The sequence below is a fragment of the Mirounga leonina genome, unplaced genomic scaffold (assembly GCF_011800145.1).
Source record: "Mirounga leonina isolate KUSES-001 unplaced genomic scaffold, KU_Mleo_1.0 Mir_224, whole genome shotgun sequence".
Classification (NCBI taxonomy): Eukaryota; Metazoa; Chordata; class Mammalia; order Carnivora; family Phocidae; genus Mirounga; species Mirounga leonina.
The window spans coordinates 20,701,894-20,845,231 of record NW_023270615.1 but is presented as its reverse complement, the minus strand read 5'-3'; the positions used below and the strand labels follow the sequence as shown (position 1 = coordinate 20,845,231).

At 49.7% G+C, this 143,338-nt stretch overlaps 2 protein-coding genes across 5 annotated transcripts; both read right to left on the bottom strand.

Annotated features, from left to right (window-relative positions):
- Positions 1–289: 289 nt before the first annotated feature.
- Positions 290–45,551, bottom strand: IPPK (inositol-pentakisphosphate 2-kinase). Of its 3 annotated transcripts, XR_004683559.1 has the most exons (14): positions 45,336–45,551; positions 39,673–39,720; positions 38,005–38,100; positions 35,546–35,612; positions 33,884–34,005; positions 32,287–32,376; positions 25,213–25,271; positions 24,801–24,873; positions 21,496–21,775; positions 19,251–19,401; positions 18,580–18,682; positions 4,044–4,123; positions 760–1,853; positions 290–517 (listed from the first exon to the last, which is right to left on the bottom strand). XR_004683559.1 is itself a non-coding variant. In XM_035029263.1 (13 exons), the coding sequence occupies exons 1-13, from the start codon at positions 45,414–45,416 to the stop codon at positions 1,628–1,630; spliced, it is 1,476 nt and encodes a 491-aa protein (XP_034885154.1). In that variant the 5' UTR covers positions 45,417–45,551; the 3' UTR covers positions 578–1,627. The 3 variants fall into 3 exon arrangements, 2 of the variants coding, with proteins under 2 accessions (XP_034885154.1, XP_034885155.1); XM_035029263.1 differs by lacking the exon at positions 290–517 and having other exon boundaries at positions 578–1,853; XM_035029264.1 differs by lacking the exons at positions 290–517; positions 760–1,853 and adding an exon at positions 2,982–3,086.
- A 35,986-nt stretch (positions 45,552–81,537) lies between these two features.
- BICD2 (BICD cargo adaptor 2) lies at positions 81,538–125,934 on the bottom strand. Of its 2 annotated transcripts, XM_035029254.1 has the most exons (8): positions 125,621–125,934; positions 96,641–96,853; positions 90,416–90,568; positions 88,658–89,092; positions 87,102–88,094; positions 86,835–86,986; positions 85,366–85,576; positions 81,538–83,625 (listed from the first exon to the last, which is right to left on the bottom strand). In XM_035029254.1, exons 1-8 carry the CDS (start codon positions 125,858–125,860, stop codon positions 83,620–83,622), a joined length of 2,403 nt encoding a protein of 800 aa, XP_034885145.1. In that variant the 5' UTR covers positions 125,861–125,934; the 3' UTR covers positions 81,538–83,619. The 2 variants fall into 2 exon arrangements, with proteins under 2 accessions (XP_034885145.1, XP_034885144.1); XM_035029253.1 differs by lacking the exon at positions 81,538–83,625 and having other exon boundaries at positions 83,635–85,576.
- Positions 125,935–143,338: the final 17,404 nt, after the last annotated feature.

Here is a 143,338-nt window from a genome sequence, read left to right as displayed (position 1 = left end):
TAACATTCCTGACACCGGGGCGACGCACCGCCCACCTTGCCACCCTGCCCAGTAGAGCAGAACTCACTCCTCTTGGCCTTCACATGAAAGTGGAGCAGTCAGCTTAAAAAATGCAGTAATACAGACTCGACCCCACCCCCACCCCCCTGGGCAGCACTGGCCTCAGCTGCCCCATTTAAAAGGTTAGAGTCGGTAGAAACAGCGCCTGAAACCACAGTCAGGGAAGGGGCCACACTGGAGTGTGAGGCGGAGACCACACAGGGCAGGGCCTCGTCGGTCCGCATGTCCCCCCATGGATGCTGGTGCTTTCAGCCGGGACGGGCCTGGGAGGTGGCCTGACCCACCTCCTGGCAGGGCCGGGGTCCTGTGCACACCCATCCTCACGCAGGCCAGCAGCAAGGAGCGACCTCAGGCCGAAACGACACAGATGCTTCCACACATGTCCCTGCGAGGGGCGTCTCCACAGCCCCCCAACGCACACGGACGAGACACGTGTCATTTGAGTATTTTTCTGAACCTCCGAGTGTGGAGAAAGCAAATGTTAGGACAAGGCTGAATAAATTCTAGGAGAGCTGGCTTGATTCAAACAAGTATAATTCTCAAGTTATCACAAAATTCCCCACAAAAATTTACAATCAGCAAAATATTTTTCACGTAGCGTTTTCATACAATTCCGTGGTTTTGCCATTATAATCTTATGTTACAATAAACCTTCATTAGTCCCTCAAAACAATGATATAAATAATCTGTACAACCTACCATAGAATAAAAAACCAAAGCCAAGATTCCCCCCAGTTTTCTTAGCAGCCGGGCACACCTACGGTGACCCCAACGAGAACCCTCTTGGTGCCAGCCAGGAGTCGCTCATCTGTGGGAGCACGCCCCGCTGGCGACGTCCCCAGACACCCAGAATGCCTGGCGCGAGCCGCCCCGACGCCAGCTCCGCGGCAGCGACTTCGCGTGGCAAGGGACGCCTCGTCTCCCCTAGAGTCAAAGATAAAATCATTCAGCTAAAAAGAAAGCGCTCGAGTGAGTGGCGTCCACCCCGACCTGAGTCCCGTGCTCCCTGACGACCCTGCCCTGTGCAGAGCGGAGGCCGTGGCGCCTCCAGAGACCCCGAGTCCACGCAGCTCAGGACCCACATCCGCACCAGCCACCCATCGCTCCCTGCAGCAGAGAGCCCACTAAACCTGTGCTGCCTGGTGGCTCGCACGGAAGCAGCGACCACATAACTCAGCTGGGGGAGTTCCAGTAGTATCCATGTTTTCCTTCAAGTCCAAACGGTAAGATGTACGCGACAATTCAAGTTTACTATGTTAGCGTCTGGTGGTAGGAGATCCAAACCGTGGGTCTTAAGGCTTTTACATCAGAGATTAGACATGAGCCCGGTGGGGAGGAGGAGCGGCCCAGAGCAGAAGGTGTGGGGACACTGCACGCCCAGCGCTCCCCATCCTCGAAGGTGCTTCTGGTGGCCTTCCATTCGGGTCACCCAGACGCAGCCCCACCTGAACACGGGTTAAGAAGCAAAAACATTCACAGCCAAAGGTCACGCAGCACAACGGGGAAGAGCCCTCTCATTCAGCCTTCACATTCTGCGTTCAAGTTTCAAAGACCCCGCAGGCAGCGCCTAGACCTTATGGAGAACTAACGTGCAGTCCTCACTCTCCTTGAACCTGGTCGACATCACAGCTGCATCTTTGGCGTGTACAGTCTTTGAGTAGAAGTTGACTATCTTGCCGTCCAGTTTGTACTGGTGAGGAATGCTCTCATAGGGCTTGAGGTCGAGGTCCAGCACAGACACGGAGAACGCAAACCTGGATCTCGACGAAGGGACGACAGGCCTTTGATCGGAGCTGGAAGTGAAAGGGCAGCTTCAGGACACATGAACCCCCCAACACCCAAACCCTCACCCTGCTCAGGGTGCACACCCCGCCTAGGCCCGCCATGACACCCGCCACCGCACGGACGGGAGGACTGGCAGGTATCCCCCAGTCCCTGGGGGCACTTGACCAGGAGTCAGCAATCACTAACCCTGAGAGAAAGGAGAACGTCGACCTGGCCCTTCCTCAACCCGACGGAGCAGACTTCCCTTCACCCGCCTTTTCCCACATCTGCTGAGAAGCCCGTGCTCCCTGAGGCTCTTCCCATTTGGAGAGAGCGCTGATTTCATGCTCTAGTCTCAAATCTAATCTGCAGGTTTTGATGTTTTGTTCTTAAGGCTTCATTCTGTGGGCTGCCTAAACATCAGAACAGTCACGTGCTTATAACAGAAGATGAACAGTTATTTGTACTAAAACCAACCACTCTGAGGCTAATTCTGAATTTTGTATTAAAATTGCTGTGTATCCATCTCACTCAGCTCTCAGATGCTTGGTAATATTTCACATCCAATAACTGGTTAAATATATGCGCTCGGTTTGGCCCAAGAAGAATACGAGTCCTAGTTTCCCCACGCTTACTACTCTTCTAGAGTTAGAAAGCAACACAAATTGTAAAAGCTCCTGCCTGGGAGGGGAAGACCAATCCACACGCTCCCGTTCTGATGAAGCTAATCAAGGCCGAGACTCTCCCTTCACTCCTGCCCCAAAATGCCCTCTCTCTAGGGAAAACGGAGCCCTGGCTCAGCTGCTGGGTCACAGCTACTCCCTCCCGAACGGCAGCGAAGGTCCCGCTTCTGAGGCCCGAGCTCCAGGCAGCAGGGCCGGGACAGCACCTCTCCGGCCCCCAGCAGGTTTCCCCCGCCGAGCCGGCACCTGACAAGGCGACACGCACACAGAGGGGCATCGCTCGGCACACGGGCTGCCTGTGTGTCCACCACAAGCTCCCGTGAGCCCAGGGCACAGCTCCAAAGCCGAAACGCTTCTGCGCCACGGGGCTCCCAGGACATGCACCCCCACCCCGCCCGTCTGCGCCTGCGCCTGCCGAGCAGCCGGCCAGCCCTGCACATTCCCGCACATTCCTGAGCGCGTGCCTGTTTCAGGAAGGGCAGCGGGTGACATCTGCATGCTTCTGCCATCGGACAAGGCCAGCTCGATCAGTGAACTCGCACTGCAGGCACTTCCTCACGGGATCACAGGGGTCCTCCACTAAACAGAACAGCCTTTTTGTACTTCAGTTGCACCCTACGAACATCCCTCCGTGTTTCCGATCCGCTCCATGCCTGCCAGGGAGCAGCGGTCCTGGGAATGTTTAGTTCAAAAGCATCTGAAAAACGGGTGGCTGGCAGCCAACGATAAGGTCATCTTGACCCGGGAACACACGTCGGAAGAATGTGGAACGTTCCACAAACACTGTGTGTGGGGTTTGGCACCCTGAGGATCAATGCTGAAGATGCCATCTAATTAGCAAGAGAAGATTACAGGTTCATCCTGAATTCCTAAAAAAAGGCAGGGGAGGGGACCGGACAAGGATGATAATGTCCAGGGAGAGCTGCTGCCAACAGGACGCGCAACAGCGACGTGCTGTCCCACAGGCACATGAGGGTCAGGACCTGGTGGGGGATCTGCAGCTTCTCAGGCCTCCAAGCCTCAGTGGGCACGTGGGGCCTTGAGAGGAAGGAATTTGTACCAAGGATCCAAGCTGCTTCTAAGTCTTTGGAGTATTTTCTTAGAAAATCATAGTAATCTTGGGGCGCCTGGGTGGCTCAGTCGTTAAGCATCTGCCTTCGGCTCAGGTCAGCATCCCAGGGTCCTGGGATCGAGCCCCGCATCGGGCTCCCTGCTCAGCGGGGCCTGCTTCTCCCTCCCCCGCTCCCCTGCTTGTGTTCCCTCTCTCGCTGTGTCTCTCTCTCAAATAAAGAAAATAAAATCTTAAAAAAAAAAGAAAATCATAGTAATCTTTAATAGGACAGTCTTTTTAAGTTATTCTCCATAAATGTCTTTCCAGCTGACTCACACGCTTCTAGAGAGCAGTGGGAGTCAGCAAGCCGTGGCGGGTTACTAGGTGTCGTGCGGGCCGTGGGCATCAGCCTGTCAGCAGACGTGGCCCTGCCAGGGCGCTCTGGCCACAGGGACACGGGCACGACCATGCAGCAGGCAGCTCACCTGGAGTCCTGCAGGCAGGGCGAGAGCGCGATCATGATGGAGCAGTCCTTCGCAGTCATGGCCACCCGGTACTGCTGAACCTACGGGGGATGGAGAGGTCAGCGCTGGCCGGGACCACACCCCCACCACACGCACCCGGCACGGCCCAGGAACCGGCTACAGACCCGGGGGTGAGTGAGGGAGCCCCAGGCCAGCCCGGCCCTGACCTCTCACTGCAGGTAGCATGTGGACCCCAACTCCAAACACTAGGATGCAGGCTTGTCTGCCAGCTTGGAAGTTCGCTACCTGGGCTACCAGGGTGCTGGGCACCCTGACGGTGCTGGGCCAGCTCTGCTCCATACACACCCAGTGAGGCCTGCTCGGGTCACACCGCCACCACGAGGGACGCTGCGTGGATGGAGGGCTGCCAGGCTCTGCGTGAGCTCACTTCATCCCCAGAGCGGCCCACAGCCGGCCTGCTCAGCACTACCCGGGGACGGCAGGCCTGGGTTCAAACCCAGGCTGAACCCAGGCTCTATGGCTCTCAACACGGGCTTGAGCACGTGCGCGCACCAGCCCACAAACACACTCGCCAGGGCCGCCGACGCAAACCACACACGGTGCGCTCTGGGGGACCCAACTCATGAGGCCGTGTGTGCCCACCTGCACGGCAGACACACAGAGAGGTTCTGGAAAGCGTCACCTTGGTGTCGAGTCTGGGGCATCTTCCCCCTTCTTTGATGTTCCACATTATTATTTGAATTTTTTAGATTGAATAGCTCTCACTTTTACAAAAATAAACTAATTACAAAAAAGGCAATGGGCCTTACAGGTTGTCACTGCCCTCATCATCATATGCGGACAGATCAGTCTCACCTTCCCTGTAGCCCTTTCCTGAGTCCCACCCCAAGAAAACGTCCAGTTCCCACCTTCCCTGCGCACAACTGTGCAAGGTGCCTCAGGCCGGCTGGTGGCTCTTTTGGGGCTTGCAAAACCTCTTCTACACTTGGTTTGTTTGGCTAAGAAATCAGGTATTTCACAAAACACACAAAAAATTCGGTCCAAACAAATAAGGAGATAAACATAAAAAAGCATAAAATATTTGTGTCCTCATTACAAGACAAGTCAGAAAAGACTGACAGATCTGAATTCCCAAAGACGAAAAATATCTATATAACACCGTCTAAAACCAATGTGGGAGACAGAGATCGGCAGCAATCACTGATGATCAGTACCAAGGCATCAAGCGCTAGATCCGTCTGGAAGAGGATACTTCCCAAAGAAGGTGTGAAACCCAATAAACAGACAAAAGAAAACAGCCAATAAATATATGAAAAGATGCCAAACCTTACTAATTATCAAGGAAATGCAAATTATACCAAACATTTTTCACTCATTAGATGCACAAAACTACACATAAAATCAGACATAAAATGGAAGGGCCAGACTCTCGCTTCGAGTAATGCCGGACTGTGTGATCAGGGGCCAACCCGACTACAGAGGTCCACCCGAGGAAGCTGGACAAAATACCAAAACCATCTGCTACACGGCAGTGTGAACCGGAGCAGAGAGAGTGGCTGGACCAGTGGGGAGACAGACATTTGGGTCTCTTCTGCCCTGAGACAGGGTTGACAGTTCCGGAGGGTTGGCTGAGAGGTACTCTTCTCACCAACCTCCAGGGCTATGGGGACAGTAATCGTGTGAACCCCCTCTTCGGGTTAGCACCCAGAGCTGCACCTGGAGACCGAGGGAGCCACAGGCTGGCATCCTTCCAGGACCTGCAGCCCTGCTTCAAAGAGATCAGTCACCAAAACTGGGGTCAGAGGACCCCAACTTGCTAGGGCTTCCCTGTCTCCCAGCAGAAGCAAACCCAAGATCCTCCCTGGAAGAAGACATACTAGGCCTTGCATTATTTCTAAAATAATTGTAAAATATAGTGATTGACACGTAAGTTAAAATATCCAGGTACAACACAGCATGACCTAAGTGAAAACCTGCAAGAAACCCCAGTCCCAGGTCAGCAGAGACAAACACAGACTCCCAACTACTGCAGGTACCAGACAGACATGCTGCTCTGTTCAAAGGATAAAAGACAAAATCAAGAATGTGAGGAGAGCTGGAGGCTATAAAAATAAACCATATGTAAATTCTAGAATTGAAAAAATACAAAAATCAATATTAAGAATTCAAGAGATAGTTTTAATAGATTAGAAAAAACACAAGAGACTTGCTACAATGGAAGATAGGTCCAAGTAAAAATATCCAGAATGAACCATGGAAAGTAAGACAGCTGGAAAATACCAAGGAAACGGGCAGAAATCAAATCTGAAGGTGTTAAGGCCAAATATTTTCCAAGCCTGAGGAAAGACATCAAGCCACAGACTCAAGAATGACTCCAAAAAAACACAATCACTTACACACATCACCAAACACTTAAGGACGAGTCACCAGCAGACCAACACAAAGGAAACGTTAAAGGGTATTCTTCAGACAACAAAATCATCCTAGGTAACAAGCTCCAGAATGCAGGGCAGAATGAAGAGCAACCCAAGAGAAGCATCTGTGGGTAAAAGGAAACCGGTTGTATAAAATGGTAACAACATCTCTTTGAGTTTAAAACAATAGAATACACAGCAATAGGATTTAAGTCAGGACGAGAGTAAAATATACTCTTAAGAATTTTGCACTGTCCAAAAAGAGAGTGAAGGTACTAGACATTAGACTTTCATAAGTCAACTGCTTGTTGCAAAGGTTAGGATAACAACTAAGAGAAAAACAAAAGACTCTGTAACTTCCAACAGAGTGGGGAAATTCAATGATAAAAATATAACCCAAAAGATTCTAAAAGAGGAAAGGAAAAGAAACCTAATAAAACAGGTGATAAAGGATTAAACCTAACTATACGTCCATAAAACATCAGAAAGGATAGAAAACCAAACCATACTTTAAATGCAAAGGCATAGAAAGATTAAAAACAAAAGAACAGAAAAAGATATACAGTGCAAGTATTAACCAAAAGAACCTACAGATGTTACACTAATATCAGACAAAGGAAACTTTAAGGTAAAAAGTATTACCAGAAATAAACACAGTGAATATTATAAATGACACTTGAAAATGAAAAATTTGGGGCGCCTGGGTGGCTCAGTTGGTTAAGCGACTGCCTTCGGCTCAGGTCATGATCCTGGAGTCCCAGGATCGAGTCCCGCATCGGGCTCCCAGCTCAGCAGGGAGTCTGCTTCTCCCTCTGACCCTCCTCCCTCTCATGCTCTCTGTCTCTCATTCTCTCTGTCTCAAATAAATAAATAAAATCTTTAAAAAAAAAAAAAAGAAAAAAGAAAATGAAAAATTTGATTTACCCGGTAGGTGTAACAATATTAAGGCACCTGACAATATAGCTTCAAAATAAATAACAAACAGACAATTCCATAATTATTATGTAAAATTTCAAAACATCCTTATGAAAGAAGCAGACAGTAAAATAAAGTTATAGAAGATCTGAACACAATTAATCTGACCTAATGGGAAGATATAAAACATTGCACCCAACAGTTTGAGGAAGATACTTTCTTTTTTAAAGTATGCACAGAAGCATTTTTCAAATAAATCGATCTATAAAGCAAATCATAATACATTTCAAAGGATCAAAAGCCAATCTCAACAAATTTCAAAGGACCATATGGACTGTGTTCTCTGACCATAATGCAATGCTGTTAGTAATCAATACAAAAAAAATGAGAATCTCCATGTGTTTGGTAATTAATTCTCTTCTAAATACATGGGTCAAAGGAGAAATCTTAATAGTAATCAGAATATATATATATATTTTTTTTTTTTTTAAAGATTTTATTTATTTATTTGAGAGAGAGAGAATGAGAGACAGAGAGCATGAGAGGGAGGAGGGTCAGAGGGAGAAGCAGACTCCCTGCCGAGCAGGGAGCCCGATGCGGGACTCGATCCCGGGACTCCAGGATCATGACCTGAGCCGAAGGCAGTCGCTTAACCAACTGAGCCACCCAGGCGCCCCAGAGCATATATTTTAAATGAATGGTGTTGAAAATATAGCTTGTGGAATGTAGCTAAAACCATGTTTATGAAAAAATATATAGTGTTAAACACATTTTAGAAACAAAGTCTAAAACTTAATTAGATAAGCATATCAGAAGTTACAGGAAGAACAAATTATCCAAACAAGAGAAAGGGAAAAAACCCAGAAATTACTGAAATAGTAAAGAATCATATAGTACACTAAAGGATCCTAAGTTAATTTTTATAAAACTGACAAAAATGATGAACTCTTTGTAGGATGGATTAAGAAAGAAAACAGGTATCAGACATCAGGAATAAAAGAGCATTTTCAGATCTTATAGAACATTAAAAAGATAAAAGAATATTATCAAAAAACTATATACTAAATTTTTGAAAATTTTAGATGATGTTTTAGAAAGATGTTACTAAAACTGACAAGAAGAAAATCTGAAACTTTTTTAAACCCTTTTTTTTTTTTTAAAGATTTTATTTATTTATTTGAGAGAAAGAGAGCATGCACAGGGGCAGAGGGAGAGAGAGGGAGAGAGAGAGAGAGAGAGAAGCAGATTCCCCCGATGAGCAGGGAGCCCCATGCAGGGCTCAATCCCAGGACCCTGGGGTCATGACCTGAGTCGAAAGCAGAGGCTTAACCGACTGAGCCACGCAGGCACCCTGAAAATCTGAAATTGAGATCCTAATTTAAAATTTTTCTTCACAGACAATTATCGGCCCAGATGGTTTCACCTGTGGTTCTACAAAACATTTAAGGAAAAAATAATACAATCCTTACTTCACCTCTTCCAGAGAACCAGAAAATGAGCAAACATTCTTCAAATGTTTTATGAGGCAGGCGTACCCTTGATACCAAGACCTAACAAAGACATTACAAAAAACTTACATCACTCATAAACATATATGCAAAAGAAACCCTAAACAAAATATTAGCAAATCAGATATATAATAATAAATCACTGTAAAAATTGTACAGTTAACCACGTTAACAGAAAATAGGAGAAAAGTCCTATGATCACCCAATAGAAATAGAAAAAGCACTGACGGGTGCCTGGGTGGCTCAGTTGTTAAGCGTCTGCCTTCGGCTCAGGTCATGATCCCAGGGTCCTGGGATCGAGCCCCACATCAGGCTCCCTGCTCCGCGGGAAGACTGCTTCTCCTTCTCCCGCTCCCCCTGCTTGTGTTCCTGCTCTCGCTATCTCTCTCTCTGTCAAATAAATAAATAAAAGCTTAAAAAAAAAGAAAAAGAAAAAAAGCACTGATAATTCAACATCTGCTCCTGAGAAAAACTTTTAACAAATTAGGAACAGAATGGAACATCCTTAATTTTTAACTTATTTATTTAAAAAATAAATAAAACAAACCCCCCAAAAAACCTACAACAAATAACTTACTTAGTGGTAAAATGGTTTCTCTGAGAATGGGAACAAGACTAGAATTCCCACTTTCATAAATTAACTATATGGAGTTAAGCAAAACAAAATAGTGTAAAAGGCCTAAGGATTAGAAAGCAAAAAATCAAATTCATTGACAATATGATTCCATAAAACGAAAATCCAACAGCTATAAGTGAATAGTTTGAATCAGTGAGTTCAGGGCACCTGGGTGGCTCGGTTGGTTAAGGGGCTGACTTTGGCTGAGGTCCCGTATCAGGCTCCCTACTCAGCGGAGAGTCCCCTTCTCCCTCTCCTGCTGCCCCCCCCCCATGCTCGCTCTCAAATAAATAAAATCTTCAAACTAAATAGAATCAGTGAGTTTGGCAAGGTTGACATATAAAAAGTCAAATAGAAAAATCAGCTGCGTTCCTCTATGTCCATGACAAACACTTCAGAATGGAAATTTTTTTAAGATTTATTTATTTTATTTTAGAGAGAGAGAGAGCACACATGCACAAATGCGGGGAGGGGCAAGGGAGAGGGATAGGGACAAGCAGACTCCCTGCTGAGCGGGGAGCCTGATGCGGGGCTTGATCCCAGGACCCTGGGATCATGGCCTGAGCCGAAGGCAGACGCTTAACGACTGAGCCACCCAGGCGTCCCTGTTTTTATTAGTTTTAAAATAACACCTAAAATAATAGAAAATGCCCATGTTGGAAGACTAAATATTGTATAGCCATCAACTCCTATTGTCATTTTAGTGCCAAACCAACCAAAATCCCAACAGGTTTGTTACTGCTTTTCCTTGTAAACCTGAACAAGCTGATTCTAAGATTTATGTATACAAGCAAAGGTCAAGAAGAGCCAACGAAAAAGACAATCCTGAAGGCGGTAGAAGGATTTGCTCTACTGGGTATCAAGGCCTGTTTTGACTCTCTAGTGATCAGGATAATTCCTGTGATTCTGGGACAATTCCATATGAAAGTAAAATAAAACCCTACCTCATGCCATACCCACCAAATGTGATAGGCAAAACAATAAAGGTTTCTAAAATACCTGTAGGACCCTAAGATAGATAAAGACTTCTTAAAAAGGAAGAAGATGTAAATTAAACTATCCTAAAATTATGAACTTCCTTTCTTAAAAGGACTCCACTGAGAGTCAAGTAGCAAGCTCCAGAGTCGAAGAAGACACCAGGAGCACATATATCTGACAGTGGGCTTCTATCCAGAATACATGAAGAACTCCTTCAAATCAATTAAAAAAAGACAATCCTACAAAAACTGGGCAAAAGGCTTAACAAAAAAGAAAACACAGATGAAAAGGTGCTTAATCTCATCACCATAATAAGCCACCGTTACAGTCACCAGAATGGCTGAAAAATCAAAGACCGAGGGGCAATGGGAACTACTCTAGCCAGTTGTAGGGAATAGAAGAAGGTAACTGTTTTGCAGTATCTCCTAAAGCTAATATGCTCACATCTCTGGCCCAGAAATTCCATTCCTGGGAATATATCCAAGAGAAGTGTGTGACATGTTCACCAAGAGATCAGCTTAAGAATGTTTACAGCAGGGCGCCTGGGTGGCTCAGTCGTTAAGCGTCTGCCTTCGGCTCAGGTCATGATCCCAGGGTCCTGGGATCGAGCCCCACATCGGGCTCCCTGCTCCGCGGGAAGCCCGCTTCTCCCTCTCCCGCTCCCCCTGCTTGTGTTCCTGCTCTCGCTATCTCTCTCTCTGTCAAATAAATAAATAAAAATCTTTAAAAAAAAAAAAATGTTTAAAAAAAAAAAAAAAGAATGTTTACAGCAGCTTTATTCGTAACAGCCCAAAACGGAGAACAACCCAAATGTCCATCAACAGTAAATGGATAAACTGTGGTACATCTATTCAGTGGATTGCTATAAAGCAATGCAAATATGGAAATGCATGCAATAATATGAATCTTATAAATAGTACATAGAGTTTTTTCTTCTTAAAAAAGACAGCATTCCATATATAAAGTTCAAAAGCAAACAAACCAAACTGTAAGAATATAAATCAACACAATAGTTAATTCTGGGGAGAAAAGAAAGAGGAATGACTGGCAGGGAAACGACAGGGATTACGTTTGGCTGCCAGGGTTCTACATCCAGACCTAGCTGGTAATTCCACAAGAGTTTGCTTTGTGACAAATCATTGGGCTGTACATTTTTTTCTGTGTACTTTTCCGTATGTGCTATATCTCACAGTACAAATGGTTGATAAGAAAAGCTTAGAAAATTAAAACAAAATTCGAAATACTGGTAATAATGGTGTTTGGGGGTGCATGGAGGAAAAGGGCCCTCAACTGTTCCAAGAAGGAACGTAAATTGGCAAAATCTTTTGGAAGGACAATACTGACAGAATTTATCAATCAATCTAGCAATTTTATTTCCAATAATCTACCTTCAGATATGCCTAGGTGCACTAGGATTAGAGTACAAAAACGGGAATGTCAACATTCTTTTTAACAGTAACAGATTAAAAATAACACCCAAATAAATGACCATGATGTGACCATACTAAAGAGAATGACAATTTCAGGGGGCGTGGAGGCCTTCCAAGGGCCCTCCTACTACAAAACAACTGAATTCCTGTGAACATACCTTTCAGTGCACTGTGGGGCTTATAGAAGGTAAGGGAAATCGCTAACTCAATCCCCTCTTCTCACCCGTCCACCCCCAAAAGAGCCAAAACTAGGGTTTTGAGCAAGGAGCAAATGAGAAGCCTGAGCTGTTCTATAGGCAGCTGTCAGTGGAAGCACTGTTTCTAGGAATAAGCCACAAAGTACAGGGTCACAACGGAGATTTCTCCCTTAAGCCAAGAATCTGTATCTTCTCTGGAGGAAAGCATCCCCTGTTTAGGTCCCCAGGATTCCCACGGACTAAAGATCAAACATATGAGCTCACAATCATGAACCATTAAAAACCCAAGCAGATAACATAGCATTGATGAATCAGCCAAAATAACAAGGAATTTTTTACCTCTAAGGTTTTATTATGTATCTGATATCAGATAAAGAATATAAAATAACTTCATAAATTGTTTAAAGAACTAAAAGATGAAATTTAAAATTGGGCAAGCAACAAGGAACTATCAAAAATACCAAGCAGAAGTGAAAATGGACCGGGACGCCTGGGTGGCTCAGTTGGTTAAGCGTCTGCCTTCAGCTCAGGTCGTGATCCCAGGGTCCTGGGATCGAGTCCCACATCGGGTTCCTTGCTTAGCAGGGAGTCTGCTTCTCCCTCTCCCTCTGCCGCTCCCCCACTTGTGCACTCTCTCTCTCTAATAATATATATATTTTTTAAAGTGGAAATGGACCAAACAGAACTTTGATAAATAAAAAATATAACTACTGAAATGGAAAACTCAATGAACAAATAAACTAGCAGGTTAGACACAGGTGAAGAAAGAATCCATGAATGGGAAGGCAGAACTGAAGAAATACCCAGAATGTAGTACAAAGAGACAAAGAGATGAAAAATAGGGACATGCAGTTGACACGTGGAAGATAAAATGAGGTTTGATCTATACCTAATTAGAGTCTCAGAAGAAGAGAATACGATAGCGGAGAAGAGAAAAATATGTGAAGAGAAAATGGCTGAGAATTTTCATAACTAATGGAAGATATAAATCCACAAATAGAGGAAACACAGCATATGTATATGAAGCTGGATAAATAAATACAAAATATGCACACCTAATCACTACGCCCAATAATGAGCGAGAAAGAGAACCTCCTAAAAGCAGGCACAGGAAAAACTCTCCCCCTGAGAAAGGGCAGTTAGACTGATAGAAGACCTCTAAGCAGCCACATCCACAGTCAGATGACATTACATCGAATGATTTAGTGCTGGGAGAAAAACACTGAACCCCTTATTTGTACACAGAAAAAATTACCTTTCAATACTGTGGAGAATATAAACATATCCAGATAAACAGGATGTAGAATTTTCCAAAAGGCTTTCACTAAGTTACTAATGTAATTTCTAGGGGCGCCTGGTTCAGTTGGTTAAGCGACTGCCTTCGGCTCAGGTCATGATCTCAGGGTCCTGGGATCGAGCCCCGCGTCGGGCTCCCTGCTTGGCGGGAAGCCTGCTTCTCTCTTTCCCACTCCCCCTGCTTGTGTTCCCTCTCTCTCTGTCAAATAAATAAAAAAATAAAATCTTAAAAAAAATATATAAGTTACTAATGTAATTTCTAAAGGGTTTACTTGAAGAAGAGGAAAACCACAAACAACTGTAGGCCAATAAATTAGATGATTTAGATGAAATAGAGAAACTCCTAAAAAGATACAAACTATCAAAACTGACTCAAGAAGAAACAGACAGTATCATCAGACCTGAAACAAATAAAGAGACTGAACTGGGTATCAAAACACTAACTACAAAGAAAAGTGCAGGCCCAGATGGCTTCACTATTGAATTGCATCAAATATTTAAAGACTAATTAACATCAATCCTTCTCAAAACCCTCCAAAAAGTATAAGGCTGGAGACAATGCTAGTATTACCTGATATCAAAACCAAAAAAGACATCATAAAAGATGCAAACTACAGACCAATCTTATGAATATGAACACAGCAATCCTCAACAATATAACAGCAAACTGAATCTAGCAACATGTATGAAGGATCATGTGCCATGACCAAGTACAATTTCTACCAGGAATGTGAGGTGGGTTTTAACATCCAAAAACAAATAAATATTCCATATCTACAAAATTTAAAACAAAAACAAAAACATGATAATCTCAATTTCCACAGAAAAGACATTTGATATACTCCAACATCCCTTCTTGATAAAAACACTCAACAAATTAGGAAAAGCAGCAACCTTCTTCAATCTGATAAAGGATATCTATGAAAAACCCACAGCTAACATCATATATAATGATGAAAGACTAACACTGTCCCAACAAGACCAGGGAAAATCAGGGATGTCTGTTCTTGCAACATCTATTCCACACTGTACTAAAGATTCTAGCTAGGGCAGTTATGCAAGAAAAAGACATAAAAGGCATCCAAATTGGAAAGGAAAAAACAATCTCTAGTCACAGATGATCTTGTAGAGAGAGAATTCTAAGGAATCTACTAAAAATCTGTTAGAATAAAGGAATTCAGCAAGGTTGCAAGCTACAGGATCGATATACAAACACAAACTAATTTCTATACACTTACAACAATCAATTGGAAAACAGAATTAAGAAAAATACATTTACAACAACATCAAAAACAATAAAACATTCAGGAATAACCTTAAGGTACAAAATGCACACTCTGAAAACTACAAATGACTGCTGAAAGAAAACTGAAGATCTAAATAAATTAATTGAAAAGCATCCCATGGGGCGCCTGGGTGGCTCAGTTGGTTGGGCGACTGCCTTTGGCTCAGGTCATGATCCTGGAGTCCCAGGATCGAGTCCCGCATCGGGCTCCCAGCTCAGCGGGGAGTCTGCTTCTCCCTCTGACCCTCCCCCCCATGTGCTCTCTCTCTCTCTCTCTCTCAAATAAATAAATAAAATCTTTAAAAAAAAAAAAGTACTTCTTTAACTGCACACATAGACTTGCAGTATTTCTTCTAGGCAGCTCCTAGAAGAGGTCTTTGAAGGCAAGGTGCCTAGTAAAATGCCAGTTCTGAAGAAATAGCTTCTATATACCATATATTTTCTAAGAATAACTGAATCAGCCATTCAGGTTATACAATGAAATCCTGCTGTAGTTTCCATTGGAGTTAGTAATTTATAATAAGATGTCAAAGATGAGGGGCGCCTGAGTGGCTCAGTTGGTTGAGCGGCTGCCTTCAGCTCAGGTCATGATCCTGGAGTCCCCGGATCGAGTCCCGCATCGGGCTCCCTGCTCGGCGGGGAGTCTGCTTCTCCCTCTGACCCTCCTCCCTCTCATGCTCTCTGTCTCAAATAAATAAATAAAATCTTTAAAAAAAAAAAAAAAAGAAAAGCATCCCACGTGAACAAATGGGAAGATTTACTACTGTAAAGATGGCTATTCTAACTAAAGTGATCTACAGACTCACCACAATCCCTGTAACTATCCCAGCTGGCTTCTTTGTAGAAACTGGCAAGCTGATTCTAAGATTTATATGGAATCACGAGGGGCTCCCAATAGCAAAAACAATCTTGCAAAAGAACAGTAAAGTCGGACAACTTACACGTCCCAATTTCAAATCTTACTAAGAAGCAACACTAATCAAGACAGGGGACCGGTATAAACATAAACATATATACCAAAGGAACACCACTGAGCATTCAGAAATAAACCCATACGTCTACTGTCAACTGATTTGAACAGGGGTGCCAAGAACATTCAGTGGGATTTAAAAAATAATCTTTCCAACAAATGGTGCTGGGACAACTGGACATCAACATGCAAAGCATGAAGCTGGAACCCTACCTCAAATAATATACAAAAATTTACTCAGAATGGATCAAAGAACTAAGTGTAAGAGATAAAACCACAAAATTCTTAGAAGAAAACAGGAAAATATTCATGAGTTTGGATCTAGCAATGGATTCTTAGATATGACACCAAAAGCATGAATACAAGAAAAAACATAAATTAAACCTTATCAAAATCAAAAACATTTTTGCATCAAAGGGCATTTTTCTCAGAAAGTAAAAAGACAACTAATAGAATGGAAGAAAATTATTTGCATATCATATGTGATAAGGGCCCACTTCCCACAATACACAGAATTCTTATAGCTCAGCAAGACAAATTACATCATTTAAAAGTTGGCAAAGGATCTGAATAGACACTTCTCCAAGGAAGGTATACAAACGGGCAAAAAACACACGAAAAAATGCTCTGTCTTCTGGGAAATGCAGATCACAACAAGATACCACTTTACACCCACCAGGATGGCAAAATTCAAGATGATAAATAACAAGTGTCACTGAAAATATGGAGAGGTTGGAACCCTCACATGTTGCTGGTGGGAATGTAAAATGGGACAGCCACTCTGGAACTGTCTGGCAGATCCTGATAAAGTTAAACATAAGTTACCATTTGACCCAGCAATTCCACTCCCAGGTATATACCCGAGAAAAGTACCAACATGTGCACACAACAATTTGTACACAAATACTTACAGCAGCATTATTCGTAATAGTCAAAATGTCCATCAATAATAAATGGATAAAATGTGATATATCTATAGAATGGAGTATTCTTCAACTACACAAAAGGAACAAAGTGTTGATACATGATGCTACATGATGCTACGATGCAGATGAACCTTGAGAACATGCTAAGTGACGGAATCCAGTCATAACGGACCAGGTACTGAATGAGTCCAATTATAAGCAGTGTCTGCAGGAGGTGCATCCCCAGAGATAGGAGCTCACTGGTTGCTTCGGACTGGTGGGTGGGGAGAAGAGGGGATGACAGCGAAAGGGGGTGGGATTATTCTGAGGTGATGCAAATGTTCTGAAATTGGTGAAAAAATCACTGAGTTACATACTTTAAACAGGTAATTTGTATGGTCTGTAAGTTATATCTCGATAAACCCATTATAGAAAAAAAGAAAACAGGAAAGATCGGAGATGCAAGAACACTGGGCAAAGACAAGGGTAAGCAATACTGTAAACTACGATTTTAGAAAAGAACAAGACAAGGAGAATAGCAGACAACAACTGCATGAAAGTGGGAGAGGTGGGAGAAATGACTGGAACAGACCCAGTTCCTTCTGTTGTGTGTCTGCGGTGGTGGTCACTGATTAACATTAGGCTTCAAATGTGCATGGTCAGACTGGACAAGTAACCACTACAGGGATAGAAAGAGAATGTGCAACTTCCAAACCAACAGAGCAAAAAATGGAATATAAAAACGGACAAGCTGGGGGCGCCTGGGTGGCTCAGTCATTAAAGCGTCTGCCTTCAGCTCAGGTCATGATCGCAGGGTCCCAGGATCGAGCCCCGCGTCGGGCTCCCTGCTCGGCGGGAAGCCTGCTTCTCCCTCTCCCACTCCCCCTGCTTGTGTTCCCTCTTTCGCTGTGTCTCTCTCTGTCAAATAAATAAATAAAATCTTAAAAAAAAGAGAGAAACGTATAAAAAAAAGTCTTCTGTTGCTTCTCTTAAACAAAGCAGCAGTGCCGTTACCTAGTCCTAATCAGTGTACCCACGTTGTAGACAACACAGGGGAGATTCTGGTGCAAAGACTCCACGTTTGGATCTCTCCTCACACTGAACACCTCAGAGTATTCCCCACGACATCCTCCATCCTCTTCCTCGACACTGTGACAGCTGCAGGAGAAGGAGCAGCCAAAGCCAAGTGGGGACCAGACACAAGGTGGGGACCAGGACAGGTGAGCCGAGGGCACCAGGGCAGCTGCCCACCTGCCCACGGAGACGGCCACTCGGCTGTGCGCCCCTCCGCCCCTCACCGCGTTAGCGTTCAGCCCAACTGACAGCCCAGTGAAGCCTACGGCTCTCTCCAAATAAGATTTTTAAATGCAGAAGGTAAACAGCAGGATGACTATATCAAATACCAGAAAATTTTTTAAAACAATGTGTGACACAGTCCTGCACCACCAAACCTCAAGGGTGATGACTAAAGATAACGTGAGGTGTCTAGCCACTATCGTGAGAAACAAACAGGTCTGGTTCTCTCAGTGGCCAAGTCGGGGGTCGTGGTTGTCGCCATACTCACAATGGAGGAAATGCTGAATTTCAGCCAGAGATTAGTGAAAATAAAGATGCCCTTTTCTTGCTATCCAAGTCCAGTGAGCCTCTGAATTCCCTCGGAGCAGGACGAGGCCTGGGGGCAGGGGCGGGTCCCAGCGAGGGCCGCAAGCAGAGGGACGGCTGCTGAGAGGGAAGCGCAGGGCGGTGGCCCTGGGTCCTGGGCCCCAGCACACGGGTGGGAGAGGGCTGGGGCTGGGCTGGCCGGAGCCCTCGGGGAGGAAGGGAAATCCTCCCTGAAAGCTAAGGTTCCGGTCACCACCTGCCTGGGCCACCCGAGGGAAACCACCATTTTTTTTTTAACTCCCCAATTTTTCTGCTGTAAGCCCCAGGTGCAGGTAATGAGAAACGACATGTCTTGGGAAAGCCCCAAGTTAGTGTTAAGAGCCTACGGAGCACGCAGTGTTTCCAGAAGGGTCTGCCCACCTTCGTCAGTGCAAAGGCCACTGTCCCATCGTCCTCAGTGGAAAGATCAAGTAGCTTCTGATAAAACGCTTCATCATAAGGCCCGTCTATTTGCAACGTTTTTCTGAAAGAGAAGGCACAAAAAAACAGGATGGCAAAGCCGCCTGGAAACGGTTTCTCAGACTACCAATTTAACAGTCACACATCTGCCTTTAAACATCCCAAAGAGCCACCTCTTCCTAACACTAAACTTTGTTCTGAAGCAGCAACTTTAGGGCGTAAGAGCACAACCAGGGAGCCCGGGCTGCCTCCTGTTTATGACACATGGCATCCAGGCAGAGACGCTGGTGAGCGGGGAGGGGCCCGAGGAGTCCAGGTCAGCCTGGCCACAAGCCTGCCACAGAGACCTCCAGAGTCCTCCGGCAGAGACCTAGGTCCTGGCAGGGCCGGCGGGTGCGGCGGGCGCGGCTGGCCAGCTGTGGAGCAGCACTGCCCCCCGCAGGCTCAGCCGACACAGGACGGGACGGACGGGACCGCCAGCGAGCCGGCCGGCCCGGGGCCTCCTTCACAGGCTGGGCCTGGGAGTGGCCGCGGCTGGGGTGAGCCCCTTCCCCCAACCCCGTCTTGCCCTCAGGAATGCTCGGGGCCCACTCAGCCTGGCCAGGGCAGGGCTGCAAGGGCCTGGGCCTCACCTCTCCTCAGGAAACTCCTCCAGGTACCGCTCAACCCGCCGGTACAGAGGGTAGAGGCCTTCGATGTCCAGCAGGTCCAACATCTGCACCTGGAGGGTTTTGTACAGAAGACAGCCCTTCGGTAACCCCGAGCACTCCGGGCTGTTTTTTCCTACCAAGAATATCGGGAAAACAAGAGGTTTCCTGTCAAGGACTGAAGAAAGCCTGGGCACGGGCCACACCCTGCCTCACGGAGCTGCTGGGACACGGGGCCAGGCGCCAAAGACAGGCAGGGGACCCGCGTCTCGCTCCGTGCTGCTCCCTCTCGAAGGCCTTCAGCTCATCACAGCAGCCCAGACCTCAGTGCAGACACGGCTCTCAGTCTGAATTAGCCAGGCACAAAAATTTTAAATGACCACACTGACGTCCCCAAACCTGGGAGACCATGTCTATGGAGCCCAGAGCCACAGCCCATGCTGATGGGTGGGTGGCCACATGGGACGGCAGTCAAAGCCGCCGCTGATAAACCCGCAGCAGGGAGCGGTCACCGCGGGGTCAGGGTGGGCACCAGGGGCCGTGCCCCGGGGAAGACAGGGTCCCGGCCCATCCCTCCCCCTTGAAGGGGGCAGCCGTGTGCAGTATGGACACTTTGACCTCTGACATCCCACTGCTGGCAGGACACACTCAGCCACTTGAGACAGGGTGAAAACACACAGACCCAGCTAGGGGGATTTGCTGAAATTACAGGCTGTGTGTGGAGTACCTACCTCGTGGTCAATAAAAATTTCAAAAAATACGATTGCTGACATGCATTTGGTTGTTAGGCAAAAATATCAGATTACGAAGTAGCATGTAGAGCACGATTGGTCGTCCTAGACTGCACGTCCCATGGGTCAGGCTGTGTCAGCCTGTGTCCAGGGGAGGCCTGGAAGAAAAGTCCCAGATGCCAGTGGAGTCTCAGCATCCATCTGTGTCCTTCCAGACACATTCTGTCGTCTACTTAAGAGCCCCAATACGGGCATAATTCTACCACAATTTTCTGGAGTGATCAGGTATCACTTTTTTATGAAAAAAGCCACAAAATTCATTTGTGCTAAGAAAAATATGGCCCAGGGACGCCTGGGTGGCTCAGTCATTAAGCGTCTGCCTTCGGCTCAGGTCATGATCCCAGGGTCCTGGGATCGAGCCCCGCATCGGGCTCCCTGCTTGGCGGGAAGCCTGCTTCTCCCTCTCCCACTCCCCCTGCTTGTGTTCCCTCCCTCGCTGTGTCTCTGTCAAATAAAGAAATAAAATCTTTTTAAAAAATAAAAGTATTGGGGCGCCTGGGTGGCTCAGTTGGTTAAGCGACTGCCTTCGGCTCAGTCATAATCTCAGGGTCCTGGGCATCGGGCTCCCTGCTCCGCGGGAAGCCTGCTTCTCCCTCTCCCACTCCCCCTGCTTGTGTTCCCTCTCTCGCTGTCTCTCTCTCTGTCAAATAAGTAAATAAAATCTTTAAAAAAAGAAAGAATGAAAGAAAAATTCGGCACGAGGGGCAGACGGCGGGTGATCAGCCATGCCCAGGCCGCCACTCCGCAAACACGGCAGCACGAGAAGCCACGCAGGAGCAAGGCCACGGTCTCCCTGCATCACACCCTGCGGCGGCCGCCAGGGACCACAGGGCCTTCAGCCCGAAACGGGAATGATCTGAGTCTTCCTCGTCAGCCCCCGAAAGGAAGCTCCTGGCTACGGCTCCTCATGACACAGGCCTGCGCGTGGCATGGAGCCCACCAGCACACGACCAAGGGACAAATGAGGAGCCTGGGAACATTCACGGCAAAACTCCAAACCTGCCACCACCGAGCTGCCTCAAAGCTGGAACGCCCACTGAGTCACAGCCAGCCCACTGGCAAGTGGAAGTTGTGGGGGCCACCCCACCCCAAAGGGCGCAGAGCTGTGGGACTCCGGCCTTCCGAGCCTCAGCTCTCCCCCCGCCGGAGAAAAGCTACCCCTCAGGGTGGCCATGCTGACGAGACGGGCTCACAGGGAAAGTGTTCAGCAAACTACTGAGGACGCACAGACACGGGGAGCGGTGTTTTAGGGGAAAACCCTATAGCTCAGATAAAAGATGAGGCAGGGCGTCTCCCCAGCAGGGCTGGGAGGCAGGGAGGGCCGGCAGTGGGGAGCCCTGATGAGGCCCAGGCTGCTCCCGCAAGAGCTCCGTGAGGCCAGGCAGGACCCTGGCAGGTCACGCCACACTCTGCCCGCCCCTGCGCCCAGCGTGGCCTACCTTGGCGGTGCAGGCTCCTGCCAAAAGGGCTGGCTTCACAGACACGAGGACCCCGTGGCCCAGGCCCCCGCCTCAGGGCACCTGCCCAGCCCTTGTCCGAGCCGCTCAGCAGCACCCGCGTGATGACCCGCACCAGCTCCCGGATCACAGCCCTCGTGCAGTGGGGCCCGCTGGCCAGGCCGTTGGAAGGGAAGAAGAAGGGCTTCAGGTGGTGTGCGAGCTCGTTCCAGTCAGCCACGGGGCTGCGGGCATCTGTGCAGCCGTAGATCAGCTCACCGTTCTTCAGGCAGGGAGAGAGACAGGGAAACGTCAACTCCACGGGCTGGGGGCAGAACACCTTTGTCTCTGCCCACTGGGCAGGCAAAGGGACTTGACACCCTACATCTGTCTCCGTCTGGGGCCCTGCACACCACGGCCCTCCAGGGAAAACCGCCCTCACGCACTGTGTCACTGGCCAAGAGGCAAATCCCATCAGAACATGGAGTAGAACAAATGTTCCCCAAACCTAAGGCCAGTCCTGGCCTAAAACACAAGGCCTCAGGCAAACGCAGCCCAAAGCCCAAACCCGCAAAGACCCCAGCCTGTTTATCCGAGAAGCCATGTGACACCCATGCTCCTAAGGGACACACAGTGTCAGTCTGACCCCGAGCAGGCAAGCTTCTTGGCCAGTGTGGGTATCCGTGGGCCACCTGCATCTTGGGGACTTCTGTCCTCTGTGACAGGCGGGGCCACGCTTCCTGCCAGGGCGGGTGAGGCTGCCCGTGTCACCACGTGCACTGTTTCGTCCCCGAGGCCATCCTGCCTTTTAAAACCAAGTCCAGCAAAGACACTCCCATGGCACCGATGTTCCCAGGGCTGCGAGCAGGGCTGCCAAGCGGGCTGACCCTGTGACCAAGGGACCCTTATCCCCACACGCCTGAGCAGCAGTGACCAACTCCTTGTCCCCTGGTTTCCCCATCTGAGAGAGGGTGTGGTCAGCAGCCCCCGGACAGTCCCCAGGGGCCCCCTGACACTCACACCCTGTAGCCCCCTCCCCACAGTGGAGCGTGAGCCACAGGACATCCCTGGCGAGACCACGTTACAAAAGATGCCACGGCTTCCCTCTCGTGCCGCTCCTCTCAAGCCACGTGGCCCCGCTGAGCAGACCCTGGAGCTCCGCCCCCGGCCAGGAACTAAGGCGTCCTGCCCACACCATTAAGGACGCCATCCTGGGAGCCCAGCCTCGGGCCCTCGCCAAGCTGTCAGAGAGGACACGGCCTCGAGAGGGACCCGGCGCCAGGACCAGCTATGCCGCTCAATTCCAGGCCACGGAACCGAGAGCTGGGGTGTGGTTGTTACGTAGCAGCAGACTGCTGCGTATCAGCAGACTGATCTGGACTGGCCCCAGCAATGTCCTCCTAACACAGAGGAGGACGGTCCCTGCCCCCGGTGGCACTTGGCAATTCAGTCCCCAGGGTGTGGACTGGGCATTCGTCCTTCATCTGCGTCCTGCGATGCAGGAGTGCGCGGGATGCCTCCCGGGGGGTCTCCTGTCATGCATCGGAGCAAGAGGCACACAACTGAGGTCACTGCTGGCCCCGGGACCCAGCGGAGCCGTGACGAGACAACTGACCCTTGAGATGGGCCTTACCGGCAGGAAGAAGGCGTGCCAGGCAAAGGGCCAGCAGGAGCTCCTGCTGGGGAAGGAGGCCAAGGCGAAGCACTAAGGGAAACCGGGCACTGGGGGCTGCCACCAGGTCTGGTGCAGGAGCCGCCGTGGCCCATGGAGCCGCCCTCCTCCAGGCCTGCGAGCCGCCGAGGGACTGCGGGCCAGCGGAAGCCTCTTCTCCCCAGGGTCCAAAATCCACGCAAGTACAGATGAATGGGACATCGGCGGAGTGCCGTTGTCCTGGGCTCCGTGACAAGGCGCCACAGCCCCCACGTCTCACAAGTGTCCAGTGTTGGGGTGGACACGGCCTCAGCTGTGGAGTCTGTGCAGAACACTCAGGCACGCAGGGAAGAGACTGCCACAGCGGACGGTGGTGGCACCAGCCAGGGCCCGGGAAACGGCCCACACCTGACCCTGAGAACCGAAGCCTGGCTCAGCGACGGCACGTGCCGGAACGCGCACTGTCGCTCCAGACAGCGTTCGGAAAAGCCAGCCTGCGTCACTTCTCTTAGTCCCGGCCCCAGAGCAGGCACAGTCAGCAAAGGATCCGCCGGGGAAACTGCCCGCCTCACTAAAGGTTCCAGATCAATCCCCAGATGAAGGAGGACTCATCTTTAGGACTGAAATACAAAATCCCTTCAGTCTTCATGACAATTAAAAATAAAAACTGACTGTGAAACAGGCCCTTTCTCTAGAATTGGGAAGGTGGAGCAGATGGGTTAAAGTCCACGGACTCTGACCAGATTTCTGAGCCAGATGGGGGAAAGCAGGTGAAGAGGAGGCTCCCCGCCCACCCTCCCAAGTTCACTCTGAGGGACATCCGTGTGTAGAGCACCCCCATCCGCCCAGAGCAGGACGCAGAGGGCACGAGGCTGTCCGGATACGACAGCCCTGCTTTTCCACGCACACGCAGTGCTCGCAAGCCTGGCCCGCGCCACAGACTCGCGCTCCCACGGAACGCCGAACGGGGATGCAGCCGGGGCAGGAGGCAGGGTCAGGGGTGAGGAGAAAAGGAGACGGCGAGGGGGACCCGAGCGGACACATTTCCAACACAGGCCACACTGAGCCCTCCTCCAGCTCTGGGCCAGCCCTGCTCCCCGCCCGCCTCGGCCTCACCGGACTCCCGCCAGCAGGCAACCACAGGGTGTCAGGGAGCTGGGTCAGGGAGCCTGCAGATGGCGGAGAAGGAGCTGAAGGTGCCAGGGCCAGTGTCGGGCGGCGAACGCTCCCCGTGCAGGGCCAGGAGCCCCAGAGCCACTGGGACTTGGCTCACTGACCAGATCTGGGAATTACACGTTCCCTCAATCAACTGCGACCAAAGGCACAGGTGGGGCCACTCTCTCAGAGATGCAGAGAACCCCTGGGACGCAGCCCAGCGGAGTCGGGGCCGTCCTGTCCCAGAACCCGAGCTGGGCTGTGTGCCCCCAGGGAGCCAAGGCCGCCCAGTGGTCCAGGAGCTGATGTCCCACACTCTAGGGGTCAGAGGATGCCACGCCTGTGGAACGCGGCTTGGAAAAAGAACCAAAGGACTTTGCACCAAGGCAGCCCCAGCCCAGACGCCCTCATCTGCGGGACCGAAGTGCCCTGGGTTCGCCCAACCTGGTGAACACCCAGTGGCCCCTCCGCTGAAGTGGCACGAAAGAGAAGCAACTCTTACCTTAAATATCTTTAAGTTGTTCTGAGCTTCCTGTAACAAGCTCTTCAAGGCAAAGTGCATTCTCTGCTTATTTCTAAAAGGAAAAGACACGATTGATAGAATTACGAGCAGTCTTTGCTTTCACCTGCCTGTGGCTCAGGGGACGGGACTCAGGGGATGTGCCTGTGAGGGCAGCTTGGAGGCTTCAGGCTCTGGGGGCTAAGGAGCCACATGCCCCCAGCCTTTCTCAAGGAGGCCCCCCATCACTGTTCCTAACACCCCCTGCTCCCCAGCCGCTGCCCCCCACAGCTGAGCTGACCCCAGGCAAGAACCCTGAGCTCTGCCCAGGACCCTGGCTACCGGCCGGCGAGTGGCCCCCTCCCCCGCCCCCATGGAAGGCGGCACTAAGGCCAAAGGAGAAGTGCTCTCTTACCCTGAGTAGAGGTCGAGGGGACAGTATTTACTTATCTGCTTCCACTTCCCAGTTGCCACCTGTTAAGAAAGCACCAAGTGCTGTAAATGACCGGCTGGGGCAGCATGAGGCCAACGCCTCTGAGAGATGACGAGGGCGCCGAAGGTCCCCACAGAGGCCAGCACCCAGGGGCCCATCATCACTAGTGGGGCTGGGGCTTGAGTCCAACCCCAAGAACCCTCAGCCCTCCTCTGAGCCTCAGGTGGCTGCCAGCCCAGCCCCCCCCACACACGAGCAGGGAAGCTGGCAGCCAGCACCTTTTCAAAATGACACAGCGAAAGCAGCCTCTTTCTACAGCCAGCAGCACACGGTCTACAAAATGACACGGCTAAACTCTGCTAATCAGATGAACAAACCCTTGTAATTGTAATGTTCAGGAAGAGGAGGGTGTGGCTAGTAATTTCATGTTTGGGGGGAGAAGATACATTGGCACAACCTTCTGAAAGTCAACTTGCTGGTTTCCATCAAATTTGCAATGTGGGTATCCCCTGACTTGGCAAATCTATGAGGAGTCATGAGATCAAGAATGCTCACTGCAGCCTGACTGTAACAGCGAGGTCGGGAAACAGCTTCACAGGGCATCTGCTCCCGTGGGCCACATGCTAAATGAAGGAATGAATAAACGACATCCAGCTTACAGAGAGAGGCAAAACAAAAAATCACCAACATTTATTCAATAAAAAAACGCAATTTGCCTAGGTGGAAATGTTGTTACTTTGCTTAAAAAAAAAGGGGGGGGCCTCCATATGTGCATATATCCAATACACGCTGAAAAAGCCTTGAAGGATACACAACAAACAATCTTCAAGGATTAGTTAAGTGAAAAAAGCAATTAGCAGAACAACTACATATGGCCAGATCCCATATTTGCTTTATAAAAGTGTATGTGTCCATGCACATGTGAGCACACGCCAGAATACATGTGGGAAAAGGCATCATCTCATTTCCACTTGGATAACATGTATGTTTGTGTTGGCACAGAGAGAAGTCTGGAAGGATGTGCCAACTGACAACACGGGTTACCTCTGGGAAATTCCATATTTTATCAGTTAAATGAGCAGGTATTGCTTCATAGTAAAAACCAGTTCTTAAAAAATCCATCAAATGAATGGTGACAATGAAGACCACCTCCTAAATGCTGACATACCTTATTTTCCCTAAGAGCCTAGAAAGTTGTAACACCACAAAGAAAAGATGGGGTGAGTCAGCAAAAATGGTGGAATAAAGACCTCTGGAAATTCTCTCCTCCATAGGGGCAATGAGAAAACTGGCAAAAACTGTCAGAATCAAAATTTTCAGGGGCACCTGGGTGGCCTAGTCGTTAAGCATCTGCCTTCGGCTCAGGTCACGATCCCCAGGTCCTGGGATGGAGCCCCGCATCGGGCTCCCTGCTCAGCGGGAAGCCTGCTTCTCCCTCTCCCTCTGCCTCTTCCCTCTGCTTATGCTCTCTTTCCCTCGCTCTCAAATAAATAAAATCTTTAAAAAAAAAAAAAAAACGGGGGCGCCTGGGTGGCTCAGTTGGTTAAGCGACTGCCTTCGGCTCAGGTCATGATCCTGGAGTCCCGGGATTGAGTCCCGCATCGGGCTCCCTGCTCGGCAGGGAGTCTGCTTCTCCCTCTGACCCTCCCCCATCTCATGTGCTCTCTCTCTCTCTCTCAAATAAATAAATAAATAAAATCTTAAAAAAAAAAAAAAAACCCAAACTTTCAGAATTCTGAAAATTAACCAAAGGCTTGCAACAATCTGGGGAGCATTTACTCAAGAAAAATGGCCAAATCTAGGAACAGTGAACTTTGTGTCATTTTTAATGCTCTCTTCCCACCCCTCTCTCTAGCTCTAAGGAAACCTTAAAAACCAACAACCCCAATCCTCGTGAAAACCCTGGCAGCCACCAGAGGGGGCTGAACCAGGCAGGAGTTTCTCCAAACCCTCATTCCCAAAGAATGGTCATTATGTGACCTATCTCTTGATTTCCCATTTTTGTTACCTGACTCAGAGCTTACCAAGTGCAAAAGGGGCATTTTCCCAAGGGGCATTTGTGAAAACTATCAGAGGCGACTGTTTAACTTCATGGCTACCTGAGAGAGTGGATAACAATTCAATAAAATAAAAGCTGTGGCAAACAACTAGGCTAACCTAAAGCTAAAAAAAGAGAAAAAGCTGAGAAATGAGACCCAACACAGGCTTTGGAAAGCTACAGCATAACCTGGGCATCTACAAGGCCATGTGCAGGCTCTGGAAAGACCTTAAAAGGCCCTCCCCTTCTGCTGATCTGAGGTTCTGAGGAAGTGAAGGCTAAGGAGAGTTGCAACCGCCATGCTGAGTGTTGATGGTGGGCCCTGTGTGCACACAGAGCCACTCAGCAGAGACTTACTGGTTGCAGACATTCAGGAAAATCTCAGTGCTTAAGAACTGTCAACCAAGAGTTCTTCATCTATTAAACTATCCTTTAAAATGAAGGAGTGATTAAGACACTGCCAGAAAAACAGTAACTAAAAAAAATCTGTTGTTAGTTAACCTGCCCTACAAGAAATACTAAAGGAAACCCTTCAGGCTTAAATGAAAGGGCACTAGACAGTAACTCAAATCCATGTGAAGAAATAAAGAGCACAGCAGTAAAGAAACTACACAAGTAGATAAACATAAAAGACAATACAGATATATTCTGTTTGTGATTTTTTGATCCCATCCCCTTTAAAGACAAAATGTCCCTCACATGGCATAAGGCAATCGTCAGGAATCTATATTGACAAGCATACTATATATAAAGGTTAATTTGTGAGGGGGAAGGCAACAAAGCTACAAGGAGCAGTTTTTGTACACCAGTGAAATTAAGTTGGTATTAACTGAGCTAGACTGTTTAGCTTAAGATGTTAAATTAAAGAGTGACTAGACAGAAAATCAGCAACAAAACAGAAGACTTGAACCACACTCTAAACCAACTAGATCTAACAAACATCTATAGGACACTCTACCCAGCAACAGCAGAATACACAATCTGATAATGCAAACATGGAACATTCTCAAGGAGACACGAAGTCATGCAGATGTTCTCCAAACTCAGTGAAATGAAATTAGAAATCAACAGCTTAAAAAAAAAAAATTGAGAAACTCACAAATATGAGAAATCTAAACACATTCCTAATAATCAATGAGTCAAAGAAGAAATCTACAGGGAAATCAGAAAATTGAGACAGAATGAAAATGCAACATACCAAAATTTATGGCAGGCAGAGAGAGCAGGGATTGCATGGAAATTTATACTTATAAACACCTATATAAAAAAGAAGAAAAATCTCAAATCAATAACCTACATTTCTACACTAATGAACTAGAAAAGTAAGGCCAACCTAAATCCAATGCAGATAGAGGGAAGGAAATAATAAAGATTAGTGCAGAGACAGATGAAATGAAAAATAGGGAGAAAAATGAAGAAAAAGAACAAAGCCATAAGTTGTTTCTTTGAAAAGATCAACAATTATTACAAATCCTTTGGCTAGATCAAGAAAAGTGCCTAAAAAAAAGAAATGAAAGAAAGGATGTTACTACCAACCTTGCAGAAATAAAGAAGAATGTTAGATGAGTATTATCAACCAAGAAATTAGATGAAATGCACAAATTTTTAGAAATACACAACTACCACAACTGAGTCAGGAAGAAATAGAGAATCTGAACAGAATAAATATAAAAGAAAAAATCTTCCAATAAAGGAAACCCCAGGACCAGATGATTTCACTAGTTAATTCTACCAAATGATTAAAGAAGAATCAACACCGATACTCAAACTCTTCCAAAAAATTAGAGGGGAGAGAAGCAAACACTTCCTAAATCATTCTATGAAGCCAGTTATCACCCTGATACCAAAACCAGACAAAACATCACTACAAAAGAATACTGCAGGCCAGTATCTCTTAAGGAAAAGACCTTCAATAAAAACAATAAAAACTAACAAACCACATTTAGCAGCATATTTAAGGGATTTTACACCTATAATAAAGTGGGATTTATCCCAGAAATACAAGGGTGGTTCAACATATGAAAATCAATGTAATAGACCATATTGATAGAAAGGAAAGCACCTCATGATCATCTCCATAGATGTGGGACAAAATCTAACATTCTTTCATGATTAAAAAAAACAAAAAACAACAAAAAAAAACCCGGGGCGCCTGAGTGGCTCAGTCGTTAAGCGTCTGCCTTCGGCTCTGGTTGTGATCCCAGGGTCCTGGGATCGAGCCCCGCGTCGGGCTCCCTACTCCGCGGGAAGACTGCTTCTCCCTCTCCCACTCCCCCTGCTTGTGTTCCCTCTCCTGCCGTGTCTCTCTCTGTAAAATAAATAAATAAAATCTTTAAAAAAACAAACAAACAAACAACTGAAAGCTTCTGCCTAAGATCAGGAACAAGATAAGGATGTCCACTCTTGCTTCTAAACGATATTGTACTGCAAGTTCTAACCAGAGCAATTAGGAAAGAAAAACAAAGGACACCCAGATTGGAAAGAACGAAGTAAAATTATCCCTATTTGCAAGTGATCTGATCATGTATACAGAAAATCCTAAAAAACTACCACCACAAAAAACAAAACAAGACAAAAAAAAAAAAATAGAGCAAATAAACAGGTTCATCAAGGGTGACAGGATATCAGTGTATAAAGAACAACTGCATCTCTCACCTCACACCCATTAGAATGGCTACTATCAGAAAACAAACTAGCAAGTGTTGGTAAGGGTGTGAGGAAAGTGGAACTTTTATGTACCATGGTAGGAATGTAAAATGGCACAGATGCTGTGGAAAACAGTATGGTGGTTGTAATTAAAAATGAAGTTATCACGTGACCAACAATCCTACTTATGGGTATACAGTCAAGAGAATTGAAAGCAGAATCTCAGAGGTATTTGCACACCCATGTTCATAGAAGCATTATTTTCACAAAAGCCAAAAGATAGAAGCAACCCAGTGTCTACCACTGGATAAATGGATTAAAAATGTGGTATATATATTCAACAGACTATTATTCAGTCTTTTTTTTTTTTTTAAAGATTTTATTTATTTATTTGACAGAGAGAGACACAGTGAGAGAGGGAACACAAGCAGGGGGAGCGGGAGAGGGAGAAGCAAGCTTCCTGCCGAGCAGGGAGCCCGATGCGGGGCTCGATCCCAGGACCCTGGGACCATGACCTGAGCCGAAGGCAGACGCTTAATGACTGAGCCACCCAGGCGCCCCGGGTCCTTAAGTCTTAATACTGGTAAGATGGCAGCACTACCCAAAGTGATCTACACGTTCCTGCAATTTCTTTCAAAGTCTCAATAATCTTTTTGTGCAGAAATGAAAAATCCAATCTTCAAATTCATATGTAACTATAAGGAGTCTCAAAAAAAGCCAAAACAATCTTGAAAAAGAAGAACAAAGCTGGAGGACTCAAACTTCCTGATTTCAAAACCGACTGCAAAGCTACAGAATCAAAAAAAGGGCTGCACTGGCCTAAGGACAGACATACAGGCCAATGGAACAGAACAGAGAGCCCAGATAGAAACCACCACATTTACAGCCAAAAGATCTTCGGTAAGGGAGCCAAGACCATTCAATCGAGAAAGGACAGTCCTTTCAACAAATGGTGCTGGGAAACTGAAATTAAACGCAAAAGAAATTGGGCCCCTAACTCCCTTTACAAAAACTAACATAAAATAGGGCACCTGGGTGGCTCAGTTGTTAAGTGTCTGCCTTCGGCTCAGGTCGTGATCCCAGAGTCCCGGGATGCAGCCCTACGTCGGGCTACCAGCTCAGCGGGAAGCCTGCTTCTCCCTCTGCTCCTCACCTCGCTCACTCTCTCTCACACTTCCTCAAATAAATAAATCTTTTAAAAAAAAATTCAAAAATTAACATAAAATGGATCAAAACCATAGGGGAAAACCTGCATGACCTTGCATTAGGCAATGATTTCTTAGCTATGACAGCGAAAGCAGAGGCAAGAAGAGAAAAAACAGACAAACTAGCCTTTAGTAAAATTAAGAACATTTGTGCATCAGAGGATACTAACGACAGAGCGAAAAGATAACTGACAGAATGGGAGAACGTATTTGCTAGGCACATATCTGACAAAGGATTAATATCCAAAATATATACAGAACCCCTAAGTCGACAACAACAACAAAATAACCTGATTCAAAAATGGGCAAAGGACTTGAACCAATATAGCTCAAAAGAAAACATGTAAATGGCCGACGAGCCCGTGACAAGACCCGCACCATCACGAACCGTCAGGGACACGCAGATGAAACCCACAGCGAGCTGCCGCTTCATGCCCCCGAGGGTCATAATCACAAAGAGGGACGACAGCAAGTGCCGGCGAGGGTGTGGCTGGATTAGACCCTCATACGTTGCTGGTGGGAATACAAAATGGCGCGAGAGCTGCGGACATAGCTTGACATCTGCTCAAAAAATCAGACACGACTTCTCTAAGACCCAGCAGTTGCACCCCTAGGACTCACCCCCGAGACGGAAAGCAGCAACTCAAACAAGCAGGGGTACACGCACGTTCACGGCAGCACTATTCCCAACGGCCAAAAGGGGGAAACGACCCACATGTGCGTCAAGAGACAAATGATGGACCAGACGTTCCCACTCGACGCGAGAGCGTTCAACCCGCTACGGTGATGCTCAGGGAAGGAGCCAGTCACAAAGGGCCCGCGGGGTCCAGGGCGCCATTGACAGGCAACGTCCAGAAGAGGCAAGTCCACGGGGCGGGTGGCTGCCGGGGGCTGGCCGATGGGGGGCCGGGGAGTGACTGCCGATGGGATCAGGGTTCTCTGTGAGGTGGCGAAATGATTCTGCAACCGGAACGAGGACGAATCCGCCCAAACCCAGGCTTACACACTTTCACCGGGTGAACTGGAGATATGCGAGCCCTATCTGGACGGGCGAACGCGGACTGCTTGTGGAGGAAGACGCAGGAAGAGGTATGCACGCCTTCTCCCACCGGTCGGGCAGCCCCGGGCTCGCACGGAGGGCCCCGCGCGCCTCGGCCGCCGCCTCACCTTGAGGTGCTGGTGCAGGCAGTAGCGACACACCCTGTGCTTCACCTCGTGCGTCACGCCGCTGGACCAAGGGAGGAACCCGCACTTCGGCTGCGAGATAAACAGGGAAGAAAAACGTTTAGGGGCCAATCCCGTACCTTCCAGGACACGAGGCACCAGAGCGCGATAGGCAGGAGACTCGGGAGGTCTGATGTCCCCGAGAGTTGCTCTGACCTGCAGCCCCGCGGGAAGAGACCCCTCCCCCGCCCCAGCACATCCCATCCCTGCCGCTGCAGAAGCCTCCCTGGGGACAACCAGACGTGCCTCCCTCACAGACTAGACAAAGCGAAACACCGAGCAGCTCCGTGCTTCTTCTGTGACACGACGTGGCAGGAAAGCCTCTAGGCGTGCAGGTCTGCCCCAGCCCCCAGCTCGAAGCAGCAGAACCCTCGTTTCCTCGGACACGGAGTGACCAGGAAGGCCCATCTAACAGCGGTCATGCTCACAGAACACCTGCTGCCTTTCTTTTTTTTTCCCTTTCCTTTTCCTCCTTCCTTCCTTCTTTCCTTCTTTCTTTACTTCCTTCCCTCTTTCCTTCTTCCTTCCTTTCTCTTTCATTCATTCAGTTGAGAAAAAGAGAGAGCACGTGCATGCATGAACAGGGACCGAGGGGCAGAGGGAGAGGGAGAATCTTAAGCAGCTCTTATACCCAGCACGGTGCCTGACAAAGGGCTCAATCTCACGACCCCAAGATCATGACCTGAGCTGAAATCAAGAGCTGGACGCTTAACCAACTGAGCCACCCAGGTGCCCCCATCCGCTGCCTTTTAAAACCACAGTGTTGAGGCTCTGAAGACCATGCTGCCTGTCATCCGAGACCCATAATATCCACCCTGTGGTCAGGCAAGCAGGACATCAGTCCACACAGAGCACCCGGGGGTGTGAGTGCTCAGGGTCACAGGGGTGACCCAGAAATCACTGCCACAGAGCTTTGGAGGAAGGAGACAAACAATGGCCTGGGACATTTGGGAGGCGTCTCGAGGGGAAGAGGGCTCAGCGGCGCAGCAGACCCTGGCCCTCCACCGGGGGGACAAACCAGGACTCCAAAAGTAACACAGGCTTCTGGGCCTCTGCGGAGGTCTCTCCTGAGTAGGAAGCAAAGGAACGGAGTGCCACCCATCAGACGGGCACCCCCGGAACTGAGCTCCTGGAGTGTAGTGTCACCAAGCAGCCAAGGGGCACGGCTTGGAAGAAGGTGAGAAGGGGGCCTGGCAAGCAGCACCCTCCGAGGAAAACAGGGAAGACAGAACCCAACTCACTTCCTTCTGCCAGTGGCCATCTGCTGGCTCCACGTCATAGCACGAGGAACAGGCCTAAATTTGAGGGTCTGGCCAGTGGGAGGAACCAGAGCAGCAAGGTGCAGGTGACAGACATGAAGGAACAGGAAGCAAGCTGAATCTATGGGAGTTGGGGGCTGGGAAGGGACCATGAGGCCCAGGACGTGGGAAACCCCAGGAGCTTCTGCTGCCAAGTGCCCTCCAGGTAGAAGACTCACAATTTACAATCTGGACCCTTGTTCCCCTCCCCCCACACCATCTTCCCCTTGACACAAGCTCACCTTGATCTCTACACAAAGAATCGGCCGGTGCTCTGCAAAACGGTAGGTCTGAAGTCTGGCTAAATTGGGAAGGCACAGGGCATAGCCACTGAAAGTGTCCAGGTCCTTGTCACAGCGAGATTCTGAAAGACAGAGCCAAGAAAAGACCTGAGAATCAGCACAGGACAGACAAGATGACCAACGGCAACATGGCGGACTCCTGTGGGGGAAGGCTCAGCCCTGCCCAAGAGAGGCCGTGGCCTCGGGCTCCTGGGAGGCCTCCAAGCCTCAGGGGGTCCTGCCTAAGGAGCGTCCGTGTTTATCTGGGGGCTCTGGTCACACAAGTGCAACACTGTGATTCAGGGCGGGGGTCTGGGCCCTGCAGAACCGGCTCCTCCTCCAGAGGGGCGGCCAGCTGTGTCTGTGTGCCCCAGCCCCAACCCCGGCTGGCACTCCTCCTCCGTGTGGTCACACCTTGTTGCTGGGAGAAGCGAGCAGTGTGCAGACAAGTCCAGTGGAGAAGCCGCCCGGGAGCTCACGCAGGTGTCTCTCAGACGCGCCCCAGAGCCTCTCCCCTGGTCTGGGTGTCATCTGCATCCCTCAGTGCGAGAAAACTTAGCCATGAGGATAACTGGGAGTTCAGGTCCTTCTAGCAAGTCATCAGACCCAGCTCAGTGTGGGGACCCCCAACTGTGTGAGCATTGCCAGAAGTGGAGTGGTCTTGGGGATCACCCCCACCTCTGCGATTCCCTTAGCCCAGAAGCTGAGAGAGGAAGGAGGCAACAGCCTCACCTTCCATCCACAACCGGTTCCTTCGGAGCCCTCAACACCGCTACTTCTTGGAACCAGATGTCGGGCCCAGGACATCTTGTGCGGCTGCACAGGACACAGCCTCTGGGCCCCCGGGGGAATCAGCCTTCCTCCATTCATGTCAGGAGGCCAATTACAAGGCATTATTACAACGAGGGACAGTTCTTATGACTGCCACATCGGATATGTTCGATTGGTAATTATAAAACCAAATGACGATGCAGAGCCCCTAGAACAAGCATCAGTCTGCCCTCGTCTAGCGAGGAACAGCCAAGACCCAGTCCTGGCTGGGACGCATGTGTGGCCTCCTTCCCGCACCAGAGCCCTGCTCCGCGGAGCACCCCAAACCGAGGCTCTGGGGCACAACTGCCCTGCTTGCTTTCTCTTTCCTAATCATAGAAGGACTGGACACCGGCCACCCCCCCCCACTACGGACATCACATCCGGTCTCTGACCAAAAGGAAAAGCTCTCATGTGCCACGAGCAGTGCAGAAAGGCGCGGAGGTGATGGGGAGAAGCGGGCACGTCTGTCCGCTGCCTGCAGGAGGCTGAGCAGCCAGGTGGATTCCGGCTCCTGGGAGAAGGTGCTCAGGGCACCTGGGCCGCCCCAGTCTCCTGGACTCTGGCAGCCGCCCTCCCCGCCCTAAGTCTGCACCACTCCAGCTCCCCTTCGGGCTCAGATGCTCTGTGCAGCGAGGGGAGTATCCGACGCCCAGAATCACGTTCACGCGCTCCGAGCACGTTCTAGCTGAGAATAAGTTTCTGGCAGCAGGATTGCTGAAAACGACATCGACCTAACGTGTGCAGTGTGTCAAACGCTTTCCAAATGGACTATTTAAATCGCCAACAAAATTTGCAAGCTGGAACTCTTACCTGGCCTTTCGGACTGTATCTTTAAACAAAGCTGTTTCACGAAATCTAGAGGCAGCTGAACCACTTCCTGTAAGAACAAGTATGAAATACTCAGTGCGCCGCAGGAGTGTGAACGTGCTTAATGCCACCCAACTGCACACTCGAAAATGGTGAAAATGGCAAAGTTCATGTTATGTGTATTTTACCACGTTAAAAAATTACTTGTATGTGGGTTTAGAAATAAAACCTGCTCTGCTGTTTTGAGAACGCAACCAGATCAAACCAACACAAAGGTTTCTGTGCGTGAAGCAACAGGCCCTCCTCAGAGCGCTGGCTTCCACGGTGAAAGGTGCGCCACCCCGTCGGTCAACGCGCCCATGCCCCGGCTCCCACCCCGTCTGAGGCCGACAGGGCCGGGCTCACCCAGCGCGAGAAGAAAACCCGCCACGACGGGAGCGCAGGGAGCAGCAGACGGGATCCATCGGAGCCACAGGCGACTCAGCTGCTCTCAGCACGGTGTCCGCCAGCCCCCTTGCCTACGTCGGTCACCAAGGTAAAAAGTAGAACTGCATTTCCTTAAACCTTAAATTCCCAATTTTACGATGAGTTCTATTTTAGGCATCCTTAACACTTGGCTACATTTACCAACCCGATTCAGACTCCCGAACCAGCAGGAACCATGCCATCCTGCCTGACAGACGGACAGACGGAGGTCGTCAGCAGGGCAGGCGGTGAGCACCTACCTGCACAAAGTATTAACTTAGGAAGAACTACAGTTAAGACCACAGAATTCCTCTCCCGGAAGTGTAACATGGACGGCGTAGCCACACCAGGTTCCCTGCTGACGCGCACCTGCCCTCGAAGGGATGCAGGACAGCCGCAGAGAAGGACAAAGAGCCACCAGCCTGGGGGACTGGGAGGTGAGCAGCATGTCCTCCAAAGTCTTCCAGAATCTTCCCCCGGAGAACAGCATGCCCTCACTTATCATCACCTCAAGTTCAAACGTGAAGTTAAGGCTGCCCCAGTGGTGTTCACCTCAGGAAGACTGGGTCCACAAAAGCAAGGCAACACTTTTAAAATTCCATCAGTGTCTCAACTGCCGAAATACTGAAGATGCAAGACCTGAAGGCACCAGGGAAACAGCCTCTTCCACGTTTCCTAACCTCCAGCTCTCCCGGAGACAGGCCCAGACTAGTCCCCAAACCCAGCATGACGGGTGTGCCTGTCACTCCGTCCGGGCCTCACGCTCCTGCACGGGCCTGTCCGGGTCTTGTCCCAGGACACAGAGGCGGGAAAGGCTCTCGCCAGGACTCCACCCCCCACCCCGACTGGCGTCAGCAGTCACTGTTTACACACGCTGGTTTTGCCTGAACGTGGCCTTATGCAGGCCAGAGATGTGACGTTCCTGCATTTCAACCATGCCAGGGCCCGCGTCCAAGGAAGAAGAAGCAGGTTGTGTTTCACTTTGGCAGTGTCTTCATGCAGAGGACATGTGTCAGTGGGGTGGATATTCCCAGGACGTGACCTTGTGAGCCCACCTCATTTGCCCAGAGCCCCATCCACTGTGGACAAACAGAACCCAACCTGGAGCCAGAGTGCACTCTGGGCCCTGGGGGTACATCCGGATGCTGTTCCTACCTGCCAGATCACTGTTGGCTGGGACCCTGAGCTCCCCACTGCCCTATGGACCCCTCCTGGGAGAAAGGTCTAGAGCATCCCCCAAGTGCTGCGAACAGAGAAATGCCCTCTCCTCAAGGAGAAAGCTGGCATTCAGCACGGCTGCATTCGTTCAGACACCATCAGGCTGGTCAGAGACGTGGGGCTCCCACAGCCATGGGTTTCTGGCCTTCACAACTCACCTGGACAGCTGGGGACCTTACCCAGGGCAGCCCTGGGCACTCTCACCCCTGTGTAGCCCCACATCGCCCAGGGCTGACCTACGAGGCCAGCAGGATGCCGTGGAAAGGACAGACACGACTCCAGGACAGGTCATCTCTCAGACCACGAGCTGGGGCAGCCAGGGCCAGGTCGTACAGACACTCAGAGCCCTGTGGTGAGCCCACGTCGGGAGGTGCCAAGGCCCCCCAGCCAGCACCACCCTGCCAGCTCCACGGCGGGCCCACCCTGGAAGAGGGTCCATAGCCCCAGTGGACCCCTAGCAGCAGAGGGCTCAGTGATGCCGTCCGAATCTGCCCTGAGAGCCTCACCAAGCCGGAGCCCCCCCAGTGACGGCAGGGTGCCGGGGGCCAGGGGTCCTGGCATATGCGGATCTCAGGTGGTCTCTCTGAACCTCACGTTTCTTGGCTAGAAAACGGGAATTGGACTACCTGCTCCGTGCCTCCCACGCAGCCCCGGGAGAGAAGCACTTGGAACACAAGGGTTGTCAGGAAGCACAAAGGTCCAAACTATAGTCCAGAAGCTGGTAAGACTGACATGGAACGTGCCTGTGAATTCAGACTGTGTAAATCAAAGTCACTCACCCCACAATGGACATAGTTCTCCCCCAAAAACTCTTTCATGACATTTTTGCTGAAGTCCACTATGTTCTGTAGGTGCTGAAATATTTCTTCTGAGGTCTGTAAAAGAGAAGCGCAAGGAGGCCTCAATGACCAGGGGAGCGGGGCTGCCATGTCGCGGCCGCACGCGCACCAGGCACCCAGGCCTCGGGGGAAGGGAGCCTCCCCACGGAGACCGCCAGACCCACCGGAGCTCGCCTCCCGCAGGCCCCGCCCTCCTCCCACCCAGGACACCCCCCTAACCAATGCCACTTTGAAAATCTCTCCTAGCCAAAAATCAGCAGGTATTTGGATTTGGGTCCTCAGCATCCAAATGGAGACTATTTCTTCCCCAGTTGGAGGCTCTTAACCCACAGGCTGTGAGATTTGGGGAAGGAAGGAGATCAGCCCTGAGTCCCTCACTCTGGCCCAGGGTGGCAAGTCCAAGGGTGCACGGCAGGGCCCTCAGGGGCCAGCAGGTCATGGGCTCTCGGAGGATCCCGGCCTGAGCTGCCACCCACGCCCCACAGGACACGCAGACCCCAGCCTGCGTGGGAGCAAAGCCCGAGAGAACACCCATAGCACTCCCAGGGGCACCTACAGCTGTCACCACAGAGCTCCTGACAAAAAGCTCTTCTTGTCAACAGAACTACCCTATGCAACTCCTCACTATGACCGGTGTCAAGCCATACCGTTCGTAAAATAAAGACAAACTGTTGCCTAGGAAGACGCTGCCCCACATCCAGAGAACGTGACCTTTCCAGGCGCTGCAGACTGCTGGGGGGAATGGATGGTACAAGCCGCCTGGAGAAGGATCCAGCTTCCACTCGGATCCACCTGACCCCACAGGAACACAACACCCGAACGCCTCTCGCGGCAGCTGAGACAGGAAACGGCCCCCCGCCCAGGGCTACGTTCCTCCACACTGACCACACCGTCCCTAGGCCCCCCAGCTTTCTACCTCGGTCCCCTCAACTCCTTCTGTGAGGCCCTTCATTTCCACAGCCGTCCACCTCACCTGCCCCCTGGCGAGGTCTCTCAACCCAGATGAGCGCTGACTCCTGTTTCCCACACCAGTGGGGGACCCAACTTCCACCCACCCCTCACCCCCCACCTACTGTGGGGTGGGACCCGTGGCCCCTGCCTGCTCTTTTTAATCACCCCCAGACGAACACCACAGCCGCTTCCCACCTGGAGGGAGACAGACACCGCTACTGGGGGGCAGCTCGCTGAGCATGTGCATGGTGCTCTGCTTGGGTGACTCAGCGAACAGAACCCTGTGCTCCACCCACACGGCCTGCTGGGACTTGAACCACCGTCGGCCAGAGCACCAACTCCACCAGCGCAGCTAAGGTCCCACAGATGCGGAAACCGAGCCAGCAGGGTGGCAAAGCTGAGCCCTGGCCCTGGCCGTCCAGGCCACAAGCAGGGCTCTCTGCCCGCTCCTGGCCAGACCATCCCAGGGGACCCAAAGTGACTCGGGCAGGTCAAAACGCTGGCCCTGCAGGAACTACGGACACCCCACTTTCTGCGCCCAGTGCTGTGTCACATTTAAATTTCTACAATTAGCACTAATACTTGTGCATTAGAAAAAAATCAAACTTTTCTCAAATAATTGTTTTAATGACGGGGTGGCAAACCCACCAATCTTACCTTCTTCCTGCTTGGAGGGAACTTCAGGAAACGCAGCACCACACAGCGCTATTGGGAAGTAAAACAAAGCCTGGTCAGTGCCTGCTCCGAGCCCGGAGACAAGGGGGTGGCTGTGGGGAGGGGGACCAGGCCTGGGCCCCGGGGCAACCAGAAAACCGGATACCTCTGGCTCAGCCAGCTCATTCCCAGGACCGATCTTACAGAAATAACTACAGTGCACAGGAGATTGCAGCTACTGCAGAAAGGAGTGTGGTTCGTAATTCCAAGTAAAATGGAAACAACCCAAGGGGCCAACAACAGTGCCATGGCTAAACACGGCAGGACGCTGTCCACACTGCGGAGCGCTGGAAACGAAGACCGACGTTCACAGATGTGGGGGTGCAGTCACCACCCACTGGTGAGTGAGGAAGGGCACAAACGGGGCTTTAAACACACTCGTGCACGTGTGTATGGGTACAACTCCATTCATGTCAAGTTCAAAAGCCAGTAAGAGCAAGACCTAGCGACTACCCCACAGGTGGGTGGGACTGTCTCTGAGGAACATTCTGGAAGGGGCTGGTCACAGGATTACAGGTCCATGCGCTCTGTGATAATCAAGCTACATACACACTCACGATCCAGGCACATTTCTGTAGGTTTGTTACACTTCATTTTTAAAAGTTCATAAAATAGGGCGCCTGGGTGGCTCAGCTGGTTAAGCGACTGCCTTCGGCTCAGGTCATGATCCTGGAGTCCCGGGATCGAGTCCCACGTCGGGCTCCCTGCTCAGTGGGGAGTCTGCTCCTCCCTCTGACCCTCCCCCCTCTCGTGCTCTCCCTCTCATTCTCTCTCAACTAGATAAATAAAAAAATAAAAGTTCATAAAATAAAACGTTTTGAAGTATGTGCGCACTCGGTTTGTTTAAAATAGTCTGAAAGGACTCAACACCGGTGACAGTGTCTCCATGGAGCAACAAATGGGACAACTTCTTAAAGTCCGTCCAGCACAAAATGCCGGGAAAGTGGAGAAAGGGACAGGCTTGGGGAGGCCCTGCAGCCTGACGCAGGGCAGCTCTGCAGGCGACTGAGGCGGGGCCCCACCTTCACGCCCTTGAGGACACGGAGAGAATCTAGGATTTTTCACAAGCTGAAAAAGTCAACGAATGGAGGCATGACACACACACACATTAAACCATCTCAAAGCCCACAGTGAAGGACACAACTTGTCACTTATAAAAGGAACACAAGTATTCGCTGCTCCGAAAGTCCCGGGCGAGGGGGAGGTGGGGCGGTTGGCACAGTGTGCCAAGCGACCTGGGAGATGTGCCTACGACCCACTGAGAACCCACCTCTGCACAGCCAGCCCTAACGGCGCAGCCACACGAGTATCTGGCCACGTGGCATGGGGACTCCCTCTGCCCAGGGGCTCTGCAGCCTTGAGCACGAGGGCAAAGGATTTTCTACACGTTGATGCTGTGAGGTTGAATGAAAAAGCAGAAAACAAAAACGGACAGGTAGGATTCCCAAGTACCCAATAAAAGCATAAAATGGAAGCAAGTACACCAAAGTTACGACAAAAATTATTTTCGTGGTGGGAAAATATTAGGTGCTTTTCACTTCCTTCCCTCCGAGATTCTGTATTTTCCGGGCAGTAATTAGGATCGGATAAGAACGAAAGACCACAAAGAACAACATGCTCAGAGAGAGCGCCGTCCGCGAGAAGCCCGAGGGAGGGGGGCATCAAGGCTCCAGGGCCGCCTGTGCCCCGGCCACCAGCAGGTGTGCATCTCAGGCCCAGGACACGCTGGGAAGACCGCAAGGCAGCGGGGACCAGGCAACTTCCCAGGGAAAGGGAGAGAAATACAACAGAAAGAACCACCCCCCGGGGCGCTGCCCCCGGTGCCCGGCCCTGCTGCTCGTGAGGCCCGGCCACAGCCCAGTCCGTCAGAACACCAGTGACAGAACCCCAGCCCACAGTGCGGTGAGGGGATGAGGGCCAGGACAGCTGCTGGGCTGACAGCCCCACACAGGGCAGACGGCAGCAAGCCATGTCACAGAGGGTAGTCAGGACGTCGCAGGGAGGCCGGACAGGAGGGGCACTTGGGGACAGCAGGGCCCTACAGTGGGCAGGACATTTTCCTTCCCAGGCTCCGGCTGCCTGGTCTGTACCCACAGCTGCCACAGGACTGACGCGGTCACAGATTCGAGCAGGGAGGCGGCGGGGGGCAGGACAATGGAGGTGTAAGCCCGGCTGACATTTGGGGGCCGGACACCTGGGGGCTGGGGCAGAAGGGGCACCTGGGTGGTCCCTGAAGGGGTGGAAAATCCGACAGCCAGAAGAGAAGCGGAAGGATCTGAAAGACAAACCCCACCTGCATGGAACACACAGTGTGGCTGTCCTGGAGAAGCACGAGCAGGTCCACACACACACAGCGAGGCGGGGGAGCCCATGCTGCAATCTGGTCCTTCTGCAGGAGACACAGAAACCTTGCACACCTTCCTGGTCAACAGGGCAACTGCCATCCGGACTGAGGAAGCAGCGCAGGGTGGGCGGGGAAGCCACCAAGCCACAGCAGGAGACCAGGCCCAGACGGGCAGAGCCCGCACACCAGGGAGGCCGAGCTCAGCTCACCAAGGTCAGGGCTGGAAATAACAAATCCTAACATGTGGCTACAGGTGATCCTGGGAACAATTACAGGCAGGGCCACGGGCAGAGCTCTCTGAGGAGGGCTCCCCAAGAAAGAAGTCACATCAGCTGTACCAACCTGAATAAGCTGGTTGGTTGAAAATTCCAAATAGAGAATGAGCTACTTCTTAAAAAAAAAAAATACCAGAGGCAACAAAAAGCTAAGATTCTTTGAACTAGATTCAGCAGAAAATTAAACAACAACAAAAAAAAAGCCCAGAACAGAACAACCCTCATCTGTTTGCAACATCTCCATTACGTATGATCTACAACCCAGGATCTTGAACCCAAGACGAGAAGAGGAGTCCGACGGCCCCTGACTGCTTGAACCTCGCATCTTCAGGACCCAGACCAACACCCAGGGCATCCAAACAATCACAGAGGTAAATGATCCGACACCCCCTCAGAATCTTAGAAAGGCTGTAAAACCGGAGAGGGCAGAAACGAGCTGCTTCCCTCACGCTTTTGCAGAAGATCCTTGTTGGCAGGATTCATGTTTACCTGTCGACAGGGAGCAAAGCATCCCTGGAGCTGAGTGTGACAACCTCCAGTGAGGGGAGCTGGATGGAGGGCAGCTCACTCCCACCACTGGGGACACTTCAGAGATGGAGTGACAAGCCAGACTCGCAACCTTCCCAGGACAGGGCAGAGTCAAAGCCACTGAGACGAGAAGGTGAGGAGGGTGAGTGCAGACGGAGAAGCAGAGAGAGCGAGCCCACACGGCAGCAAGCTGAGGGCAGCCACAGCTTGACCACAGCTCAATGTGAGCACAAGTGTGACTGGCTGCTAGAAGACCCACACAGCATCCTTGGGCTACAGCAGAGGTGGGCCGTGCATGCCCACCGGGGAGATGCCCTTGCCCAGGACCCCTCCATGGGGTGGGTGCCTGGAGTTCCACCGGGTACGGTGCTGGGCAGGCCCACAGCCTCCGAGCAGCACAAAGGGTCAGCGCCGGACCCAGGGGTGCTGAGCGCCAGGCCCAGGGCCGCCGTGGCATGGAGGAGCCACCGGAAGTGGACGGCACCCTGTCAGGAACTGGCCTACCCTCAGGTCTCACACTGCCCAGCCCTCCCGAGCCCGCACTCAGCTCCTTCACACCCAGGCCCCACAGTCTACAAGTCTTGCACTCCTCAAAGCCTCCCAACCTGCCAGCCCGGATGGCGGTCTGTCACCCCATGTTCCTTCAGTGCAGACCCTTGGTCTCGGGACTGGCATGCCAGCACCCAGGTGCTCATGCTGGAGAGAAGATGGCCTTCTCTGAAAGTTGAGTGGGGAGGTGACAGTCTCCCGACCTGCAGAACCCCAGCAAAGCTGCCCTTTCCCCTGGACTGAATGAGGAGAGCGTGGGGAGCAGGAGCCCTTGTTCACTCTCCCCTGCACATGCACCCTGTCCTCGGGCACAGCAGGGCCCTGAAACGCTGTCTCCTGGGCTCTACCCTCCTTCCCATGCCTCAAGGCCCAGGCGAAGCACAAAGGCCTCTCTACATTCAAGAGACACGGTCAGAAACTTCACTTGGTGGGAACGTTTCCCCACAAGACTACTTGCAACAAGGAGCTAACAACCACCACGCAGGAATGAGAGTAGCCTTACGTGACATTAAGATACACCACCCATCATACTAAGGAACTGGAACATGAGCATGTCTTCTGTGAAAGGGTTCAGGGGTCACCACAATAACCCAACAATCAAAGGGACCCAGGCTGGAATATCCCGTGCTCCGCCCCACCCTCAAACACCATGGGGGCCCAGCAGACGACGCAAAGAACGGTTTTAGGTTAAGCCTTGCCCATCATTCATCTAAAGATCTTGACCGAAGCCCGCCATCTCAGTTCAGCTTCCTGACTGTGCAAATGGGTAACAAAATGCAAAGGCAGATCACAGGGGCCACCTGGGCGACTGCAGCTTCCCCTACAGCCAGCGCAGAAACCACAGAGCAGGCCACCACCCGGTAGGAGCTGTTGGACCAGGTCAGGGCGCTCACCGGAGTCCACAGAGGATGACAGTGTTCGCCTGCCCAGCACCTGCTCACCTCATCCTTCTAGCAAGTCCACAGTGGGGATTCTGTTCTAGTTCCACTTTGCAAACGCAGAAACTGCGCGTGGGCCAGGCAGTGGTAGAACTGGGTCGGCGCCCAGCTGTGTGACTCCCACTCCCCAGCTCTTAACCCCTTGGTGACACCCAGGGCTCCTCCCCTGCCCACCGCATTCCAGCGTGGTTGGATCAGCAAAACGTCAGAGGCTTGGGGCTTCACACAAATCCACAAGCTCCTCTTCCTGGGTTCACTCCCTTGCGCGTCCTTGCTGCACTTTCTGAAACTCCGGCCCCTCCCTGAATTAAGGAAGAGAAGCCTTTAAATTCTAAAAGATTTTGAAGAACCCCTGGGCAAGGCTCCATTATGAACAGCAGCTGCAGGAGCAGCAGTTCCGGGCGTCTCGGAGGATACACTCCCTTGGCGCCCGCCCGCCGGGAGGTAACAGCATCCCGGGCGCTTCGCGGCTCCCTCCAGAGCTGGGCGGACCCCCATGCGGGCGCCGGCTACCCGCGGGGCGGCCTCTCGGCGCAGCCTCCGCCCCACCGCGGCTGGGCAGTCGGAGACGGCACCGCGTGCGGCCGGGGCGGGGTGGCGGTGCTGGGGGGACGCGGCCCTGACCTGGGGGAGGGGTGACACTAGGCGAGGGGAAGCACCGACCTGGGGGGAGGGGTGGCACTGGGGGGACGAGGAATTGACCCGAGGATGGGGGGATCGGGGGACGCGGAACTACCGGGATGGGGGAGGGGTGCGGGAGAACCGACCCGCGGGGCGAGGGGTGCCAGCGGGCCGCGGAACCGACCCTTGGGGCGGGAGAGCGTTGTTGGGGCACTCGGAACCCCCCGGCGCGGGGCAAGGGGTGCCCGCGGGCCGCGGAACCGACTGTGGGAGGGAGTGTGCTGGGGGAATCGCGGAACCCCCCGGGGGCAGGGCGAGGGCCCCGGACCGCGCCAACCTTCCTCCGCTCACCTGCGCGTGGGCCACCACCAGGCTCTTGTTGCCTTCGCCGTGGTACCCCCATTCATTCTCGTCCATCTTCCCCTCGTCCATCCCCCGGTGCGGCCCTGGCGCGTCTCGCGGCCGCGAGCTGGAGGCCGCCGGTCCGCCCGGGCACCAGCCGCCGCCGTCGGGGGAGGAGCGCCTGTCAGCCACGGCCGCCACTCGACCCCGCCGCCCCGACTCCCAGGCTCCGGCCGCCGGAAGCCACGCCCCCGGTGGCTGCCATGGCCGAACCGGGCAACTTCCGGGCTTGCGCCCGCTTCTCCTCCCTTGGCCGCTGCGGCGGATGGGCGGGAGGCCATCTTGGGTGCTGGCACGGTGACTCACTTCCGGAGCGCGGATTTGAGGACCGGAAAGGAGGTTTCCGGGCCGGGCGCCGGAAGTGAGGCGAGCGGGAGGAGCCGGCGGCTGCTCGGCGCCCAGGACCGGCCCGGCGGGGGACAGAGATCCGGCGGGCGGGGAGGTGGGAAGGGGGCGACCGGGCGGGCCCGCAGGTCGGGGAAGGGGTACCCAGGCAGGCCGGGGGCGACGGCGGTCCGCGGAGGGGGTGGCCCGTGGATGTCGGAGCGCTCAGGCGTGGAGGCCCCGCGAGGCACTCGCGTCTCCGAGCCCGGCTTCCTTTTCTGCCAGGTGGGATGTGACTCGTCTGATACGCGGTCGTTCAAACCACCCTGTGCGCGTTGCCTGGCGCAGAGCCACCCCAGCAGCACGTGAGGTGGACGCGTCGTCCTCCGCACCTCACGGCCGTGGAAGCGTGGCTCCGGGGAGCAGGCTTCATGGCGCGCGGAGCACGAGGCTCGGGGTGGGGGCGAGCCCCCCCTCCCGGCACCGGCGATGCCGCTCTGGAGATGCGGTCGCGGTCCAGTTGGCCCAGCGGCCCCCAAACTCCCAGGCTCAAGACACTTCATGCCCTAAAACCGATGAGGGCCTCAGAAAGCTTTTGCTAATGTGGGCTGTATGCGTCGAGGTTTACCGAAATTTAAGAGTAACACTAAAAAATAAACGTTACGCTCTCGGGGCGCCTGGGTGGCTCAGCGGGCTGAACGTCCAGCTCTGACTTCCGCCGGGCTCACGATGTCCGCGTGGAACTGAGCACCCCTCGGGCTCTGCGCGTGTCGGGAGCCTGCTTTTCTCCCTCTCCCCATCGCCCAGCTCCCGCGCATGCTCATGAACTCTCACTCTCTCAAACGGAAAGATCTGTAAAATAAATGTTACACTTTTAGGAACGTATTTCCCAAAAATGCAGAGAAGAGCGGTAATTGTTTTACATTTCTGCAAATCTCCTCCAAGTTTGGGTTCATAGGAGATAGCTGGATTCTCACGTCTGCTTCTGCATCAAGCTGTTGCAATATACTGCTGTGAAGTATTTGAAGAAAACCAAGCTTCGGATCTACGGTTCAATACAGGAAGAGCTACAGACCCAACTTTGAGAACAGCTTAGAGCACCACTAGGCACCTGTCAAGCCCTCAGGAATAGTGGTGAAATGAAGCCAGTGAGTCAGGAAAACAAGCTGACAGCGTTGAGGATTGGCCCAGGTAGAAGGCTCCTTGGGGGCCCTCCCCAGGGATGGTTGAAAATGGGGAAAGGTTGAAACGGCCCACTCATAGGAGGTAAGTAGTCCCCAAGGGGAAGGAGACGCTCACCCACAGAAGGCCTGGCACCCTCACAAGGCCAGGGGACCCTAAACATGTCTGAGGTTGAGTTTCTCAGCATCTGTGAACAGAGAATTAGCATCATATTAAGACATTTCCTTAAGCCTCTGGTGCTGAAAATATTCTTATTTGGGTTTTGTTTTCTTGTTTTTTTTCAAGGAGCATTTTCATCACACTGTTTAGAAGTACTAGCATATGGTGATGATTAAAAGATTACATTTGGGTTTCGTGATTGTTTTTAAATTCTCCACAGATGTACCTGGCGGACCATGCCCACCCCACTCCCACCCCATCCCCAACTTGGTACGGCACTGACTACAGGCAGAGACAGGTGCTTTGAAGGCATATGGTACCAACATGGAGGAGAGTGGTTCTATCTGCAGAGGCCGGAGGAAAAGATAGAAAAGACATGAGCATTAGGAGAAGCACCTCTTCCTCTATTCAGCCCATGTGGTCTGACTTAAATTAACTTCATTCCTAGTCTCAAGGCTGGCTTGTGACCTCAGCCTGTGTGCAGTCAAGAACTCTATTCTCAAGGCATTACCTCAACCCAGGGATTGGTTCAGAGGGGTGCAGAGATGATCCAGGTTTATCCAGTGAAGCTCACCCCTTTGGCTTGTGTTGAAGTGACCATGGGGAGAGTCACCCTCAGCTGGGTGACTAAGAAGCCGGGAGATCTAGACATCTTTGATGGCAGCAAACAGCTGGGAAGTGGTGAGGATAGGAACACCGGGTGAGCCCAAGGATCGAGTCCTACTAGGTTGCTTTTAGGTTTCTGATGCAGCAAATTCCATCTTTTGCTAAAATAATTTGAGTTGAGTTCCTTTCACTCACAACCTGAGGAGTCCAAGCTAATAACTGGGTCCACTGGGACGGACCAGTCACCTCAGGTAGTGATGAAGCCAAGACCAAAAGGCCAAGGTTAGCAGGGATTCCTGCACAAAGCCCATGTCACTAGGTCCCAGCTGCACTGCCACCATGGTTAATCAGGGCCTTCTTTTGTGCTTAAGAAAGAAGAAAGGGGAGAAGGGAGGAAGGAAGAAAGATGAGGTGGGAAACTCACCTTCCAGCCACACTGAGCAGCCATCCAGAAACAAGGTGGCAGAACACTGGGAATAGGGGCCAGCGATGAGTACTTCCTGTTGCTGTTGTCACGTGTGTCTGAGGTCCTCACTGCAGTTAATGTTTGAAGGACGCGTGCAGTAACTTGCAACACCTACTGTGACGTGACCCGGTAAGAAGGCACTTCGCCCCTGGTATTTCCCTCCAAAACCTATAACCCCCATCTAATCATGAGAAAAACATCAAACAGACCCAAACTGAGGGACATTCTGCAGAATCTCAGACCAGGATTCCTCAAACTGTCTGGGACACGGAGACGTGGACAGACCAGAGGAGCCTAAGGAGACAAGACCCTAAATGCACTGTTTAGAAGTGCATGTGGGACCTGAAAAGGATATTGGTGGGAAAAAAGGTAAACTCCAAATAAAATTTGAAATTTAGCTGGTAGTAATGGACCAATGTTAATTTCTTCATTCTGGGAAACAAACCATAGTTAGGTACATTAACGTGGTGGGAAGCTGGGGGGCATATGGCACTCTCTCACACTGTATAAATCCAAAAGAAAGAGTTTATTTACAAAAAAGGAATTCATTTTTCAGCTTCTTTCATAATTACATAATTAAGTATTTTAAAATATATATCAAACCGGCAAAATAAGAGCCATCTTTACAACGTCTGCCCTGGGTGATGGGGAAGGGACAGACGGGACACACACTGTTGGGGGAGAGGGATCTGAATTGTTGGAGCTCCATTTGGCCACATCAGTAAAAGTAGTTGCTGCCAATCCTCTTAGACCCATCATTTCCATGCCTACAAATGGCCCTACAAAACCCTCAAATATACACAGGGTATTTGTACAAGCAGCAGTGCTGGACAGGACTAGTTCCCGACGTGGCACCGTGGGACAGCCTCAGGCTGCACTGACCCACCCCAGCATGAGACCTGGAGCGGCGGTCTGCAACCATGTTCTAACAAGTTTCCCGGGTGACACTCAAGCACTGAATTATGGCATACTTGAAAATCACACAGCCCGTCTGGGAGGAGGAGGGAGGGAGAAACAAGGGAAGTAATGTCACTTTCCTCATATATTGTTGATTCAGAGAATGTGTTCATGAAACACTTCTACAATAAAAATTTAAGATTTTATTTTTTTATTATTTATTTGAGAGAGAACAAGCAGAGGGAAGAGGCAGAAGCAGAAGCAGACTCCCCGCTGAGCAGGGAGCCTGATGTGGGACTCAATCGCAGGACCCTGGGATCAAGACCTGAGCTGAAGGCAGACGCTTAACCAACTGAGCCACCCAGGCGCCCTTTTTTTTTTTTTTAAGATTTTAATTTTTTATTATTTACAATAAAAATTTTAATGAATACATTCTCAATATTTATTTTTTTTAACTGATGTAGATCCCTCACCTTCTATGCCTGTATGTTGTTAAATACAGGGATAAATGTTTGTGTTTGAATAGAAAAGAACACAAAAAATATATATGCCTTATTGTGCACTGAGGTTTTCTTTGGGGATCAGACCATGATGAGGTGCCTTGCGTTTTTCTGTAACATTTGAATTTGGCATAAAAGACATGAGTTACCTTCGTAATTGGGGCGGGGGGGCGGGGAAGTCCTGCATGAGGTGGCCTTGGATGCTCAGGTACAGGAAACTGGGCAACCGTTCTGGAGAATGAACTCCAAGATACTCAGGTCACCTGAACTCACCATGGGCAAGGTCCTGCTATCCTGAGCCAATCCTACCAACACCAACATGCCTTAACTGGATAATGAGTTGGGGGGCCTTTGAGGGCACACAGCCCCTTCCCATTCGAAGATATGGTGATGCTGAGCATGCTGTTACCCTCACCAGTCACTTTCCTGGGGCCTGTGTCCAGAGCATCTGCTCCCCGTCCACCTTCTGCTCACCTCCGTCTCCAACTTTCACACTCCAGGAAAATCCAAGCAAAGGGGTAACCCTCCTGAATGAGGGCATCATTATCATCTCTGACTTAGACAACACAATAAAGTACCAGCCATCGAGGACAAGATCGGTAATTTTATCTACATTAAAAATTAAAATCTAGAGGTACCCAGAGTAGTCAAATTCAGAGACAAAGTAGATGGTGGGTGCCAGAGGCTAGGGAGGACGGGCAGCTAGTGTTTAATGGGGACAGGGTTCAGTTTGGGAAGATGCAAATGTTCTGAAGATGGGTGGTGTGATGGTTGTACAACATGAATGTAGTTAATGCCACTGAACTTAAAGGTGATTAAAATGGTAAATTTTAGGTTACAGATATTTTACCACAATAAAAAGAAATTAAAATCTCTGCACAACAGTTTACAAAACTGCAATGCACATAACTGACCAAAAAATAAAATTGGAAACATCTAAATTATCCAGCAAAGACACACTATGCAGCCATTGCAAAGAACAATCTCCAAGATACATTGTTTCATGTAAAAAGGTAAATTATAAGATACTGGGTATACAAAGATACCACTGGTACAAAAAACATGCAACCAGGGTCCCCTGGCTGGCTTCTTGGAGAGCACACAACTCTTGATCTTGGTGTCGTGAGTTCAAGCCCCATGTTGGGCATAGAGCCTATTAAATATATATATATATATATATATATTATATAAACACATATATAACCAGCAAAATGTTCCTATGAGTATACACTATCTCTGAGATAACGCACAAGAAGCTGATAACAGTTACCTATTACAAGTAGAATGTGGTGGTGAAAATAAAATCTTGGCTCTACTCTGCATATCCTTTTTTCCTCCCCGAATTTTGTATATATGTATGTGTTACCTATTAAAAATATAGAGGGGGCACCTGGGTGGCTCAGTCGTTGAGCATCTGCCTTAAACTCAGGTCATGACCCCAGGGTCCTGGGATCGAGTCCCGCATCGGGCTCCCTGTTTGGTGGGAAGTCTGCTTCTCCCTCTCCTTCTGCTGCTCCCCCTGCTCATGCTCTCTCTCTCATCAAATAAATAAATAAAATCTTTAAAAAAAAATAGAGGAATTCTGGTTTCCAGTCTTGCATATAGGATGCTGGGAAGTTGTTGCTCTGTCCTTCCAACAAGTAAACAGCTGAACTGAAAGTCAACAAGCCCTAGCTCTGTCAGAGAAGTGAGGTCGCAGGGCAAGCTGCTGCCACCAAAATCAGGCAGACCAGCAGACACAGGGAGCCGCACCTTACCGGTGTAGAACCCCTCAAACACTGCAGGAGCCAGTGCCAGACCAGAAAACCTAGACTCTAATGGTAATTGCTGGAGGCTCTGTGTGGACAGCTCTGAAGGACAAAAACTCCTGGGGACCCAGTCATTGGGGGGCGCTACACTTTTGTGAGTGTACCTCCGAGAGGCCCAGCAGGGTCTCAGGGTGAACACTGAAGAAAAGAACCCCCTTGTGCTTCTGGCAGGGAGAGGGGGAAAGTAACCCTTTAGAGATATGCAGAGCATCCTGTTCTTCCTAAAAAGACCTGCCTTCAAAAGGAACTTTTACCAGGCCTAACCTACTGGGGTTTTATCAGAGTCTAACCAACCTGCGGGAAGGCACATACCCAACTTCCACCCCTTTTACCGTCCCGTGTGGGGAAGGGGGACACCCAGCTCCAGCCCCCTCTGGCCATCCTGTCCCACATATGGTGGGGAAAACCCCAAGAGGCACTTGTGAAGGTCAGATCCCAGGTCAACAGGCTCACAAAAGACTGAAACCTAATCATACACTGTGGAACACTTCCCCACTCCTACACTTAACACCACACCACTGAAGGCCTGGAGTTCCTTTTACCCAATACATGATGCCTGCGTTTCAATAAAAACCCAGAAGGTATAACACAAAGACAAAACACAGTCTGCAGTGACAGAGCAAGTATCAGAGTCAGACTCACATCTGGCAGGAAGGTTGGAAGAATCAGAGTGGGGATTTTAAATAAGTAGGATTACTATGCTAACGGCACAACTGGGAAAGGTTGACAACAGGTAAGAACAGATGGGTAATGTAAACAGAGAGTGAAAATCTAAGACAGAATTTTGGAAATGCTAGAGACTGCAAATACTGAGACAGATTGAGAATGCCTGTGACTGACTCATCGGTAGACTGGGCTCAGCTGGCGACAAAGTCTCTGGACATGAGCATATGCCAAGAGAGACACCAGAAGTAAAGAGCAAAGAGCAGGAAAGACTGAAACAAGGTCACAGAACAACCAACACAACTACAAAAGATGGAACACGTGCATAGGGCAACCCTTGAAGGAGAAAAAAGAGAGAAAGGAACAGAAGCTATAGTTGAAGCAATAATGACTGAGAATTTCCCCCAAATTAATGTCAGACACCAAACCACAGATCCAGGATGCTCAGAGAAACCCAAGCAGGATAAATGCCAAAATGAAACGACACCTCAGCATGGGACATTCAAACCGCAGAAAAAATAGCTTGCCTAAAGAGGAGGGAGGATAAGAATTACATTGGATTCCTCCTCGGAAACCATGCAAGCAACAAGAGAGTGATGCATAACATTTAATGTGTTGGGAGAAGCCCCCACCAACCTAGAATTCTGTACCCTGCAAAACAATCCTTCGTGGGTGAGGGAAAGGAAGGTTCCATGAAGATGAACGTAGGAAGCCCTGGGAGTCTGTATCACCACCTGCATGACTGCATTAGCAGAATCTGTCTGGTGTAACTATTTCGGAACTCCAAAGCCTATGGTAGAGTTGCATGGGAAATTGCAGTGAATCTTGGCAATTTCAGCTCTTAGCACAGTAACAGCTACCCATCCCCACCCCTGACCCACAGCAGGCAGCCATGAATTTGTTCTAGTGCAGCTTGCATGCAGCTTATGAGAACCTCATTGGCAATAAGGACCCTGTCCTCCAAATATTGGGGATCTGTGGTCTGATCACTAATTGCTGCCTCTGATCACAGAGATGGAGACAAAGAGGTGGGGGGAGCACTGTTGCTGTGCTGAAGGAACCACTAGAGAGTTAAAAGGCTGATAGGTGCCCCCTCTCATTTTTCTCTTTTCCCCCTCTGGGAACCAGACATTAAAGACTAGGACATGCAAAAGCAATTGCATATGTACGGAAAATGAGAAAGTCACCAGTTAACCCAGGGAAAGACATGACCTGAAAAGACCTTAAGTTTACACCTCAGGCTGACCCTCAGCAAAAGACAGCCTATGACATCCTAGAAAACAAAAACAATAACAAAGCAAAACCAGAGGTAGAAAGGAGAATCTGATTTCCAGAGTTGTCACATTATTAGTTTCCAGTGTCCAGTGTTCAACAAAAAGTCACAAGACATGTAAAGAAACAGAAAGTATGGCCTCTTCAAAGGTAAAAAAAAAAAAACAATGAAACCAACAGAAATTGTCCTGGAGAAAGACCAGATGGCAGACTTACTAGACAAAGACTTTAAAACAGCACTGTTAAAGATGCTCAAAGAGGGGGCGCCTGGGTTGCTCAGTCAGTTAAGCGTCTGCTTTTGGTTCAGGTCATGATCCCAGGGTTCTGGGATCGAGCCCCACGTCAGGCTCCCTGCTCATCTGGGAGCCTGCTTCTCCCTCTCCCTCTGCCTGCTGCTCTCCCTGCTTGTGCTCTCTCTCTCTCTCTCTCTCTGTCAAAAAAATAAATAAAATCTTTAAAAAAAAAATACAGATGCTCAAAGAACTAAAGGAGGATATTGAGAAGATCAAGAATGTGGTGTATGAACAAAATGGGAAGAACAATTAAGAGATTAAAAAAACACTAAAAACAAACAAAAAGAAATTCTAGAACTAAAAATTACAGTAATTTGACGGGTACCTGGATGGCTTAGTCGATTAAGTGTCTGGCTTGGGTTCAGGTCATGATCTCAGGGTCCTGGGATTGAGTCCCATGTCCTGATCTCCACTCAGCAGGGAGTCAGCTTGTCCCTCTGTCCCTCCCCCTACTTGTGCTCTTTCTCTCTTTCTCTCAAATAAATAAATAAAATATTTTTAAAAATAATAAATAAATAAAAATTACAGTAATTTGAAATGTAAAAGTCACTAGAGGGATTTGAAGGCAGATCTGATGGGGCAGAAGAATCGGTACTCGAGAATAGAAGTCCTGAAATTTGAAATTTTAGGAACATAAGGAGAACAGGTTGAAGAGAAGTGAACAGAGCCTAAGGGACCTGTGGGACACCATCAACAAGACCAATGTACGCACTGAGGGCATCCCAGAAGGACAAGAGAGAAAGGGGAGGAGAGAATATTTGAAGAAATAATGGCTAAAAGTGTTCCAAATTTGGTGAAAACATAACTATAAGCTATGCAAGATGTTCAACAAACTCCAAGCATGACGAACACAAAGACTCACATCAGGACACATAATGAAACTGTCAAAAGACAAACACAGAGAAAATCTTGAAAGCAGCAAAAGAGAAGACTCATCATATACAAGTCCTCAATAAGATATCAGAAATTTCCCCTCAGAAACTTTGGTTGCTAGGAGACAGTGGGCCAATACCTTAAAGTGATAAAAGAAAAAAACTGTCAACCAAGAATCCTGTACCTGTCAAAACTGTCCTTCAAAAGTGAGGGTGGGGCGCCTGGGTGGCTCAGTCACTTAAGTGTCTGATTTCGGCTCAGGTCATGATCTCAGGGTTGTGAGATCAAGCCCCGAGTCAGGACTCCGTGCTCAGCAGGGAGTCTACTTGAGATTCTCTCTCTCCCTCTCCCTCTGCCCCTCGTCCCCCCCCCATCCCAAAGTGAGGGAGTTATCAAGACATTTCCAGAAAAACAAAAAGGGAGTTTGGGACCACGAGACCTACCCCACAAGGAATGCTGAAGGTAATTTGAAACAGAACATGAAGCCAAATGAGAAATAAAGGTCTCAATAAAGGTAAATAAGTGGACAATTATAAAATCTAGTATCATTGTAACAATTATTTATAACTGTATTTTTTGTTTTCTATGATTTAAGAAAATAATGCATTAAAATAATTCTTAGTTTATTTTTTTCTACACACAATGTACAAAGATGTAATTTTATAACATCAACAACCAAAAGAGGTGGGGATGGATCTGTAAATGAGCAGAATTTTTGTATATTTGAAGTTATATAGTTATAAAATCAAATTACAGTGTTATAACTTTAGGATGTTAAATGTAATCCCCATAGTAAGTGCAAAGAAAATAGTAACAGAATGTACATTTAAAAAGGGGGGATAATTAAAACTTTTCACTTCTTAAAAAAAGATTTTATTCATTTGTTTTAGAGATAGAGTGTGCATGGTGGGGGGGAGCAAAGGGAGAGGGAGAGAGAATCTCAAGCAGACTCCATGCCGAGCATGGAGCCTGACGTGGGGCTCAATCCCACGACCCTGAGATCATGACCTCCTGAGCTGAAATCACAAATCAGAGGCTCAACTGATTGAGCCACCCAGCAGCCCCTAAAACTTTTCATTTTTAAAACAAACAAACAAAAATGAAAAATACAAGTCACTTATATAAGACAGTTGGTGTAAACAAAATGATAAAGACAGAAAGTAGAAAGAGGGTGTCCAGGGTTAGCAGGCAGGGGCAGGTTCCTGCTCAATGGAAACAGAGACCAGATCTGTAGGGGCCAAAGAACAACATGTATGCACTTCATCCCACTGATCTATGCACTTAACAGTGGTTCAAATGGTAAATTTTATATACTACATATTTTGCCACAATAAAAATTTGAAAACAAAGTGAAGGAGAAATGAAGACTTTCTCACACAAACAAAAATTGAACAAATTTGTTGCCAGTAGACCCACCCGGCTTGAAATGTTAATAGAAGTTTTTTGAAGAGAACGGAATGATAGATGAGAACTATCTATATAAAGAGAACTATGGATCTATATAAAGAAAGAAGAGCATTACAAAAGGAGTAAGTGGAGGTAAAATAAAACTTTTATGGTTCTTATTCTTAACTGATCTAACAAATAGGAGTCTCTTCCATAATAGTAACAGCAACAGCGTTCAACAATTACAGCTTATGTATGAGATGAAAGACAGCAATGATACAGGGAAGTAGCAATGATATCAGGAGGTAAGAATTAGGAATATTTTGTTATCATAAGGTACACACACAACCTGAGAAGTGGTATGGTGTTATTTGAAAGTGAACTTACATTAGTTGTAAATATATTTTGCAAACACTAAGGCAATGACTAAAAAAAGGTTCTAAAAAAGTATAACTGATATGTTAGGAAAGGAGAGAAAAATGGGATCATAAAACATGTTCAATTAAAACCACAAAAGGCAGAAAACAAGTGGAAGAAAAAAATGAGAAACAAAGAAAAAAGGGCAACAAATAGAAAACTGTACCAAACATGGTAAATATTACTCCAACTATAACAATGATCACTTAGTCAGTGGTTTCAATACAGAATTAAGAGACCAGCTGAGTGGATCAATAAACAAAGACCTTACTGTAGGCTGTCTGCAAGAAACCCATTTTAAATATACAGACACACATAAATTAAAAGCAAAGAGATGGAGAAAGATATGCCATCTGAACACTAATCCAAAGAAAGTGGGTGTAGCTATATTAATTTCAGACAGGGCAAACTTCAGAGCACAGAAAGTTAAAGGATAAAGATGGGTTTTATATAAGGACGGAGGGATCGGTTCTCCAAGAATATAACAATCCTTAACGTGTAATCCCCTAACAACAGGGCGTCTGACTATGTGAGGCAAAAGCTAGTAGAATTGCAGGAAGAACTTGAGAAATCCACTATTATAGTTGGAGATTTGAATACCGCTCTCTCAGAAATGGACAGGTCCAATAGACATAAAATCAATAAGGACATAGTCGAACTCAACAGCACCATCAGTCAACTGCTTATAATTGGCAACTGTAGACAGCTTCATCCACCAACATCCTCTGAAGCTCACATGGAACATTTACCAAGATCGACTACATTCTGGTCCCCAGAACACTTTAACACATTTAAAGGAATAGAAATCATACAATGTATGCTCTCAGAACACAGTGAAATTAAGCTAGCAATCAGTAACAGAATAAAAGAGAAAATCCCAAAGTACTTTCAGATTAAACAACACGTTTCTAAATAGCAGAAGGGTCAAAGAAGAAATTTCAACAGAAATTAAAAAATAATTTGAACTAAATGAAAACTAAAATACAACTTATCAAAATTAGTGGGATGCATTAAAGCAGTGCTTAGAGGGAAATTTACAGCACTGAATGCATATTAGAGGAAAAAAAAGAAAGAAAGACCTAAAACCAATAACCTAAGATACCACTTTAGGAAACTTCTTTTAAAAAAGAGCAAATTAAATCCAAAATAAGAACAAAGGAAGTAATAAAAAATAGAGCTGAACCAATGAAATTGGAAACAAATCAATAGAGAAAATCAACAAAACCAAAAGCTGGTTCTTTGAAAAGATCAATAAAATTGATAAACCTCTACTCAGGCTAGGAAAAAGAAGTTACTAATATAGGAAATGGAAGAAGGGGTATGACTACTGTGGACATCAAAGGATAATAGAGTAATATTGTGAATAATTATATGTCCACAAATTTGATAACCTAGATGAAATAGACTAACTCCTTGAAAGACGCAATCTACCAGAATTCACACAAGGAGAAACAGATCATCTGAATAGGGTGATGTCTAATAAAGAATTAGAATCAATAATTAGTGATGTTCCAAAATAGAAAGCACTGGGTTCTGCCCTGTGGGTTCATTGATGGGTTTGCTGAATTCTGCCAAACATTTAAGGAAGAAATTATACCAAATCTCTACAGTCCCTTCCAGAAGATGGAAGCAGAGGGAATACAGACCTTAGGATTTACTGTAGAGCTACAGAGGTGCTGGAACAACTCATCCACATGCAAAAAAATGAATCTAGATACTGACCTTGCATCCTTTACAAAAATTAACTCAAAATGGATTATAGGCCTATATTTAAGACTCAAAACTATAAAACTCCTAGGAGATAATGTAGAAACCCTAAGCAACCTTGGGTTTGCAATGACTTTTTTTTTTTTTTTTTTTAGATTTTATTTATTTATTTGACAGAGACACAGTGAGAGAGGGAACACAAGCAGGGGGAGTGGGAGAGGGAGAAGCAGGCTTCCTGCTGAGCAGGGAGCCCGATGCGGGGCTCGATCCCAGGACCCTGGGACCATGACCTGAGCCGAAGGCAAACGCTTAACGACTGAGCCACCCAGGTGCCCCTCCAATGACTTTTTAAACACAACACCAAAGGCATGGTCCATGAGAAAAATAATTGATAAGCTGGACTCCATTACAATTAAAACCTTCTGCTCTGCAAAAGACACTGCCAAGAGAATGAGAAGACAGCAAAACTGGGAGAAAATATTTGTAAAACTATGTCTGGTAAAAGTTTAAAAAATTAGCAAAAGATCTGTAGCAGTCACCTCACCAGAGGAGATATACAGATGGCAAACATAAGAAAAGATGCTCCACATACATCATCAGAGAAATGAAAATTAAAACAAGAGACCACTGCATGCCTGTTAAAAGGGCAAAAACTGAAAACACTGACAATGCTGGTGAAGATGTGGAGCGGGCAGAATACTCAATCATGGCAGGCCGGAATGCAAAATGGTGCAGCCACTTTCGAAAACAGTTTGGCGGTTTCAAAGAAAACTAAACCTTACCATATAATCCAGCAATTGTGTTCCTTGCTATTTATCCAAGTGAGTTGAAAATCTATCTATCTATCTTTCTATCTATCTATCTATCTATCTATCTATCTATCTATCTATCTATCTATCTATCATCTATCTATCTATCTATCTAGAAAAACCTCCAGCTTTGTTCAAAATTACATGGAAGTAACCAGGATGTCCTTCAGTAAGTGAGTAAATAAACTGTGGTATGTCTAAACAGTTGAATATTGGGGCGCCTGGGTGGCTGAGTCACTAGGCGTCTGCCTTTGGCTTGGGTCGTGATTCCAGTGTCCTGGGATCGAGCCCCACGTCGGGCTCCCTACTCAGCAGGAAGCCTGCTTCTCCCTCTCCCACTCCCCCTGCTTGTGTTCCCTCTCTCACTGTCTCTCTCTCTGTCAAAAAATAAATAAAATCTTAAAAAAAAAACAATTGAATATTACTTAGCACTAAAACAGAAATGAGCTATCAAACCATGAAATGTTTGTAGGAAACTTAAATGCATTTTACTAAGTGAAAGAAGCCAATATGAAAAGGCCAATACTGTACAATTCCAACTGTATTACATTCTGCAAAAATAAAACTATGGAAATAGGAAAAAAAAATCAGTGGTTGTCCAGGGTTAGGGGGGATGGAGTGATGAATAGGCAAACCACAGAGGATTTTTAGAGCAATGAAACCATTCCTTTTTATACAATTAAGGGTAGATACATGTCACAATCCACAGAATACACAAGACCAAGAGTGAACCTCAATGTAAATCATGGACTTAATGTGATAATGAAATAGTCTATTTTTTAAGTCTTCCAACAAAGGAAAGCTGAGAACCGAATGGCTTCATTGAGGAATTCTACAAAACATCAAGAGAAATTAAATTAACCCCAATCCTTCTCAAATGCTTCCAAGAAATAGGAGGAACACTTCCCAACTCGTCTTAGGAGGCCAGTATTATGCTGAAACAAAAGCCCAACAAAGACATAACAAGAAAGGAAAACTAAAGACAAGTATCTCTTATGAATATAAATGCAAAGTCAACAACAGACTAGCCCACCAAATCCAGCAGCATATTAAAGTAATGATACACCACGACCAATGGGGATTTTATTCCAGGAATGCAAGAGAGGTTCAGCATATGTAATACGTCATTAACAGAATAAGAAAAAAAAGCCTCATGACCATCTCAATAGATGTAGAGTTCATTTGAAAAACTCCAACATCCTTTCACAAAAGAAAATACTCAACCATTTAGGAATAGAAGGGAATTTTTCAGGCCAATAAAGGTCATCATGCTTAACAGTCAAAAGATTGAAAGCTTCCTCCCTAAACATCAGGAACAAGCCAACAATGTTCCCTCTCACCACTTCTATTCAGTGTTGTTCTGGAAATCCCATGCAGGACATTTAGGCAAGAAAATGAAATAAAAGGTGCCCTGATTGGAAAGAAGAAGTAAAACTACATTCACAGAGGACATGATCTATGGCAAAATTTCATTCCTTTTTATGGCTGAGTACTATCATAGGGAAAAAAGGAGAGAGGAAAATCAAGAAACAGACACTTAACTACAGAGAATAAACTGATGGTTACCAGAGGGGAGGTAGGTGGGAGATGGGTGGAATAGGTGATGGGGCCTTTTTTTTTTTTTTTTTGCCCACTTCCTACTTTTTTTTAATTTAAAATTTTTTTAGTTAACATATAGCGCAATATTCATTTCTGGAGTAGAATTCAGTGATTCATCACTTACGTATAACACCTAGTATTCATCACAAGTGCCCTCTTTAATGCCCATCACCCATCTAGCCCATCCCCCACCCACCTTCCTCCATCAGGTGATGGAGATTAAGGAGTGCACTTGTGATGAGCACCCAGTGATGTATGGAAGTGTTGAATCACTAAATTGTAACTTGAAACTAATATTACACTGTATGTTACCTAACTGGAATTTAAATAAAAACTTAAAAAAATTAAATAAAAGTAAGAGCTAACACTATAAAAATCAAAAGACTACAAAGGGCAAAACCTTCATAACATTGGATTTAGCATTGATTCTTGGACATGACGTAAGAACACAGGCAACAATGGGGCACCTGGGTGGCTCAGTCGGTTGAGTGCCTGACTCTTGGTTTCAGCTCAAGTTGTGGTATCAGGGTCATGAAATCAAGCCCTGCATTGGGCTCACACTCAGCGTGTAGTCTTCTTGAGATTCTCTGCCTCTCCCTCTCCCTCTGCCCCTCCCCCTGCTCATGCAGGTGCACTTTCTCTCTCTCTAAAATGAATAAGGAAATAAAATCTTTTTTAAAAAAGCACAGGCAACAAAAAAGTAGATAAATTAGACTGCATCAAAATTTAAAACTTTTGGGTGCCTAGGTGGCTCTGTTGGTTAAATGACTGCCTTCAGCTCAGGTCATGATCCTGGAGTCCCAGGATCGAGTCCCACATCGGGCTCCCTGCTCAGTGGGGAGTCTGCTTCTCCCTCTGGCTCTCTCCCCTCTCATGCTCTCTCTCACTCTCTCTCTCTCAAATAAATAAAATCTTAAAAAAAAAATTTAAAACTTTTGTGTCCAAAAACACAATCATGAGAGTGAAAATACAACTCACAAAATGGGGGGAAATATTTGCAAATCATATAGCTGATGAGAGATTAAGATCTAGAATATACAAAAACTCCAACAACAAATGAACAACCCAATTTAAAAATGGGCAAAGAGATTTCTTCAAAAAAGATTTAAATTGCCAATAAGCACATGAAAAGATGATCAGCATCACAAATATTGGGAAAATGCAAACCAAAACCACAATGAGATACCACTTCACACCTACTAGGATGGCTATAATTTTTTTAAAATCAGAAAACAAGTGTTGGCAAGTATGTGGAGAAATAGGAATACCTGTGCATTGTTCATAGGATAGTAGGAATGTAAAATGGTGCAGCTGCTTTTGAAAATAGTATAGCAGTTCCTTCCTCAAAAAATTAAAAATTACCATATGATCAGCAATACCACTTTGGGGTGTATACCGAAGAAAACTGAAGCAGGGACTAGAACAGGCATTTGTATATTAATGCTAATAGCATTACTCATAGTAACAAAATGGTGGATACTATCAGTTGTCTACCAACAGATGAATGGATGAACAAAATGTGGTATATACATACAATGAAATATTATTTACCCTTCCAAAGGAATGAAATTATGACATATGCTACAACATGGATAAATCTTGAATACATTATGTTAAATGAAAGAGTCCAGGCAAAAAAAAAGGCCACTTATTTTATGATTCCATTTATGTGAAATACATAGAATAGTCAACTTCATAGAGACAGAAAGTAGTATTGTGGTTGTCAGGGACTAGGGGAAAAGAATGGGAAGTTACTATTTGATGGGCACAGAGTCTTCTGTTTGGGATGTTGAACAAGTTAAATAGTCATGGTTGTTGCACAACTATTTAAAATGTTAAATTAGGGACACCTGGGTACCTCAGTCGGTTAAGCGACTGCTTCTGGGTCAGGTCATGATCCCGGGGTCCTGGGATGGAGTCTCCCTCTGCCTGTTCTGCCTGCTCTACCTGCCGCTCCCCCTGCTTGGGCTCTCTCTCTCTCTCTGACAAACAAATAAAATCTTTAAAAATAAATAAAATGTTAAATTAATGCCAGTGAACTGCTCACTTAAAAATGACTAAAATGGTAAATTTTATGTTATGTATATTTTACTACAAAAAAATACCCTGGAATAAATTTAGCCAAGGAAGTACAAAACTTGTATACTAAAAACTATAAAACATTGCTGGAAGAAATTAATAAAGACCTAAGGAAATGGAAAGGCATCACCTGTCCATGGATAGGAAGCCAAAACCACCTTGAAAAAGAAGAACAATGTTGGAGAACTCACATTTCTTTCTTTTTTTTTTTTTTAAGATTTTATTTATTTATTTGACACAGAGAGAGAGCACAAGCAGGGGAAGCAGCACGCAGAGGGAGAGGGAGAAGCAGACTCCCAGCTGAGCAGGGAGCCCGATGCGGGACTTGATCCCAGGACCCTGGGAACATGACCTGAGCTGAAGGCAGACGCTTAATGACTGAGCCACCCAGGTGCCCTGAGAACTCACACTTATGATTTTCAAAACTTACTACAAAGCTACAATAATCAAGACTTATTCTGGCATAAGTATGGATATTTAGATGAAAAGAATATAATTGAGAATCACCTATTCATCCAACTGATTGTCAACAAGAGTATCAAGACCATTCAACAGTGTCTTCAACAATGGTGCTGGAATAACTGGACATCCACATGCTAGAATGAGATTGGATCCCTACCTCACACCACAGACAAAAATCAAAAGTGGATGAAACACCTAAGTGTAAAAGCTGAAGCATAAAACTTTTAGAAAGAAAGATTTAAATCTTCATGACCTTGGATAAGGCATTGGTTTCTTAGGTATGACACCAGAAGACAAGCAGTAAAAGAAAAAAATAAAACAAACTGGACTTCATCAAATTAACAACCTTTGTGCCCAAAAGGACAGTATCACTAATGCAAACAGACAACCCATAAAATAGAGGAATATATTTGAAAACCGTGTATCTGGGAAAATATAATACCCAAAATATATGAAGAACTATTACACCTCAGCAACTCAGTTTAAGAGAGCAAGGCCACCTAATTGATTTCAACAGACCAGGGGTCAGACTGCCACCCCGGTGGGCCCAGAATGCAAAGCTGCCACCAGAGTGGGCCTGAAGAACTGAGCACCAAGCTAAAAGGGGTTATTCTCAAGCCTTAAAATCTAATCGGATTTTTTTTCTCCTTACTTGGGACTTATTGAACTTACTTGGGACCCATAACCCCTTCCTTCTTTCTGATTTCTCCTTTTGGGAGAATGCCTACCTATGCCTGTCCCACCATTGTATTTTGGAAGCAGATAACTTGTCTGGTTTCATAGGTTCACAGTGGGAGGTGAATATTGCCTCAGGCGGGATCATACCTTGAGTCTCACCCACACTAGATTTAGATGATATGTAGGTGAGGTTTGGGACTCAGAACTGATACAGGAGTGAGTTAAGACCTCGGGAATGTTAGGATGAGAGTGAATGTATTCTGGATGTGAGAAAGATGCAAATTTCATGAGTCTAAAAATAAAACTAAGAAGAAACCCAAAAGAAATTCTGGAGCTAAAAAGTACAACTGAAGTGGGAAATTCGGCAGAGGGATTCCAAGGCACCTGTGAGTAGGCAGAAGCAAGTATTGGTGAACTTGAAAACAGGACAAGTGAAATGACTGAAACTGAGAAACAGAAAGAAAGATTGAAGAAAAGTGAATAGAGCCCAAGGGGTCTGAGGCATACCATCAAGGAGACCAACATGCACACTGTGTGTGTGTGTGGGGGGGGGTCCTAGAAGGAGAAAAGAGAGAAAGGGGCAGAGAAAATATTTGAAGAAATAGTGAACAAACACTTCCCAAATTTAATGAAAAACATGAATATAAGCTCCAAGTATGATGAACTTAGAGATCCACATTGAGACACATTACAATCAAACTGTGGAAAGACAAAGAGAGAATTTTGAAAGCAGCAAGAGAGAAGTGATTCATCACATACAAGAGGTCTTCAATGAGACCATCAGCAGATTTCCCATCAGAACTTTTGGAGTCCAGAAAGCAGCGGGCTGATATATTCAAAGTGTTAAAACAAAACAAAACAAAACAAAAAACCATCAATCAAGAATCCTATATCCAGCAAAATACAAATCCAGTCAAAAGTGAAGAAATCATGACATTCTCATATAAGAAAAGCTGAGGGACTTTTTGACCACCTGCCCTGCCCTGCAAGAAACATAAGGGCATCTTGCATCTTGAAATGAAAAGACACTAGACAGTAACTTGAAGTGATAATGGGACACAGAAGTCTCAGTAACGGTAAATACAAGGGCAATTATAAGATCTGCTATTACTGTAACTTTGGTTTGTAACCACATATTATTTTCTACATCATTTAAGAGACTAATGCCTTTAAAAACTGTTAGTTTATGTTTTTGGACACATGATGTATAAAGATGTAATGTTTTGACATCAGTTGAAAGGGGGGAAGTGACACCAGTAATATGGCAGAACAGGAATTTCTATCATCATCCACCCCACAGAACACTGATTTTGATTATCATTCACAGATGAGATTAATTTTGTGGGAAAAGTCAAGTGGGAAAGTTTCAGAACAGTAGTGGAGAAAAAAAAAAAATCAGAATTGATGCACAGAAGAGGTCAAGAAGAACAAATTCACTTTACCTGCATCACCCCTCACTGAAGTTGCATAGCTCAGGGCCAAGAGAGAATCCGTTGACCCACAACTTCCCCACAGAAGAAAATGAGAGCATATGAGTTGGCACCTGATTTCCCCACCTGCAGGTCTCTGCCCAAGAGACCCACTTTTTTCTCACCCCACCCAGAATACTGTGATATGCATAGCTGAGGGACTGGGAGAGGCTGGGAATATAGCAGCCAGCACTTGGAACTCATTAAATTTGTCACAGAGCCTAATAACTGCTTTGGAAACTCCATCAGGGAGGAGGCCCATAAGCCCCTGGGGACACCTCACCTGTGGACACCTCCCCCTGCCGAACTGGCTTGCAGGCACCCACAACTCTCCACGGGCCTCAACCACCCCATCCCCTATAGCCAGGGCCCTGTGTGGTCTCTTGCAGATGGCCAGTAAACACATGCATAAAGCCAGTCCAACTTTGCAGGACTGGGAGCAGGCATGCAGATTGAGCATTTCCTGGCAGTACCCCATGGAAAGTAAAGAGAGGCTCTTAGCATCTGGCCTGGCTTTGCAGGATGGAGAATGCATGTGATCTTAAGTCATCCCCTCCAAGAGATAACAAGAAGCACTGAGCGGACACTTTCATAGGAAAGTTCTAAGAAAGCCTCAGAATCCCTAGCCAGTAAAGATACTTCTCTACTGAAGCCAGTCAGTAAAGATGGGAGCATGTGACTGCTTCTTCAAATGCAAAGACCACAATGCAAGACGTCACAGAACATGAAAGGTCAAGGAAACATGATACCACCAAAAGAATACATAATGTTCTAGTAACCAGCCTCAAATAAATGGAGATCTATGAATTGACAATGAATAATTGTTTAAGGAATCTCAGCAAGCTACAAGAGAACAAGAAGAGACAACTCAACAAAATGTGGAAGACAATACATGAACAAAATGAGAGGTTCAAAAGAGACAGAAGTCATTAAAAAGAACCAAATAAAAATTCTGGAGCTGAAGAAAATAAATGAAGTGAAAAATGCAATAGAAAATACCAACACCAGACCTGATCGAGCAGAAGAAAGTAAATTTGGAAGACAAGTCATTTGAAATTATCCAGTCAGGGGAAGAGAAAAAAAGAATGAAAAAGAATGAAGAAATCCTACATGAATTATGGAACATAATCAAGTGAAACAATATATAGTTGACCCTTGAATAACGTGGGTTTGAACTCTTGGGTCCACTTATATGTGGATTTCTTTTTTCGATAAACACAATACAGTACTGTAAAAGTGTTTTCTCTTCCTTATGATTTTCTTAACATTTTTTTCTTCTAGCACACTTTATTGTAATACAGTATATAATACATATAACATATGAAGTATGTGTTAATTGACTGCTTATTCTATTGGTAAGGCTTCTGGTCAACTATTAGTAGTTAAGTTTTTGAGGAGTCAGAAGTTATATGTGGATTTTCAACTGTGTAGGGGGCCAGCACCCCTAACCCCCATACTCTTCAAGGGTGAACTATATGCATTATGAAAATCTCAGAAGGTGAAAGAAAGATGCAGAAAGCTTATTTAAAGATATAATGGCTAGGGTGCCTGGGTGGCTCAGTTGTTAAGCATCTGCCTTCGGCTCAGGTCATGATCCCAGGGTCCTGGGATCAAGTCCCACATCGAGCTCCGTGCTGGGCAGGAAGACTGTTTCTCCCTCTCTCACTACCTCTGCTTGTGTTCCCTCTCTCACTGTGTCTCTGTCTGTCAAATAAATAAAAATAAAATCTTAAAAAAACAAAAAAGATATAATGGCTGAATAATTCCTAAATCTGGGGAAAGATATGGACATCCAGGCTCATGTCTCCAAACAGATTTAACTGAGACACATTATAATAAAAATGTCCAAAATCAAAGACAAAGATAATTTTGAAAGCTGCAAAAGAAAATAAAAAAGAGTCCTTGAACTTGGAAGATAGGAAAATAGAAATTATTGAGCCTGAGGAACAGAAGGAAAAAAGTCAAGAAAGGTAAACAGAGCCTAAGGGACACCATCAACTGGACCTACATACACATTGTGGGAGTCCCTGAAAGAGAGGGGAGACAGAATGGGGCAGAGAGAATATGTGAAAAAATAATGGCTGAAAACTGCCCAAATTTGATGAAAGATATGAATATAAACATCCAGGAATCTCAGCTAACTCCAAGAAGCTCAACTAACTCCAACTAAGATGAACCACACCAACATGTATTATAATCAAACTTTCAAAAGACAAAAAGAGAACCCTGAAAGCAGCAAGGAAGAAGTCACTTGCCACATGCAAGGGATTTCTCTTCAAAGGCTTTGGAGGCCAGAAGATATCCACTGGTGGACACCTGGCTTGTTCCTGTGCTGTAGCTATTGTGCATAATGCTGCTATGGACAGGGGTATACAAATATTGAGAGCCTGCTTTCACATCTTTTGGGTATATACCTAGAAGTGGAATTGCTGGGTCATATTGTAATTGTTTTTAATTTTTTGAAAAACCATCATTATGTCTTTCACAGTGGCTGCATCATTTTACATCCTAACCAACTCTTGTTTTTATCTTCTCTGTTTTGATGATACATACATACATACATACATATATGAATTTTACTTATTTTTATTGAAGTATAATTAACACAGTGTTATATTAGTTTCAGGTGTACAATAGTTCAACAGTTCTATACATTTTTCAGTGTTCATCATGGTAAGTGTATTATTTATTTTTTTTTTTTAAGATCTTATTTATTTATTTGACACAGAGAGAGAAAGCACAAGTAGGCAGAGCAGCAGGCAGAGAGGGAGGGAGAAGCAGGCTCTCCACCGAGCAGGGAGCTGGACGTGGGGCTCGATCCCAGGACCCGGGGATCATGACCCGAGCCGAAGGCAGCCGCCCAACCCACTGAGCCACCCAGGCGCCCCTTTCATGGTAAGTGTATTCTTAATCCCCTTTATCTATTTTACCCATTCCCCCACCCACACCCTCTGGCAACCACCAGTTTGTTCTCTGTATTTAAAAATTTGTTTTTGCTTTATATATTTTGATGATCTGTCATTCAGTGCATAAATGCTTTCAACGGTCAGATCTTCTTGCCATATTGAGCCTTTTATTAATATATTATGTCCTTCTTTGTCTCTTGTAAGCTTTTTGCACTTAAAGACTATTTTGTCTGAGATTAGTTATAGGCATTCTTTTCTTTTGGATACTATTTGCATGGAATATCTTTCTGACTTGGCCCAGGGTCCCTGTGGCCCAGATGAAGGACAGTTCCAATTGCGCTGCATTTGAACCCCAGGCAGGCTGCAAGGTTTCCTGACCCTTCTTTGGGTTGCTGAGTTACCCACCTGCTGCACGCACTGGTAGAACACAAAGGCCAGGATGCCCAGCTGGATGCATACAGCCTTTCCTCCTCCGCACCCACTAAAGCAGGTAAATGCATCAACTCCCCCACCCCAGCCTGCAGGCTACCCATCCTCCCAAGCATGGCCTTTGTCTCTGCCTCTCCAAGTCCCCAGAACAGACCCTGCCTGCTTATTCCATTCTTGTGTGATAGTTGGCTACATTCATTCTTCTTGCCCATCACTCCTCATCACTGACAGCCTGTGGTGGGATCACCCCTGAGAGACACCATGTGCACCTGGTGTGGCAAAACATGGGTGTATACATGCATGCCCAGAGCCAAATCCAGATTTTGGTTTCATTCATTCATTCACTCATTGCTACATTCATTGGACAGGCACTTACTGGGAGCTGGGCATGGCAGACACCACAGAGGTCGTGAGGTCACAGGAAGTTACCTTCCAGTGGGGGAGAGGGTATACAGTGAAGAAAGGATGGGTTCATTTGCAGAGAAGAAAGTCCTGTTACTGCGGTGGTGAGGACAGGCTGGAGGGAGTAGTCCCTGAATGCAGAGTTTCCTGCGGGCCCACCTGGGACAGGGAGGTCAAGGCCCCAAGCCCAGGAAGCCATTTGGAATTCTTCAGCCAGTCTGGAGAGGAGACGCTCAGGCACAGTTTCCTTGCTGTCTTGTGGCACCTGGGTGGTGATATTCCATGTTGAAGTACATATCTCTGGCCCTGTGTAGCCTGGTGTCACCAGAGCGAGGGAGGAGCACAGGGTCAGGGACCCAGACCCTCCTTTATGGGAGCAGAAGGGACTTCAGTTCACTCAGCAGGCAGTGATGCAAACACATGCTGGTGGTGGTGGGGGACTATCCAGTATAAAGTAAACCCTTGCCTCCAACCCCAGATCTTAGTGTGATGAGGCCACGCCCCACACGCACCTTTGGATGGCACTGAGGCAAGACCTCACTTATGACTGAGCGGACTGCTGAGGTGGCCCGCACCTGACCTAGGGAGGTCCTAGCCTTTGGACAGCACCCACCACGGTCCGCCCCAGCCAGCCAGCTGAGGTCTGTCTGGAGCCAGTCCTGCTTCAACCATGGAATGCCTGCAGCAGGGGCCACCGCTCCCCAACACAGGCCATGGTCTAAGGACCCTCTGGGTCAGGGCCCTCACCCTTGGGCAGGGAGGGAAAACTCCCAACAGTTGTTTTTATTGAAACTGAAGCAAATAGGAGGTTGGGGAGCAGAACCTCCCTCCCTTCCTGGAAATTGCCTGTAGTCTGTTTTGTCTATTTTTTTTATCCTGTGCCCAGTGCTACCAGATCTTATCATTTGGCCATATTTATTCCAGATCCTTTTCATATTTGAGAAGTAAAACATTACATAAATGCTGCTGAGTCCTCTATGTACCCACTAATCCCACCCCCACTCATAATCTCTATCCCCAATTCAGGGTTTATCAATGCCACAGATTATTCTGCACATGCACAGATTCCCCCTTTACCAACATCCCCACCAGAGTGGTACACGTGTTGCAACTGATGAAACTGCATTGACTCATAATAATCACCTAAGTCCATAGGTTACATTAGGGTTCACTCTTAGTGTTGTACATTCTATGGATCTGGACAAATGTATAATGACAGGGATCCACTCTTACGGTATCATACAGATACTGGATGGCCAAAATCTAGTGGTGTGTAGTGGTATCTCGTTCTAATTTGCAATTCTCTAATGCGATATGATGTTGAGCATCTTTTCATAGTTTATGAGCCATCTTATATATCTTTTTTTTGGTGAAGTGTCTGTTCATATATTATACCCTTTTTTTTTAAGATTTTATTTATTTATTTGAGAGAATGAGATAGAGCATGAGAAGGGGGAGGGTCAGAGGGAGAAGCAGACTCCCTGCTGAGCAGGGAGCCCGATGTGGGACTCGATCCAGGGACTCCAGGATCATGACCTGAGCTGAAGGCAGTCGCTTAACCAACTGAGCCACCCAGGCTCAGTTATTATACCCATTTTTAAATTGGGTCAGTTTTCCTTCTTTTTTTTTTTTTTTTTTTTTTTTGAAGTATAGTTGACCCAATGTTACGTTAGTTTCAGGTGTCCAACATAACATATTCAACAACTCTATACGTTATGCTGTGCTCACCACGAGGGTAGCTGCCGTCTGTCTCCACACCACAGTATTACAGCACCACTGACTATATTCCCTGTGCGGTGCCCTTCATCCCCATGACTTATTTATTCCATAATTGAGAGCCTGTATCTCCCACTACCCTTCACCCATTTTGCCCATCCTCCCACCCTCTCCCTGCTGGCAACCACTGGTTTCTTCTCTGTATTTATGGGTCTGTTTCTGCTTTTTGTTTGGTTTTGTTCATTTGCTTTTTAGATTCCACATATATGTGAAATCATATGGCATGTCTTTCTCAGTCTGACTTGTTTCACTTAATCTAACACGCTCTAGGTCTACGCATGTTGTCAAAATGGCAAGATCTCCTTTTTCATGGCTGAGTAATACTCCATTGTATATACATATGCCACACCTTGTTTTTTAAAGTAAGCTTCATGCCCGATGTAGTGCTTGAACTCAGACCCCTGAGGTCAAGAGTTGCACACTCTTCCAACTGAGCCAGTCAGGTGCCCCTACACAACACTTTTTTTTATCCATTCATCTATCCATGGACACTTCAGTTGCTTCCATATTTTAGCTATTGTAAATAATGCTGCAATAAACATAGTGGTGCATATATCTTTTAGAATTATTGTTTTTGCTTTCTTTGGGTAAACACCCAGCAGAGGAATTCTTGATCCTATGGTATTTCTCTTTTTAATTTTTTGAGGAACCTCCATACTGTTTTCCATAGAGGTTGCACCAATTTACATTCCCACCAACAGTGCACAACAGTTCCTCTTTCTTCACATCCTTGCTAACACTTATTATTTCTTATATATTTTACTCTAGCCATCCTGACAGGTGTGAGGTGATATCTCATTGTGGTTTTGATTTGCATTACAATTAGTGATGTTGAGCATCTTTTCATGTGTCTGTTGGACATCTGCATGTCTTCTTTGGAAAGACGTCTTTTTGGGTCCTCTCCCCATTTTTAATAGGATTACTTGGGGCTTTTTTGATGTGGGGTTGTATAAGTTTTTTTTTTTTTTTTAAGATTTGAGAAAGAGAAAGAGAGAGTGAGAGAGCGAGGGCAGGGGCAGAGGGAGAGGGAGAGAATCCTCAAGCAAACTCCCCACTGAGTGCAGAGCCCAACGTGGGGCTCAATCCCAGGACTCTGAGATCATGACCTGAGCTGACATCCAGAGGCAGCCGCTTAACTGACTAAGCCACCCAGGTACCCCTAAGTTCTTTATATATTTTAGATATTAACCCCTTATTGGTTATATCATTTGCAAATACCTGCTCCTATTCAGTAGGTTGCCTTTTTGCTTGGTTGATGGTTTTCTTTGCTGTGCAAAAGCTTTTTATTTTTGTGTAGTATCAATCATTTAATTTTGCTTTTGTTTCCCTTGCCTTAGGAGATATAACTAGACAAATGTTAAGACCAATATAAGAGAAATTACTGTGTTTTCTTGTAGGAGTTTTATGGTTTCAGGTCCGACATTAAAGTCTTAAATCCATTTTGAGTTTATTTTTGTGTGTGATATAAGATAGTGACTCAGTTTCATTCTTTTGCATGTAGTTGTCCAATAAACACCATTTATCGAAGATAATGTCTTTTCCCCATTGTATATTCTTGTCTCCTTTGTTGTAGATTAATTGGCCATATATGTGTGGCTTTATTTCTGGGGTCTCTATCCTGTTCCATTGATCCATCGGTCATTTTTGTGCCAGTACAATACTGCTTTGATTACTGTAGCTTTGTAGTATATCTCAAAGTCTGGGATTGTGATACCTCAGGCTTTGTTCTTTTTTCTCGATTGCTTTGGCTATTCAGGGTCTTCTGTGGATCCATACAAAATTTAGGATTATTTGTTCTAGTTCTGTGAAAAATGCTGTTGGTATTTTGATAGGGATTGCATTGAATCTGTAGATACTATTGGGTACTATGGACATTTTAACAATATTCTTTCAATCCATGAGAATGGACTATCTTTTCATTTGTGTCATCTTAAATTTTTAAAAAATATTTCATTTATTTATTTAGAAGACAGTGCATGTGCATATGCATGAGTGGGGGGTGGGGGGCGGAGAAGAGGCAGAGAGAGAGGGAGAAGCAGACTCCCCACTGAGCAGGGAGCCCAATACAGGGCTTGATCCCAGGACCCCGACCAAGATCATGACCTGAGCCAAAGGCAGACGCTTAACCAACTGAGCTACCCAGTCGCCCCATTCAATTTTTCTTCATAAATGTTTTAAAGTTTTCAGAGTACAAGTCTTTCACCTCCTTGGTTAAGTTTATTCCTAGGTATTTGAAATCTTTTTTTTTTTTTTTTTTGGTGCAATTGTAAATGAAATCATCTTAATTTCTTTTTCTGCTACTTTGTTATTATGCAACAAATTTCTGTGTAGTAATTTTGTACCCTGCAACCTTATGAATTCACTTATTACTTCTAATAGTTTTTTAATGGAATCTTTAGGGTTGTTTTTCCTTTAAGGATGCTGCATGCCCAACATGGGGCTTGAACTCATGACCCTGGGATCATGCTCTACCAGCTGAATCTGCCAGGCACCCCAGGGTTTTCTATATATACTATCATGTCATCTGCAAATAGCAAAAGTTTTACTTCTTTCTTACCAACTTGTATGTCTTTTTTTTTTTTTTCTCGTCTGTTGTTGCTAGGACTAACAGTACTAATGTTGAATAAAAGTGGTGAGAGTGGATATCTTTGTCTTGTTCTTAACCTTAGAAGAAAAGCTTTCATCTTTTCACCATTGAGTATGATGTTAGTGGTGGGTTTTTCATATATGGCCTTTATTATCTTGAGGTATGTTCTAAACCCACTTTGTTGACAGTCTTTATTATGAATGGATGTTGAATTTTGTCAAGTGCTTTTTCTGCAACTATTCAGATGATCCTGATTTTTATTGTTTTAACTCCATGTATCTCATTGATTGATTTGCAAATATTGAACCACCCTCCCATCCCCAGAATAAATCACACTTGATCATGGTGTATAATCCTTCTAATGTAGTGTTGAATGCAGTTTGTGAATACTTTGTTGAGGATTTTTGCATCTATGTTTAGCAGTGTTATTGGCCTGTAGTTTTCTTTTTGTAGTGTTTTTGACTGGTTTTGGTGTCAGGGTAGTGCTGGCCTTCTAGAATGTATTTAGAGGCATTCCTTCCTCTTCTATTTTTTGGAATAGTTTGAGGAGAACTAACTCTTCTTTAAATGTTTGGTAGAAGTCAGCTATGAATCCAGCTGGTCCTGGACTTTTGCTTGTTGGGAGTTTTTGGTTAACTGCTTCAATTTCATTACCAGCAATTGGTCTGTTCATATTTTGTATTTCTTCCTGATTCAGTTTTGGAAGAGTATATGTTTCTAAGAATCCATTTCTTTTAGGTTGTCCAATTTGTTGGCACATGATTTTCCATAGTAGTCTTATATAATCCATTGTATTTCTGTGATATCGGTTGTTACTTCTCTTCAATTTATTTGAGTCTCTTTTTTTTCTTGATGAGTCTTGCTAAAGGTTTATCAAGATTGTTTCTCTTTTCAAAGAACCGGCTCTTGGTTTCTTTGATCTTTTCTATTGTTTTTTGGTTTGGGATTTTTTTGGGTCTCTATTTCATCTTTTCTGCTCTTTATTATTTCTTCTAACTTTGGGCTTTGTTTGTTCTTCTAGTTCTTTTAAGTGTAAGATCAGATTGTTCATTTGAGATTTTTCTTATTTCTTGAGGTGGGCTTGTATTATTTTAAATTTCACTCTTAGAATTGCTTTCACTGTATCCCAAAGATTTTGGACCATTGTGTTTTCATTTTCATTTTCATTTATCTGCATGTATTTTTTATTTCCTCTTTGATTTCCTCATTGACCCACTGATCGTTTAGTATCCTATGTTTTCTTATTGTTGAGTTTTAATTGTCTGTATACTTTGGATAATAGCCCTTTACCAGATATTTTCTCCAAGGCTGTCGCTTATCCTCTAATTCTTTTAACCATTTAATTTTAATGAAGTTCAGCTTATCAATTATATCTTTCATGGACTGTACACAAAACCATAAAACTCCTACAAGGTAATATGAAAGAAAATCTATGACTTTGGACATGTCAATGACTTTTTAGATACAGTATCAAAGCACAGTAAGTTTTAATGAGGGGATTTCATTTGTTTGTTTGTTTTTATTGAGAGTATAGTACCCTTGAAGAGATTTCCTTATTTTAAAAAAATAACATAGAATTGGGTGCTTTTAACAACAGAAATTTATTTCTTATAGTTCTGGAGTCTGGGAAGTCCAAGGCAGGGAAGTGCCAGCAGATTCAGTGTCTGGCGAGAGCCCACTGAGGACACAGCAAAAAGCGAGCTCTCTTGGCCCTCTTTTATAAAGCACTAATCTGACTCATCAGGACTCTACCCTCATGACGTTCTCACTTCTCAAAGGCCCCACCTCCCAATACTGTCACGTTCAGGATTAAGTTCCAATATGAATTTTGGAAGACATATGCAGTCTATTGCAAATCCCCATGTATTTTGGGATTTTCCAACTATCTTATTATTGAATCTAGTTGAATTTCATGTGTTTTGAGAGCATACATTGCATGATTTCTATTCTTTTAAATGTGTTAATGTCTTCTGGGGACCAGAATGTAATCGATCTTGGTAAATGTTCCATGTGAGCTTCAGAAGGAGGTTGGTGGATGAAGCTGTCTACAGTTGCCAATTATAAGCAGTTGACTGATGGTGCTGTTGAGTTCAACTATGTCCTTATTGATTTTATGCCTATCGGGTCTGTCCATTTCTCATAGAGCGGTATTCAAATCTCCAACTATAATAGTGGATTTCTCAAGTTCTTCCTGCAATTCTACTAGCTTTTGCCTCACATAGTCAGACGCCCTGTTGTTAGGGGATTACACGTTAAGGATTGTTATATTCTTGGAGAACCGATCCCTCTGTCCTTATATAAAACCCATCTTTATCCTTTAACTTTCTGTGCTCTGAAGTTTGCCCTGTCTGAAATTAATATAGCTACACCCACTTTCTTTGGATTAGTGTTCGGATGGCATATCTTTCTCCATCCCTTTGCTTTTAATTTATGTGTGTCTGCTTATTTAAAATGGGTTTCTTGCAGACAGCATACAGTAAGGTCTTTGTTTATTGATCCACTCTGACAGCCTTTTAATTGGTGTATTTAGACCACTGACTCTTAATCATTGCCCTTGTTCTTTGTTCCGATTTTTGTCTTCTTTCTTAGCATATCAGTTATGCTTTTTTTAAACTTTTTTTAGTTGCTGCCCAACAGTTTGCAAAATATATTTACAATTAACTGGCTGCACTTTCTTTCTTTCTTTTTAGGAGGGGAGGCAGGGAGGGAGAGAGAATCTTAAGCAGGCTCCACGCCCAGCATGGGGCCTGGTGCGGGGCTCAATCTCACAACCCTGAGATCATAACCTGAGCCGAAATCAAGAGTCGGATGCTTAACCAACTGAGCCCACCCAGGCACCCCTATGCAAGTCCACTTTCAAATAACACCATGCCACTTCTCAATTAGTGTAAGTACCTTATAATAACAAAATATTCCTAATTCTTACCTCCTGTCCCTTGTAGCATTGCTTTCATCTCACTTATGCATATGCTGTAATCATAAAAAAATTACTATTATTATTTTGAACAAACTTATTAGATCAATTAACAAGAAGTACAAGGGGGTTTTTACTTTACCTTTATTTATCCCTACTCTAACAATCTTCCTTTCTTTATGTAGTTCTGAGTTTCTGACCTATAAAATTTTCCTTCTCTCTGAAAAACTTTTACATTTATTGCAAGGAAGGTGTACTGGCAACAAACTCCCTCAATTTTTGTCTGAGCACGTCTTTATGTCTTATTTTTCAAAGATAATTTCACAGGATACAGAATTATAGGTTGGTCTTTTCTCTCTCTCTCTCTAACCAGTTTAAATATTTCGCTCCACTCTCTTCTTGCTTGCATGGTTTCTAAGAAGTCAGATGTAACTCTTATCTTTCACTCACTACAGGTAAAACTCCCCCAACCCCCCCACCCCAACCTCTCTGGCTTCTTTTAAGGTTCTTTGTATTTTTCTGTAGTTTGAATATCATGTGCCTAGGTGTAATTTTATTTTGGTATTGTCCCCCTCAATGTTCTCTGAGCTGTAGTTTGGTGTTCAACAATTTGGGGAAATTCTGTCGGTTCAAATGTTGCTTCTCTTCCTTTCTCTTCCTGCTGGTGTTCCTCTGTGCCTATGATACACCTTTTGTTGTTGTCCCACAGTGATATTCTTTTATGTTTTTCCCCCCATTCTTTTTTTCTCTTTGCTCTTCAGTTTTGGACATTTGTACTGACATATCCCAAAGCTCAGCGATTCCTCAGCTGTGTCCAATCTATTAATGAGCTCATCAAAGGCTTTCTATATTACTGTCACAGTGGTTTATTTCCAGAATTTTAAAAATCTTTCTTAGATCATTCCATCTCTCTGCTTATATTATCCATCTGTTTCTACATGGTGTCTACTTTTTCCATTACTGCCCTCAATATTAGTCAAAGTTATTTTAAATTCCTGGTCTGATACTTCCAACATTTCTGCTATATCTGAATCTGGTTCTGATACTCTATTTTATAGAGTGTGTTTGGTTTTTTTTTTTTTTCTTAGTTTTATTAAGTTTTTGTTGAAAGCCAGACTGCGACGTACTGGGGAAAGGGAACCAGTGTAAATATGCCTTAGTAATATACTGGTAAGGTGCACGGAAGAGGAAGGAATCTACAGGCCTACAACTAGGTCTGTGATTAGAGCACCTGTGCCCCTGGGCTCTGAACTTCACAAGTGCTTCAGTTTTTTTTCTTCTTTTCACCCCTTCAAGTAGTAAAGTATGGCCAAAGGGGACTGGAATTGGGTATTTCCCTTCCCCCAGGTCTCTTAGGCCATGGTAAAATAGTTTGTCCTGAGAGGAAGGCTGGTTAAGGCAGAATACTCTAGGATATTTCAAAATGGCTCCTTTTCCCCTTCTGCTGCTGGACAGAAGACTGAAGGGACTTTTCTCTGACATTCAGTGAGAATCCCGTAGAGCTGCTGGAGGTAAAACTCACATAAGTGTGAGGGTCCTCTACAACTGGGCCCTCCCAGACTTCTCACCACACTGAGCTTTCAACAACCTGCCAATTACAGTTCAGGTTTTCCTGCCCAGGTTTTAACTGCTCTGGTAAATTGTAATTCTCTGTATCTGTCTCTCTAATTTTAGGGACAGTGCTGTGCCCTGTGACCTCACTTCTCTGACAGATCCAAGAAGGGTGGTTGTTTTTTTAATTTGTTCAGCTTTTCACCTATTAGGACAAAGTGATGACTTCTAAGCTCCTTACAAGTTGGACCAGAAACTAGAGGTTCTGTTGGAAGATTTTTGAGTACTGATTCAATTTCTCATTATATGTCTGTACGATTATTTTCTCTGGAGTCAGCTTTTGTAGTTGGTGTGATTCAAGGGACCTGTCAATTCACCAAGGTTATTTAATTTGTTAGCATTGTTATAATATCTCATAATCCTTTTTATTCATGTCAGGTCATAATATCCCCACTCTCATCACTGAGGTCAGTAATTTGAGTCTTCTCTGTTTTTCAGTCTGGCTAAAGGTTTGTCAATTTGTCGATCTTTTCTGGGAAATAATTTTGTTTTCATTTTTTTCTATTGATTTTTCTATTCACTCATCTCTGCTCTATTTACTGTTTCCTTCTCTCTGATGCATTCGGGTTTAGGTTATCTAATTTCTTGGTGTATAAATATTCATAGTACTTCATTGTAATCCTTTATATTTCTGTAAAATCAGAAGTAATTTTCCCATTTTCACTTCTGATTTTTAGTAATGTCTTTTTTCCTCGTGTAAAGGTCTGTCGTTTTGCTGATCTTTTCAAAGAAACAACTTTTGGTTTTGTTGATTTTCTCCATTTCCTCCCACTGCTTATTTCATTATCTCCACTCTAATTCTTACCATTTCCTTTCCTCTGGTTGCTTTGGGCTTAGTTCATTCTATTTTTCTATTTTCTTAAGGTGAGAGATTAGGTTATTGATTTGAAATCTTCTTTTCTTCTTTATATCTTTTTTGACCCACTGATTTAGTTTCATTTACACATATTTGTGAATTTCCCACATTTCATTATTCCTAATTTTATTCTATTATCATTAAACAACATTTTGTATGATTTCAGTCTTTATTGTTTTGTGGTTTAATATGTGGTTTATCCTGGAGAATGTTCCATATGCACTTAATGTGTATTCTGTTGTAGGTTGGCATGTTTCGTAGATGTATTAGGTCTAGCTGGTTTATTGACCTGGTATTTTTCTTCCTTTTTGATACTGTCTTGTTCTATTATTGAAAGTGAGGCACCGAAGTCTCCAACTCTTGTTGAACTACTTCTCCCTTCAATTCTGACAGTTTTTGCTTAGTATGTTTTTGGGCTCTGTTGTTTGGTGCATATGTATTTATTATTGTTGTATCTTCTTGGTAAATTCACTATTTTATCATTATATAATGTCCTTCCTTGTCTCTCAAAGCAATTTTTGTCCTATAGTCTGTTTTGTCTGATATTAGTAATGTGGCTACTGTTTGCATGGAATATTTTTTTTCCATTCTTTTACACTCAACGGATAGATCTTTGACTCTAAAGCAAGTCACGTATGACTGCACAGCTCAATCATGGTGTGAGAAATCAGTGCAATTTGGCAAGTAAATCTAACCCAGCTCTGGATCTCTGTTGTATGCTTCCACTTCATAATGTATAGAAATACACACAAGCGGCCTGCACAGACAGACTCAGGGTTACCCCTGGGAGGAAGAGTGGGTGCAAAGTGCATGAGAGCTCTGAGGGCTGCCCTCGTTTGCTTCTCATGCAGATGGTGGGTGCAGAGTGTGCAGTTTGCATTTTTTGCACTCTTTTTTGCACTCTTCTGAACACTTTTGGGTAAATAAATCTTAATTCCCTACTTGAGAGTAAGATGAACAAAAGGGATCCTGGCACGTGTGTGTGTGATTCTACTGTTCTCCCCTCCTAGGAGGCCCAGGAAGGGGTGTGCTCACGGTATCAATGCAGGGAGACCTTTTCTGTGGGTGAGGTACTGTGGCATCGCCTTTTCCTGCTTAGGAGAAACTGTGGGGGGGGGGGCAATCCCCCCACCTTAGGGACCTGAGTTTACAAAAGCAAGGTTCACAGATGAATGAGATGAACTCACAAGAGCCAGTGTGCTTGCCCATAAGAAATCTGACAAAATGGTAACACACAGCCCTTCCGGCTCCACTGTTTGTACACAGCTGAAAGGTGAGCATGTGCAGAGGAAAATCTGATGGCAGCCCATCCCTGCCAAGATCCCATGCCAGGTGACATCAGGATATAGGCACATCTGTTGTCCCAGGAGGCTCCTAAGGGCGGGAGGCAGCCTAGAGCCTCACCAGGACTAGCAGACAGAGGCATCCCATTATTGTCTGCCTCAAAAAGCACGAAAAGGGGTGGGGCGTCACACAGTCTGTGTTCACTGTGTGCAAATGGTGACTGTACGTTGGGATGGGTGCCATTTCCTAAATGCAAATTACACTTTGGTTAAAAGCTGACTTAAATTCACACTCCTACAGGACAAAGGCCTAGCTCCATGGCCTGGTACCCCAGACCTTGGGGATGACGACAGTGGCAGCAAGAACCACAACATCAAGTCAGCTGTTGAGCACCCCGCATGCCAGTTACCTACAGCTTGATAAAACTTCACAACCTCTGAGTCAAGAACTCTCATCCCTAACCTACAGAGGGGAAACTGAGGCTCAGAGAGGACTCAGTCAGGGTAAGTGAACCATTGAAAGGGGGCAATTCAACCAAAGGTCTATCTCCAAACTGACGCTGTTGTTTCCAGCTCTGGGAACCTATAAGGGGTTGGAGTGAAAACCACTGCAGGCAGAGGAGGAGGTGGGAATGGAGACATTCCCTCTTGGAAGGGAAGGCCAAGCAGGAGGCCTTTCAGGGCCAAATGACCCCGCTCTCCCCCCATTCAGGAGACTCCCACTCCATCCCCGAAATGAAGAACCATGTGTGCAAGAACCCAGAGCGTGCTGGGGGGTAGAGAAGGCCTCAGCATCTGTGCTCGTGAGTCAAACACCCCAAATGATGGGACTGGGCCAGAGCCACAGTGCGCCACTCACATGGTGGCAGCCAAGGGCTGGATGGCACCTGCCCCGCCCAGCCCACTGACAGCATCCCCTCCTCCTCCAGATCTGTGACAGGCTGTCTTTTCCACCTCTTCCAGGGGCCTGGTGGGGCGGTACAGGCCAGTGGGGGAGGAAGATTCCTTTTAGCTACTGAGTTAGAAAAACGAGTCTCTTTCAAGAGGTTTCAAGCTGAACACGGGCTCCAGCAACCGCTACTCAAGCCAGACACGCATCACGAGAGGAAGGAGCCCTGCAGCGACCACAAGGCAAGGGGAGACCTTGGGTGGAGGGAGGTGTCCTGGGAAGAGGCCAGGGCAGTGAGACCCTGGCCTCAGACAGCTGCCCTGAGGTTTAGGCAGTCCCTCGGGCCTGACTGAGGCTGTCAGAAGGAACAGTGCCAGAGTGTCCCCAGGACCTCCTGTCCCCTAAGCCAGGATTTGCCCCTAAGCTCACACCAGAACAAGCTCAGCATGCCTCACAGACATTCCTACAGGTGAACGTGGCTTTGCACTGACAAACAGGTAACTCTTGTTGCCTGAATCTATTCATCCCTGAGTTCACAGAGCAAGAGTCTGAACAGCAAAGGACCCCCACATTATCCAAATCTCTGCTTCTTGAGAGAGGACAGTATGAAGGCAACGTGCTCTGTCACACTGCTGGGTGCTCACGACACCTGAGGCCCATTGCCGGAGGCATCCCACACCTGCCCTCCCATCCGCACCTCCTGAAATGGGCCCCAGGCTGCTTCCAGTTCCTACCACCAGAGTTACTGACAGGCTGGTTTTGTTGTTTTAGAAACTGGAATTATGATGCACTGCTGGACCCACAGTCACCTGGAGCAGGGGTCAGAGCAGCCACAGAGGACAAGTTTTGTGCTTTTGTATCATTCTTTATTTATTGGTCCTACCGACATGACCCTTACCAGGCCCACTGTTCCTATGTGCACTGGCTTTGCAGACATTCGTGCCATACGCCCGTGTCCCAAGTTGAGACTGATTGCTCCTTCCTACTCCTTTTCCACGCTCTGCCTCATTTTCTCAGAATCGGAAGGCATTTTTTGTTTGTCTGTTTGGGTCTGTGTAAAGGTTCCTTGGCAGGAGAACATGCACATGATCTTAAAATAAAGACAACATTCTGACACTAAGGTAATGCACAGAAAAAAATACAGTACTCAGACATCATTGCAAATAAATATCCCATACAGATGAAGTTATCGTAAATGTAACATTATTTCTTATGAATCAACACTGTAATAGAAAGTAAAAATAGGGGTCCCTACAACTAGGAATAAGAAATGCTTATTCCAGGAAACAGAATTCTTCCTTCTTGCTACTTACACATTACTGTAATTTGTCCTTTATTTTGGAGGAGAGAGGACACTTTCTTCCTCTGTGAGTACCAATTTTACCATAAGCACAGCCTCCCTCAGCAAACCCGACAGGACGCAGCCCTGGATTGCTGAGGGGCTTTGTCGAGTTCTGTTTCCTGAAATTAACAGTGATTAGTTACACCAAGCAAGAGAATACAGAACGTCTCTTCCTCACATTTGCAAAGAATACTATGGCTAGCCCTCACCCCACCGCACGAGGCCCCTGCCTCCCGCTCTTCACAAACGTGGCATGTTGTTCGCACCGCTTGCTTAGCTTGTCCCTCAGGTCCATTTGGTTCCCAAAGCACACTCAACGTGTGTGTGTTCACTCTCCTTTTCTCAGCCCCTGAATTTGCAAGGATCTGCACGGTAAAGAATCACTGACTAACAGAATTTTGCACAATTGCTGTTTTCTTTCCCTCAATGAAGATGCCCAGGTTCGGGTATGAAGGTGCGCGCCCGTTCACACCTCTTGGTCCACCCTGGCCTTCAACGTTCCCAACTAGCTCTTCACCGTCCATTTGAGAGCATAAACTGCGCTGGGACACCTCCCTTAACTGATGAAGGCACTACGGCAAATGATTACTAACAAAAAGGCGTCGAAATGGAACACCCTAAAAATCGACGACTGCAGGATTTTCTAAGTGTACCACAACTTGGCACAACAACCAGAGTAACAAAACAATTCCAATTTGGAATTTCACTGGTACAGTTGTATAAAATTCTGTTAATCAGTCATGCTTCACAACGTCCTAAAACCCAGAAGATTCTGGAATCTGTAGGTAACACTACTCACTCAATAATTTATCTTATTGTTTTCAAGTGCCTATTACTGTTTAACCAGAGCAAAGGTCAAGTTTTCTTCTTGTTACATTGAACTATTCCTAAGAATAATAATAATACGATATGAAAAACCCCAGAATCGGAAATACCCTGGATTTCTTAATGAACATGGCATTTAAAATCTGTAATTTCAAACATGAACCGTAATGCCGTACAATCTAAAAGGCTGCTGAACCACAGCGTGGATACGTCTCGCTGAGCTCCTTGCCGGGTCGAGGCCTTCATCTAAACAGTCTAGAGCTACACGCTAGGAAAACACATCCGTGCCACGTGCTGATGTCAGATCAACACGGCGGGAGCTAAGACAGAGCTACAGGACCACGAGACAGACCACGGCATCTGAGACCGTCTCTATGGGAGGGATTAAGGAAGCAAATATAATATCAAAATATCAAAAGTGCACAGGTTGATCGGATAAGAAAGGGCATCTGTAGCAGGGAGGCCCGGTGTCGAGCGTTTCTAGCGGGTTTCTGAGCGAGCCTGGTGGCCGCTGTCCAGGCGGGTTCTTCGGCGCTGTGCAAAGGCCTTCCAGGCAGCAGCTGGTGGCATTCTCAACATTAAAGCTTTCTTGCCTCTGCCATTAAACACTCAGGGAATGCTAACTTGGAAAGAACTGCAGTGGCATATCCAAACACGTTTCTAAGTGGACTTTTAGGCTGCCCTTCCTTCCTCTGCGTGGGCCCACGGGAGGGGGAGGGGCTGCAGTGTGACAGGGCCGCGGCCGAGTCCTCCCGGCAGCTACTCTACAGCTGAAAACGGGAGAAAACAAGACAGCGTTAGAACCGGCACCACTCAGACAACCGAAGCTCTGGCTGGGTGATGACGTGGACGTGGTGCGTTAGTCGGTGGCAGAGAAGACCTGCATGTGTTAGGGAGGGCCACCAGCCCCGGTGCCTCAGGAAGACCCCTGCAAGTATGAAGGGAAGCTGCGAGCCAGGCTCGGTGGCGGGCGGAAGCGGCGTGCGGGGCCGTCAGGCAGCCATGCCCCTGGAAGACCTGCTTGCAGAGGGGACGGCCTGACCCCTCCTCAGGGCGGGAGTGGGATCCGAGACCCGACAGCCCATCAGCAAAGCAGCCTGGAGCTGGGGGCTGGCGCGGCCTGGCCCACCTCTCCCCACTCCAGTTGTCTGCCAAACCCAAGGCGGTCTGTGCAGTGCCTGGAGTCTGGTGGGGACTGAGACGCGCTTGGGAACCGAGGCGAGAGCTGTATGAGGGGCAACGCAAACCCCCTCTGGGCCATGGAGAGATCAGGCAAGGAGCCCTTCAGGGAAAAGACGGAAGCCTCGTGTCCTGCAGCCCCTACGGGCAACAGGGAGAAAAATACTGCCAAGTCCTGCTTCTGAACATGGGACCTCAGGTGGCCTGTGGATGCCGGCTCTGGGAGCGGAAAGTCCTACAGCTGCCTTTGCTGCCCGTCCCACGTCTGGACCTGCACTGATGAGGGGGAACCATCCACCTCCTGCGTGCGTCCTGGAACAGGCCCAGGGCCGTGCGAGGCTCCCTCCCCACCCTAGGCTGGGCTCTGGCTACAGATGTGGGAGTCCCTCGTTTCAGCCCATCCGCTGGGGGTTTCCAGAGCCCTGTTCTGGGGGGTCTGATGATGAGCACAGAGTGAAGAAACCTGCCCTGAAGCCTGGGACGCCCTAAGTACGAAAGGATGGGCTTCCTGTGAGGAAAGGGTCTGGCCAGGCACTTAAGTTTTTCTCACGAAAAAACCCCAGGCCTTGGGCCTGCCAGTGTGTCACCTTGCAGGTCAGCAGACAGGTGTGCAGCCTCAGAAAGAGAGGCTGAGCCTGCTAAGCTCCGTGCCCCACGAGCAGTGCCCTGCGCCCGGGCTGGAGGACGCCGGGCTCGGGGCTGCTGTTCCTCTGGGCGTGGGGGAGGGAACTGTGTCCCCAACGTGATGTGCAGTGAGATGCCGCATAAACCGCAAAGAAATCCTCTGTGAACTGGGCCCAGCTCTGCGCGGCCTCTGACGCTGTGCCTGGCGCTCGGGCCGGGGCCTCTAACTGCTTCTGGTGCTGGGGCGGCACCACCGCATCAGACACGTGCAGCGACATGCAAGTTCAGCTCGGGTTCTGCCCCCTCCCCCGCCCCCGCAGGAGCCACTGGCACGCTGGGAACCACTGGGCGCGAGGACACGCGCTCTGAGCCACCTTGACACCCCTCCCCCCCAGTGGCTGCTGTGAGGGGCGGTCCCGAGGGGCGAGAACAGACACAGAGCTCACAGGGTCCGGGTGGAACAGCACGGTGCCTCGCCAAATCCTTCCCTCTGTGCATTAGTCACGGTTAAGAGCAGCCTAGCACCGCGGTCCCACTGCTGCTGGGTTAGTGCAGGTGAAGCGGGCAGACGCGTGCCGCAGGGCTGCTGCAGCTGAGGCCCCGTGGCCCTAATCGCAGCAGACGTTATACTTCTCGCCACAGAGCACCTGGGTGGTGAGCCCGGCGCCCTCGGCCCTGTCGCCGGCACAGGCGCAGGTGTGACTTACGCTCGGGGTGCCCGGCTTGGCCTTGGAGACGGCCTTGGCGCGGCCCCGCCGGGTCTGCTCGTGGTCCAGCTCGAGCAGCTCCAGCCGCTGGGTGAGCGCTAGCTTCTGCTGGATGGCCATGCGCAGCAGGGAGTTGAGCGTCTTCTTCTCGTCCTCTGCGGCGGCCAGCTGCCGCTGCATCTCGTCCAGCTGCGTGATGTACTCGTCACACCTGCGGGGACGTCAGAGGTGAGAGCGCGGCTGAAGCAGCCGGCACAGCACACGGCACCGTGGCTGAGGAGCCGCCCGGAGGGCCTGCCCGGCGGGCACAGGGCAAGGGGACTCAGCGGCGTCCTGCTTGCCGGGCTGGGAGGTGGCGGCTGCCCCTCAGCGGTCCGGCTTCCTCTGGGAAGGGCTCCCCAGCTGGTTTCCACTGAGGGAGGTGGCAGCGGCCGTGCGGGCCTCCAGATGGCCGGGGGCACCCGGCCCTCACGGCTAAACCCACAGGTAGGACTTGGCTTGTTTCCGGAGTGGTGTGTGCACACAGTAGGTGCTTAGTAGGTCACCAAATGGCCAGCCAGAGCCTGGGAAAGGCACGGTGGACGTGCCCCTCAGTCCTCTGCTTAACTGGGACCTGTGCCCCCTCTGTCCGTGGAGCTGGGACAGAAACACCCCCTCCAGTGTGTCCCTGAGGGAGGCAGCGGTGGGCACACCCGTCCCTCCCCTCCACCCACCACGGGCTTCCCTCTCTCAGCTGCATTTGAGAAGCCAAGTTCTTAAATGGAACAGGTTGCGGAAGTGAGGGTCACCACGCCACCCATGTGGTGAGGGAGTGATTGTGGGGTCCTTCCCAAGATCTTTGCCAGGAGGCCAGGGAGCCTTCAGGGAAGCCTGGAACTTTCTTTCCTTGTCTTTGCCCCTCTCTGACAGCACGAGGACTAGCAGACCCTGATCTGGGTTCCAACCCCATCTAACCCACAGCCTCTGCCTCCCTGCCCTCAAGAAGGACCTGCCTGGACCACCGAGGTCCCGTCCCTGGTGCCTGCCCAACACCAGCCCCTCTGGGTAGTGCAAACACCCGAAACCAGGCCCCCCGAGCAGCCTCCGGCTCTGCCTTCCTGGTGGAGGCATCTGGATGCCCACGTCCACAGCTGGCTGCCCTCCCCAGCTTAATCCCCGATGGGCAGGTCAGACGGGGCACCCCAGGACCCCGCCACTTCCTTGTGAATCTACATACTTCCTGCTGCGTTCCGGGGGGCCAACTCCCTGTCTGCCGGGTGTCGGCCTCAGCCCGCACCCGCTTCAAACCTGGTGCCTGCAGCCGGCCTCTGGGCCCTGGCCTCTCAGCCTCCACTGCCAGCCCCCTCCCTCCTGCAGCAGTGCGGCCAACACCGCAGGCAACAGCCCGTGGGCCTTCAACAGTGGTAGGGATGGAGCCCCCGCACGGCCTGACCCCCCCGGCCCACACTGGCAGGAGCCACGGGCGGTACCTGGTGGCAAACATGGCGCGCAGGGAGGAGAAGGTGGCGGCGTCCTCCTTGAGGGCCTTCAGCTCGTTGCGCAGCTTCATCATGGTCTCGGTCACCATGGCCTTCTCGTTCTCGTACTTGCTCTTCAGATTGGCCAGGGCCACCTCGGCCGTCTGGAGGTCAGATACACAAAGGGCAGGGGCTTGAGAAACTCGGGGAGGGGTCCGCCTGCCTCCACGGGTCCCCGTCCGGGGCCCAGGGAGGGAGGAGCCCCGCCCGGCCACACACCTGCTTGTTGGCCTTGAGCACCGTGCGCAGCGTGGTGATCTGCTCCCGCTTGGTGCTCAGCAGTGACTTCAGTTTGAGGATCTCCTCCATGAGCGCCTCCCGGTCCTTATCCGCGGCAGGGCCCAGCTCCTGGGAGGCCAGGCGCTGCCGGGACAGCTCTGTGGTGCGGTCCACGGCCGCCTGCAGGTGCCGGATCTGGTCACGGATGATGGCGATCAGGTTATAGATGTTCATGGGCTCCCGACGCGGGTCGCTCAGGGGCGAGGGCAGAGAGGGGCTGGGCGAAGGGCTGCTGTCCCCCGGCCCGCCCTCCGTGGCTGGCGGCCCCCTGGGCAGGACGGGCGAGCGGTGCCCACGGGCCTCGGGGCCGGCCGGGCCCTCCCGGTAGTAGTCCAGCACGACGCGGGCGGGCGTCTCGTTGTTGCACATGCACACGTGGTGGTAGAGGCTGGCCAGCTCCTCGCTGAAGGTCACCAGCTCGTCCTGGGCCACGCTCAGGCTGCCCTGCGTCTCACCAGCGACGTCGCTCACCTTCTTCAGCTCCGCCTGCAGCCGGGCCAGCAGCTCGCGGTCCTGGCGGCTGGCCTTCTCCAGCAGGGAGACCTTCTCAGCGAGCGCCTGGCTCTCGGCCTCACGCTGGCCCTTCTCCTCTGCATGCCGGGCCTCGCCAGCCTCATGCTCACTGTGCAGGGCTTTCAGCTGCTCGCGAAGCTCACCTGCCTCTGCCAGGGCCACACGGTACTTGCAAGCCAGGATCTCAGGCCCATTGATGTCCACCTCGTAGTAGTCACCGTCCTCATGGCTGTCACGCTCCTTCTCGCTGTCCAGGGCCGTCCGCCGCTCCTTGCCGGCTTGCAGGCGCCGCAGAGCACTGAGGTTCTCTGTGAGGCGGCTCACCTCCTCGCGCTGCTCCGACAGGGCTCCCCGCGCCTGCTCCAGCTGCTTCTGTGTGTCTTGCAGCGTTGTCAGCAGGCCCACCTTCTCCCGCTCCATCTGCAAAAGCACAGGAGGCCCATCAGCAGCCTGCAGGACCCCCAGGACAGACCCGGTGGTGACCCCGCCTGTGCCCCAGCTGTCATGCTGCAGGTCTGTGATGTGTGCAGTGGGGGTGCCGGTGTGGGGCCTCGGTGGGCCCTCCCTGCCTGGAGGCTTGCGGAGCTGGGTGGGCCCCTCCTTGGAGACGGGTCATGCTGCAGACCCCAGGACTCTGCTCTGTCCAGGGCAGGAAACCCTGATGTGATGCATCCCCAGGATGCAGCGCGGGAGGCTGCACGTGGACCCCATGAAAGGGCACGAGCAAACCTGGGGAACCCTGGGGCGGGCCCAAACCGCCCCCTCATCATCAGGAACCTCCTCCTCTGGGCACCTGCCCTGCATCTCTACAGCTCTGCTTTGGGTAACAACATGGACTTCACAATCAACACTAGTACTCCAGAGGGGGTGCACAACGTCGACAAAGGCCCGGCATCTGTCAACACTGCGGGGGCGGGGCTGGAGGCAGGGACAGCGTGCGCAGCCCCAAGGCCCCTGGGCTGTGAGACCCTGGCCGCCCGCACCTGCATCAGCTGCTGCTTCAGCTTCTGGATCTCGGAGATGTTGAGCTCACTGAGGAGGTCGGACACCAGGCTGGGGGAGGGTGGGGCGAGGCCGTCCTTGGAGGGCGTGGAGGTCCTGTTGTCCAGCGGCAGCTTGGCCAGGCCGCCGTGCTCGAAGCCGTTGGCCAGGGCCTCGGGGTCATCGCTGAGCTTGAGGCCCTCCAGGGAGACGTGCAGGTGGCTGGTGTAGAGGGAGTCGTTGATGCTCATGTAGTGGGACAGCTCCTTGCGCAGGCTGAGCTTCTGCTCCCGCTCCGTCTTCAGGGTCTCCAGCGCCTCCTCCAGCTGCCGCTCTGAGATCTCCTTGAGCCTGATGGCGTCCTCCAGCTGGCTGTTGAGGTACTCGGTCTCTTCCTCCAGACGCTTGATCTCGTGCTTGAGGCCCTCAAACTCCACCTGAAAGAGAGCGACACCGTGCTGTGCCCGTGCGAGGGGGAAACACCAGCGTGCAGATGCCACAGGAGGGGCTGGCCGACGCTCGGGGGCGCTGGGCCCGAGGTGCACACCCACACCCGGGACCCGAGCACTGCCGGCAGCAGAGCCGGAGACACGACACCCCTGCTGCACCCGGGCCGGGTCGCGCAAAACGTCACCACACGCACACTGGCCGTAAATTCCACAAAGCTATGCAACGAACGTGAAGAGCCAGTTAAATATTCTAAGAAACATGAAACACGTATCGACACGCATGTGATGACCATCACTTCTAACCCTACTTCCAAACAAGAGTACGACCGCTCCCGCGGAGGAGGGATGTGTCGCTGCGCTCCCGGCACCCAGACCCCGAGGCACCCCAGTGGGAAGGGAAGACAACCCAGAGTCCCAGGGACTGAAACCGTGTCTGCGGGCGGACGAAGGCGCCTGCAGTGGGGGCTCAGGGCCTATGGGAAATTTCTAAAGATACTTCTTATCATTCTGTTATATTGGTGCAAGAAGTCAGGAACAAACCACTTTGGTGCAGGACTGAGCTCCGCACATAAGACCCCAGGCCCAGGGGAGGGGAGGCCGGGGAGGGGCCTGGACGCCACCACCTGACTCAGTTTCCCTGTGTGGCCTGCTGTGCAGCCCGTGTCCTTCTGTCGACATACACACACAGGCCCAGGCCTCCCCACACAAGATTTAAACATCCAGGGCGCTGAGCTTTGGGGTTCCTGGGAAAAAGTCCCCCAGTCCCCAGCCTGCAGAGCTGTGACCCCGGGAGAGGTAGGCGGCAGGTGCAGACCTCCAGGGGTATCACGTGGGCGTCCTGTCACCAGCAGAGGTGATCCTTCTCACCCCACCTGTTGTTGGGGTTATCCGAGCGCAGGAGATAAGAGCTTGGACATCTCCCTATTGCTCCTCAATGCCCATCAGCTCTACCCGGGGGGCTACCAAGGCCCGGGACCACAGAGACAAGGGAGCGGGCAAACTGAGGAAGTGGGAGGGATGGAGCTGGACATCCTGCCTCTTGCGGTTTGGGTGTCCCCTCTGCATCACCTGTTGTATTTTTTTCCACCTTTGCTGACTGGGACACCTTGGCCAGGCCACGGTCAGCCAATCCTATAGGCAGAGACCTCGTTCTTGTGGTCCAGGAGAGGCTGGGCCCTGTCACCCCACCCCCCAGCCCACAGCAGTGCACTGTGCGGCCCTGGGCTCGGCTGTGGGGAAGGAGGCAGGGAAACACCTGTGGACCACAGAGACCGCGAAGCGAGGGGCAGGGGCCGCAGCCTGGACACTTGCCTGGTTCTGCCTGAGCACAGACACCTGCTTCTGCAGGCTGATGTTCTCTTCCTCCAGCTCCGAGTAGTCCTGCAGCAGGCGGGCCTCTCGGAACTTATACTCCTTGATGTCATCCCGCAGGCGGCCACGCTGGGTCTCCACGTTCTGGTTGATCTGCAGAGAGGAAGGTGGACGTGGGCAGCTGGTCACAGCGGGTCACAGCTGGTCCCACCGGCGCTGGAGGCCACGCAGCTGGGACTCCGAGCCCAGGCCTGCACGGAGCCCGGTGTGGCCACCCAGGGGGAGCCACAGCCCGGGCAGTGTGCTCTGGGGGTGAGCAGTGCAGGGTCTCAGCCTGCTCTGACCCCTGGTTCCTTCATCCGTAAAATGGGCTAAAAGCAGTCCCTCCCTCACATGCCACAGCTGCTGGAACAGCTCAGCGCCATCTGACCCAGCAGCACCCCTCCTCAGCAGGCACCCCGAGAAGCAACGGCACTAGTCACAGTAGCCAAATGTGGGAACAACCCAAAGCTCACTGACCGGCACACACATAAACGACATGTGATACATTCACACAATGGGTGTGGTTCAGCCATGAGGACGGACACGACGGGCCGCCACGTGCCGTAACGCGAAGGGACCTCGAACCACTACCGTGATGAAAGAAACTAGACACATGGCCACGCACCATATGATTCCACACACAGGAAGCGTTCACAACAGGCCAATCCGCACACAGAGAAGGCGGAATGTGGGGTGCGTGGGGAACGAGCACCTGACACGGTTTCTTTCTGGAGTGACGGGAGTATCCAGAAGTGGATTTGGGACGGTGCATAAACCTATGTACCCGTGAAGTGAGTGAGTTGTAAGGGATGTGGATTATCTGAGTGAAGCTGCTACCCTGAGGATTCAGGTGTCAGGCAGACCCCGTGTGAGCTGCCACCCGGCGCCCTGAGCCAGGACCTGGCTGGGTCCCTCGACCTCAGTCCTTGTGACATTCTGGGCCGTCCTGTATGTTCCAGGATGTTTAGCAGCTCCCTCCCACACTGCGACAACTGGAACGGTCTCCAGACATGGCCAACGGCCCCGGGGGGGCAGAAATGACCCCTGCACAGCCTATGCCCCACCTGTTCCCTGGTTTCCACACTCCAGGTGGCATCTGGTGCCCCCAGGCCCAGTGGCCTCTCCACTGTGCTGGAGCTCCGCACATAAGACCCCAACACTCCATGCAGGTATGCACGCAACAGCAACGCTGGATTGGTAATGAAACAGGACCAGAGAGAAAGAAGGAAAACATGAAAGGACAGTAAGGGGGAGTCCTTCCGTAGCAAGCACTCCTGACAGCTGCTCACTACATGAGTCTCCGGCAAAGTGACCCGGGGCGGTGGCCGAGAGCGACACCAGAAGAAACACACAGCTGGAGAAAAAGCAAGGCTCACCAGGAAAGCAAAACCCCTGCTGAACAGGCAAAAATAAGCAAAATGACACAGTCAGAGCGGCGACGTGAGGAAACAGAGTCACTCACTTCTGTGGATCCAGAGTGGCAGCTGGAAATCCCTGACAAAGCCCCCCACACACCACCCTTGTTTACCGCCCGACTATCACGGTTAACATCAGCGTCAACGTGGCGAGGCCCCCACATCCAGGTATTTGGGCAAACGCCAGCCTAGACGCCACCATGCTGGGTAAAGGCGAGAGTGACGTTTAATTCAGCACACTCTGAGTGAAGCAGAGCACCCTCCATAATGGGCCTCCTCCAATCGGTTCAAACTCCTAAAGAGAAGACTAGAATTCTCCGGAAAGAGAAATTCTGCCTCCAGACCCCTTCAGACTCCAGTTACAACATCAGCTCTTCCCTGGGTCTCCAGCCACGGGCCCACCGCCCTCACGGTCACATGAGCCAATTCCTTACCCTAAACCGCTCTCTCCCTCCCCGGGTGTGCGCTCTAGAGAGCCCTCACTACCACCACGGTCACTGACTTATAAGAACCGTGACGTCCACGTGGCTCCAGCAGGCTGGGTGCCCCCCCCGCCCTGTGGCTAAGTCCACCCTGGCCTGACGCCCCTGCTCGGAGCAACTGCCCACTCAGCATGAGAGGACACAGGAAGCGACACTGGGAGCATGGCCATGAGCAAAACACATTCCTATCCTTCTAAATGGGCTTTATTTAAAGCTCAACAAGTCCCAGAGGTGGACAGAAAGAGGAGGTGGCAGGGGAGTGGAGGCCAGCCTGTCTGCCTGCCCCGGGCCTCCCACACCCTCTGCACCCCGGAACCCGAGCACCAGGCGCACGTGGGACCCCTGCTGAGCTGAAGCCGCACACAGTCTGTGTCCTTAACCGAAAGACAACACATCCTGTAAGACCATCCACAGAGCGCACACACCACCGGCTCCAGCTTGCTCCGAGCGTGCACTGTTACCCAGAACACTTCCTCCCTTCCCATGACCACCAAGCAAGTGCTTGCTCGTCCCTCTGCCAGAAACGCCCTGCCAGCTCCGCCCTGTCTCACGTTGGGTGCAGGAGGTGCCCACACATGCGTGGCGTGACCTGCCATGGCCACCGGGCAGGGTGGAAGCCAAGGTCTGAAGCCCGCAGCTACCCACCCTCCAGACTGCAGAAAGAGGCCCGTTGGGCAGCTCCCCCCACGGCCGGGACAGACTCAACCTTCCAAGTCAGGGTGACGGGTCCATGGGAAGACCCATGTGGGTCCCCAGGAGTCACATCTTGCCTTGCTCCGTGGCCAGAAATGTCAACACAGCCTCCAATCATAAGCACCCGGGCTGACAACGGGCACGGGGTCCCGTGGGAGGCAAGGTCGGGGGCACCAGCTCACAAGTGCGCCCAGGACACCATGTGGCAGGTGAGGCTGCTGTCTGCTGATGCTATGGGGTCCAAATGCCTGCATTTTGGTCCCACAGCAGACCTGGCACCTCTGCCTAGCACACACCCAACTCTGAGGGCTCAGACAAGCTCCAACGGGCCACCATGTGGTTTGGTTTTCCCCAAAGTAAGCATCTTCTCCCAGGCAGCCCGTCGACGGCAGCCCTGATGATGGGCGCCAACAGGGTGCCGGCCAGGTGGAGAAGGTGGACGCCCGGGGACCCCAGACCTCAGGTTCCTTGTTGGCAAACCCTCTCCATGCCCCTCAGAGCCCCCAGCCCAGCCAGCCAGCACACCCCCCTTCAGTGAGGAAGCCCCACAGAGGCCATGGAGGAACCGCAGACGGGACTCACTCTGGACCAGATGGCTGTCCTCACACGGACAGAGAAGCGCCGTCAGGGCAGGGGGTACCGGCAGGTCAGGGCTGAGCCAGGCGTCTGTCCTTCCAGCCAGGGCTCTGCCCACCCTCCTGTCCAGCCCAAGAGGGACTGAGGCACCCCAGGTGTGTGTGTGTGTGCGTGGGGGGGGGGGGGGGAGACGAGAGCAGTCGTGGCTGGGAGACTCTCTGCCCGGAAGGTTCCAGAGCAGCGGTGATGCCCTGGGCCCTGGGTCCTGCAGCCTGGGCCATGGCCACAGGAGCTCTGGCTGGTAGGGGAAGGAGGAGCCAGGCAGGGGCGTCAGGAGAGGGCACCCAGGGACCAGCCTCACTGAGGGGCCTGTGACAACCATACAAGCCAGCCAGAAGGACACAAAGGGGTCTCTCAGGTGGGGGCTCTCTCCTCCAGGCCCCCAGCTGTACTTCCCACTGCCTTTCTCCCAGGGGGTTCTAAGGAGGTGATAAGCGACGCCCCAGGCTGGACCTGCTGTCTCGAGGGAGACAATGCAGCTGGTCTGACCAGAGTCCTGGGATGCGCCAAGCACTGTGGCTTCTGCAGGGACGTGGAAGGTTCCAAAGCTGTGTTGGACACATGGCAGCTGAGAAGCCTGCGGGGCGGGCCTCCTTTACTGGAGTCCCTAGGAAGCCCGTGCCTACGGCTGCTGTCACCAGGAGAAGGACCAGCTCTGAAACGGGGTAGGATGGGGCGGCAGGTGGGCCTGCCTGGGACCCGGAGGCACCTTCTCCTGGATGTCCAGGGACCCCCAAAGTGCCTGGGCAGGTAAGTGTTTTTTGTATGTAACCGCAGAGGCCAAGGATGGATGGAGTGAGGGCCCCCCGTCCCCCCCGTGCAGGTTGTCCAGGGAACATCTGCCCCTCTGCAGACACGCCTTCCTTGACTCCCCTGACCTCCTGGGGGGCTGCATGCCACACCCTGGGCAAGTCAGGCCCAGCCCTGCTCCCCAGGAGGGATGTGCACTTCCTCACGGGGTCCATTCCCTCAAGACCCACCCAGGCCTCCCAGTTCCTCCTCCCGTGTGGGGCTCCATCCCTGCTGCCTCGTCCATATACCCACGTCCCCTCCTCTTGCCTCCAGGCTGTCTGCCCATGAGACAGTCCCCCCACCTTCCATCCCCTGGCTTGGGAGCCACCCCACGCTGAAGAGCCCACCTGGCGCCTGGCAAGGCTGCTCCCGCCTGAGCTCATGAGCAGACGCCTGGCTTCCTTCCAGCCGGCTCTGGGCAGCCCAGACACCACCAATGGACAATCAAGCCTTTCCTGGCTTCTGCCCTAGGTGGCAGGGGGCACAGAATTCTGCTGGGACTCTAGGTCCCAAGACACACGGGGTCCACAGGGCAGCAAGGACAGGGTCCACCAGGACAAAAAAATCACCGGGCAGGGCCCCACTGGGCAGATGAGGCTGACTCCTCACCAACCCAGTCCCGCCTCTCAAGGGCAGCCCCCACCCTGCCTCCCAGAGCGAATCTCTGGGAGGCCTCAGTGTGGGCACGAGACCTGACTGCCTCTAGCCAACTGCAGCCATGCCCACCTCCCAGGGCCTCTGCTTTTCCATCTGCAAAATGAGGCTCCAGGCCACGTCCCAGAACAGATGCTAGCTGGGCTGCACTAGGTCACACTACAGTGCTGATGTCAGAGGTCAGGACCTAGAGCTGCCGGCCTGACCCTAGGCATGCTCCTTGGTTTCCCCACCTGCGAGGTGCCCACAGAATCACCAAAAGGATGAGCTCTGGGGCAGCTGAAGCTGTCCCGTGTGCTGAGTACATCTGTTACACGGGTCACATGACAGGCCATCGATGCCCCTGGAAAGTTGGCATGGGGGGGCACACTTAAGCCGACTGTCACGGGGGTTCTGGCAGAGGACACGGACGGCAGCCAGACCAGGCACGGGGCGGTACAGCTATCCTCACGGAAGCGGTGTGTCCCCTGGGGTGACGCTGCACGGCCTGCAGTGCGTGCCACACGGAGGCGGGCACAGGGCCGCACTTCTTGGGGACAGTGCTTGGCGCCGTGTTCTTGGGGTTCAGGCTCCTCAGCCAGGCCTGAGCCTTAGGTGCAGCCTCAAGGAGGAGAGGGGATGGCCACAGCCGAGGCCGGACCAGCAGAAGAGCTCAGGAATAGGGTACAGATGGGGCTGACTAGGGCGGGGACGCTGGCTGGGCCCCTGGTCTGAGCGGGACCTGGGGGGCAAGAGGCAGGGCCCTGAGAGAAAGAGGCGGCTGAGGGTGCGTGGGGCGGGGAGCGGCAGGTCTCCTCCTGAAGCACCAACAGCAGGAACCCCGGCCCCACCAAACCCGCTCTCACGCGGGACTGGCCGAGCTCACTTCCTGGCGCCCAAACCCAGGAGTCAGCAGGTCACCGGGGCTTTCCCGACAGCCCAGACAAGCCCTTCTGGAGGAGGAGGAGAGCGGAACAAGCCTGGAAGCTGCAGGGCTGAGACTGCCTCAGTGAGCTCAAATCCACCTCCCCGGCGGCCCCTCCCTCCATCCCAACCCGGTGATCCCGTGGGAGGAAGTGAAATCATGCACTCTGGCTCCGCTCCGTACAGCGATCCCATCCAAGCCAAGCTCCTCCCAGACCTACAGGCCTTCATGATCTCTGACCCCCAACCAGGGGGGTGACTGCTCCCCACTGTTGCCAGCCCCTGGGCTCTGTCCCAAACCAGCCCTATGGGATCCTGACTGCTCCGTACCGTCCCATCGGAAGTGAGGCACTCAGAACCATGTGTCCCTCTGGTCACCTGTCTCTGCCCCCCAAGTAAACAGAGGGCAGAGAGTAGGGCCCCCTGCCCTTCTGGATGACAACCCAGGGGTCCCGAGGCCATGGCCAGGACTCGCTCACACGGGCTCCGCGCTGCACCCGCTGTCCCTGCCGCTCGCCCACCCCACCTCGAGGGCGGCAGCGCAGCCTCCCACCTCCCAAAGGGCACCAGACACTCGCCCTCCCCTCCCCACTGGGCGTGCCCATTACCTCCTTCAGCTCCTGCGCCACGGAGGCCAGGCGCTCATTCTCCGACTGTGTGTTGGTGAGCACGTTCCGTAGCTGCTTCAGCTCCGTCTGCAGCTCTAGCACCTTGCGCACATAGTACTGCTCCTTGGAGGCCGACTCCTGGATCAGGCTCTCCTCGCGGCTCTCGCCGTCCGCGGCCACCTTCTTGTGGTTCGTGTGTGCCTGTCCAAACGCCTGTGCAGAGACCAGATGCTTGTAAGAGGGAGGCCGACGCTGGCTAGCCCTGCGGCAGGACTCCCTCTGGGGACGCGGCTCATGCAAGTGCCCAGGAGCTGGACATTGAGGAAGGACATGATTGGACACGGGGGGAGCTGGATGGGGGCCACTGGCCACTGGAGGGGTACTGGACACCTAAGGGCTACACAGGGCTGCAGGGCCAGTGGTCGGGTGGGGGTAGGGACAGGGAGGAGCTAGGTGGGGCTGATGGCCGAGCAGGGCCAGGCAGGGAAGGACCTGGGCCCAGCTGAGGGACTGGCTAGGGGCCCAGAGAGAGGAGGTGGGTATGGGGCCCCCAGCAGCACAGCCCCTTTCCGGAGTCAGGCTGCTGACCTAGGGGCCAGGCAGGGAGATCCTACCCTACCACCAGGACAGGTCTGCGGCCCCCACAGCACCCCTCTGCCCCACTCCAGATGGAGAAACCGAGGCTCAGGGAGGCACCCTTCCACTGCCTGATCTTGACCCGTCTGCTCACCCATCCTGGGAGGCCACTGAGACCAGGAAGGCCTGGGAGGGTGTGAGCCCAGGACTGGGCCGAGTGATGGGACAGGAGCGTGAACCAGGACACTCAGAACCAGTCGACAGACCAGGGCCTGGGCAGAGAGCAGAAAGTACCAGAGAGAGGGGAGAGGACGCTGCCATCCCCACCCTTAGACCCAGGGAGGGCTCTGGCTGCAACAGGCCAGGGGGCACTGCGCCCAGGTTCAGGGAGGAGACCCCATGGGTGAGCACAACATGGCAGGTGCAGCCGACCCAGTCCACGGGCTAGGTCCTGCGCGGGCTGCGGCCCCCATCCAGTGCCTCCATCCGACCACCTGGCACAGCCCCAGTCACCAGGACGCAACCCCCACGGGCCTGTGTGTGTCCTCCCCAGCGGCCCCCCTCCCAATGGCCACCCCATGCAGACTCTCTACAGGGCTCCCGGCTCACGGAAGAAAAACAAAATCCGGGGAGGGCTACCGAAGAAGAAAGTAGTTGATGTCTTTAAGTCTTGAGAGAAACAAGCGCATTTTCGCTTATTTGCTATTTGATATGAAGTCTAGGAATTCCGTCTAAGAAAACAATTAGGAAAATATGCATAAAGATAAGGGTGTTACTGAGCAGCACCATTTCTGATAATATATCAAAACACAGAAAGCCAGTGGGGGACTGGTAAATGAAGTGGGGTCTCTCCTTCCCGAGGACAGGTCTTGCTCATCTGCCCCCAGCTGCCCCCACGGCCCGTTCCATGAAAATGCCAGTTTCCTTTCAAACCAAGTCAGCTCAGCTCTGATTCCTGATGCTGTCCTCCTCCATCCCGGTCCCAAATAAAAGACCAAACAAAGCACAGATCCATGTCTACACAAGACCTGGCCCAACCTGGTGGCAGCCCTGACCCCCAGCTGCACAACACACTCCTGAACCCCAGGGTGGAGTGTGGACATCTCACCAGGCATTGGGTCAATCATCAGAGGCTGTCCCAAGGCCAGACGGCTGAACACTGTGACACCAGGCTGCCAGCCTCAGCCCGAATCTTCACCTCTGCGCAGTCCCCAGCCCAGCCCACGAGCACCGAGGCGGGTGACCCTCCTGCGGAGCTAGTAAGACAGTCACAGTGACTGGGTCTGGCTCCTGGGTGCGAAAGCTACCATTAACAGGGAACTCTGTGTGACTAAGCACCAGAGAGTGAGGGGAAGCGCAGGTGAGCTTCGCGACAGCCCTGTCCCCACCGAAGGACCTCCCGTCCTGGTGCTGAGAGAGAGAGAGACGATGGCAGGCAGACCAGCAGACCTTCAGTAAGGAGGCGGTGCTGCAAGACGCTGGACAGGGCAGCAGAAGGGGCCGACCGCGGACAGAGGGCACAATCAGTGCAAACCTGGGAGAGGGCCACCAGCAGCAAGCAGGGACATGGAGCCGGTCAGCGCTCTCTGGTCCTGACCAACAAAGCTGACGGGCGCAACCTGACGGCATCAAACTCTGTCCCAGAACAAAGCCTGAGAACACACAGGAATAAAGGCACCAGCTCCCAACTCCATGAAACTGGCGGCAACAGGGAAGGGAAACTGGTCCACCACAATGGGGAGAACTCACCATCGCCCCGGCAGAGCCAGGAGACGAGCAGGCTCAGGACACAGAGCACACACGGCCCATGCGGAGCAGTGACCCAGAAGACACGCAGCATGGAAGGACAGGGAGTGACGCGAGGGGGCGACGGATGGGATTACCAGCCAGTTACACAACATAGAAGACTAGTAAGCTTGAAGAAACAGCACCAAGACTACCCAAAACAAAACACAGAAAAAGAAAGACTGAAAAACCAGAGAGCAGAGTGAGCTGGGGTCAAACATGGGTAACTAGAGTCCCAGGGAAGAGGCAGGGTGAGGATAAACGAAGTACTTGAAAACCATAATGGCTCAAAAATTTCCAAATTTGATAGAAACTATAAATCTACAGATGGTAGCAGCTCATCCGCCCCTGAGCACAAGCACGATGAGAGAAACTACACCAAGGCGTATCACAAAATTGCCTAAAACCAGTGAAGCAAAGGACACACTAAAATCACCCAGAGAAAAGAAACAAGTATGAGATGACGGCAGATTTCTCTGATGAGTCAGGAGACAGTGGAACCACTCTGAGAAAACAAAACAAACCTATTAACGAGAGGGCTACACCCAGTGAAAACTCCACAGAGTTCAGACAAGAGCTGAAAAAATTTATCACCTACAGACCTGCATTACAGACATTAAATAAAATCCTTCAGGCAGAAGAAAACCAATACCAGATGGAAATCCAGATTTAGGAGGAGTGAAAAGCACCAAAATTATAATTATGGAACAAATATAAAAGACTTGCTCTCCTTATTTAAGTCCTTTTAAAGATTAACTAGAAACTCAATGCAATCCCTATCAAAATTCCAATGGCCTTTTTTGCGGAAATGGAAATTCATATGGGATTGCAAAGGGCCCAAAACAGCTAAAACAATATTGAAAACAAAGCAGGAATACTCAAATTCTCTATTTCAAAACTTAATATAAGGGCGCCTGGGTGGCTCAGTTGGTTAAGCGACTGCCTTCAGCTAGGTCATGATCCTGGAGTCCCGGGATGGAGTCCCACATCGGGCTCCTGGCTCAGCGGGGGGTCTGCTTCTCCCTCTGACCCTCCCCCCTCTCGTGCTCTCTCTCTCTCTCTCTCTCAAATAAATAAATAAAATCTTAAAAAAAAAAAAAAAAAAGACTCCAGAAATAAACCCTTGCATATGTGGTCAATTGATTTTTAACAAGAGTACAAAGATAATTCAGTGATGAAAGAATAGTTTTTCACACTGTTGGTGGGAACACAAGCTGGTGCAGCCACTCTGCAAAACAGTATGGAAGTTCCTCAAAAAGTTGAAAATAGAGCTACCATACGATCCAGCAATTGCACTACTGGGTATTTACCCCAAAGATACAAAAGTAGGGATCCGAAGGGGTACGTGCACCCCGATGTTCATAGCAGGAATGTCCACAATAGCCAAACTGTGGAAAGAGCCAAGATGTCCATCAGCAGATGAATGGATAAAGAAGATGTGGTATATATATTCAATGGAATATTATGCAGCCATCAAAAGGAATGAGATCTTGCCATTTGCAACGATGTGGATGGAACTAGAGGATATTATGCTAATCAAAATAAGTCCGTCAGAAAAAGACATGTATCATATGATCTCACTGATATGAGGAATTCTTAATCTCAGGAAACAAACTGAGGGTTGCTGGAGTTGGGGGGTGGGAGGGACGGGGTGGCTGGGTGATAGACATTGGGGAGGGTATGTGCTATGGTGAGCACTGTGAATTGTGTAAGACTGTTGAATCACAGACCTGTACCCCTGAAACAAATAATACATTATACGTTAAAAAAAAAAAAAAAGAAGATAGTAGGAAGGGAGAAATGAAGGGGGGGAAATCGGTGGGGTAGACAAACCATGAGAGACTATGGACTCTGAGAAACAAACTGAGGGTTCTAGAGGGGAGGGGGGTGGGGGGATGGGTTAGTCTGGTGATGGCTATTAAAGAGGGCATGTATTGAATGGAGAAAAAAAAAAAGAATAGTTTTTCAACAAATGGAGCTGGGACAAATGGATATCCACATGCGAAAGAATGAAGTCAAATCCCTACCTCACATCACGTACACAAATTAACTCAAAATGGATCAGAGACCTAAATGCAAGAACTACAACTAAAACTCTCAGGAAAAAAAAAAGGGATTAATCTTCGTGACCTTATTGGCAATGGATTCTTAACATTGACACCACAAGCATGAGCAAAAACAACAAAAATAGATAAACTTGACTTCAGCATAATTAAAACATTTGTGTATCAAAGGACACTATCAAGTGAAAAGACAAGCTATGCAATAGAAGAAAATACTTTTTTTTTTTTAAGATTTATTTATTTGGGGACACCTGGGTGGCTCAGTGGGTTAGGCGTCTGCCTTCGGCTCAGGTCATGATCCCAGGGTCATGAGATCGAGCCCTGCATCGGGCTCCCTGCTCAGTGGGGAGTCTGCTTCTCCCTCTCCCACTCCCCCTCCCACCTGGGCATGCACTCTCTCGCTCATTCTCTCTCGCAAATAAATAAAATCTTAAAAAAAAAAAAAATCCCTAAATATTTGGCAACTAAATAACACACTTCTAAGTAATGTATGGATCAAAGATGAAATCAGAAGGGAAATACTAAGTATTTTTAACTGAATAAAAATGAAATGAATGTGAGAATTTGTGGGACACCACTAAAGCAAGTACTTAGGAGGATATTTATAGCACTAAACGACTATTTAGAAAACAAGAACAATCTAGTCAATAACCTTAGCTTCCATCCTAAAAACCAGACCAGGTACTGTGTTGTGTGAAACTGAAGGCACAGCAAGCAGCCTGGCAGTGCTGAGCTGGTTAAGAGCCCAGTGCTCACGCCAGCTCACCGCGCTTGCTTCTGCCAGGGCTTTGCCCAAATGGTCCCAGGGCCTCCCCGGGCCAAGGGATGAAGGCTGCCACAGTCCTACTCCACATCCTAGGTAGTTTGGGATCCCCTGTACTGAGCACAGACCCAGTAAGACCCAACAGACTGGAGCACGGTCTGCACCCTCTAGTAGGCTCTGCATTCCTAAGGAGAGGGCTGTTTCTCATTTACGGTGGGTCTCTGGGCCCGTGTGCTGTCTGAAAGAGTTTAGCCAGGCACATCGGTCTTTTCTCAGCCATGTGCTTATGTATTTACTCAGACATTCAACCGACAAACACTGGACAGCATGAGTGGGGGAATGAGAAAGAGAACCATCACACCTTGCCCCAAGTCCTCATGAGCACTCACCCTCTGGTGGTGGGGGTGGGATTCGTAAGCCAACTAACTCAGGAAAACAGTAGGTGCTAATGCTAAGCACATGCCTGTTCTATGACCCTCAATTCCCACTCCTACGGGAGAGAAATATTTACATATGTGTTTAAAAACGCGTTTATAGGAGCATAATTTACAAAAGCCCCAGACCAGACAGTTCCCAGCAGTCTGTCAACAAGAGGAAAATTTGCCATCTAGTCAGGCACACGATGGAATACTACACAAAAATGAAAATGAGTAGATCACTGTTATACAGACAACAGAGATGAATCTCACATAATGTTGGAAGAAGCTAAACACGAAAAAGTATACACTGTGTGATTCCATCTACATGTACAGCTCCAAGAATAAGTGAAATGAATCGATGTGGTAGACGTCTGGGCAGTGGTGGCCTTTGGCTGGGATGGGCCCTCGAGGAAGGCTTGTGAAGCTAGAGGTTTTCCGATTCTTTTTTTTTTTTTTTTTAAGATTTTATTTATTTATTCATGAGAGACAGAGAGAGAGAGAAGCAGAGGGAGAAGCAGGCTCCCAAGGAGCAGGGAGCCTGATGCGGGACTCGATCCCAGGACCCTGGGATCATGACCTGAGCCGAAGGCAGACGCTTAACCGTCTGAGCCACCCAGGCGCCCTAGAGGTTTTCTGATTCTTGATCTGGGTGCTCCTTACGTGGGTGTGGGTGTGTTCAGCTTATGCAAGTTCACACTGACGACTTGTGCTCTGTTTTCCCCCAATAAAAAGTAAAAACAAAAACAAAAAACTAGAATAAGATCAGATGAAATCTAAAGAAAAAAAAGAAATAATAATGATCAGAGTAGAAATCAGTGAAATAGAAAAAAAAACATAAAGAAAAATCAATTAAATTGAAAAAGCAAGATCTTTGAGAAGGTCAAATTGATAAACTTCTAGCCAGACTACTGGGGGTACGGAAATTACCAGTACCAGGAATGAATGGTGATAGCATTACACAAACTAAAAATAATAATAGGGGAATATCATTAACAGCTTTACATCAATAAATTTGACAACTTAGTTGAAATGGACAAATTCCTTTTTTTAAAAGAAGATTTTATTTATTTATTTGAGAGAGAAAGAGAGAGAGAGAGGGAGAAGCAGGCTTCCGGCTGAGCAGGGAGCCCGATGTGGGGCTTGATCCCAGGACCCTGAGACCATGACCTGAGCCGAAGGCAGATGCTTAATTGACTGAGCCACCCAAGGGCCCCCAAAATTGTTAATATTAACAATATTGAGTCTTCTGGCCCATGAATGTTTATATCTTTATTTATTTAATTTCTCTCAGCAATACTTACAGCTTTTAGTGCATATGTCTTATACATCTTCTGTCAGATTTAAACATAAGCATTTCATATTTTTGATGCTATTTTAAGTAGCATTTTTAAAATTTTCACTTTCTGATTGTTCATTCCTTGTACGTAGAAGTGTTTGATTTTGGTACATTAATCTTGTATCTTGCAACCTGGTTAAACTCACTCTCACTAGAGAACTCTGTAGATTCTTTTGGACTTTCTTTCCTTATTTTTTTTTTTTTTAAAGATATATTTATTGGGGCACCTGAGTGGCTCAGTCGGTTGAGTGTCTGCCTTCAGTTCAGGTCATGATCCCAGGGTCCTGGTTTCGAGCCCCGCATCGGGCTCCCCGCTCCGCGGGAAGCCTGCTTCTCCCTCTCCCACTCCCCCTGCTTGTGTTCCCTCTCTCGCTGTGTCTCTCTCTGTCAAATAAATAAATAAAATCTTTAAAAAAAAATAAAAGTATTGGGGCGCCTGGGTGGCTCAGCCGTTGAGCGTCTGCCTTCGGCTCAGGTCATGATCCCAGGGTCCCGGGATCGAGCCCCGCATCAGGCTCCCTGCTCAGCAGGAGGCCTGCTTCTCCCTCTCCCACTCCCCCTGCTTGTGTTCCCTCTCTCGCTGTGTCTCTCTCTGTCAAATAAATAAAATCTTTAAAATAAATAAATAAATAAATAAATAAATAAATAAATAAATAAATAAATAAATAAAATGGGTCATAAGCTTAAACATTCAAAGTATAAGACTTCCACGGGAAAACAAGAGAAAATGTTTGTGACCTTGGACATGACCTATTTAAAAAACTGGTAATTTGGACTTCAAAACTAAGAATTTCTGCTGCTTGAAAGACAAGAGAAGGATAGACCTCGAGGGCATTAGACAAAGTGAAGTAAATCAGGAAGAAATACTGCCCAATCTCTCTTATATGTGGAATCTAAGAAAAACCAAAAGCCATGCTCACAGATACAGAGAATGGATTAGTGGTTATTAGTGGTTAGGCAAAGAGCTGGAAATAGGTAAAGGGGGTTAAAAAAAAAAAAAAAAAGCAAAAAAAGGTAATTCTATTGAGTTTTCAAGGTCTTTATAAAATTAATAATAGCAATTTGGCAATCTAAATTCTTTATTTTCACATACTTCGGTGAGAAACATAAATAAATACACATGATCTTTGAAGACACTGGGAACCCATGTTACAGTGATCAGATTAAAAAAACCAAACAGGGACGCCTGGGTGGCGCAGTCAGTTAAGCATCCGACTTCTGGATTCAGCTCAGGTCCTGAACTCAGGGTCGTGAGTTCCAGCCCTGTGTAGGGCTCTGCGCTCAGCACGGAGTCGGCTTGAGAGTCTCTCTCTCCCTCTGCCCTTCTCCCACTCTCTCTCTAAAATAAATAAATAAATCTAAAAAAAGATTCTCAAGCTGGATACAAGAAACTATCCCCAGACGAATTCCAGCTATATGCTACTGATACATATACGGAATAGAAATAAGGATAAAGAAAGCTTAAAGTAAACAAACAGAGACACACCAAGCAACAGTAAGAAAGCTGACACGGTGACGTCAACAGCAGACAACATGAGCCTCCTAGACAAAAAGCACCGCCAGGAAGAGAGTCAAATGACAATGAGAAAACAAGTAGTTCACCAGCAAGTTTTGTTTAAAATCACGAAACTTTTAAATTGAGGTTAAATACACAACATAAAATTCACTGTCTTCACCATTTTTAAGTGGACAGTTCAGTAGCGTTGATGACATTCACACTGTTGTGCAACAATCTCCAGACTCTTTTCATTTAAAAAAAAAGGACAATGCAAAGACCAGGCACAGACTGAACAAAAATCTAGGCAAATCACACATCTGATAAAGGACTTCCATCCAAAACATAAGAGCTCTCAAAACTCAAAGTGAGAGAAACAACCCCATAAAACATGAGCAGAGGAACTGAGCAGATACCCCCCAAGAAGACGTGCACGGGCAGGAATCAGGGACTGGGGAGGAGAATGCGTGGCCGGCCCGCACTGCCCACCCACGGGCGTGGACAACGGTGTGGCCGCTGATCGTGCAACCGGGCAGCTTCCCGATGAAGAGCAGAGCAGACACCTGATAGAAGGCACACCGTCCGCTCCTAGGTCTTCACAGAGAGTCGGCAGGAGTACCTGCGGCAGCTGCGAAACCGCGCTGAATCGGCGCGGGGAGGCCGGCAGGGGGAGCTCCTACGCCCTACCACGCTTCAGATCCAGGCGCTCCCTCAGTGACACCTCCTGGAAGCTGTCCTCCCGCAGGCCTCCTGCCCCAGTGGGGAGACCCCGACCCTGTGCTCGCTGCCCCAGCTCACTGGCTGGGAGGCTGGGGGTCTGAGACGTGAAGGCCGTGCCCCCGGTCATTCAGCCCTGGATTTCTTCTGACCGAAGCATCCTCACCCGCTCCGTGCACCACCTCGAAACCTGCCTCCCTGTCCCAGGAGGCGCACAGAGCAGCAGCGTCCACCAACGGACGGCGGTGCCCAGCGGTGGGCACGCGCGTCCTCAAAGCATCCCCTGCCCTGCCGTGCCCCTCCCAGGCCAGTGTCCGCTGGAGGGTCCCCAAACGTCATTGGCTGCTCTGAGGAAGAAAGGTGGCGCCCTCCTGGACCCCAAGACGCACTCAGGGCTCTGAGCTAGTGGCCCTGGAGGTACCAGCAGCAGCGCTGGTGTGAGGTTCCCCTAGGGGCTGCCCTGGCCACGGGCGGGGCGACACTGTTCCTGACATGGGTTCCGGGGCACACCCAGCCTGGCGAGCCCCAACATGGCCTCGCAAGCCCAGGCATGAGGTCACAACCAGTCCTACCTCAAGTTCATCCCTGCCCTTGTGGACACCACAGACACCTGCAGTCAGGGCCAGACTTGGCGAGGGGCAGGGGGCTGGGTTTGCCCAGTGTGGAGGGTCCCCGGGCTGGGCCAGGGGGAGCGGAGGAAGCAGCATGAGCACAGCCTAGGCAGGAGGTGTCAAGCTCTTCCCAAAGCTTTAGGAGCCACGGTGCTTTTCCAGCGGGGAGGGCCTGGGCAGGGAGGCTCAGCGGAGGCAGAGGGCTGTGGGGGGGGCAGGGTGGGGGAGAGTCTGGCCCGGGGCTTCCCCCAGGGGGCCGGGCAGGAGCTCAGGGTGCCCGCGGGGCGTCCCCACTCTCCTGTCTCCCCCGAGGAGCCAAGGTGACAGGAGGTGGGGGACAGCTCCGGGCGGGTCCCTGGCCAGACCTTCCTCACTTGCCTGGTTGCAATCACAGCAGTCCCAGTGTGCTGTGGTCTGAGCACGGTCTCTCACACACGCACACACAGCATTTCCAGCCGGCACCAACATGCCGAGACCCCCAGCAGTCCCCACTGGTACATGGGGGCCCCAGATACCCGGCCCCCACCGGGCCCCCACTACCCCATGAGGCTGAGATCCAGAGACAAAAGCAGGACAGAGGGTAAGAGCTTTGCTGACCCCCTGAGAAGCACCCCTGGCCCGGGGTCAGCACGCCGCAGCCCAGCCAGCCACATCTGCCCAGGCCTGGTTCTGCAGGTGAAGTTGTACCTGAACGGGGAAGCTGAAGCAGCCGGTAGGATGCTGGGGCCACTGTCCTAAGGCCATGGGCTCAGAGAGGGTCCCTGGGTCCCAGGTCCACACACAGGTCAGCAACCAGCCGGGGACGGAGAGCCTGCTGCCCGCAGGGGGTATGTGCACCTTCCAGGCAAAAGGCTCCGTCAGCCTGTCCCTAACCGGCCCAGCTCAGGGCACAGGCCCCTCGAGGAGATATGAGGTCCCTAGAGGCCCCAATCTCGGACCCTGCCCCACCCGGAGGGAGAAGCCAGGCAGCCCCTCTGGGCAGGTCATCCAGCACAGGGACAAAGATGGGAGGGTGGGGACAGGGGGGAAAACAGGAAGAGACCCCAAGCAGCTCCACACTTGGTACCAAATCTGTACCAGTCAGGGTTCCCCAGAGAACACATCGGTATAGACACAAGAGATTTATTACAGGAGTTGGCTCAGGCGGTTACAGAAGTGGGGAAGTCCCACAGTCGGCTGTCTGCAAGCCGGAGACAGACCCAGGAGAGCCGGAAGGGGTGTCTGAAGGCCCAAGGACAGAAGATGGACGTCCCAGCTCAGGGGGAAAGAGAATTCACCCTTCCCATTTTTGCTCCACGGGGCCAGAGGGAGTGGATGACGCCCGCCCACACAGAATCACATGCTAATCCCTTCCAGAGAGACACACCCAAAAGTCCTGTTTCCCAACAACTGGGTGTCCCTTAGCCCAGCCAAACTGACACAAAATTAACCATCACACTGGTGTGGGGTCTGTGGCAATGACTCCCTACTCCGTCCTGTGGGGTGCAAGCAGCCACAACAACACAAAGGACTGAAACTCTGATAATGAGCCCCGGCCGGTGGCCACACGTGGCCCTGGGGCAGCCGTCTGCGGACCCCCGGTCTGAGCCAGCACCTCCCTGTCATCTGGCATCCACTTCCTGTGCTTGCTATACAAGAACTCTAAGTGTATGCTGGAGGGGCCTGTCCCCGAGCCCGGTCAGGCCTGGGGGGAGCCCTGGACAAGGAGCCCCTTCCTCCCCGGCTGTGGCTGAGCCCAGCACCCGGCCGGCAGGAGCGTGGGCACGAGCGGGGCGGTGCCCATGGCACACCGGGCTGGGCACAACATGCCCAGCCCGGTGCTGAGGCAGCTGGTGGGACCAGGCCCGGGAGAAACAGGACTCGTCGAGCTAGAAGAGCAAGCCCCCAAGGGACTGCCCCCACCCATGTGGCCCCAGAAGGCAGTTCATCTGCTCTGCAGTGGCCTCGCCGTCTGCCCCCCAAAGAGAACCATCAGCAGCAGGTCATCCGCCCTGGCCACAGAGGCTGACCCTCAGTTTCTGACACGCGTACGTGGGGCCAGAAACAGGTCTGCACTGAGAGACAGAACGAGCCTGCTCCTGACCCCAGGCGGGGCCTGGCTTCCTGGAGAAGGGCCTGCATCAGCAGGGCGGAAGCGGCAGTGGGAAGCAGGCCTCCAGGCGGGGCTGCTCTGGAGGAGCTTTCTTCCCAGACCAGCCTGGCCGTCTGAGGCAGCGGGCACAGCACACGCCAAGCCAGAGAAAACCAGGGGAGGGAAGGCGTAGGTCCGGGAAGCCGTTTCCACAGTGAGGCTGGGATCTAGGATTCTTGGCCGCCCCCCGGTGCTGGAACTCCTGGGCTGACCCAGACACACGGCGCACCCCCCTTTCCCCGAAGGGCCACTAAGCTGAACCCCCAAGTCCTGCCAGCCCCCTGTCCTCCTGCCCCCCTCCCCGCAGCTCTGGCGTGCTTGCTGTGTGCCTGGGAAGACAACAGACACTGCCGGGCCCCCAGACAACTCTGTCCCAGCTGGGGGCCCAAAGCCTGGCACCCCGGGAACCTTAGAATGGCCAGAATCACTCCCTCGGTTCACCAATGGTCTCGAGCAGAGTGAGGAGCCCCTAAGGCGTCCCTCACCTCTTTTCCGGTTCAAAATGGTGTCTACCAGAATCTTGCCCTGGAGAGCAGCGTCTCAGAGCAAGTGTGTCCCCAGAGCCCTCGAGTGGGTCACGCAGGCCAAGCAGCACATGGGGGTGGAGGGGTCACGCCTTCGCCACCTGCTTCTGCCCCGAGGGAGGGCAAGCAGCCGTGGGAGCCACAAGGAAGAACAGCAACTCAAGGCCAATGCCAGCCAGCAGCCTGTGCTCAACAGATATGGATCGACTGACAGACTCCCGTCAAAACTGGTACACGTAGGCCACGGTGCTGCCGCAGTCACTCAAGTCACGGGGATCCGGGGACTCCAGGGTGACACTGTGACTCAGGCACTTCTGCATGGTCAGCTCCTCCTGCAGAAGCCCACCAGCCCCACAGGAGCCTCGTTAAACGCAAGCAGGGTTGAGGCCCGTGAACCGGGTACAGATACAAGCCCGGTGCTGCCGTCACGGCATAAAGGTTTTATAACACTAAGGGAGTAAAGTCTCCATCGCAGACAATCCATCCTATCCACACGGCACTCACGGCGCAAACAGCCTGGCACTAAATACGCAATACTGACAAAGATCCAGAGTCTGGGACATTTAGCACTATGCAAGTCAAGCGGAACTGGCGTCAACGCCGAGAAGACGCAACAGCAGAATGACAGGCACAAGCTTCCTTCCAATCAGAGAGTTTCCCAAAGGGAACGGTACGACAACAGGATGGGCTGACCTCATAATGATCTCAACAGAAAAAGTCGCACATGCATGTTGTGTGCCTGGGTAGAGCAGAATAAAAATAGGTGCTTCTCAAGTTTTCTATAAATCCAAAACTGGTCTATTTAAAAATATATTAGCGTGCTCCCCAACACATGAAAACTGACCTCTTCACTAATATCTGTACCAAAGAGTCCACACAGAACAGGCACCAGAAAATCGAGTTAACAAAAAGCAGAAACATCTCCTATCAGCACTTGGGGATCACTGCCAAAACGGTACTGTGTCGGGGCAGGGGATGCGCTAAAATACACTTCAGTGATAAAAAGAAACACAGAGACTCAACAAAGTAAACAGACAAAAGTCTCAGATAGGGAAGTGCCACAGCAAAAGCCCAAAAGCAAAATAAAAAAGCAAAAGCAACTAAGCTGGTGTCTTTTCTCCACCTGGCGATGGTTTTAGCCAGGGTGGTGGTCTGCGTGGGGCACCTGCCCCTCAGTCCTGAGATGATGTGTTCGCTGGGGCAGGGCTGGGGCTGGACCCCAGAGCCTCGCTGTTCACCACCACGTCCAGTCCCAGCACGAGACAGGACGGAGCGGCGGGCACCCTGGGCTCAGTGGACACGCTCATCCAGGAGCTCCCCCAATCCTCCCTGCACGGGGGGCCCAAGGGTACCCACGCCGGAGGTGTGCTCAGAGAGTTGGGAGGCCCCAGGAAACAGAGCTACGCTTCACCGGGAACGCCAACCCAGCAGCACCAACACAGTGCGGTTCTAAAAATACTGACTCGGCGCCTGGCAGGGATCAGCGTGCAGCTGGCCCTACAGCGTGTCGGAAGGCAACTACACTCACTCCTGCCACCGACAGAGTAAGTGCAGAAAGGCAAGAACCCCACCCACACGAAGATGCGCCCGCGATGACCAGCCTCGCTGCTCAGCCAAAGCTCTACAAAATGGGCGTGGGAGCTTTCTTCCTGACATCATAGCAAGAGCATCTGCGCGCCAGTAAGTCCATCTAGACGGATGAGCGCTGGCGTTCACCAAGGGCGAGTGAATTAGTAAGTATCAGACAAGCCCTGGGGTCCCATCCCTGGAAAGGACAAGGCAAGGGAACCTGTGCCCACACGTCACAGAGGCCGGGAGACACGGAAGAAAGGACGAGAGGTGATGATTTCACCCAGGAAATGCAACGAGGCACACCTCCAGAAAGCTCGCTGACAGATCTCCGATCCTCTCAAAGTAAGTTGTTAGGTAGGGATACGTAATTGTTGCAACATCAAAACACAGTAACCCTTCTACCTTAACTAGAACCCCAACACTTAGTCCTAGGAAAGGACAGCAACTCTGGTGGGAGGACTGAGCCGGAGCAGGAGGGGGGCCCCACACCACGCAGGCAGGACCACCACACGCCTGGAGACAGCTGCCCCAGACCCTCTGGGGTCACGGCAGAGCAGCGGTGAGATTCATCCCGACCATGAGCAAGCAGAAAGACTCTCGCCCTCACCTCCTGAAAAGCTGTAAAGGTGTAATTCACATGCCGTAACATTCACCCTTTCCATGGGTACAAATCAGTGGATTTTAGCATATTCACGGGGTGGTGCGACCATTTTCACGACTGCCACGTTCTCATCACCCCAAAAAGAAGACCTCACCCCCACCGGCAGTCGCTCCCTGGCTCCCCTGCCCCAGACCCTAAAAACGACCAGTGTACGTCTCTGCCTGCAGGTCTGTCTATTCGGGACACTTCACAGAAGGGGCACCTCCCACCATGTGACCGCTGTGACTGGCCTCTTGGGAGCCCTTGGAAGCGTCGCGTTCCAAGGTTCACCCACGTGTGGCGTGTCCCTTCACTTCGCTTCGCTTCGGGGCTGCTCAGAACGATGCCACTCTGAACACTCATGGAGCATTTGTGTGGACACCCTGTTCGGTGTCCTGGGCATACACACAGGGGCAAACCGCTAGGTCGCATGGTGACTCTGTGTTTAATGCTTCGAGGACCCGCCACACCATTTGCCAAGGCAGCTGACCGTCTTACTCTCCACCGGCCAAGTGTGGGTTTTGATTTCTCCGCATCAAGCATCATCAACACTTGCTGTCTTTGATTAGCCGTCCCAATGGGTGTGTGAGGTCCCCTCCCGTTAAAAGACCCATAACAGTAACAACACTGGCCACCACTCACACGAGTGCCTTCACCATATCACTTCACTTAATGCCAGTCTCAAAGTTCTCAGGAGGATTCGCGTTCATGTTTTTTAGGAGGAAGAAAGTAAGGCCCTGAGAGGCGGAGGCCTCAGCTGTCCCCAGGAGAGGACCACTGGGGCTCTGGCCACCCCACCCCTCAGCTGCGCCTCCTGCGCACCAGCGTCAGAACCACTCACTACCCGACGACGGGAGGATCCGCCCAGATAACTCCAACGCATCAGTAAGAAAAAGGCAGACACCTTCCAGAAACGCTGGCGACGGTCCTGAACGGCTCTTCACAAAGGAGTGCCTCCAACCGACCAGTCAACAAAGGACTGGCTGCATGAGAGGGGCAGGAGAGGGCCGGAGCCAGCAACCAAGGGATGCGTACGGGACAGATGGCCCGAGGAGGCCCCGAGGCACAAGTGGCGCTCACACAGCAGCCAGAACAGAGCTGCTCCAAGGCCCAGCCCACAGCCCTGCTCAGCGGGTGGCCCAGCTCCCAAACCCCCAGCCCCCCACCAGGCCTCGGCACCCCTCCAGCTCTGACTGGGTCCAGGGAGGAGATGCCACAGATGGGAGAGGCCCCGCGGGGGGGGGTTCAGGAAACAACCTAAGCCCTGAGCACTTCACGGTCTGTGCCAACGGGAGCCCATTAGCTTCTCTCTCATGGGAAAGCTCTCCTTGCACAGAGAAACCAGACTCTGAGAGCAAGTGACTCCCTATCACCTCCCAGGTACGGCCGCCAGAGGAGGCAGGAAAGAGGCAGAGATCGGAGGGCAGAACCCACACCTGGCCCTATTTAGCTGCCTTGCCTCAAAATCACCCGGGGAGCCAGAAACATCTGTTCACAGGTGCAGGCGCACCTGCTAGGCGGCCCGTCCCAGTCTTGGGGTGCCGGACCTGGAATCTGGAATGTTGTGGTTTACTGGGGCAGTGCCTGTTAATCCCCAGATCTGGCTGAGGCTGGTCACACTGGTCCTCAGCCCCACTTCACACGACTTACGGAGATTATCTCCCTCCTGGCGCACGGCCCTGCACCCCCAGGCGCTGGGTAACTGAAGCGGCAGAGCCCAAGGAGGGCCTGGCCTTTTTGCCAGGGGACCAGGGCGGCTATCTGTGCGTGTCTGTCCTGGACAAGGGCAGATGGGTTCCACTCATGGGAATCACCAGGAAAGGCGAGCATGCAGATGCACACAGAGCCTTGCACCCCGGTAACCCCTACATCCCCAAGCAGGAGGTGTGGTGACTCAGGCACCGACTGGGCACCCGCCTCAGACAGGAAGCCAACCATTAACACAAAGGTCTGCAAGAGAACCTGATCGCTGCAGAGGCCAGCAGGGCCCTTGCGGCCAGGTGGTGCGAAGGCACCTGCTGGTGACCCTCCTGATGGGGCAGCTGGGAGCACAAGCATCTCTTCATCTCCTTACAGGTGAGTTACGCACCCATGTCAAAAATGAGGGCTGCTTACAAGACAGAATCATCTGGGTAGCAGCCAGAGACGCTCTGGAATCTTCCATCCCTCGAGATCCATCCCACCCTGATTAATGCAACCCACCACGTGAAGAAGGGTTCAGCCCCACCTCACAGTGAATCCCAACAAGTGGGAGACACGGGACGGCCAGCAGGAGCCTGTGAATTCCCTCAGTCCAACACAACCCGAAGACCAGTACTCTTACCATTTCGGTTCACAGACAGAGAGTCGAGCTGGGGAAGGAAGGGCCCGAACCCCTAAATACACAGTGTAGGCCGGGGCAGGCCTGGCCTATGGAAATGCAAACACCAGTGGGCCCAGGGCACCCCATACCTAGCACCAGGTGTGCACCCACTCAGTGGATCAGGCGAGCCCACGCCTGGCAGGTGACAGATATTCAGTAAATGCCTATGCATGGTCCAGAGGCCAGGCAGGACATGGGGACCCTGCAGGGGTGAAGGGCCCACACGAGAAGTCGGTGGGTGGGGACAACAGGTCCAGCGAATACACAGGGGCTAGGCAGTCTGCTGGGAAGGCTGGAGGTGCTATGGGTTCCGGGGTGGGGGTGGTGGTTCTGAGGCAGCTAGAGAACAGACCCTCTTTGGATTGGGAACTTACGCTGGGAAGGGGGGCAGCCCCCTCGTGGACTTGGGAGTCTCCTCCCGGGAACAGGGACGTCCTCTTGGGATGGGGGCCCCCTCCTGGGAACGGGGGGCAGATGGAGGCTGTGGGCACACTCACACAAACTCTGCCCAGCTGACAACCCTCACCCATCATACCAGCGTGTCAAGGGCCCGTCCCTGTCCCAGGCCCAAGTGGACCATGTGTGACATCTGTCCTCCATTGACCCACCCTTCCCACTGGTGGCTTCTGGCCTCAGTTTCCCTCGGAGCACCTGCACACTGGCTGTGGGGATCAGACGAACCAGACCTGAGGACTGACGCCCACATGGGAACAGAATGCGGCTGCCGAAGGATGGTTGTCACCCCCGCCCGTCCCATCCACCCACATTTGTCCCATCGCCAACCACGCACCCCAGCTGCCCTGGGCAGCGTCCAAACATTAAGCTGCTTTTAGAAAGCTGGGAATCCACTCCTGGGCGGGAGGGATTTAGCCAGAATCGGTGCATTTAGAGAAGATTACTCCCTAATTGCCTCAGTGTCAGCAGGCAGGCTTCTGGCCAGCTGAGCCTCAGGGCTGGGGCGGTCCCCAGGGACCTGGGTGGACCCAGAGGCCAGTCCCAGGGCCGGAGGCAAGCCCCTGTGTTCCCGCACTGCTGACCGGCCACCGCGAGCCCCGCTGAGCAGCCTTAGGCCACGGCACAAAGGGTGGCTGCCCGGCCCCCGTCTGCCCGGTGCCTCCCGATGGCCGGAGCTCACCCGGACAGCAGCCTGTGTGGGCTCGCTCCGCCTCTAATCTCAGCACGTCTTCTCTGTTACTAGCCGCGCAGTAAAGGGACACCCGGCAAGCCACATGGTCAGCAAGTGGCCAGAGACTCTACCTCAGGACCCAGAGCCTACGAACTTGGGGACAGACGTGTCCGCAGCTGTGGCCAAGGCGAGACGGTGGGTCTCAGAGTAGCCCCCGCATCTGGCATCCTGTCCTGCTGGCCCTGGCCGGGTGACTGCCAGGTGCCCCCCAGGAACAGGTGCAGGATCACCCGCCGGGAGGGGCTCCCACTGTCTGGTCCCCCACCTTGCCCCTCCACCCCGCACACCTGAGGTTGTCCGGAGGGGTGGGGCAGTCAGGCCCGTCCTGTGCTGTGACAAACGCAGTGTGCCCATGGCCCACGTCTCCGCTCCAGGACGCCCTCCTGTGGAGACCACCGGGGCCACCTCACGGCCATGACAAGAGCACCAGCACTGTGTCATGTGAGCGGCCACCCTGTCGACTGCCGCCCTGCGCCCTGGGCCAGGCTTCCCAGCCGCACCTCGGGCCTGAAAACAGGGGCACTCCAGACCTCAGCCGGTGCCAGCACAGAAGGGCGTCCCGCAGTGGAAGGGAGGCACTGAGAGAGCGCAGAGAAAGACGTGTGCTTGGCAGCAAGAGCATGTGGGAGCCCCACCCGGGCCGACCATAAATCCAGTGGGTTCCTGCAGACCTGTCCCAAAGCTGGCGACGAGGAGCAGCCACAGGGAGAGGCCAGACCCGGGGGCCCAACAGGCTGGAAAGAGGTTCCCAGAGGGTGGTGGGCACCTGAAATGACAGCGGAGGCACCTGAACCCAAACACTTCTGGAGAGACAGAGCGGCCCTGGAGCAGACAGCCAGTGGAACACCCATGGGGCGCGGGTCTCAGGTCTGTCCACTGGCTGGCCTCAGTGCACAACTCAAATGCACAGGCTGGTAAGTTTAGCAGATCACTGGGCTGGTTTATCAGGAATAAAGTCAACCCTCACTGGGCTGAACCCCAAGGGAAGGAAAACCACATGAAGACGCTGCCCTGTGGACCGCCTTCAGGGACGAGGGCACAAGGACACAGACGTACCACACTGGTCTTTTATCAAGAATCTCACCAACCGGGCTGGTGATTTTTCTTTTCTTTCTTTTTTTTTTTTTAATATTTTCTTTTTTTTTTTTTTTAAGATTTTATTTATTTATTTGAGAGAGAGAGAATGAGAGACAGAGAGCATGAGAGGGAAGAGGGCAGAGGGGGAAGCAGACCCCCCGCTGAGCAGGGAGCCCGATGCGGGACTCGATCCCGGGACTCCAGGATCATGACCTGAGCCGAAGGCAGTCGCTTAACCAACTGAGCCACCCAGGCGCCCCTGGTGATTTTTCTTTTTAACCATGTGCATTCTGTTACTTTTTGTCAAGATTTAAAAAAAGGACAATCACAGGCTGTCAGTGACCACAACCAACCTCATCAGCGCTGGGGTGAAGACCTGGGGAGCAGGCCCCTGTCAGGAGCAGAGTCACACAACAAAACCCCCGGGGCTGAGGGACACATGAAAAGACGGAAACCTAGTAAAACCAGTAACACACAATCAAGACAGTGGGATATGATCAAAAGGGTAACTGCACAGAACAATGGGACAGAACAGAGCACCTGCAGTCGGCCCATATACAGTGAACGGACCTTGGGGGGCATACAACGGAGCAAAAAACAGTCCAGTCTCTTCAACAAACTTGCAACACCCAGACACCCCCATGCGAGAAAGTGAGTCCGGGCACACCTTTATGCCCTTCACAAAAACTAACTCAAAACCAAGCCCTGACCTAACCACAAAATGACAGAACTTCCAGACAGAAACACAGCAGAAGAATCGGTGCAATCCTGGGTTTGGGGATGCAGATCTCGGCACCAAAAGCACAACCCACAAAAGCAAGATGGCACGAAAACTAAAACCGCTCTGTGGAAGACCCGGCTACAAGAGTGAAGAGACCAGCCACAGATGGGGAGGAATTACTTGCAAACTACAACTCGTGTCCCAAATACATCAAGAACTCCTAAAACAGTAAGAAACAACTCAATTTTCAAATGAGCCACAGATGAGAGCCGACACGTCACCAAGGACACAGACAGCAAACGAGCCCATGACAGGCTGCTCCACGTCGAGCATCATCGGGGGGCGCCAGCAAGATGGCACTCACGCTTCCCGGAGAGGCCAAACCCGGAGCACCGACCGCGCCGGACGCTGATGCGCACAGCAAGGGCAGACACGCACAGTCAGGCTGCAGGGACAGAGACCTGCGCAGCCGCTGCGGGAGAGTTTGGGGATTTCTTGCAAAACTAAACAAACTCCATCCAGCGATCACACGCCCAGTACAAGCGCCCCACGCAAGCACCTGTTTACAGCAGCTTTATTCATAATCGTGCAAAGCTGGAGGCAACCAAGATGCCCCGTCTGAACGGATAAACAAAGGGTGGGTATATCCACAGAAGAACGCAGGCAAATTTTAAAACATCCCTGAAGAAGTTGGGGGATCCTAGGAAGGAACACAGTTATGTGCTGAGCAGTCTAACTGTATTTCAAATGAATGACGCGACCTCACTGAGGGGACGGGGAACACGGTGCTTGCTCAAGCACCTTATCTGGAACCAGGTGGAGCACAGAAGACCAAAGGCACAGAAGCACTCCGCTCCAGGTGACACGGACACAGGTCAGCAGTTCTGACCTCCTGCGCGCCTGCGCTCCAACAGAGCGGTCACACGGCTGGGTGGCGGGTGGCGGAGCCAGGTGTCTCGCTGCTGGAGGGAGGTTACAGACAAGCAAGGGAGGCGGCCGGAAGGACGCCCGCGGCGAGGGGCCAGAGCTGGAGACGTCAGCATGAACCCATGTTCAGCTTGACATATGCACAGGTGGCTCCATCGAGAAATGTCTGTAGACGTGTGTGTGCATGGGCCGCCGTACCCACACCTGTCCCCGGCCCAGTCGGCTGGGAGGGCGTCGAGGCCGTGACGCTCCAGCAGCACCCAGCACCCAGCACCCAGCCCTTGGCTGCTGCTCTTTAAAGATCTTATGTATTTATTTTTTTTTTAAGGATTTTTATTTATTTATTTATTTGAGAGAGAGAATGAGAGAGAGAGAGAGCACATGAGAGGGGGGAGGGTCAGAAGGAGAAGCAGACTCCCCGCCGAGCAAGGAGCCCGATGCGGACTCGATCCAGGGACTCCAGGATCATGACCTGAGCCGAAGGCAGTCGCTTAACCGACTGAGCCACCCAGGCGCCCAAGATCTTATCTATTTATTTGAGAGAGTGTGTGTGTGCGAGCCGGGGGCAGGGGCAGAGGGAGAGGGAAAGAGAATCTCAAGCAGACTCAGAGCTGAGCACAGGGCTCACTCAATCCCACGACCCCGAGATCATGACCTGAGCCGAAATGAAGAGTCGGACGCTTAACTGACTGAGCCACCCAGGCGCCCCCAGTTCTTGGCTTCTAACACCTTCTCCAATAAAAGAAACCAGGCTCCTTGAAGAAGTGGCTGATTCCAGCACTGGGGCATGGATGAGCCCGGAGTACCTTGCAGCACCAAAAAGTTGCTAAGGAAGAAAGGAAGGAGGGAATGAAGAAGGAGAGATGAGAAAGGAGGGAAGGAGGGGAGGAGGGAAAGAAGAAGGGAGGAAGAGGAGGGACGGAACAATCATGACTACGAGTGTGTCAAGGGGCCACAGGAGCGAATGGAAGTGCCGCCAGGGGCCAAAGCTGGAACAAGTGAACAACAAAATCAAGCAGTATTGGATCCTAACACAAATGTAAACTGTGAGTCAACAGCAATACAAACCCCTGGATGGGTAACTAAATAAATGGGGAAGAGACAGGTCTCCCATGCAGAAAAATCCCAAACGTAGGTAGAAGCTCCCGTCCAAGAAGGGTCTGGAAAGGGAGAAGGGGCGCCCTGGCAGAGGAGACCTGGACAAACACCCAGCCAGGGATGTGGGGAGAAGAGCACTTCACTGCTGAGACCCTCCTCCCAAAAACCCATCACCCCACTCCAAGCCCAAGAAACACAGGAGACAAATCCCAACTGAGGGACATTTGGCAAAACACCTGCCCGGTGCTCCCCAAAACAAACACAGAACGTCTGAGACACTGTCGCATCCAGGAAGAGCCTGAGGACACGTGAGGTCTGTCCTGTGGGCTCCCACATGGGGTCCTGGGACTGCTGTTTTCCTGGGACAAGACCAGCTCCCACTGTTCCTGGAACAGATATTGTAGCAGAAGTGACTGCCTCACCAGGCTGGCCACGACGACAAAGCCGGGGGACATCAGTGCTGGCGACAACTTGCCCCTAGGCTGCTATGGGGGTCTGCCCTCCCTAACTGGTGAGCATCTGCAATCCCAGCCTTTGCACCAGCTGACAGGGTGACAGCAGACAGCCTGCCTGGCTCTGCCCCATCCAGGGGCTGACATGGCCTCTGAACACCCCGGGTCACAGCCGAGGACATCCAAGGAGCCCCTCAGGCTGGTGGACAAGCCTGGACCGCTCCAGTGCATACGGGATGGGGTGCGAGGGAGATGGAGAGAGGAGCATGCCCAGGGGACCCCAGGCACTAAATGACCGAGGCCTGCAGAACAGGTCCCGGGGCACCCTCTCACGATCCCTGCCAGGGCTTCCAGGATGCGCTGGCCTAACCTGAGGACACCGAGGCCCAGGGAGGGGGCTGCTGGGGGTCACATCAAGCCTTGCTGGCACATAGCGTGGGCCATGAGCCCTCGCTCTGACCCAGGTCCCCACCTGTGGAGCGGGGACAAGGCCAGCCCCTCTCTCCTGGGTCACAGAGAGCTGGCATCACTCTGCGTCAGTCAGGACACACCCAATGGGTGATCAGGGGCCCCAGGGGGCAGTGGAGGTACAAGAAGGCTGGTCTCACAAATGTGCCGGATGGGCGACCCAGGAGCCAGGCCACCGACCAGCTGAAGGCAGCAGTCCTGCCAACTTTTTAAGAAAAAGGAACACACAGACAGTAGCAGGGCCTGTGGGAGAGGGCAGCCCCAGGCCCAGCGGGGGACAGGACGGCGGGAGGCCTCAGGACAGGCCCTCGGCCAGGGGCACCCAGCGGACCCTGCTTGGCTCCTGATGCAAACACACCAGTGAAGCCACGTTTCTGAGCCAAACAGGCAAATCCCAATGCTGACGGAACCTGACTGGATCGTGACAACGTCAAGGAAAATTCAGCCATGAATGCTATGAAACACTTAACCTACATTCCATAAAAGAGTCCTTATTTTCTCAGCCCGACACACAGTCGTGCTTACAGAGAAGCAAGGTCCAGGAAGAGGCGAGCTGGAGCCGCAGACACACGCCAACCACATGATTCCCCCTGCTTGGGTTCTGCTCAAAACCTCCCCTCAAGAAGGTGGAAGCCCTTGGCAGGGGCGCCATGCAGACAAACTGCCTTTTAAAAAGCAAACCCGTAAAACACAACCACACAGTGATTTCACGTAACACAGTGACTGGACCAGAGTGCACCGCGTCTTCCAGACCCACGGAAACCCAGTCTCCGTTCACGTGAATTAAACCTGCTTTTCTGCAACCCAGAGCGTAACACAAACCTGTGTCTCTTCGCAAGCCATCACAGCTGCCGCTTTCTGCTTTTCGGAGTACTGTGAGGCCGCCCTACAGCCACGGGAAGAAAACAGGTGGCGAGAAGAAACAGCCTGCTGCTCCCCATACTTGCCATCGATCACCTTCCCAATTCCCGCACACATACCGCGCACAGCTAGCTTCTGATGCTCCTCCCAAAGCAGACGTACGATTCTTTTTTTTTTTTAAAGATTTTATTTATTTATTAGACAGAGAGAGACACAGCGAGAGAGGGAACACAAGCAGGGGGAGTGGGAGAGGGAGAAGCACGCTTCCAGCAGAGTGGGGAGCCCGATGCAGGGCTTGATCCCAGGACCCCGGGATCATGACCTGAGCCGAAGGCAGACGCTTAACCGACTGAGCCACTCAGGCGCCCCAGACGTATGATTCTTAAAATGTATTAAGCTCTAAATAAGAAGCCGGGCCCCAGACCTCCTCAATACTATCAGCTGCCTGAGCCCGGACGGCCCTGCGTCCCCGTGACCCTGCAACCTGGATCTGGGTCCTCCTCCCACGGCAGACCTGGTGGGGGAGGGCTCCGGGGCCCGGAGGGCCTTGCCCATCAGAGTGTGCGGGGTCCTGGCCAGCCCCTGCCCGCTGGCCAGCTTCACCTCACTGTCTCAGCAGAAGCCAATCTTTCTCTACCCCCAATGTTTGCAGCGGCACGTGCAGTGCACCACCGTGGGGAAGTGTCACTGCGGGCGGCTGCCCCCCACTGACAAGGGGGAACTGATCTCCTCCCTCCCGGCAAGGTCCCTGAGGTGACAGGGAAGCCCAGCAGGACTCCATGCGGCCCTGGCCACCGCTCTCTCTGACCACCGCCTGCCCGTGTGCTCCAGGGGCACTGGCCCCCGGTGCCCAAAGCCACAGTCAGCCTCCCTGACCCTGATGGGCAGACCGCTGGTCCAGGGCACACAGTTCCTGAGGGCTAGGCAGGGTGCACACGACCCTTGGAGGCAGCGTGGAGACCGTGGCCCCGGACGGCTCATGCGGCACCTCCTTCCTGCCAGGGCTGTACATCTCAGGCTCCCACCGCCGCTCATCTCGGGAAGCATCTTGTGACAGCCAGTCAGCACGGACAGGACAGGAGGGGACATGGAGGCAATGCAGGACACTCTGGTATTTCTCACGTTTGCTTTGTGACCCCTGCCCGACACATGTTCCAAGGCAGCAAAGTGGGGAGTGTCCGGCAGTACAGCCATGGGGAGCCAGCCGGTCACCATCCTTGCTCACCAGCAGCTGCCTCCCTCAACTGTCACCCCGCAGGCCCGGCCACCCCTGCGCCTCCAGGGCCCGCCAGACCCCACCTTCCGCCCCAAGTCAGGCCCCTTCCCGCCCACCGCAGACCGCCGCACACCGGCGCAGGTCCCCCAGGGGACTCCAGCCCCAAGGACTCTGCTCCATCTTCCAGGAGAATCCCCACAGGCTTTAGCCAAGTCGGAGCTCTTCCCACCCCCAAGAAAACACTTGAGGAGGCCTCCAACCACCCCTCCCTCCTCGGCAGGAACAGGGACAGGCTCACAGCCTTGAGCAAAACTCGGCTTCCCTGTGCCTCGGTTTCCCCAGCTGTGGGATGGACATAACAAGGTGGTGGCCCCAAGGGTAGGTGTGGGGGCTGTAGGAGTCAGTGGCGAATGGGGAGGCCTTCACAGCACCCTCCTCTGTGGGACTAAACTGACTCACAGCTGTAACTTCTATGCAAAGACCCTGAGGGGACCCGGTGCCTGAGGACCTCGTTCTAAGTGGTCACCCCCACCCATCCATACCTCAGTTTCCCCACCCACTGGGAGAGGAGGGTAGGAGAGGGAGGGAGGGAAGGAAGGGAGTGTAGGAGACAGAGCAGCCCCCACTAGCTCTGCCCTGGCCCTTCGGGCTGAGCAGGACCGAAGGACTTCAGCGCTGAGAGCTGGGCTCAGGCAAGTCTGGAGGGAGGGGAGGTGGCTGCGAGAAGCGCCCAGGCCTCGAAGGGCCCGCGGGCTGGAGGGCAGGCCTTCCAGGAGCTGGGAGAGGCAGGACTGGCAAGAGCAGCGAAGGCAGACGGACACAGGGCCGCAGTGCAGGGTGAGCCCGGCCCGGGGCCCCAGGCAGCAGGCTCTGCTACCCAATCTCCTGTGGGGACGGCGGGGAGGGGAGCCAGGCCGGAGTGAGGTGGAGGGAAGGAGCTGACGACACCAGCTGGCACACACTAAGTAAGCACTTACTGTGTGCCGGGCACTGTGCCCAGCCCATGACACACCACAGCTCACCAGATTCCACCCGCTGCTTCCCGGGCCCTAAGTACACTGCGCAAACAAGAGCCCGAGGTGGTACCCAAGGCGGTGAGGGCGCTGGCCCTACCCTCGGACCCCTGCCTGGCCCGAGGCACGCCCTCCAGCCCCCACGTCCCCGAGGCGAGGGCCGCCCACTCAGGGCACCCACCCCAGCACACCGGCCCCCCTTGAAGCTGCAGCAGAGGGTACAGAGCGGGATGAGGACATGGCCACTCAGGACAGCAAACACCACACGGCTGGCTGACCGAAGGCCGTCCGATTCTCCTCCCCACAGAGCGGGGAGGGGACACAGTGGGACTTGGGATGGACTGGGCCCTTATTAAGCCAGGTTCAGTCACTAGCAAAAATGCTTAGGCAAAAAGGGCCAGCGGCGCCCCATACACACACGCACAGGCACACACACACCATGGTGTCAAGACACACACGCACCAAGTGACAAAGGCTGCAAGGCCACCACAGGGGCCCACTCGTCCTGGGCCTGGGCACAGAGCACCCACCTATGACCAGCCAGCCAGCCTCCCTCCCTCACAAACAGGACCATCTACAAAGGCTGCGCACAGGAGCGCAAACACCTCTGTCTGAAATGCAATTTGTCAGCAACTGAACCAACTCTAGTTCGAGAAATGAAGTGTTAAAAGAATACAAATGGCTCACCTCTCTACGAGAGAAAAAAAAGACCCAAGAAAATATGTCTCATTAAATCTTGATTTTTAAAATAAGAGTTAACAGGGGCGCCTGGGTGGCTCAGTCGATTAAGCGTCTGCCTTCGGCTCAGGTCATGATCCCGGGGTCCTGGGATCGAGCCCAGCGTCAGGCTCCCTCCTCTGTGGGAAGCCTGCTTCTCCTGCCTGCCGCTCTGCCTACTTGTGTTCTCTATCTTTGTCAAATAAATAAAATCTTAAAGAAATAAAAAAATAAATAAAAATAAAATAAAGTAAGAGTTAACATATCCAAGTAAGACCGCGACTACAATGAACGAGGTTGAGGAGAGGCTGCGCCAGCCTGGGTGTGCGTGGCCTGGTGCCACCTTCCCGCAGCGTGTCTGAGACTCCGATGCTCCTTTCTCAGCTTCTGCTCAACTACTCACCACACCCACAGTGGGGGGAGCTAGAGATCAGGACAGTGGAGCTGTGTGTCCAAGGCCAAGGGGCTAGTTCCTGCAGGAGCTGGTAGGTGACATCAAACCAAGCAAGCAGGCACTTGAAGAACACCTGACACACCATCCTCCTGATTCCCTCTGGGATCCACCCTCCAGACACACCCCACAAAACGATGGTCAAAACATCTGTCTGTGACAGTAAAGAGCTGATAACGGAAAGGCCCCTAAGTGGGGGCTGGTTCTTTCTGCTACAGTCTGTTCTGGTCTGTTCTTAGAGGGGACATGAATGTGAGCTTGTCAACACAGAAAGGGACTGCGCTTGCTGCTGGGCCAGGGGATGGGGAGGTGCTCAGCAAGTTAGGGGAGGGGAGAGGACCAGAGACCTGAAGGGGGCCAAAGGCACTCCTGCTCCGTATTCTCACAGCCCCCTGCCTCCCTCCACTGCAGGTGCATCCCCTCACCCCACGCACCTGGATGGGGCCCGCCAGCAGATGACAGGACCACAGGTCTCATATGTTGCCACCTGCCCCCCACCCCCAACGTCGGTTGGTTTACTGCTTCTAACCAAACACCTGATCTGCCTAGCACAGACCTAAGCACCTGTGTGGGCTAATACATTCTCTCCTCGTCGCTATCAAAAGGGGACCTTACTGGTGTCCCCAGTGAGGCAGGGAGGCTCTGAACAGCACAGGCACTTGCCTGAGGCCACTGGGAGCAGACAAGCCGGGAGGTGGGCAGTCAGGGAGGCAGCGAGCACGGTGGATCCCAAGACCAAGGGCCAAGAGCCCACCTGGACGAGGGAAGTGTCTGATGGGGAACGGGCACGCTGTCAGAGAAACCAACAGGCCACACACCTGACCATGCCCGGCCTGTTCTCATATACAATTCTCAGACCAGTCTTTTCTGGGTGGGCAATGCTGCAGAAGGAAGAGCTAGGGCTCCAGCCCACAATCACAACGCCAGCAAGGCGCTGGGCCTGGGTCCAAACCTGGATGTTCCACCCAGAAAGCAACTTCTTCCTGCCCACCCCCCACAACAGGGCTGAGGGGTCAGGGAGACCTGGGAGGGAAGCTGCTGTTGAAGTCACCCAGAACTGCTTCATGGAAGGCCCGCCCAGCTCTCCGGGGAGGCTCGAAGGCACCTGGGGGTCCCACCTCATCCCGGGGCCAAAATCAGAGAAGACCCAAGGCTCCCTCGGTGACAAACACCCACAGACCTGTCGCCCGACCCTGGGACGGCAGCCAAGGCCCCAAGACAGGAAGTAGGCGGGAGAAGTGCTGCCTCCCAGAGAAGTAATGGGGGGGGGCGGTCGCGGAGCCGAGCCTAGGAGGGACGAGGGGCAGGCCAGCTATCCCAGATGACCACATTCAAGGCGAGCCCCGTCGAGGCCCTTCCCAGCCTAGAGCGCTCACGGAAGAGAGGAGAGCTCGTCCGCCTGGAGGTGGTGGGCGCCCAGTCGGCCCCTCCCAGCCGGCTCCCTGCACCATCCCACGCCCCCAGCCCCCAGCCCCAGCCCGGGAAGCCCAGCACCGCAGAGGCCACCGTCCCACTGGGCCCGAGGCCTGCGGCCAGAAGCAGACAGGCTGGCGACGCGGCCCCACCCGCAGCCCCTGCCCGCGGAGGCCCGAACTCCCGCACGCGCGCCGCCCACCACCGCACCGGCGGGCCGCTGCAGCCCCGACCCTGGGCGCCGCAGCGCTGGCCCGGCCCGGCCCGGCTGCAGGGCTGGCCCGGGACCTGCCCAGCCCGGGGTCAGGGCTCCGCTCGGCGGTCCGCCCGGCCTGGCTGCCGGGGTCGGGGCGCGGCCGGGGCGCGGCGCCGCGCCTGCCCCTCACCTCCTTGAGCTGCTCCATCTCGCCGCGGATGGCCTCGTAGTCCACCTCGAGCTCCTCGAACTGCAGCTTGAGCTGGTGCTTCTCCTCGAGCACCGCCAGCCCGTACTCGGCCGCCTGGATCTTCTCGCGCGTGGTCTCGGCCAGCTCGTGCGACAGCCGCTTCACCTCGGCGCGCAGCCACTCGGGCTGCGCCTCCATCACCAGCCGCGCGTACTCCTCCTCCTCCGACGGCGCCGACATGGTGGCCCGCGGCCGGTCGCGCTGCTCCCAGCGAGGCTCAGGCCGGGCTCCCGTCCGCCGCCGTCGCCGCCGCCGCCGCCCAGCCCGACGGCGCCCCGGTCGCCCCCGCGCAGCCGCAGTGCGCCCCGTGCCGCGCGAGGCACTGTGGGGGCCGTAGTCTCGCCCCCGCCGACTACACGGCCCGTCGTGCCCCGCGCCGCCAGCTCGGCCGTGATTGGCCCGCGGCCTGCGCCGAGGCGGGCCCCTTCTGAAGCTGTTGCCTCCGTCACCGCCTCCGCGGGTACCGTGAGGGCCTTCGTCCCGCCCCCGCGCCCACTACAAGACCCGTCGTGCCCCGCGACACCGCCGGACGGTGATTGGCCCTGGCCTAGGCCGCCGCCTCCAACGCCGTCGCTTCCGTCGCTGCCGCCGGAGGTATTGTGGGGGCTGTAGTCCCGCCCTCGCCCCTGCAGGGCGCCGGCTGCCCGGTTGACATTCCACTGTCCCGCTAGCCCGGCGATTCAGAATCTGTGTCCCCGCATTTGTGTCTCCTTCCATTTCTTTCAGCAGTTTTTTTAATTTTCAGCCTGCAAGCCTTTACCTCCTTGGTTTAATCCTTAAGTGTTTCTTTATGCTCTTGTAAATGGCATTGTTTCCTTGATTTCCTTATGGCCTTGTTCACTGTTAGTGTGTAGAAATGCTCCGGAGTTTCCGAGTGTTGGTTTGTCATTCTACAGTGTCGCTTAACTTGCTTATGAGCTCGATTTGCTTCTTTGGGTTTTGGTGTGGAACCCAGGGCTTTCTCCATGGAATATCATGTCGTCTGCAGTTTTAACTTTTCCGCGTCCCATTTGGATACCTTTCATTCCTTTTTCTTGTCTGATTGCTGTGGCGAGGACTTCCAGTGCTATGTTGAACAGAAGTGGGGACAGCGGGCAGCCTTGTCGTCGTCCCGATCTCCGGAAGAAAGCTTTCAGTCTTTCACCACTGTGTGTGATGCTCACCGGGTTTTTCGTATATGGCCTTTATCATATGGAGGAAGTTCCCTTCTATTCCTAGTCTGTTGAGTGTTTTTATCATAAAGGAGTATTGGACTTTATCACACGGTTTTCTGCGTCAATTGAGATGATTATGTGGGGTTTTTTACCCTTTATTTTTTAATGTAGTGTCTTACATTAGTTGATTTTCTTTTTCATTAACATATAATGTATTGTTTGTTTCAGGGGTACAGGTCTGTGATTCATCAGTCTCACACAGCTCACAGCACTCACCATAGACATACCCTCCCCAATGTCCTTCACCCAGCCAGCCCATCCCTCCCACCCCCCTCCACTCCAGCAACCCTCAGTTTGTTTCCTGATATTAAGAGTCTCTTACGGTTTGTCTCTCTCTCTGGTTTCATCTTGTTTCATTTTTCCCTCCCTTCCCCTATGATCCTCTGTCTTGTTTCTCAAATTCCTCATATCAGTGAGATCATATGATACTTGTCTTTATCTCTGATCGACTTATTTCGCTTAGCATAATACCCTCTAGTTCCATCCATCTTTTTTTTTTTAAGATTTTATTTGTTTATTTGAGAGAGAGCATGAGTAGGGGGAGGGGCAGAGGGAGAGGGACAAGCAGACTCCCTGCTGAGCAGGAAGCCTGATGTGGGGCTCGATCCCATCATGACCTGAGCCAAAGGCAGACACTTAACCAACTGAGCCACCCTTATATTGGTTGAGGTGCACCTTATATTGGTTGATTTTCATATGTTGAACCATCCTTGAATTGTGGGAATAAATCCTGTTTGGTCCTGGTGTATAATCCTTTTAACATGCAGCAGAATTTAGTTGGTTAGTATTTTGTTGAAGATTTTTGCATTAATATTCAAAAGAAATAAATGGTTTGTAAAGAAGGTATTCCTAAAGGCATATGAAGATTATCAAACTCTCCTTGTTAAGAAGATGAGGCTAAGTGGAACTGAACGCCATACAATGTTAAGTGGGGGAAGAAACAGAGTGTCCTGGTGCACTCAACTCTGGAACCGGGCCTTGCAAGGACCTTGCACACTGCCCACAGACCTGGAAGAGAAGTGCAATCACTGTGGTTTGAATGGTGGTGGGAGTGTGGAGAATTACTTTTCCTTGAACATTCTTTAAAAGGAATTATTGTTGGGGCACCTGGGTGGCTCAGTTGGTTAAGCGACTGCCTCCGGCTCAGGTCATGATCCTGGAGTCCCTGGATCGAGCCCCACATCAGGCTCCCTGCTCAGCGGGGGGTCTGCTTCTCCCTCTGATCCTCTCCCCTCTCGTGCTCTCTGTCTCTCACCCTCTCTCTCTCAAATAAATAAATAAAATCTTAAAAAAAAAAGGAATTATTGTTAATTTTAGATGTGATTAATACATAAGAAAATGCCCTTTGGGATATAAATACATCCCAAAGTATTTACAGGTGGAGCACAGGATGCTTTGAGGTTATTTTTTTCCAGAAGAAGGGGCAATGAGGTTGATGATAGAAGTGGTTGTTGGTGGCAGCTAGAGCGGAGTGGGTGCACACCCTGCTCATTATGGGCTAGACTTCTACATCTATTTTGAAATTCTTTTAATAAAAACTTTTGTATGTTTCCATGTTGGAATGGCATTATCTTCATTAAAAAAAAATCATTTTCCTGTCTCTGCTCTGATGTGTCAGGCTGCCATCTGAGTGTCACTTGACTTCTAGGTGGCTGTCCCTACTGGGATAGATGCATGACTAGTGGACATGAATTCTGACCTCATACTTCGACCTGCTTCTTCTTTTAAGTTAATCCATTGGTATCCCACTTATCAGTTGCTCTCATGTGCCTGCCTACTTTTAAAAATGCTGTTATGGTTTTTAGGTAATATGCACATGTTTAGAATTTCAGTTTAAAAGAATATACAACTACAGGGGTGCCTGGCTGGCTCAGTTGGTAGAGTACGCGACTCTTGATCTCACGGTTGTGAGTTCGAGTCCCATGTTGGGTGTAGAGATTACTTAAGAATTTTTTTAAATCTAAAAAATATATACAAAATAAAAGAACATAAACTACACACCTATCAGAATGGCTAAAATGGGGGGGGGAGGAAACTAGTGGCGACAACAAATGCTGGCAAAGATGCAGAGAAACAATCACTCATATTGCCTTCAAGAAAGCTATTTGTCCTTTTCCTATAAAACTGAACGTGCTGTTGCCACAGGACTCAATAATTCCATTCCGGGACATTTATCTTAAAGAAATGAGAACTTGTGTTCACATAAAATTGTGTACACAGATGTTCACAGCTTTATTTGTAAAAATCCCAAACCAGAAACAACCCAAAATATCTTTCATCAGGTTAATGCTTAAAAAACAAAACAAAACACCATGGTGCATCTGTACCATGAAATACTACTCAGCAATGAAAGGAATGAGCTATGGAACACACAACAATTTGGGTGAATATCCAGAGAATTACACTGAGTGAAAAAAGCCAATCCCAAGAGGTTATGCAATGTATGATTCCATTTATAGGACACTCTGGAAATGACAAAACTAATGAAATGGAGAACACATTAGTGGTTGCTAGGGTTGGGGTTGGGGAGGGTTGTGAGGGTATAAAAGGGCAATATGAGGGACCCTTGTGGTCATGGCCATGTTCTGTATCTTGCTCTGATGTGTGTCATGAATATACACATGTGATAAAATTGCACAGAACACACACTCAGTGACTATATGTAAACCCAGTGAGATCTGAATTAGATGGGTGGCTCATATCCATACCAGCCTCCTCTTCGTGATATTGTACTAGAGTTACAAGAAACATAACTGAGAAATATAAACGGAATATATGGTATGGCTTTTATTTGATGAGCAAAGTCTTTATTTATTTATTTATTTATTTATTTATTTATTTATTTATTTGACAGAGAGAGACACAGCAAGAGAGGGAACACAAGCAGGGGGAGTGGGAGAGGGAGAAGCAGGCTTCCTGCGGAGAAGGGAGCCCGATGCGGGGCTCGATCCCAGGACCCTGGGATCATGACCTGAGCCAAAGGGAGATGCTTAACAACTGAGCCACCCAGGTGCCCCAGTGAGCAAAGTCTTAATCCAAAGTGCTCATTTCTGGGACACCTGGGTGGCTCAGTTGGTTAAGTGTCTGCCTTTGACTCAGGTCATAATCCCAGGGTCCTGGGATCGAGTCTCAGCAGGGAGCCTGCTTCTCCCTCTCCCTCCCCCTCCGTGATCTCTCTCACTCTCTCTCAAATAAATAAATAAAATCTTAAAAAAAAAGCCAAAGCGCTCATTTCTGTCAAGAGATAAAAGAAACTAATGACATCAAAATTACACATATTTGTACATGAAAGAAATACACAGAGAAAAGTAAGCCCCCTGTATATCAAGGAGATATACAGACATATATTTCTTCTCATTTAAACAAAGCGATAGTGTTTGATACTCACTGGTTCCTCTCAGCAAACACTTTTATGGCTGCATACTTCTCTGTGGTGTAGGTGAGCCATACTTCCACTCCATTGATGGACACTAGGTTGATTCTGGTCTTTTACAAATACATCAGTGTAGCAATAAATATCCTCCTCCACCTTTAGGACTTACACAACTTTCTTGTTCCTGGAAGGAGGACAGTACAGTTGGTAAAAGTTGCTGAGTTAATATTACCATGGCTGTTCAGTTGATATAGCTCCTGGGATTGGAGCTGCTTTGGGCGCCTTTCTCAGTCTGGCTTCTGACTGATGAGTGGACACCTCTGTCCCTTGGGCTTTCCTGCCAGGACCTCACCTCTGCTCTCAGGTGACCAGAGGCGGGGGTCCTCTTGCTTGAGTCAGGACAGCTCTGATGGGGGGCATCCAATTGGAATTATCACCCAACAGTGGAGATTGTCTGCAAGAACCTCCGCTCCTCCACAGGGCCCCTTTTGCCTTTTGAAGCTCTGATATACTCCTCAAATTGATCTATAGATTTCACACAGTGCTTATCAAAATGCCAGCTGGCTTTTTTTTTTTTTTTCTGAAACTGATCAATGGAATAAAATCAAGAGTACAGAAATTAACCCACCCTTTTATGGTGCATTGATTTTCAGCAGATCTTTAGGGACAAGAGGAAATCCACACACAAAAGAATGAAGTTGGACTCCGCCTCACACCAGATGTGAAATTAAATGGGATTATTATGTGAAATTAAACACCTGAATGGAAGAGTAAAGCTAAGACTGTTAGAAGAGAACCTAAGTATAAATCTTCGTGACTTTGGTTTCTTAGATGTGACACCACAAACACAAGCAAAAAGAAAAAATAGATAAAGTGGACTACATCAAATTTTAAATTTGTGCTCCTGAGGACAATATTAAGAACAGAAGGGAGAAAGTCTCTCTGGACTCCTGAGTGCAGGTGGACTTGGAAGTCAACCTTAGGGACTGTGGCGGCCAGCACCCTCTGCTGACCGCACGCAGCTCCGCGCCTGCAGACCTGGCAGGGGACCCGCCTAGGGGAAGGGTTTTCAGGGGGCAGGAGGAGGGCCGGAGGAGGGGCCAGGAGGGAGAGCAGCAGGGAAAGGGGAAATCTTCTGGTGGGAACACTGCACTCTACTAAGCATGCCCCAACACCAGCCATGTCCACGCCAGCTTGGGCCACCAGAACAACACACGACGGACTGGGCAGCTCACACATTTATTTCCCACAGTCCAAGAGGCTGTCCAAGATCAGGGTGCCAGCACAGTTGGGTTCTGGCGAGGCCTCTTCCTGGCTCGTAGGTGGCAAGCTCTCCCTGTGTCCTCGTGTGGCAGAGGGTGAACTCTGGTGTCTCTTCTTCCTCTTCTTCTTCCTCCTCCTCTTCTTCTAAAGGCACTGACCCTTTTGGATTGGGGCCCCACCCTAGTAACCTCATTTAACCTGTATCACTTCCTCTAGGCTCTTCTCTACTGTCACACCAAGAGTTTAGGTTTGGACATGTGACCTTTAGGGGGAAACAGTTCAGTCCATAGCAACAAGAATAATAAAGAGGAGTCCAAGATGGAGGAGGGGTAGGAGACCTTAGTTTCATCAGGTCCCAGGAACTCAGCTAGATAGCTAGCAAATCATTCTGAACACCTGCGAACTCAACCAGAGACCTAGGAAAAGAATTGCTGCAACTCTACAAACAGAAAAGCGACCACTTTCTGCAAGGTAAGAGGTGCGGAGAAGTGAATCCGAGGAGGTATATGGGAAAATAAACGGTGTGGGGAGGGCGGCTCTGTAAGCCGGCTACCGGAAAGTGATAGAGCAGCAGAGCACAAAATCGGAACTTTCAGAAGTCGGCTCTGGTGAGGGACGTTGCTCAGGTGGTGAAGCAGGGCGGAACCCTCGCTGGGACAGTGTGGTCTCAGGATCCTTAGGGTCACAGGAAGACCAGAGGTGCCTGAGTGCGGCAGAGCTCCCAGGTATCGGAGCGGGGAAGCCAGCTGCAATCAGCGAGCCCAGGAGTGGGCTCTCAGCTCGGGGTTGCCATAAACCTCGAACTGCGGCATGGTCTGGTGACTGCTCTCCAAACAGAGGCCCAGCAAGTGGCAGAAACACAGTAAGACTCCCCTTCCTCCCCCAGGAGGAGCGGCATGGGTGCGCCCTGCAGGAGCCTGCAAGGTTTGGGGACTGGAAAGGGGGTCATGTGCCTGAGATAGAAATGCTCAGTCACAGGCTGGGTGAGAATGGAATGGGGACAGAGACCAGAGAGACAGAAATGATTGGCTCTTTTTCCCTGAGGACACACTGAGGAGTAGGGGGCATGATCTTTCAGCTCTGGGGCTAGAGATTGGGAGGTCACCATTTTCATTCTCTTCCTCTGAAGTTGTGCAGAAGGCCTTGAGGGAACAAAAGCCACATAGAGCAATCTGGAACAGATTACTTAGCCTGGCCCCCTGGCAAGGGCAGTGCAATTCCACCTCGGGCAAATCAACTTGAGAGTCAAAGCAGCAGGCCCCTCCCCCAGAAGATCAGCAAGAACATCCAGCAAAGACCAAGTTTACCGATCACACAGAACTGCAAAACTCCAGTGCTAGAGGGAAATAGTATATAGAATTCATGCTTTTTTTCCCCATGATTCCTTAGTCTTTCAATTTTAATTTTTTTCTCTTTCCTTTTCAACTAATTTCTTTTTTTTTTTAAAGATTTTATTTATTTGAGAGAGAGAGAATGAGAGAGAGCATGAGAGGGAGGAGGGTCAGAGGGAGAAGCAGACTCCCTGCCAAGCAGGGAGCCCGATGCGGGACTCAATCCAGAGACTCCAGGATCATGACCTGAGCCGAAGGCAGTCGCTTAACCAACTGAGCCACCCAGGCGCCCCTAATTTCTTATTTTATCAACTATTTTTAAAGTCTTTTTTAATTTTCATTTTTATAGTTACATCCTATCTTTTCACTGTACTTAATTTTATTTTTTATATATAAGCCTTTCTTTCTTTACAATTTTGGGATGCAGTTTCTTCTAACAAACAGACCAAAATACATCCAGAAGCTAGTGTATTGCTTTGTTCTCCTCACCTGTTTATTTCCTTCTTTTTTTTTGACTCTTTTTTTTTTCTTTTTTAACATTTTTTTTTAAAGATTTTATTTATTCATTTGACAGAGAAAGACACAGCGAGAGAGGGAACACAAACGGGGAGTGGGAGAGGGAGAAGCAGACTCCCCGCCGAGCAGGGAGCCCGATGCGGGACTCGATCCCGGGACTCCAGGATCATGACCTGAGCCGAAGGCAGTCGCTTAACCAACTGAGCCACCCAGGCGCCCTTTTTTGACTCTTAATTTTCATTTTTACAGTTACATTCTATCCTTTCATTTTATTTAATTTTATTTTTGTACATATGTAAATTTTCCTTTCTTTACAATTTTGAGATCTAGTTTCCTAACAAACAGACCAAATTACACAGGATCCAGTGTATTGCTCTGTTCTGTTCACCTGTCTGGTTATATTCTCTCTCTTTTTTTTAATTTGTAATTTTTATTTTATTTTATTTGGTTTCAGGTCTCACCTGATTTCTTTAGTGTATATTTCTCTGGGGTCATTGTTGCCATTTTAGTATTTTGTTCTCTCGTTCATGTATTCTTCTCTGGACTGAATGACAAGATGGAAAAACCCACCTCAAAAAAGAGAACAAGAGTCAGTACTGACTGCCAGGGCCCTAATCAATATGGACATAATTATGTAAGTCGGAACTAGAGTTCAGAATAGTGATTATAAAGATACTAGCTGGGCTTGAAGAAAGCACAGAAGACACTAGAGAATCCCTTTCTGAAGAAACAAAAGAGCTAGGGGTGCCTGGGTGGCTCAGTCGTTAAGCGTCTGCCTTCGGCTCAGGTCATGATCCCAGGGTTCTGGGATCGAGCCCCGCATCGGGCTCCCTGCTTGGTGGGAGGCCTGCTTCTCCCTCTCCCACTCCCCCTGCTTGTGTTCCCTCTCTCGCTGTGTCTCTCTCTGTCAAATAAAAAAATAAAAGAGCTAAAATCTAATCAATTTGAAATAAAATAGGCTATAAATGAGATGCAATAAAAAATGGAGGCTCCAACTGCTAGAATAAATGAGGCAGAAGAAAGAATTAGTGATATAGAAGACAAAATGATAGGGGATAAAGAAGCTGAGAAAAGATAGATAAACAACTACTGGATCACAAGGGGAGAATTCGAGAGATAAGTGATACTATAAAGCAAAACAATATTAGAATTAATTGGGATCCCAGAAGAAGAGGAAAGAGAGAGGGGGCAGAAGGTACATTGGAGCAAATTATAGCACAGAACTTCCCTAATCTGGGGCAAAAAATAGGCATCCAAGTCCAGGAGGCACAGAGAACCCCCTCAAATCCATAAAAATAGGTCAACATCTCACATATAATAGTGAAACTTGCAAATCTCAGAGACAAAGAGAAGATCCTGAAAACAGTTCAGGACAAGAGGTCTCTAATCTACAGGGATAGAAACATTAGATTGGCAGCAGACCTATCCACAGAGACCTGGCAGGCCAGAAAGGACTAGCATGATATATTCAGGGTTCCAAGTAAGAAAAATATGCAGCCAAGAATATTTTATCCAGCTAGGATATCATTTATAATAGATGGAGTGATAAAAAGCTTCCAGGACAAACAGAAACTAAAAGAATTTGTGATCACCAAACCAGCCCTACAAGAAATATTAAAGGGATCCTCTAAGCAAAGAGAGAGCCCAAAAGTAACATAGACCAGAAAGGAACAGAGACAATATACAGTAACAGTCACCTTACAGGCAATATAATGGCACTAAATTCATATCTTTCAATAGTTAGTCTGAATGTAAATGGGCTAAATGCCCCGATCAAAAGACACAGGGTATCAGATTGGATAAAAAAGCAAGACCCATCAATATGCTGTCTGCAAAAGACTCATTTAGACCTCCAGATTGAAAGGGAGGGAGTGGAGAACAATTTACCATGGTGATGGACATCAAAAGAAAGCTGGGGTAGCAATCCTTATATCAGACAAATCATATTTTAAACCAAAGACTGTAATAAGAGATGAGGAAGGACACTATATCATAATTAAAAGGTCCATCCAACAAGAAGATCTAACAATTGTAAATATTTATGCCCCTAACATGGGAGCAGCCAATTATATAAATCAATTAATAACAAAATTAAAGAAACACATTGATAATAATACAGTAATAGTAGGAGACATTAACACCCCACTAACTTCAGTGCACAGATCATCTAAGCAGAAGATCAACAAGGAAACGGCTTTGAATGACTCACTGGACCAGATGGACTTCACAGATACATTCAGAACATTCCATCCTAAAGCAACAGAATATACATTCTTCTCAAGTGCGCATGGAACATTCTCCAGAATAGATCACATACTGGGTCACAAATCAGGTCTCAACCAGTACCAAAAGATTGGGATCATTCCCTGCATATGTTTAGACTACAATGCTTTGAAACTTGAACTCAATCACAAGAGGAAATTTGGAAAGAACTCAAGTACATGGAGGCAAAAGAGCATCCACTAAAGAATGAATGGGTTTAATTTTTAAATTTAATTTTTAGTTTAATTTCAACCAGGAAATTAAAGAATAATTTAAAAAATTCATGGAAACAAATGAAAATGAAAATACAACTGTTCAAAACCTTTGGGATGCAGCAAAGGTGGTCCTAAGAGGGAAGTATATTGCAATACAAGCCTTTCTCTGCAAACAAGAAAGTTCTCAAATACAAAACCTAACCTTACACCTAAAGGACCTGGAGAAAGAACAGCAAATAAAGCCAAAACCCAACAGGAGAAGATAATTAATAAAGATTAGAGCAGAAATCAATGAAATAGAAACCCAAAGAACAGGAGAACAGATCAGCGAAACTAGGAGCTGGTTCTTTGAAAGAATTAATAAGATTGATAAGCCCCCTGCTGGACTTATCAAATAGAAAAGAGAAAGGACCCAAATAAATAACATTATGAATGAAAGACGCAAGATCACAACCAACACCCAAGAAATACAAACAATTATAAGAACATATTAAGAGCAACTATATGCCAACAAATTAGGCACTCTGGAAGAAATGGATGCATTCCTAGAGACATATAAACAACCAGAAGTGAACCAGGAAGAAATAGAAAAACTGAACAGACCCATAACCAGGAGGGAAATTGAAGCAGTAATCAAAAATCTCCCAACAACAAGAGCCCAGGGCTGGATGGCTTCCCAAGAGAATTCTACCAAACATTTAAAGAAGAATTAATAATTCTTCTGAAGCTGTTTCAAAAACTCGAAATGGAAGGAAAACTTCCAAACCCATTTTATGAGGCCAGCATTACCTTGATCCCAAAGCCAGACAAAGACCCCACCAAAAAAGGAGAATTACAGACCAATATCCCTGATGAACATGGATGCAAAAATTCTCACCAAGATACTAGCCAATAGGATCCAACAGTACATTAAAAGGATTATTCACTACGACCAAGTGGGATTTATTCCTGGGCTGCAAGGTTGGTTCAACAACCACAAATTTATCAATGTGATACACTACATTAATAGAAGAAAGGACAAGAACTATATGATCCTCTCAATAAAAAAAGCATTTGACAAAGTACAGCATCCTTTTTTGATTAAAACTTTTAACGGCGTTGGGTTAGAGGGAACATTCCTCGATATCATAAAAGCCATCTATGAAAAGCCCACAGCAAATATTCTCAATGGGGAAGAACTGAGAGCTTTTCCCCTAAGGCCAGGAACATGACAGGGATGTCCATTCTCACCACTGTTGTTCCACATAGTATTAGAAGTTCTAGCTTCAGCAATCAGGCAACAAAAAGAAATAAAATGTATCTGAATCAGCAAAGAAGAAGTGAAAATCTTTGCAGATGACATGATACTTTATATGGAAAACCCAGAAGACTCCACCCCAAAATTGCTAGAACTCATACAGGAATTCAGTAAAGTGGCAGGATATAAAACCAATGCACTGAAATCAGTTACATTTCTGTACACTAACAATGAGCCAGAAGAAAGAGAAATTAAGGAGTTGATCCCATTTGCAATTGCACCAAAAACCATAAGATAGATGGGAATAAACCCAACCAAAGAGGCAAAAGATCTGTACTTGGGAAACTATAGAACACTCATGGAATAAATTGAGAAGACACAAAGAAATGGAAAAACGCTCCAAGTTCATGGATTGGAAGAACAAATACTGTTAAAATGTCTATGCTACCTAGAACATTCTATACATTCAATGCAATCCCTATCAAAATACCATCAACTTTTTTCACAGATCTGGAACAAATAATCCTAAAATTTGTATGGAAGCAGAAAAGACCCCAAATAGTCAAAGGAATGTTGAAAAGGAAAATCAAAGCGGGCGGCATCACAATTCCGGACTTCAAGCTCTATTACAAAGCTGTCATCATCAAGACAGCATGGTACTGGCACAAAAACAGACACATAGATCAATGGAACAGAATAGAGAGCCCAGAAATGGACCCTCAACCCTATCTTTGTCAACTCATCTTTGACAAAGCAGGAAAGAATGTCCAATGGAACAAAGACAGTCTCTTCAACAAATGGTGTTGGGAAAATTGGATAGCCACATGCAGAAGAATGAAACTGGACCATTTCCTTACACCACACACAAAAATAGACTCAAAATGGATGAAAGACCTAAATGTGAGACAGGAATCCATCCAAATCCTAGAGGAGAACACAGGCAGCAACCTCTGTGACCTCAGCCGCAGCAACTTCTTGCTAGACAAATCGCCAAAGGCAAGGGAAACAATGGCAAAAAGGAACTATTGGGACTTCATCAAGATAAAAAGCTTTTGCACAGCAAAGGAAACAGTCAACAAAACCAAAAGACAACAGACAGAATGGGAGAAGATATTTGCAAATGTCTTATCAGATAAAGGGCTAGTATCCAAAATCTACAAAGAATTTATCAAACTCAACACCCAAAGAACAATAATCCAGTCAAGAAATGGGCAGAAGACATGAACAGACATTTCTGCAAAGAAGGCATACAAATTGCAAACAGACACATGAAAAAGTGCTCAACATCACTCGGCATCAGGAAAATCCAAATCAAAACCTCAATGAGATACCACCTCACATCAGTCAGAATGGCCAAGTCAGGAAACAAAAGATGTTGGCAGGGATGAGGAGAAAGGGGAACTCCTACGCTGTTGGTGGGAATGCAAGCTGGTGCCGCCACTCTGGAAAACTGTGCGGAGGTTCCTCAAAACGTTGAAAACAGAGCTACCCTACGACCCAGCAATTGCACTACTGGGTATTCACCCCAAAGATACAAATGCAGTGATCCGAAGGGGCACCTCCACCCAATGTTTATAGCAGCAATGTCCACAATAGCCAAATTGTGGAAAGAGCACAGGAGTCCAACGACAGATGAATGGATAAAGAAGAGTGATATATATATACACAATGGAATATGAAGCAGCCATCAAAAACACGAAATCTTGCCATTTGCAACGATGTGGATGGAACTAGGGGGTATTATGCTAAGTGAAGTAAGTCAATATGAGAGAAGCCAATTATATGGTCTCATTGATATGAGGAATTTGAGAAAGAAAACAGGATCATAGGGGAAGGGAGGGAAAAATAAAACAAGACGGAACCAGAGAGGGAACAAACCACAAGAATCTCTTAATCGTAGGAAACAAACTGAGGATTGCTGGAGGGGAAAGAGGTGCAGGATGGGGTAACTGGGTGATGGACATTAAGGAGGGTACATGGTGTAATGAACACTGGGTATTATATAAGACTGACGAATCACTGAACTCTACCTCTGAAACTAATAATATATGTTAATTAATTGAATTTAAATTTTAAAAAGTAAAAAACAATACTAATTCCCCCCCAAAAGCAAGAGGACAAGAAATCTTTTGGAGGTGATGGATGTTTATTACCTTGTTTGCAGTGATCATATCCCAGGTGTGTGCCTATGTCCAAACTCATCAAAATGTACATATTAAATATGCACAAATTTTTTATATTAATTTTATCTCAAAAAACTTTTTTAAAAATTAAAAAATTTAGATATCAGGTGGTATGCTGGTAGATATTTAACAACGTGCTCTCCTGTTAGAAAGGAAAGCCCTGGTTTGTAGGATTTTGTGATTTTTGCACTCTAAATACTACTAATTACTTCGCTACTCTTTAGCATTACTGTGCTCTCGAGGTTATTTGTGCGTATTTACTGTGTGGGGAAGCTGCGTTAACAGTTGCCGCTGCTCATCTCTTCCCGAGGCTCATTAGAATAGTTGCCGTCAGTAGCCTGAAACTGGCTGTGGGGGTCGCATTTAGAGTGCAATATCACAGAATCTTAATATACAAAGTAATTAGAAAGTGATGAGTCTTGTGCATTTAATATAATCTATTAGGTTGTGATTGGATATAATTGAACATTTAATGGAGGCTAAGTGTGACAACAGGCTGCAGTGTTCCTGCAAGTTTAACAATGGGCTCCTAACTCCCCCATGCCCTGACTGCATGTGATGGGCCACACACCCGACACCTTTGTACTATTACTGTTTTCATAATAATTAGCTATCATTTGTTGGGCATCTACTTCATTCTAGGTTATCTTTAAACTACTAGCATTTATCTTATTTAATCCTTACAAAAGCCTATGCGCTACCTATTATCCCCATTTTTCAGATGAGGAAACTGAGGTGCAGGCTTAGAATGTTACAGTCATGGGTTGGTAAGGTGAGGAGGGGAGTCTGCCCTCCCACTTATCATCACCCCACTGTCACTTATTTTTTTTAAGGATTTTATTTGTTTGTTAGAGAGAGCAAGAGAGAGTGCACAAGCAGGGGGAGGGGCAGGCAGAGGGAGAAGCAGGCTCCCTGCTGAGCAAGGAGCCCAATGTTGGTCTCGATTTCAGGACCCTGGGATCATGACCTGAGCCAAACTCTTCCCTTTCTGTTATTAGTTTTCAAAGTTGTTTCGGTTATTCTAGGTCCTTTGTATTTTCTTGAACTTTGGAATCATCTTATTAATTTCTACAAAAAACCCTGTTGGGATTCTTTTTTTAAGATTTTATTTATGAGAGAGAGAGAAAGAGAGAGGGGGGGAGCACAAGTAGGGGAAGACACAATATTTTATATTTTCCTTTATCGTTTCTTCCTTGACCCACAGGTTGTTTTTAGAAGTGCATTATTTAGTTTCTAAGTATTTGGTGATTTTCCAGATATCTTTCTAATATTTATCTCTAATGTAGTTCTATTGTGATCAGAGAACACACTTCGCATGATTTAAGTTATTTTACATGTATTGAGACTTGTTTTATAGCCCAGAATATGGTCTCTCTTGGTAAAAGTTCCATGTGCACCTGAGAAGTTCTGCCATTGCTGGGGGAAGTGCTTACAAACATCCCCTGGGTGAGTGGGTCGGTAATATTGGTCACGTCTTCTGTGCCCTCCCTGATCCTGATTTGTCCCGTTCTCTCGGTTGTTTGGACAGGAATGCTGAAACTCCTGATTACTATCACAATTTGTCTCTCTCTCCTTGTAAACTTCAATCCTGTGTGGCTTCCTTCTGCCTGACCAACTTTATTTATTTATTTATTTATATTAACATATAATGTATTATTTGTTTCAGGGGTACAGGTCTATGATTCACAGCGCTCACCATAGCACATACCCTCCCCAATGTCCATCACCCAGCCCCCCCATCCCTCCCACCCCCCACCACTCCAGCAACCCTCAGTTTGTTTCCTGAGATTAAGAGTCTCTTATGGTTTGTCTCCCTCTCTGGTTTCATCTTGTTTCATTTTTTCCCTCCCTTCCCCTATGATCCTCTGTCTTGTTTCTCAAATTCCTCATATCAGTGAGATCATATGATACTTGTCTTTATCTCTGATCGACTTATTTCGCTTAGCATAATACCCTCTAGTTCCATCCACGTCGTTGCAAATGGCAAGATTTCGTGTTTTTTGATGGCTGCATAGTATTCCATTGTATATATATACCACATCTTCTTTATCCATTCATCTATCGATGGACATCTTGGCTCTTTCCACAGTTTGGCTATTGTGGACATTGCTGCTCTAAACATCGGGGTGCACGTACCCCTTCGGATCCCTATTTTTGTATCTTTGGGGTAAATACCCAGTAGTGCAATTGCTGGGTCGTAGGGTAGCTCTGTTTTCAACGTTTTGAGGAACCTCCGCACAGTTTTCCAGAGTGGCTGCACCAGCTTGCATTCCCACCAACAGTGTAGGAGGGTTCCCCTTTCTCCACATCCCCGCCAACATCTGTCATTTCCTGACTTGTTAATTTTAGCCATTCTGACTGGTGTGAGGTGGTATCTCATTGAGGTTTTGATTTGGATTTCCCTGATGCCGAGTGATGTTGAGCACTTTTCCATGTGTCTTTTGGCCATTTGTATGTGTTCTTTGCAGAAATGCGCCTGACCAACTTTAAACCATACATCCTGTGCCACAGGTCTGCTGGGGATGAATTCTTTCAGTTTTACTATGTCCAAAAAAGGGTTTGGTTTGACTTCGTCTTCAAAATACTTTTGCTGGTGTAGAAATGCAGGTTGACAGCCCCAAACTTCTGCAGGGCTTTGAGGATTGCTGCACTGCTTGTCTGGCTTGCATTGTTTCTGGGAGAAGCACTCTGTCATTCTTATCTGCATCCTTGTGTACATAACACGTTTTTCCTACCGACAGCTTTTAAGATTTCTCTTTGTCACTAATTTGAGCAATCTGATTATGACATGCCTTGGGCTCTTCTCTCTCTCTCTCTTTTTTTTCCCCTGCTTGGGGCTGACTGAGCTTCTCAGACCTCTGGGTCCAGTCTGGACATTGTGGAGCCTGGGGATGTCTACACCTTGCAGGGCAAGCTGCAGCCCCCCTGCCCACCCCGCCACCGCAGGTGCGAATGCTATTTTCTAGTTGCCCCAGACACGCCAAATGTTCTCAAGGGCAAAATCATCCCCAGTTGAAACTGCTGGCTTAGAGTTTTTATCAGATTTGGAAAATTTGGTGTGTTATTTTTTCCATAATGCTCCCCTCTTCTCTGCTCTCGCTCAGGGTCGCCGACGGGATATGCTCTAGTCTGACTAAGTCTGCCCCACGGCTCTGATGCCACACTGATGGTTCTCGGTCTTTCTATTTCATGTTTCACTTTGGAGAGTTTCTACTTCTGTTTCTTCAAGTTCACCCATCTTTTCTTCTGTATTGTCCAATCTTGTATTAATCCCATCCAGTGTATTTTTTTTAAAGATTTTATTTATTTATTTGACAAAGGGAGACACAGCGAGAGAGGGAACACAAGCAGGGGGAGTGGGAGAGGGAGAAGCAGGCTTCCCGCGGAGCAGGGGGCCCGATGCGGGGCTCGATCCCAGGACCCTGGGATCATGACCTGAGGCGAAGGCAGATGCCTAACGACTGAGCTACCCAGGCACCCCTCCAGTGTATTTTTTATCCCAAGCATCGTACTTTCATCTTGAATAGTTTGATTTGGGTCTTGATTATATTTCCCCTCTCCCTCCTCACATGCTTGCTCCTTCTTGAACATAAGGAATACAGTTATGATCATTCATTCAGTGTTCCTATCTGCTAGTTCTGATATCTGTGTCATTACTATTTTTAATTTTTACATTTTTTATTAACCGACTTTTTTTCCCACAATGGGTCATATTTCCCTGCCTCTCTGCCTGCCAGACACTGTAAGGCTCACCTTGTTGGGTGAGGGCTGTTCTTGGATTCCCGCGAACATGAGTGAGGCTTCTTCGGGGATGCCGTTGAGTCACTCACGCAGTCTGAACTTCCCAGGCTTGCCCTGAAGCAGTGCTCTGTGGGGCCAGAGCACTCCTATTCCCGGGCTGCTTCTACTGCACCACCGAGGAATGCCCTTCCCAGCACCCTGCCCGGCGAGGGAGAAGCATGTCTTCTCCTTTGCCTGATGGAGCGGGACTGCTCCCAGCCCCGCACACCTCAGTGATAGTCCCCGGCTCCCGTGTGGCAGCTCCTCTGCTCACACACCACCCG

What these genes read in the sequence shown, in the direction of transcription:
- IPPK (XM_035029263.1), bottom strand. Translation starts at nt 45,416, where the DNA reads ATGGACGAGGGGAAGATGGACGAGAATGAATGGGGGTACCACGGCGAA. An exon ending in AGAACTATGTCCATTGTGGG is followed by an intron (nt 35,613 to 38,004) that starts GTGAGTGACTTT and finishes TTGTTCTTACAG; the next exon opens with GAAGTGGTTCAGCTGCCTCT. An exon ending in CCCTGCCTGCAGGACTCCAG is followed by an intron (nt 1,854 to 4,043) that starts GTGAGCTGCCTG and finishes TTTCACTTCCAG; the next exon opens with CTCCGATCAAAGGCCTGTCG.
- BICD2 (XM_035029253.1), bottom strand. Translation starts at nt 125,860, where the DNA reads ATGTCGGCGCCGTCGGAGGAGGAGGAGTACGCGCGGCTGGTGATGGAG. An exon ending in AGATGGAGCAGCTCAAGGAG is followed by an intron (nt 96,854 to 125,620) that starts GTGAGGGGCAGG and finishes GTCTCTGCACAG; the next exon opens with GCGTTTGGACAGGCACACAC. An exon ending in CGCGCCATGTTTGCCACCAG is followed by an intron (nt 85,577 to 86,834) that starts GTACCGCCCGTG and finishes ACGTCCCCGCAG; the next exon opens with GTGTGACGAGTACATCACGC.